General features: G+C 40.9%; 4 protein-coding genes and 1 long non-coding RNA gene across 9 annotated transcripts; 3 read left to right on the top strand and 2 right to left on the bottom strand.

Moving 5' to 3' along the window:
- Nucleotides 1-2157: 2157 nt before the first annotated feature.
- PRKD3 (protein kinase D3) lies at nucleotides 2158-40040 on the top strand. Of its 5 annotated transcripts, none has more exons than XM_061471083.1 (20): nucleotides 2158-2292; nucleotides 5055-5250; nucleotides 5750-6083; nucleotides 15290-15428; nucleotides 17122-17253; nucleotides 17941-18098; nucleotides 19479-19668; nucleotides 22266-22343; nucleotides 23742-23925; nucleotides 25487-25610; nucleotides 28089-28166; nucleotides 29725-30001; nucleotides 33013-33065; nucleotides 33890-33962; nucleotides 34783-34889; nucleotides 35460-35621; nucleotides 36049-36147; nucleotides 36872-37139; nucleotides 37998-38083; nucleotides 38900-40040. In XM_061471083.1, exons 3-20 carry the CDS (start codon nucleotides 5793-5795, stop codon nucleotides 39071-39073), a joined length of 2673 nt encoding a protein of 890 aa, XP_061327067.1. In that variant the 5' UTR covers nucleotides 2158-2292; nucleotides 5055-5250; nucleotides 5750-5792; the 3' UTR covers nucleotides 39074-40040. The 5 variants fall into 5 exon arrangements, with proteins under 5 accessions (XP_061327067.1, XP_061327065.1, XP_061327068.1 ...); XM_061471081.1 differs by having other exon boundaries at nucleotides 5055-5363; XM_061471080.1 differs by lacking the exon at nucleotides 2158-2292 and adding an exon at nucleotides 2847-3064 and having other exon boundaries at nucleotides 5055-6083.
- A 2995-nt stretch (nucleotides 40041-43035) lies between these two features.
- NDUFAF7 (NADH:ubiquinone oxidoreductase complex assembly factor 7) lies at nucleotides 43036-49479 on the bottom strand. Its single transcript, XM_061471748.1, is given in 12 exon segments — nucleotides 43036-43304; nucleotides 43680-43853; nucleotides 44200-44343; nucleotides 45156-45269; nucleotides 45960-46018; nucleotides 46495-46705; nucleotides 47989-48099; nucleotides 48776-48856; nucleotides 48951-49114; nucleotides 49191-49314; nucleotides 49316-49372; nucleotides 49417-49479. Coding segments are annotated over 12 exon segments (1515 nt in total). The 3' UTR covers nucleotides 43036-43091.
- Nucleotides 49480-49520: 41 nt separating this feature from the next.
- CEBPZ (CCAAT enhancer binding protein zeta) lies at nucleotides 49521-69371 on the top strand. Its single transcript, XM_061471079.1, has 16 exons — nucleotides 49521-49703; nucleotides 49853-51378; nucleotides 52430-52661; nucleotides 53229-53400; nucleotides 58325-58413; nucleotides 58908-58961; nucleotides 59635-59737; nucleotides 60181-60249; nucleotides 61618-61684; nucleotides 63036-63136; nucleotides 65229-65289; nucleotides 66316-66524; nucleotides 67588-67671; nucleotides 68153-68214; nucleotides 68301-68382; nucleotides 69183-69371. Exons 1-16 carry the CDS (start codon nucleotides 49557-49559, stop codon nucleotides 69320-69322), a joined length of 3198 nt encoding a protein of 1065 aa, XP_061327063.1. The 5' UTR covers nucleotides 49521-49556; the 3' UTR covers nucleotides 69323-69371.
- On the bottom strand, nucleotides 66552-71480 carry LOC133278391 (uncharacterized). Its single transcript, XR_009746544.1, has 5 exons — nucleotides 71336-71480; nucleotides 69747-69791; nucleotides 69392-69484; nucleotides 67269-69283; nucleotides 66552-66743 (listed from the first exon to the last, which is right to left on the bottom strand). It is a non-coding gene; the product is annotated as an uncharacterized LOC133278391 (long non-coding RNA).
- Nucleotides 71481-72227: 747 nt separating this feature from the next.
- Nucleotides 72228-79631, top strand: SULT6B1 (sulfotransferase family 6B member 1). Its single transcript, XM_061471078.1, is given in 8 exon segments — nucleotides 72228-72800; nucleotides 72803-72988; nucleotides 75563-75679; nucleotides 75924-76012; nucleotides 77020-77146; nucleotides 77781-77875; nucleotides 78135-78291; nucleotides 79152-79631. Coding segments are annotated over 8 exon segments (915 nt in total). The 5' UTR covers nucleotides 72228-72787; the 3' UTR covers nucleotides 79283-79631.
- The last annotated feature ends 34842 nt before the right edge of the window (nucleotides 79632-114473 follow it).

Here is a 114473-nt window from a genome sequence, read left to right as displayed (position 1 = left end):
CAAGCTCTGAGCTGTGAAAACAAGCTAACCATCTGAGGGCATGATGTGAGCCCAGAAAGGAGCTGGAGAACTTTGATGAAATCCACAGGAAATCGCTAATTACAGTGGTCACAAACATACACCAGAATTCTCACTCTGTTGGTTGGTGCAGGAAGGGCTAATGCTGCCATGCTGCTGCGCTATAGAGTCACACAGTGGCAGTTGTGCAGATGCACAGATGTTTGTTCTGCTCTATACATAGATACTGAAGTGCAGAGCTGCTTTCAGATGTGTTTTACTCAAGAGATCTTTACAATCAGAGCAGTGTCCAGATGCTTCAGAAGTATTTCTTTAGTAAGAAGCACTGCTGCACAGATGCTTATATCAACTTGCTTTGTTTTGGCTGATGCTTTCCTGTGTTCTGTAATAAATTGTTTTTTACTAATCCATCTCCTGTTCTAATTTCTGAAAAAGCAGCTATGATGGCTTAGGGCAGCAAATTAAATGGCACCAACCCTATTGGACGGTATAAAGCTGAGCTCTTTGCAAACTATAATCGTTGCCCAGTGACTGTGGTAATACCTAATACCCATCTGGTGTCATCCATAAACAGCTATTTATTAGGGCTGTTGCTCAGAATGTGAGAAGCTTGCTGCACTTTAAATGCTCTGGAGTATGACTTCTTGCTGTGCTAAACATCAAAAAACATGTTTATGGAGGCAAGCTTGATGTTTACAGTGGTGGCGTGTGGGAGTCCCACTTTAGAGGGAAAAGGAAACGAAGATTGCTCAGTTATCTAGTGCAGAGCTTTGGCAAGAACACCCTCTATTCATGGAATAGCCTTCATTAAAAAGTCCCAGGGTGTTTTTAGCATTCAAAACCAGTTAAAGGCAGAATCGACCATTAACTGCTACAGTTTTAGTTTAAAGTAGTTCCAGATTTCAACCAGAAGTTGCAGGCTAATTATTTATCAAATAAACTGGCTCCAGTCAGAACTTGGGTACATTCTGTATCAGCTGTGCTCTGTAAAGGCTTGATGCAAAATAGGGTCAAGTAAGCGGAAAGCCTCCACTCAGCTTCAGTGGGTTTTAAGCCAGGCCTCAGGAGCACAAGATGAAGGAAATGAATAACGTACGTTACAAACAGCGCTGTAAATGACAAAGCACTAATCTGCTCCTCCATCTGCGTCTTGCTGAACTAAGAATTAGAAGCCTTTTAATTTTTGTTGACAGTTTGCCTTTTCCAAGTGTTTTAGGTCTAGTGTATGTTTAAACTTCACTCACTTCTCATGGTAGTGGAGACATGTGTGCAGACACTGAACCCAAATTCAAGGATTATGGGATGTCTTTTAACAGGGAGCTCTCTGGCTGGACGGATGTTACAAAGACAGCTTTGCCTTGTGACTGGTTTTATTTAGCACTTTTGCTAAAAGGTTTTGGAGAGTATCTTGCGTGAGGAGATTGGCTGATGATGGAAGAGTGGCATTGTTAACGCGAAGCAGAAGGGCAGGGTTCGTGTGAAGAGCACTAACGGAGAGCTGAACCATAGCAGCACATGGGGACAGCCCCAAGGGTTGCCGAACTCCTGCGGGCAGCTCCAGGCTCATTGGCGGGGCTGGCGGGCACGCTGCTCCCTCGCAGCCACCGGGTCAGAGCGGCCATGCCCAAGACCAACGTGATGCTGTGACACACTATGTCAAGTATTTCCTGTGCAGAGATGAAGGGCCCCGTCCGAGGCCCTGAGGGGATCCCCGCGGGGCCGCGCTGCGCCACGCACGCCCCGGGGAGGTGAACCGAAAGAGGCGCAGGATGGGCCCGGAGCTCTGCCTGAGGTACAGCGGGCAGGGCGGAGGAGCTGTCGCAACTCGAGGCACAGCGGCGGATGCGAACTGACGCGGACCCAGGTTTTGACACGGCTGGAGCCCGCGGGGGCCGGGAGGCGCGGGCGGCGGTGGGGCGCCGGCGGCAAAATGGAGAGCGCTGAACCGGCGCCGCCCCGCCGTCCCGTTAGAGGCGCAAAGCGGCTCCACCACGGGCAACAAAACTAACGGAAACTCTCTCTGGCAGCCCTACGCATGCGCCGCTGCTCTAGATGAGCCCCTCCCGGCGGGACTCGCCGGGACTCGTAGTTCGCCTGAGCGCGGCTCCACGGGTGAGAGCGCGGCAGCGGGACTACAGCTCCCGTCACCTCCCGCGCGGCAGCCCGTCCCGGGCGGCTCTGGTGTGTGTGGGCAGCTGGAGGGCTTGAGCGGCGGGGGAGATGTGCGCGGGGCAGCTCCGGCCCGGGGGCAGCGGGCGTCTGGCGGGGCCGCAGGTGAGGACGGCGGGGCGCGAGTGCCGCCAGCGCTGGGGCCGGGGATCTGCGCACGGTGCGGGGGGAGTAGGGGCCGGGCCCGCCACGGCGGGGAAGGGCGGAGGCGGGTTCGGAAAGTTCCTGCCGCGGCGGGAGCGGCGGCGCCGCCGCCGAACCCCGGTGAGGGCCCTACCCCTGGGGCTGTGAGGGGAGACCCGCGGCCGCCACTGCCCCCCGCGGGGGGGAAGCGCCGTCGTGGCGGCAGCTCCGCCCTGTCGCAGGGGTGCTCTGGGGTGGGGGTGACGGGCCGAGGCCACATCATCTCCGGAGAGCGGCGCCGCGGGGAGCTGTGCCGGCGGGGCGGGCCGCCCAGCGGGGATTTAAACCTGGGAGGGACGGGACGGGGCTGCGTGACTCTCGACAGGCAGGACGCGTCCCCGCCGTTCCTCCATCGGTCCCGCCCGCGCCGTGGTGGCAGGGAGGCCGCTCGCAGACCCAGTCTGGCACCTGCGGGGGGGGGGGGGGGGGGCGGGATCAGGCGGGAACCGGGGAAGGGGGCAGTTCCCGGGAGGGAGGGTAATAGAGCGAGAGAAGCCGCTGGGAGCGCGGCTCGGAGCCCGTGCCTCGTGTAGCGCGGGGAACGGAGGGCGAGTGAAGTGCCAGATGTTGGAGAAGCTGCCTGAAAGCTGCTTGGTTTGGGAGCAGCCCCAAAAGGAAGGGGAGAGTCAGCACTTATGCGGCGAGAGCAGCCTGGAAAGCATAGCTCCGAGTGGTGCGGCAGGGCGGGGGTCAGGTGGGCTCCCTTCCTAGCCCGTGTGCCTCTGCTTTTTCAGGTGTAGGGATTGTATATGTATCTGAGTACAGTCGTAGGATTGAATATTAACTTTGGTATTTGATGTTCAAAATCAGTTTGTTTAGTGGAGGTGTCCCTGCCCCTGGCGGGGGGGTTGGAAGTAGATGATCTTAAGGTCCTTTCCAACCCTAACTATTCTATGACTACAAAGTGAGCAGTTTCTATGGTCTTCCTCTCTTAGAAAGATCCATTCTTTCCTATCACGTAGTAAAAGTAAACTGCATAAAAGGCTTATATGCAAATACTCTTGGTATAAAAGACTTTATAAATGCAAATGCATCACGCTTTTGGTAAATATAATTAACATTCTCATTAGGCAGCTGTAGGTGAGCTTTCACAGCATGTTTTCACTGGCTAAATTAAACTTACTTAGTATACCCATTAATTTTTTCACATTATGTAGGTTTTCAGTTTTCTTTTATGTTGGTTAGGTGTTATTGTTTTTTAAATTCAGATGCCTGAGGGTTTGTGTTTACTGCCTCTAGTATCTGTGAGAAGTGAGGGAGAGAAGATCAGTATGTGGAAAGCAAAAATAAGTCATCTTCAAGCACAGCTGAAGGCACTGTAAAGCTGTTCTCTTGAGAAAGATGCTTCAGTGTTGCTGTCCTTAATCTTCGTATTTATGACATTCATCTGTATGGTGTTGAGTGTGTTCTTTGAAGCAGAATTTGACTTTGGTAAATGTCCATCAACTCTTGAGTATTTGAAGACAACTGTTTGTGGATACCTGTGCTTAAAATCCAGAAGGTGTCAATTTGTTCTCACTTCTGAAGTTAGGAATTTTTATCACAGAACCAGAGGCTTATTTTCCTTCCAGTACTGCAGTTTGTGTATCTCCCTTTCCTTACCTACTTTTAGAATGCAGTGGTAGTGCAGTTTTGAGTTATTATACTGGTCAATAGCAGGAGTGTGTAATTTATTAAATGGACTGTTTACTAGTTATCAGCTTTATTTCTAGTAAGGACGGTTTATATTGTGTGTGATAAACTGTGGCATTTCTTTGCTAACATTTCACTTAATTTTAGTAATACTCTTTCTGAGATTTTTTATTTATTTTCATGTAAGAGAAGGAAAAACTATGTGAGCTTATTGATTTATTGATGAATTATTATTTATGGATCTATGCTCCTTTAAAACCTGTTAGTGATACATAGTATCTACTGCCTTGAGCTTCTTTTGCTTTTATGGGTAACGTTTTCTGTGAAGAGCTTACATGGGGAATCTAAAAATGATTCTTTTCAAGCATTTCAGTTACTCATGCGAAGCTTAAAATCAGGTAGCACAGCATCTTGTGACAAGTATTTTGAACTTATGGAATGATTTATTTTAAAAGGTTGTAGGCAGATTTACTCTTTTAATCAGACATCTGAGCAGTAAATTATTTCCTCTCTCCCCTTTCTCCCTCCCCAGAACCAGTTCTCTCTCTCACTGCTGTGCATATCTTGCTGCAGTTAGAGCTTGTCCATGTGTTCTTCAGTTGTCTTGAATAAAAGCATTAAAATGGTTCACTGAGGACATGCTACGTAGAGTTTGTTTTGAGGTTTGATGTTACGATTTTTGGACATTTCAATGCATTTAATAAATTTCTCTCCCTTCCCATCAGCTTCTCAGTATATACCTGCAGAGCAGAGCTGTGGTCTACTCCCTCCCCCTTTTTTTTTCACTTAACTGTTAAGTGCTTTGCACTGCTAAATCACTGCTAATTAAAAGATGTGGTAACGTGTTGGGAAGTGTTAGTCTGACTTGGCTTGTGTATCATACAGTGGGAAAACACTTAAATTCAAGTTACAAGTGCAAACTGTTACTAACATAACATACTTGAGTACAAGGAATTGGTGATCCTACTGACTCGAAGTAGAGTGGTTATGACGTTGCTGTACAGTTTTATGCATTTCGTGTGAAATAACAGCTTCAACCTTTTCCCCTACAGGCAGAGTACAACGTTTCAAAATGCTGGAGATTATCTGGGTGAAGCTAGAGATTACATTGAATGTGACTGTGTCTTCAGACATTCTGCGTCTGCGTTTCATGAGCTAAAGTATTTTATAAAAATGAAATCGGATGCCTTTGCGAATCTCCATGTTAACTGTGTCCCGTGAAGTCAGAGAAGACTTTCTGAAGGAGGAGTAGGTTCATCACATACATGGACTTCTATTGTTGCATTTTTTTCTGTATTTTATTTTGAAAGGCTGTCTACGTGAAGATGAGTCTGCATTTAAGATGTGATCTGTGGAATTAGGTGAACAAGAATACTTTTAATGAGCTGCCAACATTTATTTCCATCTGTGTTTCCAGCTTTTTTTTTTTTAATACATAAAAATGAAAGACAAATATAAAGCAGCAGAGCTGATGTATTTCTGCGAGGCCTTTATGTAAGCCTCCATTGTCTGGATGTGGTGCTAAAGGACAGGCAATCTGCTCTTGATCAGCTGATTGTAACTGCAAAGAGATAACCTTTAATTTAACGTAACTTGCAGCTGAAATTATTTTATTCTTTGGCTTGCGCAGAATGAAAGGGAAAATTAAGTTTTGCTGGTCAGTGGTGTTTTACTGAATTAAGAAAGGGAAAATTACATTACCCTTGTTCTCATTTCAAACCAAGAACTGACAACATATTTTTCTTAGAATTTGACTACTAGGGAGATCTCGGCAGAGTAAAGCAAGTCAGATGTCAGCAAACGACTCTTCTCCCCCATCCTTACAGAAGTTTTCCCCACCAACGTGTCATGCTGCTGCACCACAAACCCCAACTTTGTCTTCAAGTCCCCAGTCGGGGCTCTCCAGTCGACTCTCCAATGGCAGTTTCAGTACCCAGAGCCTCACCAACTCCCGAGGCTCTATGCATGGGGTCTCCTTCCTTCTGCAGATTGGTCTCACTCGAGAGACTGTCACCATTGAAGCTCAGGACCTGTCCCTCTCTGCTGTTAAAGACCTTGTGTGCTCTATAGTTTACCAGAAGGTATGGTATAACACTGCCATGTTCTGCTGATGGCAACAGTTGTTTTGTAACAGGCTGCTTAGTAATAACAGTGTGTGACTGGAATATGCCAAGAAGTTTTGTACGGTGACAGATACACATGTTAGATGCTTGCAGTTATGCACAAAGACATTTTCTAACTCCCAAGATATGTAAAAGAAGACCTTCCTGTTACTTTCTTGCTTGTGACAGCTAGTAAAAGATGTAGTAGTGATTTTTTTGCAAGAATTAGTTTTCACAATATGAAGAACATGTTTTTTCCCTTCAGTGATTTTCACTGCTATCTTAGGTTTTTACTTGCTATTATTAAGGAGCATTCTTGGAACCTTATAGCCAGCTATAATGAAAGGACCAGTTGTGGCTACAGAAACATGCTGCAAGATCCTAGCTTTTCTTTCTGTTTCTAGTTAATAATTAAAACCTCCACCAACAGCTAATGCTGTAGTTTTTTTCCATATAATGAATGCATGCATTACTCTTTCACGAGAGAACTGTTATTGGCATAGTTTCTATTAAGAGGGAGTTGACCAAGAAATAAAAAACCTGGTAGCATGCTTTTCAGATGTATCTTTGTTGAGCTGTTGCAGGTTCTGACTCCTTAGGAAGGAAATAACATTGGTCTTGCGGTTTTTGCATCCAAATTTTATCTTTTGTTAGGTTATGTATTTTAGACCTTACTAAGCAATCTGAAAAGCAGTTAACATTATTTCATAACCTAATTAAAAAATAATTACTTTTTTCCCCTCAAGGCCAGGGGTGGATGAGAGGGAGGGAGTGAAAGGTAGTTTTATTTTGTAGGGAATTGTTTTCTCCATGTCTTTTGTTGTTGTGATTGCTGTTTATAGGTGATCAGTTTTATTAGATGATTCTTCTTTACATAATGGCTTGAAAGAGCATGAATGCAAACATTATGTGAGCTCTCATTTGCATATGCTTGTGTATTTTTTTCCCCCACCTCAGAACTTACTGCATCTTTATTTTACAAACTAGCTGGCAAGCAAGCTGATTTCATAATAACTTTGTGGGCTAGCAAAACACAGTTCAGCATGTTAGTTTCAGAAAAGACAAGTTATTTGGGTCAAGTTTTTTGTTTTTTTGTCTCTGTACCATGCATGTTAGGTGCACTGTTTTGCAGCCATTTTAGGGACAGCTTTTTCTTTCTGCATCAACTTTTTCTCTTTGCATCTGCATATTTCCTGTCTTCTTAAAGAAAGATGAAAACATTGATGCTTATTTTTCTTTTTCCTTTCTGTTCTTTTGGCAGGCTCATCTAAAAGTTTAACTTCAGTGCCTGTTATAGCTCAAGAAATACCTTATATACTGAGCCTTAATGTACTGCAGACTTGATGAGGATTTCAGGATCAGTTGTCCTCTTTTGTCTGGCTTTGATTCAGTGTATGCTGTCCTGTGGCTGATGCTACCAGTAAATGATTGCTCAGTGAGAACATGTTTGCAGGCAGCAAACTGATCAGGAAACAACCTTGTGTGTAGTGGATTCCTCTTTCATAAGTAGTTTTGCAGCCAGTGCACAAATGGCAATATCCTCCCTCCGCCCTCTATTTGACAGCAGCAATAAGTCCTGCCTGAACTTCTTTTTCCAGAAAAATAACTTTATATGTAGCCTTTTTTTTTTTCCCCAGAGGAAATTAATCAGCTGGGAGGAAAACAATCTAGCAAAAACCTGTGTTGGGGAGCAGTTTAGTACTGTGTAATAAATGAGTACTGTGTAATAAATGAGTACTGTGTTTACCTAATGTGTTTTCACAGCTCTTTCTCTATTGGTAGTCTTGCTGTACTGTTGATGGTCAGTTGTGCTTCCTGATTCAGACACTGCTGTTGCATGTAGTTTGTTCAGGTTTTGCAGAAGGCTAATTAAAATTAGCATCAGAAGAACTGAAACTAAAGAGGCATGTGTCTGCAAGGAGAGCAAGATGAGTAATGCAAATATTTGATGTGTCTTTTAGCTCTGCTAAAACCTAAATGTGAGCAGAGGAGCAAAAACTTTTTTCGTGTTTACAGTTAAATTTGGGGAGCTATGTTGGGGGCGTTGTGTATTGGTATGCTTAATAGAAGTCCTCAGGAAACACAAGTTTTAGATTGAGACTGTAACTATGAGTCTTCTGAAGCATCTATCTTCTCTGTTCATTCCTTATCCCAGTTGCCGTATATTAAAGTACCACACATACAGTTCTCAGGGGGAGTCTGAAGATGAACTAAAGCATGAACAGAAATGACTGCTGCTGGAATAGAGTGTGTTTAGAAGCAGAAAAATATGTAGCATAAGTTGCAGACAGACAGTGTGTGGCCTTGCACAGTGATCAGATATTTCAGAGGCAAGTTCATAATCCTGTTTCATGTTTAAATGCTGGTTCTTCATTCCTCACATGAGAGGACATGAAGTAGAACATAGGGTTTACTGGCTTAAAACTAGAAACTCTTGTGTGGTGATGCTCCACTGCCTGCAGACTGTGAATTATGTGGTGCAGGTTACTATAAATGCTTTACTCTAGCTTATTTATTTTGTTCTAGCTAAACTAATAGCTGTAAATTAAAAACTTGTGGTTGTTCAGTGCTATTACTTGTATAGTATTGGTACCTGCAAGATTTGTTGTAACTTGGTCTGAAACTTTACTTTCATTATTCTGAAACTGCCCTGATCGGCCTTTTTCATCTACAAACCTGTCCTTCATCTTGTTCGTTTTCAGTCATACTCTGCATCCTTCCTTTTGGCTTTTTCTCAAGTGCTTTTCTGCATTTTGCTTTCCTACCTTAGGATGCTTGCTTGAAATTCTTGCAGTCCTTTCAAACCGTTGGCTTCTCTTTGACTTGGGTACTGACATGCTGTTTACGCGTACACTCTGTTTCTTAATCTCCCAAACTCGTTTTCCTTTTAATACTTCACTGAACTCAACCCAATGATCACCACTTAGCAAAGTCAAAGGGATATTTCTTAAGTCTTACTGATTAATAAGCCTTTCTCAGATTTTTCTTCTGTATTTTCATAACATAGTCGTCTCATATGTTTTAAATTTAAAGGAAAATAAAAGACAAGCCAAAATTATTTTCTCACTCTCTTCCTCTTCTTTCTCTTCCCTTATATATTTCTAATTTTCATTCCTGTTTGATGAACGTGTTTCCTCTCTGTTTATCTTTTTTTTCTCGTCAAACTTGATTCAACATGGTATTTTATAGTCTATTTTGTGTCTTGTTTAGTTTGCTTCCAACAGATACTGGGCCTTCTGTGGCCTACCAGTTTCAGGGTTGCTCTCCAACCTTCTTCACAAACACTTTTTACAATTCTGCTATTGCTGAGCTCTTCCATGTGTCGTATGTTGGTTTTTAAATCCTTTCTTAAAAGTAGTCTCAAAATTGTGTTGCTTATGTGCAGGCATGAAACGCTTATCTAGCAACTCTTGATTTCATTTGGGTTCTGGTAACTTTAGTGTGTTTGGTGTCTTTGCTTTTACTAGCAGTAATATTTTTGTTGTTTTTTCTTCATCCTAATATGATCACTCTCAACTGTGCACGGAATTGGCTATCAACACCAAATTTATGATTGTAAAATTTCTGCTTGATTACTGGCTTGCTTTGTGCTTCTTATTTTTTGGCTGTTTTTTCCATGTTGGTTTTTTTTGGGTCATCTGTCTTTTTGTAGGCAATGAATGTCTTTAAGGTGTCATTTTTTACCTTAAATACTTTCTCCTCTCTCAACAGTACTTATGCTTTCTTAGTAGTCTTGATTCCCTGGTTGTTTCCCCCCACATTATGCTGTTTGATTTGCCTGAATTCAGGCGTTAATCTGTCGATAGTCACTTACATGGATACTGAACATGTACACGCTCACATTTATTTCTTTATGACTGTGTAAGTTGTTCAGAACACAATCACTTAAGTATAGCTGTGTTTAAAAAGGGTTAAATTTTGCATATTGTAGCTGCTTGTGCATCTTTCTGCTATTTCTGTAGTTTCATATGTTCATCATTTTTGCAAGTGTTGTAGTCCTGGTACTGAATAATCTGAAGAATTTGAATAATCTGAATTGAATGTGATCCTGTCAATATGTGTGCACTTTTTTGATAGTCCTGCCGTATTATTTTAATTAGACAAGGTGGGATTTCATTTTCCATAGTTGGAATATGACTGAGATCCTTGGATTGTTTGACAAACCAGCCAGTTTCCCTTAAAAATTGAATACACCGGGGCAGAGGGGGAAGGAAGATTAGATATGATCAAATATTTTGTTTTGATAATCAGGGGAAAAAAGCCTGAAATGAAGAACATGCAAATACATCTGTAGAATTTTCTAACCAAGTGACAATTAAATGTATTATTTGTATACCTAAGAACTCAAGTTTTAATGTGGCTGAATTAAGTAGTTTGGATAGCTAGCTAGAAGGGGGACAAATTTATTTTAAAGTACTTTAAGGTGTCACATTGTGCAAAGACCAAAAACATGTGAAATGAGTATGAGCTGTCTTCCAAAAGTTTGGGCACTGTCATGGTAATGGCTGTCTAACTAAATTGTGGCAAAGGTGTTGACTTGAAGCTTCATATGATTTCTCAAGTGTTAGCAGATGTTTTACTAATAAAATACTGAGAAGAGAGTCATATTACAAAGTTCATGTTACAGTCTGGCAGTATTACAGATCTCTACAACTCTTGCAGTAGCAGCTTAATTTGGTGTAATTAATAGATAACAGTAGTGCAGCTCTCCTTTGGGGTTTTTCTCTAGGTTGAGCTTGTAGTTCACTGTACGTACTTTTGAACGTGTCTAAAACTGTGGTTTGTGTTCATCCGCCGTGTGCTCAAATCTATTTTTCCTTTTGTTGGTCTGCCTTCTTGGTTTTTCATCTGCTTTCTTCTTATGGGCTAAGTAAGCCAGCAGAGTAATGGAGAGTTGAGGCACAAAAAGGAAACGTGTCTGTGAGAAGGTGGGAGCTGGGGAGTAGAAGGGGCATGGATGTGGTATGTGTTGAGCAGGTTAGCATTTCCAGCAGGGTATTAGGTTTGTATGCTGGAAAAGAACTAGCCAAGCAGTAGTCCAAGTATGTCTGTACTGAGGCATTTGGTGAGGGAAAGATCTCATGTAATGTGTTTGAAGCTAATTCTCTGTGTGATAATGTGATTTGGCATATTATTCTAAAGAGTGGGAGTGAATAGCTGGGTAGGGATGCAGGGTAATAGATTGGAGTGATTTCAGTGAACGAAGAGACTTTCCAGGGTAATGGCTGTTTTGTACCATTAGACTTTGGAATTAGCTTTCAGTGGTTTGAAGCATTTGTTTTGAGTTAGGATGGGTCATGAGATATTGGACCTTGAAACAATATCCTCCTACGCCTTTCCCTAGTGTGAGTTTTTGGCGACTGGTCCAGAACTTTGTAAAGTAAGTCCTGGAACTTGAAGGAGAGGGATTTTGCAGTTTCTGCCAAGATAGAAAGAAGCCTCAGTTGTATTTTGCTCCAGCAATACTGGCCGCTGTGTATTGAGTTCTTTTGGGTAAAAAGAACAGTGTAATGCACTATCCATTAAAACTAGACATGCTGTAATACTTACAGTATAAGCAGTCTAGGTAACACCAATTGGTTTTCCTCAGTGTAACTGCAGTAATGCTCTAGTAGTTTCACTTGTGTAAGTGCAAGGGGTTGCCTACATTCTTTACCTAGGTAGTTGATACTGGTGTACCAGAGATTCATTTTGGCACAGTCTGTTACATAAGTAGACTTCCCGCAAGTGATTTCCTGTATTTAGATGCTCTTTTGGAGCTGTTAACACTGGGAACAATCTCTATTTTGCTTTTAGGAAATATAGTAATACTGGGATTAGCCATTTATATGTTCTGAGTCACTGTGCACATACTTTGGGTTTTTATGCAGGCAAGTAATAGCTGTATAATCCCATAAAATGAAACAGTCTAAAAAAAATTCTGCTCTGAGTTTTGTTTTCAAGTTTACGTTATGAGCTCTTAACGCTTCAGAGGAGCTGGACAGCGTTCTTCCTTAACAGCTTCATGTAACTGAGCATAAGGAAGGCTGTAAAAGCTGTACTTTGCCGCTGTACAAGAGAGAAAAATTTGGTAGTGTACAACTTGAACATAGTTTAAGCTTTGCGTAAAAATTCTGTTAAAAGATACCACTTGACAATCGATGAGGTTATTGTTGGCCAGCAGTCTGCACATAGCCTTCTGGCTAAGGTGCTAGCAAGGAATGCTGTATTCCCGTATGTGCTGGGGAGCGGAAGAGTGAGCAGGGCGCTACAGTGTGTGAGGAGCCAAGCTGCCTGCACAGCTCCCCCATGGAAGCCTGGCGAAGTGCCTTAGACACAGGCTGTGACGGGCCACCTGCAGCTCATCAGGGCCGGCCGTGTGGAGGGCAGCCAGCCGGTGCTTCCAGTGCCCGGGGCACTGGACTCCAGTGGGGGCAGAGCAGAGTCTGAGCTGAAGTGTGCGGAAAGGAGTGGTCAGACAGCCATCTTTCTGTTGGGGTCTGTGCTTTAATCACAGGGGAATCTTGGGGTGAAGTGTGTGTGGAAGGGTGGGACTTGTTCATCAGACTTGAAAAGTTTAGTTAGGGATGACTGAATCCAACAGCCTCCTGGCAGAGACAAGGCTGCAACAGCTCCATACCCAGGTCCAATCAGCAGCAAGACTGACCATGTATTCCTAGCAGGCACGGGCACTTGGATACCGATGTACAACTTGGATACAGGTCTGCAATACATACATATGGACACAAAGGTCAACACAGGCAGACACACAGCACTCGCATTAATGCAGCGCCCGTGGTCTCATACTGTACCTTCCTCTGGTGGTTCAGGTTGAAGCTTGGTTAGTGGAAAGACACACAAACAAACCCCCCAACAGAAAAACACCACCACCAAAAAAGTGGATGCCCCCAGCAGCCGGGCTCAGGTACTGTCAGGCCCAGTAGGTGCTGCTTCATCTTGATCTTTCTAGTTGCACCTTAGTTGAATATCCAGTTGGCACCTGGATATTCAAGCTCTTGATTTTACTCACTCCAATTGCTGGCACCGTTGACACCACGTGGGTCCTGTGGTCTGGCTCCAGTTTGCTGGAACTCAGACCTCCCCCCCCGGTACATGCACATGTGCTCAGAATGAGAACCCATTCTCCAGGAAAATACCTAGAAATGGAATTTAATGAAAAGATAGGCGAGATGGTGCTGATCAGGCACAGGGCATGGCCAGCCAATTGTTCTGACGAGAACAGTCTTTCAGGAGGTTAACCATTTTTAGTTGCCAAAATTAATGGTATGTTTAAGACATTTTAATAAGTCCAAGATTTTTACATTAGAATGGATAAATGCACATGTAAAATGCATATGGTTGTGGTATTTAAAGTAAGTACTTCTTGGTATGTGATTATGTGACCTCTGGTTACTGGGATGGGGAATTATGTGTAGGGATGTTCTGGCAGCTCCATGATAGGTTTATGGTCTCTGAGACTGGAAAAAAGAGAAACAAAGACACATCCAACGAGAGAGACTTAGAGACTTAAACCTGTGAAATACCTTAGAGGTTCCTTAAAATCTGTGGTAAGTGGTTCTGTAAACTTGATACAGCGGATGTGTATACTGGAACATAATATGATAAGAGTTCTTACAGGTAATTCCAGGTGACCTAATGAATTTTAAGCAATAGGATTTTATTGTATAAAGGTTTAAAAAGCATCTGGTTTAGGGGACTGTAATGATACTGTCATATCTTTGCTGTCATGGCTACTGTGCAGAGTATATAAGAGTGTCAGATTTAAGTAGGGAACCTAAGAGTGAGCTGGGAGACAGAGGAAGTAGCCTGCTGCTTTGGCATCAGCCCAGTGCATCAGTTTCTTTCTGCTGTGGATAAAATATCTACTGGTGTCAGTACAATTTCATCAGGTCTGTCTTCTCCTTTTGCATGGCTTAAATGGCACAAGTTCTGCCACTCTTCGTGATTGTCCATGCAGGTTTTCTTTTTTCCAGAGCATGGGGATTCTTCAGCATTATGTGTAATGTAAATGTGTAGGGTGTGCACACCAGAGAAAACCAACTTAGTATTTTGGATAAAGTTGCTACCGGAAAGAGGAAATTGTTTTCTCTCTGAATGGGAAGGGAGTGTGAAAACAATGGGTGTGACTGATACCTTCCTTATGTCTTTGATTTGGTAGAAACAAGTCTTTGACTACCTTAGTTAAGGACAATTAATATACCACAAGCTTCATGCAGTTTAGACCCTGCTACTTAATCGACTGTGTAAGATCTAAATTACCGAAGTGTAGTTTGTCACCTAATTAAATGAAAATTTGTGGTGTGCTTTTCCATATTTTTCCCCATATTCTTCCTGTGCGTGTTCCCACTATGAGTTTTGTTTTAAGCAAAAAGGCCAAAGGAGCTGTTTGATTCCTACTCATTCCTCTGAGAGTCTATTTCTTCTCTTTTTTTCCCTCTATGAACTGTTTGCTTTAAACTTTTCATTTTATGAAGTTTTACTCACACTTGACAATATTTTGAAGAGTGGGGAAAATACAGTCTGAGAAAGCTATTCTCAGTGTAGTATACAGGGAAATGGTGTGTTACTTAGCTTATCTATTCCCTGTGTGGATTTGCAGAATTATTTTCTGTCCATGCATGGAATCAAGTTTTCCTTTTCTTGCATCTTACATCATGTGGATGTAAACTGTTGTAGAACAATGACATGGAGCCTCTTTTGGCTTGTCTCTCAAGAATAGTGTGGCAGGTGCTGGTGGAATGTCTCAAGCTGAATACCTGCCTGACCAGAATGTCTGAAATAAACCTTACAGGTGCTGGTGTGTGAGTTAGATCTGCTTTGGTTTTCACATGCCAGACTGATTATGCAGGTCTGAGAGAAAACCCAAAGAAACAGAAACTCTCACATTTTTTCTTTTCAGGTTTGAAAAAAGTGTCACTTTTGGTTGGGGGGGGAAGGGAAGAAGTTGGTATTGATTTGGTTTACAGGTTTTGTTTTGGTGTGGGTTATTTCTCAGTTTTTGTTTGTTTGTTTTCTTTATGCTACATTTCAGTGCAGAAAATGTTTCAGTTCCTCAAAAATAAACAGATCAGTTTTGTTTTCATGGAACACTTAAAGATCTCAAGTTCTGTAGCTGTTACTAGAAACATTTATGGATAGGATTATCGGACAGCATGTGTTAATTTAGAGTTTGCTTTCTATTGCAGTTCCCAGAGTGTGGTTTCTTTGGCATGTATGACAAAATTCTCCTTTTCCGCCATGACCTGAACTCTGATAATATTTTGCAACGAATTACATCAGCAGAAGAGATACACGAGGGAGATCTTGTTGAGGTTGTGCTCTCTGGTAGGTATTGTTGTAATAGTGAACAGTACTTTATTCAACAGGTAATATGAAACAGAACTTTATGGAACACGATTATCATGCCTTGAGGTCTTTGACTTGAATCTCTTACTGGATGACTGTTTTGGGTTAAAGGTTTCCAAGAAAATACAAATGGTACTGATGCCTGAGTACTGAGTTTTGTTAGTTTCATTGTCATGTTTTAATCTTCAGATTTATTATTATAAATAAATCTGAATTATTAGATTTATAATTATATAAGTTTATTATTGTAATTGTTGAAGCTGAAATGCAGGTAGGATTCAGAATTTGCTATTTCAACCCTGTCATTTGCTTTCTTTTGCTTGGATCTATCTTTATTCTGTAGCTTTTGCCATTGACGGCTTATACTTCTAAAAGGCTTCACAGAAATGTAGTTGCTGAATCATACCTGTAAGGACAGACTCTTAAGGGTTACTGTAGTACTTAAAAACAGTTTCTTCTAAACAATAAAGTCCTTAGAGTGGTAGTATTAACCTGCAGTACTCCTCAATAACGAGGACACCCCTCCTCCCCCCAAATCCTAACTGATATGAATCGTATGTGTTTCATCAGTACTATGTCAAATTCAGCCAAAAGCCAGCTGTGAATAAAAGCTGAACTAGCATCAAGCTGTTCTTTCAGACTTTGAGGATGAAGTGCCAAACTGAGGTTATGTTTTAGAAAGAGACATCTCTTGGCTGTTGTGGGATTAGATTTGAAAATTGGATCAATAATGTGTGATTTCCAGAGCTGTGAGGCTGAGATCCTTCTCTTCATTTCAGGACCTACTGTTCTAGCATGTCAAGGATGATCGACCAAGTTGATCATCTTCGTTTGAGCTTTGCATTGCTTCTGGTGAATGGCATATTTGGAAAATTTTTTGTGTGTGTCTCTTTTTGACAGTCTCTGACTGTTTCCTTATAAACAGACCACCAGAAAATAAGCTGCTTTGAAGACGGAAATCCCTTTCAGTAGGGTTTTAAAACTGAGACATGGGAATCTGAAGTGTTAGTGCATATTTGGTCAAAGCATAGCATTTAGTCATAGATGGCGATAGTTACCTTGCTATCAGGGCAAGGTAACATTAATGTAAAATACAGCAATTTTTTTTTTCTTCAATTTACATTCAAAAGGAACAGGAAAAAATTAAGTATATCTGTGCTTAAGAAAAAGAGCGTTACTAACGAAACTTCCAGTGTTACATGGAAACTATCTACAGTTCTGTTTTGATAGACGAAGGTCAATCTAACTAGCTTTTATTGAAAAAGTCCTTTAGAAGATAAAAATCTAATAATCTGTAGAACTGTCCCTTATTTGAAAGTTGTAGGTTACAAAACAGCTTGAAAATTAAGTTGCTTTTTCAAATGTTGTTGGTTTTAGCAATGTCTGTTGTATTCACCTTCTCAAGTTAGTGAAGTTTTCAGCATTGTGACTCATACTGTTGATTAGTTGTGGCCATTAGCCTACCAACCCCAACAGATTTTTTCCTCAATAAAGGTTACTGAAAACTGTGGAATCTTCTAAAAGCATATTTAAATGGTGTACAGTAAAATGCTATTGTCTAAACAGCTCGTTAGTGTTCTTTGAATGTGCTGTTTTTAAAACAACATATTCTTTCCGTAAATCCTTGTTGATCCTGTGGCAAGAACCATAACTTACTGCAATTTTTTAAAAGCTTTGGCTACAGTTGAAGATTTCCAGATTCGTCCTCATGCACTTTATGTGCATTCCTACAAGGCTCCTACTTTTTGTGACTACTGTGGAGAGATGCTTTGGGGTTTGGTACGACAAGGCTTAAAATGTGAAGGTAAGTCTGTGATTCTTAGTGTGTTTTTGTGTATGTGTGTCTGTATAGGATGAGGAAAAAGAAAGTGTATCATGTTTGATATGTTAGCACCTGATAAATGTGTTATTTTAGAGTTTGAAGGGGTCACACATCAGAATACTGAGTTCTCATCCTGGCATTAGTGCAAGCCTTGTGTGACCCTGGGCAAAAGACTTAAGAAGTGTTCTCGTTTCCTACTTGAAAGAAATAGCTAGCTTATGAGTGTGTTCTTTGCACAAGGAGCACATACTTTGAAGAGACTCCTGAAGGGGAATTCCTTTCCTTTTGGCCTTTATCCAGCTGGCTGTGGAGCAGTCTGCAGCCTGCTGACAGGTACTGATGCTGTCTGCTCACTGGCTTCTCCTTGGCCTTGTGCTCTGAAGAGAAAAGCTGGTGAAAGCTGCATGGTGGAGGGAAAAGCTGCTTTGGAGTCTTCGATCTGTTCCTGTAGCTGGGCTTACTGAGGACCAGTGTTGTAGCAAGTGGTGCAGAAAAAACTCTTTCTGTGAAGCACAAGAACGCTAAAGAGAGTTTAACAGAATAATCTATTTCTGCCTTTTCCATTTTTCTGGATCATCTTTTTAACTGCTTTATCAAAATATCAATACTAATTTTGTTACTTTGAATGCTGAGAGGGTTTCTTTTTGTCTAAAATAACTTCTCTTTAAGGTTGTGGGTTAAACTACCATAAGCGATGTGCCTTCAAGATTCCAAATAACTGCAGTGGAGTGAGAAAGAGGCGTCTGTCTAACGTGTCTTTACCAGGAGCAGGGCTTTCAGTTCCAAGACCAGCACAAGCTGAATACACATCCTCTGCCTCTGAAGAAGTATGTAATGTGAAAGGGGAAACAGTTTCTGGTTTTAAACCCTTAAACCTCTGGGGAACTAGATAGTGTTGCAAGTGGCTCATAATGGGTACCAGGGAGTTGAGCTTAACCATTATGATTTGGTTTAGTTTGCTTGTTAAATCTGTTAAGTCTTAACCTGTGGCACTTACTGATAACTATTATTACTGTGAGAAATGAAATGGGAAGTAAGTTATAACTTTTATGTATAATTTTGTTATTAGTCTGTCACTCGTAGTTATATGAACTCTGAGGAATTTAGTTTCAGGAATGATAAAACATCCTGCCTTCTTTGTAATACAGATTCATTCTGTAATTATGGTATCAGTACAAGATAGTTACTTGTCTAAAGCAGTACAAATTGTAAGCTTTTATGCTTGGAGACTAGAGTGAGTTCCTGATATGCTGTTATGCTTTTCAGAGAGTTAGTCTAAAAAACCCAAAGCCCTATCAGGGAGGGTGTAGGGAATGAAGGGCTTACAGCATAAAATCATCCATAATAGTTCTTTGTTATAATGGTTATGATGATTGCTGAGAGGTTATTGATTATACTGCAACTATATTTGGATTGTAAGACAGGACAGGCAGTGATTAGATCCATTTGTTTCATTGCTGTTTTTATGGGGGGGTAAAAGCAGTGCTTTAGGCACTTAGTCTTTCCTACTTACCTAATTCTAATACTTTACAGTATAACAATTCTTACCACAGTTTAAAATATAAATTATATAGATTGTCTAGTTCAAGAACGTATTTTTTAGTTATAGGCTATGAAGTCTAGTCTTGAGTCATGAAAAGTACTGAATTCTGAATTTTGTAACTGCTGGTAAGATTTATTCAGTGATCATAGAATTGTAACCTTTTCTCCTATCCCAGAATTTATGATTTCTGCATGTGTGTTTAGTACCTCTTTGCCACCTCTTTCTTACCTGATTTTGAATACTTGGCTTGGATGGTCAGTGATATATTATCCTATTTGTGGTTCATCTTTCAGCAGTCTTAAAATGCTTTAGGTCAGTAGCTCTTCCCTTGTCCACTCATGTACTGACTCCATCATAGAAGGCTATTAGGTTGGTGAGGCAGGAGTTGCCCTTGGTAAAGCCATGCTGGCTGTCTTAAATCACTCCACTGTCCTCTATATGTGTAACATAGCTCCCTGGAGACTCTTTTCCACGATCTTCCCAGGCACAGAGATGAGACTGACAGGTCAGTAGTTCCAGGGGTCCTCCTTTCCCCTCTTTTTAAAAATGGGTGCTATGTATGCCTTTTTCCAGACACCAGGGACTTCACCTACTGCCATGACTTTTCAAAGTCATGACAATAGAACAGTTTTGGTGCAAATCATGTATATCTTCTTTGTTCCAGCGCTGCTGCCCAGAACCTAGTAAGAGGATTCCCTCCTGGAGTGGCCGTCCCATCTGGATGGAGAAGATGGTGCTGTGCAGAGTGAAGGTTCCGCACACCTTTGCTGTTCATTCTTACACTCGTCCAACCATATGCCAGTATTGCAAACGGCTGCTCAAGGGTCTTTTCCGCCAAGGAATGCAGTGTAAAGGTAAATCTGTTTTTCTGCTGCAGCAACAAGTTTCAGTGTATTTAAAATTGATTCCAGCTTCTGTTTTCATTGCCAGAAGGATGCATACTGTGAAATAGGGCAGTATAGTTTTTGGAAAAACTGTGTATTTTTGAGAGGATGACAGCAGCCCTCATTTCAGTAGCCTGTGCATTGGACGTTTTTCTGAAAAATAAGATTTAATCACAAGTAGTTTGGGAATACCTTAATTGTAAAAGGATAATCCTAAATTAATAAAAATGGGAAATACCTCCCTTTGTTCAATATCTTCCAGACTCGTCACTAAAGAATTTGTAAATTTTCATTATGTTATTCTGGTACAGAATACTGGTTATTATCATTTGGAAAAATTTTCCAAAATTTTTTTTCAGGTGCCTTTCCTGAGCTAGCTTAGGCTTCATCAGCTGCATGGGGTTTATTTGTTAAGATACATGACTTCAGTTCTCAGACTTCCATGCAGTTCCCAGGGCATAAGTATGACATTGTGACATTTTCCAGCTGTTTATTGCTGGGTAGTGCAAATCTGTCAGCTTTGGTTTAGGAAAGAAGACTGTAGTCATGAATCATAAACAGTATGGAAAGGACTTTCCATTTCTCTCATGTGAATTAGTCACATGTGAGTACCAAAAGGCAACATTTTAAAAGAGATAACTGAATGCATTTTCAGTTTCCTTAAGTAAAGGAGAGCAAAAATTGTAAGCTTACAGCTGTGTTAATTTTCTTTTTACTAAAAATACTGCTGTCTCAAGTAAAGAAGTAGTTTTATCTTTCATTTCTGGTTTTATTAATTTGCAGTCTTTGTCGTCTGTTTGAAGGCAGCATCCTGAACTGTTTTGATTTTTTTTTTTTTTTTTTTTTTCCTGTCACTGTGTCTCTTGGATATATGCAATACATAAATAATGAAGCCTGAAAAAGGTGTTTTGCAGTTTTAGAACATAGTTAACACATAGATGCTACTGACCATATGCAGTGACTGTATATGCAGCCAAACAAATGGGGCTACCACATCAATTTCAAGGAAGTGAATGATGTTGGGTAAAATTAACATTTATGTATGGAAAACAAGCTGAGAGAAATGTTATATATACACAGAGGACAGAAATACTAATAGGCCTTGGTCTGTGTGGTATGATCCTATATGTATTTTTACTATATCAGGGATAGATATTAAACAATGAAAATATTTTCATACCACTTTCTCCTGCAGGTTCTTAAGGTTTCACACCGACTTTTTTGTGCACATTCACAAATCTGCAGCGTCATGGGTCTTTCATAAGTACCGTGTTCCTGAGTACCTGTAACAGCCCTGGATTTCTTGAATTCATCCAAGCATCTGCTTGGACTTTCTGGGATGCTAAAGCTGTATTTGTGGTAATAAATTAAAATGGGCTCAGCACCATTCCTGGACCTGGACACTGAGGTCAACTGGGACAAAATGACCCATGCTCATGAGCAAGTTCTCTTTGTATTCCAGCCTGGGTGGTTGTATGCAGACTGCCTGTTGGAACAATTTCATGGAGTGCTCCGATATAAATCAGAACTAGACCTGGGAACTGTTTGGGACTGTGCTAATGCTGTGGACCAAAAGTATGCTAGTTATGGACTAGCATACTAGTTATGGACTATATGCTAGTATGTGGACCAAAAGTCTGGGAATGTTTCTAACTGTTTACTAGACTACTTGCAATCCCAAGAATATTTTTAGGTGTAGTTTAATTTGTTAGGATTGACTTGCTCTTAGTCTGGGGAGATACTGATATTTTTCTTGTCTGGGCTGAAAAGGAAAGCACAGTGAACTTTCCTTGGATAGCAGAAAGGGGCTAAACTGTCAGATTGAAAACAGTTGTGGGGACAGTAGGGAGTTTTGAGATTGATGATGCTGATACTGAGTTGAAAGTTATGGTGATACTGCTAATAGAGGAAATTCTTGTTAAATATGCCTAATGTTATATGCTGGACTTTGTTAAGTAGGCTGCATCTGATGCCTCAGATGCAGAAATGGCACACATCCAGGTTAAATTCCATCTTCTCATCAGGCCAGATCTGGGCACAACATTATTCTGTCTGTCTTTATGTCAGCAGGCAGAAATGGAGCTTCAGTGTTCAGCCTGTCTGAATGATAGGGGATTTACTGCACAGCATATTTGCTCTGTGATGCAGGTGTGTGATCCTAGAGGCTCTGATAGCTGAAAGTCTAAGGTGGCAGGTGAGGAAACATGGTAGAGATGAGACATTTGAATCACAGCAGTGGAAAAAAGGATGTGGAACAAATGAGAGGATGGGAAAAATTACATCATAATGGCAAAAATATCCACAGAGAAAGCTGGAAAAGTAGAAAACTTGTGTACTGGAAGGGGAAGTGCTGACGCAATGAATAGTGGTGGGGCAAATCAACATATGACATCAGGACAAGAATGTTAATTTCCTTCTAGAGGTGACCTCATTGGTGCTGTCTTCAGTTACATACAAACGTATAAAACTGAGCTGAAGTTTGTAATGGAAGTAGTGAATGTTAGAATGTTAGTGGCTGAGTAGGAGTGAGGTTCTGGTATCATAATCTTATTTATCTTCTATTTTAGATTGCAGATTCAACTGTCACAAACGCTGTGCATCTAAAGTGCCTAAAGACTGTCTTGGAGAGGTGATTTTTAACGGAGGTAAGATGAGAAACATGGTTTCAAATACTGACAGATCTTTGGAGGTCTAACAAGATGCATTACCTTTTGGCTTTCTCATCTTTGAATATTTTACATATTTTTGCTTTATCTTCCCAGTTTCTTCACCTGAGATAACTGATCTGGTTTTATTAAAAACAGTTAAAAAACAGTTGTAAAACTTATACTCTGGTGACTTCAGTTTTATTTCATCAGCCTTGGCAAGCGCAGTGTGCTTTGCCTGAGGTTGCTCAAAGAAATAAACAAGAAGCTTTCTCAGCATTGAAAAAATAATCATCTGTTGTGATTAGTCTGCTCATTGTTCACCATGAAATGTATTTGTAAATGTTATTACCTGAAGACTAGTACCGTTTTTTATGACTTTCCCACATCAATGATCTTTAGTGGCCAGAGTTAGCCCAGCAGTTTCTGAGGTAAAGGAGAAAGGAAAAAACCGTGGGTCTGTTGCCATTGCACAGCATGTTCCATCCATTCGTGCCTCCATTTTCCAGCCCCAAGGCTCTTGCCTAGGTTTTTGGTTGTTGGCCAGCATGTTGTTGCTTCAGCCTACTTTCAGCACCCTTGTGATGGTGCTAAGGCACGTAGTTTGGGAACTATGATTTCATATAATTCTTCTGTGGACATAAGGAGTCTTTTTACTTATTTATTTATTTATTGATTGTTCTTTCTCCCACCCTTCAATTGAGCTCTCTTCAGGCCTAAATAATAATAATAATAATAATAATAATAAAGGCTAAAAAGGGCTATAGATTAAGGTATTTCTAAATGGTATGTCTTAATTCGTAATTTTACACAGTGCAAGTCATAAAGCTTTTAGAAACATTAAACTTCTGCCAGCAGAAAGTCAGATGTGAATAAGATCTGTTCTGCTTTTCTCTTTTTTCTGTAATACCACAACCCCTCTTTTCTCTCTTGCTTTTGCTATTATGGGCTACAAAAGCAAGAACAGAGTTGGGTTTCTGTTGATGGAGAATTTCATTCTCACAGGAGTAATCCTCTGGGTCATCGCTAGCCAGTGAAAGGTTACTTTGTACTGATTACTTGTGGAACAGAATTACTTAGTGAGTTTAGACCTTAAGCTTTTTACTCTGTTTCTTTCAATATGTTTCTTGTTTTAGTTGCGTCTCTGTTACCTTGGCATTTAGCAAAACCAAATTGATAATGTTCAGTAGCCTATTTTGCACTTCCCTCATGTAGTGAGAACTAGAGGATTTTTTATATTCTGATTTTACTTTTATGTTTACTTGCATAAATATGAACTGAAGACACTGAGGAAGAAATCGGGGGTGGCGTGTGGTGGAGTTGTATTTGGGTATGGTGGTTTGGGTTTTTTTTAAACTGTATACTTGAAAGAATATCTGAATTCTGTGTTGTTTCCAGAACCTGCTAGCCCAGGGCAGGACTTGGACATGCCAATGGAAGTTGATAGCAGTGAATTGAACAGTGATGGTAGTCGAGGTCTAGATGATGCTGAGGAGCCCTCTCCACCAGAGGACAAGATCTTCTTTATGGATCCATCTGACCTTGATGCAGACAAAGATGAAGAAGCTGTCAAAACCATCAGGTAAGTCATAAGGTGGATTTCTTTGCTCTGGATGTACTTTCCTCAATAATGTGAGTAAAACATTTTTGATCAGCCAACTTGCATTGCTTAAAGTGTTTTTTTCTTTTCTTTCTTTTTTTTTTTTAATACTTAAACATTTCAGAAAGTTATTCTGTCTCAAGAAAATTGAAACATAAAAATTACCATAATATAATCTCTTTTAATTGAAAAGGTGCTGTGAAATGGCTGTTACCAAAGAGGTAAAACAATGTTATCAAAACATGGTAAAACTTACAGTTTAACATGGCTGACATTACTTAGATCTTTGTGACTTCATCCTAATTTAGTTACTGTTATACATCTGCTGATTTAGAAGGAATTACTTGAGATACTTTTAGATATTCACATCATAATCTGTATTAGTTTAGGCAGAAGTTTGCTTTATCTTGAATGTGTTTTTTCTGAAGTCTTCTATCTGAAGGTGTTATGTAGTTCCTTTAATCGCTGTTCCGTAGCTCCTTTAATCAGGTTTGCTCTTTTTACTTTCTGTATTCTGAATAGCGTCATCCTGATTTTTCTTATGTTATTCTTAACATAAGAACAGTTCTATTAGATGCAAACTAAAGGTCACGGTACCTCTGGACTTAACATTCAAATATGTGAGGAAGAACATATAGTGATACCTTCCCAACTTTAAGTGATTTATAGGTCAAGGACTTCCTGCGTTGGAAGTAGCAGCTTTTTTGCGTTCCACCTCTGGGTAGGATTTTTCCATTTATTTCTAATTGGATTTGAAGCAGTTAAATTTTTTAGCAAGTAGAGCATCCTGTGGCATCTACAGTTACATTGTAGAATTACACTATATAGTATATATTCTGTATACTAGAATTACACAGAATGCTGTGTTAAAGCATCCTTACGTTTTTTGTTTTGAATCTGAGATTTCATTTACAAATGTTTCTGTTAGTGCCACATGTAGGAGCTCTGGTGTAAAGCAGGTAACTTAGTGGTTGACTCCATCTTCAGTGCTTTTAAAAAATGTATGTTTAAGTAGTGTCTGTCAGAATATTGAAGATTGTCAATTCTTGTCTGCAGAACAGTTACCATCCCTGAGCAGTGATAGAATTTTCTAGTGCAGCTGTGATTTGAATTAACACACCCCTGTTAATATTTTCATAACTAGAAGGTATGCTTAGGGACATTCATTAGTGTAATAAAAATATTAAGAAGTAGCAGTCAGCTTAGAAAAGAGAAAATAATAGTGATGCTGATGTTCACTATATTTTTATGCTGGTTTTAGACTAGCAGTCTCAACTAATTGTTTTGAGAGATGGTTTCCGTAGGTGTCCTCATTCCAGTGTGTTTCTTCCATGTTCTGTAGATAATTTATGTACTGCAACACTTGTGCTAGGAGAGATAGTGGGAACTCTGATACCTTACCAGTTTCAGCTATGAATAAAATTTGTATGGGAAGAAAAGGTGCCTGTTCCTGAAAATAATGGTCTAAATGTGTAGTACTAGTATAATTGCAGTACTGTTGTAATTCGTTTGTTAAATGTTAACTGTTCTATCTTTTTTTTAGTCCTTCAACAAGCAATAATATTCCACTCATGAGAGTTGTACAGTCGATCAAGCACACAAAGAGGAAGAGCAGTACAATGGTGAAGGAAGGGTGGATGGTCCACTATACTAGTAGAGACAATCTGGTCAGTGGCTTTAATTTCTTCCTAAATTAAGTTAGATTATTTTTTTTAAACCAGTGTATTTTACTTATCTTAATTAGATATTTTGGTTTACAGTATCATTTGAAAGAACTATTAACTATTGACACTAATATTCTAATGATCTAGGTGTCTGTAAATATTTATGTGTAGATATGAGGGCCCTTCATTCTCCCATCAATTTGCTGTATCTAAAAGTAAGCACTATTGAACACACCCTACTCTCCAGAAACTCACTACTCCTCTTGATGTTACTGGTATAAAGAATTGTGGCTTGACTCTGTCCTTAGCTATTCAGGCATCCTCCAAAGAGACTACATTGTTTGTTTCCAGTGCTACGAGTAATCATCTCTTAATTGAACCTTCTTAGGCAAGCTCCTTGGGTTTATGTATTGGGAAGGAAAATAAGGAAGAATAACTGGGTTCCTTAGAGTTGTCTGATAGGAGAGAATGGATCCTCTCATCTTTTAGTAGATGAATGAAAAGGATGAAGTCAAGACACTTCCAGATCTCATGCAGCAGTGTGTTATACTGAGACTTCATGAAAGGCAGCATAAATACTTTTGCATTCTTTGTGTTTACACAGGAGTCCAATTGAAGGGGACTACAAGAATTTATAGAAGAAAAGTTAATTTAAGTTATCCTAAAGTCAAGCTGATGAGTGACACTAGTCAGCTGAGGCTACTGTAGTATTTTTGTTTTTTGTGATTATCAACTAAACAGACCACTGTCGTCTGTCAGAAACTGCCTTAAAAAATATCTTTGAAATACAGTTTTGTAATACCTGGATGTATTTATCACAAACAAAAATAAGTATCTAGTGTATTTCAGATGACATTCCAGCTAAGGCTACTTAACAGACACAGTAATCGGCTAGCTATGGAAAAACTAAGGCCAGGTAGCAGGCGAAGACACATAGTTCTGAAGTATTCATGGCAGGCGTGGTACTCCTCTCTGGTTTAATCTTTCAGTACAGCCAGTACTTTCTTCCATGAATGTTTTTAAACCTCTTCATGGAACAGTGGTCAGATTGTACACCTTAGCTTAGTTTGTTTTTATTCTGCTGTCAGCCTGGCTGCTACCTAGATGACATCTACCGAGAAGGCCATGCAAATAAAGTGAAGTATTCTGCCCCAAAGCAAGGTATTGTCAGCTAAGCAAGATTTCATAGAGCTCCCTAATGGGAAGAGACTTCTGTGTTAGGCATTACGATATCAGCTATTTCCCTTGACCCCTCTGTTCTCAGCAATGTCAGACTGTTTTCTGTACCTGAACAGGTTGGGCTTTCTGTCAGTTCCAGAAAGGTTCATTTTAACAGCAGTATCTGTATTCTTGCTCATCCTGGGTAACAAGATATTCCACCCTTTATAATGAGAAGTTTCTGTATTATCATCCATATTGTTTTCCTCACCCTGAGCCCATCCTTTCTGCCCATAGGCAGATTTTGAATCACCGAGGGAGTTACAACGTGTTCCTTGATTTTTTTCCCTCCTCTAAAGTCTTTCCTGATTCATGATTTTATAAAGAGTATATATGTCCAAGAGACCGGTTCATCCTTACATCTTTACCCATCTTCCATTCAGTGCTGGCTGGGAATTCCATTTAGTTAAATCCATTCATGACGTAGCTTTCTTTGTGTGGCTGCTACAGGTAGACCTAGCTTCCCCATGATTGAAGGTGTTAAAGCTCTGCTGTATTATGTTTTAAACTTTTGCATCCTAAGCCAGAATGAGGGTCTTGGGTTTTTGTCACGGAAACATAAAAATGGGTTTAATAAGTGAGCATGGGGCAAGCAAAGTAAGTTAGACTCATACAGTCATACATACTAAAAGCTTGCTTCTTCTGCTTAAAATTACAAGACAGTTATGTGCAATCTGTATCTCATTTTGATGCAGATGTTTCTTATTGGTGGAGACTTTCAGAAGATGGCTGTTCAGTCTGTCTTGAGTTTTATTTTTCTCCCCCCCCCCCCAATACTTTGTCCACTTGAATCTCACAGTCTGTCTTGCTTGTGGGCTCTTGACATTCTTGAACTCTGTGTTGACAAAAGAATTAAGGACTTGTTAGGCTTGTTCAGTCCTTTGAACCCTTATGATGTTGGTGTGAGGGCTCAGAGGGAGGAAGCATGACTCCCAACAATTGTTACTAAATTAAAATGCTTCAGATTCAGGGAGCATATTACCTAGAGTGAAACCCATGTAGGTGAGTGTTTTTCCTGTGTGAGATAGCTGCTGTTAGATAAGCGATATTTAAGTGATATATAACACTGCTATTACTGTCAGGTAAGTGATACTTTGTTCTGGTTTGCGGAAATAACTTTTGAGCTTCTTTTTTGTGTATCTAGTCATGTAGATTTATGTTAATTGATGATGTTAGTAATTTTAAGCATTTCTTATTTAAATAATCAGGTAATCAAAGCCATACCAATTTATTTCTTACATTATTGTACTGTGTGTTTTGTAGAGAAAAAGACATTACTGGAGACTGGACAGCAAATGCCTCACGCTGTTTCAGAATGAATCAGGCACAAAATATTACAAGGTAATGAATGCTGAGTAATAATTATGTTGCACAGTGTTTTGCTGATCTAAAATCTACTTCTGAGCAGTATAAGTATTTTCTTAATTTCCTCATCTTTTTTAATCAAAACTGACCAGGTTAATTGTTGGCCAAACTTTGTGAGAAGGATCAGAACCAATTCTGAAAAGTTGCTTGCAGCTCTCCTTATGTCTCTCTTTACATTTTACATGTACTGTTCTGAATTACCTAGCAAATTAAACCTTCTTTACGATTACCAGAGAATCTGTTTGGCTGCCAGTCTAATGAAAGCTAGGGTTTTTGCATTCTATATAGAAGTAGTGACTGGAAGTTTGCATGCTTATGTATTTCATTTGATCTCAAAATTAAATTATTCCAACTGTACAACTGAAACTTGAAAGCAAGATTTGGAGGAAAATTTAGTGTGCAGCCTGGCATTATATACATGAAGCTTAGCAATTATTTTAGTGTATTGTTGATATAACAGTGTGTTCAATGGTGGAATATTTAGAAAATGTGTTTGAATGTATAAACAGGATTTTTCCCTTTCTTGTCTTACACCTTTAGGTGGGGGTCCAAATCTTGAGCTTCTTCCTTTATAAGACCAAGCCTTTTCTCTGTACACCCAGCTAAACTTGCCCAGATCCTTTTCATCCCTATCTTGACCAATGCAGTCTCTTCTTCTCAGACCTCTCTGATAACTTGTATTGCCCTGTGCATTCAAAACACAGCTGGTAAAATATGTTCCTTGCTTGTTGCTCTGTTATGTCACTGCTTCTAGTCCTTTGACTTGCCCGTTTGCACCCCTCTTTTTAACTGCTTAAATCTCAGGTTATTTGTCTTTGCTGTTAGAATAATTCAGGTTTTTGCCCTTACATTTATTTGTTCTTCATCTTAATCGCCTGTTGTCTCTTATCACACTAATGCCAGCCCTGTGTTCACCTACTGTTCCCTACTCTTGCAAGTGATATGTACCTGTACACCTTCCTATGTATGTGGAATGTCCTCCTCCAGCTAGTGTGAACTTGCAACCATTTCTTCCTTCAGATCTGTTCTCTAGTACTGCTTATACTATGATCTTAAACTGACAGGGCTGAAGAGTCAGAAATTGTTAATATCTGTATGAAAGAGATTATTTACCCAAAATGATTCAGATAAGTGAAGCAGTGCTTATTGACTAGCTTATATAACTGCATCATCTTCTTAATGTTGTCTTGTTTCACTTTTCCCCTGTCGTCTTCTCTAGCTAAGCTGCATAAACTACAAGGGGGAAAATGGTCATTCTGTACTTGTGCATCATTTGTGTATGGTTGTGGGATGTCTCACGCATGTATCAAGATTGCTGTGCTGGGGCTGGAAGTCTCTCTAGGCTTGTAGAGAGGAATTCAGAAAGCTGTGGGTGGGCAATGGTCATGCGTAGTTTATGACATTAGTTACGATGCTTGGTGTTTGGTATTTTGATGTATTTTATTTCTTTGCAAGCACTTTAAGTTTTGAATACCAGTATATAAAAATAGTATGTGCATTTTCATTTTTTTTAACCTTTAATATTTTTCTTCAGGAGATTCCACTTTCAGAAATTCTCCAGGTGACTCAGCCTCGAGATTTTTCAAACGTGGTGCAGGGCAGCAACCCCTACTGTTTTGAGATCATCACTGACACCATGGTGTACTTTGTTGGCGAAAACAATGGCAGCAGTCATCACAGTCCTGTTCTTGCTGCCACCGGAGTTGGACTTGACGTAGCTCAGGGCTGGGAGAAAGCCATTCGTCAGGCTTTGATGCCAGTCACTCCTCAAGCTAGCGTTTGCACTGCTGCAGGACAAGGAAAAGATCACAGTAAGCAGGCAGACAAGGCACTATCATTCATATTCTGAAGCTGTTAATAGTAAAGATTCCTTTCAGGAAAGGTCTCATTTAGAGTGAAGTATTTCTGTCTGTCCTCTGCTGAATTGTGTCCATAATTTCCCACAGGTTTCTAAAAAGTGACCCTCAGGTTTGTGGAGAGTGGGCAACTCCTTCAATCTGTTGTAGCAGGTAGTAATAGTTAGGAATCGGATTTACCAACATGAGTGCGTATTGCAGAGCTTTATTGTAGGAGCAGTAAGATCTCACATGTAGTTGCTGGACGTAAAAAGGGACCTTAGTTTAGATATTTTTAATATACTTGCATAATATATTCAGATCATATACTCTGAAAACTAAATTTGGATATTTTTTGATGTTATCCTGTATGTATATTAAAGCTGTGAGATGTCAGTAACTGAGAAGAAAAGGAGTAAGTGATAAAATGTAAATACCACCAGTGCTGGAAAGGACTATTGCTGAGCTGTGGGTAGAGATAAAAAGTGCCCTGTTCTTTTTACGCATCTGCCCTCTGTTTCTTTCTCTGACATAGGATCAGATTCATTATCAAGACTCCACTAAACTGTATCTTGTGTTCTTTCTCTTCAAACATCTTGTTCCTTGTGACGACATTAATTCACATTCTGTATTGAGATTTATGTTTTCATTCTTTAGTTTCCTCTTATCTTTCAGCTACTCCTTAATCTTCTTTTAGTGAAGTTCTTTTTTTGCGGGAGATTGTGAGATTAGTTTCTCTGTCTCTGATGTCTGGCTACTCTGCACCAGCAATGGTTAAGAACATGTAACCACTAGTGTTAGGTAAAGGCACTTTCTGAAAATGATGCAACTGTGGTCTGAAATGGTAAGCTATGAAAGCCAGTACTGGTATCTGTATTCAGTTACAGTGAAGAAACATACCTGTAAGATGGTACCTCACGACTGGCCTTATACGTATGTAAAATGCTACTTTCAATATAAAATTCTTAGTTCCAAATATATATACACCAAAGTTCACTTTGTCTTCTAGAACTGGAGGCTTATTGTTGCTGAGACTTGCAAAGTTGCTTTTCCCAAATTGGTATTTTTTCAGATGTAAATAATAACATTTTTATATTAAAACTTGGCAGTTGTAGGAAATAGAGCTGCAAGGGTAGGTATGGTGAATGGAGTATTTTGAAGTATTTAGAAGCGTTTAGGATTCTAGGAGTAGAAGTAACCACCATGAGTTGTGGAGTGGCATTCACATATCCTTATACAACTCAGGTTGGTTTTTAAACTCTAAAAAGCCCACAAAATACCCCTTCATCCCTCTTCTTTGTACACATTACAAGGCATCAAAAGTTTCCAAGAGTCTGAGAAAACTAGACTTCTAGTTAAAAAAATCCAAAGCCGCAGAAGCCTGTAATACGGTCTTCTGAATGACAAGACCGAAAGAGGAGGGAGGTATTGCTACTGCTTGAAATGCTTGCAGCAGCATCAGGGAATTTATAGTGTTGAAATGTCCACAAAACACTAGCTTATCACTTTATACCACAGTCTGTCCAGAAAGTGGCTAGAAAGGAGGATGCTCTTCCAGTCTGACCCAAGGGAAGGAGTCCTTTCTGACCTTGTGCTTGGGGGTTGAGGTGGGATGTTTCTGAGCTGAAATGAGAGAAGATTAGTAAGATGTTACTTGGTATAGATTATGTATTGAATCTGGCGTTACTGAGGTCTTCAGAAGTGTCTGTTTTTCAGCCATTGCTCTTAGCATTGCAGACGATTTATTTGAAAGTAGTAACTCAGACTCTACCTACCAGATATTTTGTATGCTGTAGCCATCTGTGGAGAAGGGTTCAGTGTGTTCTCTTCAAACATTTTCAAAAAACTGTTTGTGTTGACCTTAGTAACTTTTTTGTCTACCACCTTTCTTGGTTTTGCTTGTGTTCTGTACTGTTACTCCCATGCAGACTTGGCTATAGTCAATAATCAGTAGACATATGCAAGTCTGTAATTCCAGTTCATATTTCAGCTATGAAGGGTGTCTTTAAGAACTCATATTTATTCCTATCTTGAGGCTCTAAATTCATTCTCTGAGGTAAAGCACAGGTGGCAAAAGTCAGATACAGACATTTTCTTTGTTCTCTGAAATTGTGGTTATTAAATCTCATGGTTCTTCATAAGGCTAATGAAAACTTTTTCAAAGGGCTAGTAAATATGTAGTATATCTTCTTTCCACCTTGTAGGTGCATTTGGAAGTGAAAGGAAAGAGGTGTTTTCTGCCTGCCTTGACATATCTCTTCTTGTCTGTGCATCTTAATGTCATTCCTGTAATGAAAATTTCTTGTCAAAATTTGCTGAAGGCTGAAAAATTCTTTATCTCATGCTTTTACTTGCAAATTACACTTCTGAGATGTGCTCTTATATTCCAAAGACTCGTATGCTTCTATAGTTTATCCATGAAACAAAGATTGTTTATATTATGGGTTTTACTGCTTTTTTAATTATCAGGCCTTCTTGCCTTGCTTGATTTGTTTCCTTTTCTCATGCATTAATTCTGCATCTTCTGATGCCAAAGGAAATTAATAACCATGTGTTCATTTGACTATAAGGTATCTGCCTGGTCTGCTTTCCTGTATTTTTCTATATTACTATTGGAAATTCTTAGTAGTTTAATGAACTCCGATACAATTGCCACATTACTGTTGCTTTTGGATCATCAGCTCTCTGTTGTGTACACACTCATTCTACTCTTTCTATTATCAGTGGTATGACAAAAAATAGTCAAATAATTCCAGCAGAACTCCTAGGGTTATTTATCTAATCAATCCATGAAATCCATGATCCAGGATATGATGTTTCTGCAGAACATCAATAAAAATTGTTTCATCATGACTGGTTTAGAAGTCAGTAAATGGTTGGGGATTTTTGGTTTGGTTTTAGTTTGGGGTTTTTTCCCCCCCCCTTTTTACTAAAAAAAGCCTCTGCCCTTCCTACTTACTTACTCAGTTGTGTCTTCTTTATTGCAGAAGAGTTATCTTTAAGCATCTCTGTTTCAAATTGCCAGGTCCAAGAGAATGTGGTGAGTATGTGCATTGTATAATAATGGTGTTTATTTCGTAGAATCACAGAATGGTTTGGGTTGGAAGGGGCCTCAAAGATCATCTGGTTGCAACCCCTCTGCCATGGGCAGGGACACCTTCCACTAGAGCAGGTTGCTCAAAGCCCCATCCAGCCTGGCCTTGAACACTGCCAGGGATGGGGCAGACACAACTTCTCTGGACAACGTGTTTCAGTGTATCACCATCCTCATACTAAAGAATTTTCTTATAGTATTGAATCTAAATCTACCCTCTCTCAGCTTAATGCCACTACCTCTTGTCCTGTCCTACATGCTGTTGTAAAAAGTCCCGCTCTAGATTTCTTGTAGGCCCCTTTAGGTACAGAAAGCTGCTGTAAGGTCTCCCCTGAGGTTTCTCTTCTCCAGGCTGAGCAAGGCCAGCTCTCTCAGTCTGTCTTCATAGGAGAAGTGCTCTAGCCTGGATCACCTTTGTTAATACCTGGGTATTACGAAGTACTTAGTAGTAACAGCGTCCAGATGAGAAATCAACACCAGGGTATTCTAGCTAACGAAGTCTGTATTAAATATGGAAGTAATCTACTTACCTGGCACAACTGATATTTGACTGTCCCCACTTAACAGTGCCGCTAAGTGGATCCTCTTCAGGAAAAGTTTGTTGTGTTTTTCCACTCCGTTAAGGGGAATGGTGGCACCCTTTACAGAGCTTGATTAATGTCAAATGTAAATACAGCTTAACCAGTACTTGTATGCTATATATGTACTAATAAGCTTGTGAACATTTTGACTACTCCTGGTATTTGTGATTTCTCTTTTTCATGCATTAGGATATCAGCTCTGTGTATCAAATATTTGCTGATGAAGTGCTGGGATCTGGTCAGTTTGGTATTGTATATGGAGGTAAAGTACATTTGATTCCATTAAGCATTTACTGAGCTAGAATGTCTATTAAAATTTCTCTTTTCTTATTTCTAGCTGTACCTAGATTGTCCAGGTGAAGTTTATCATGTTAGAAGTTTTGTTTGGATCATGTTACCTTGTCTCTGTGCAGTTTTTATGTAGTGTTTCTTACAATTCATTTTTTTGCATTTAGAGTTTTGCATTGGCATAAAAATCATTTCGGCATATGCATTGCATTTTGACCACAGTTAAATACAGAGCAGTCTGTATTCTGCATTTAGCCTTTGTGGTTTTGCTTGTTTGTTTTTAATTGCAAATTCTAACTGTTGTCTGTATTACACAGTATTAGAAGTCATCCATTTAAGGAGGCTGTCAATTATACATGGTTTTTAATGACATCTGAGAAATGAGGCCACAAGCAATTAGAAAAATACATATTTTAATTTGTGGTTTGGCTGTTTATGCAAGTATTATAGACATATTTTATGCAAACAGTTTAGCTTCAAATTTCTGTCAGCAGGAGAAAGTAGAGGGAGAAATTCTTTACCTTAACTTGGGTTTAAAATGTAGTTTTATCACTTTCAGTTATTAAAAAATTCTGTTGCAATGTATAGCTTATTTAGAGTAGTCACAAAAAGAATAAATGCTAGACATGAATCAGCACATTTTTTTTTCTTCCTGTATTTTTTGGTCCCATGTGTCAAATTTCAAGTGTGGAGAAAACCACAGATCATAAATCTGGAAAGAAAGAAAAAAAAAGTGCTAACTGATGGTTTAAAAATGGTAACCTTTTGATGGCTGACATTGGTTTTCTGTTTAGGAAAACATAGGAAGACTGGAAGAGATGTGGCTATCAAAATCATTGACAAGATGAGGTTTCCAACTAAACAGGAAAGTCAGCTTCGTAATGAAGTAGCCATTCTCCAGGTACAAAAGTGGTTTTGGATCACATTGGAGTTCTCTCAGATAAGCCATTTACAATATTTTGTAATGTGTGTATGTGCTCTGAATTGATTTGTTTAATCTGCATATGTGATTTCTGAGTCTTTTTATAAGAGGGAATCTTAGAAGAGCAGGAATTCCTGAGTATTTGGTACAGTTGATAACTTGGGGGTGGTATCTATCCCCTATAGGGGATCCACTGAGGGAGGTGTGTACTCAGGTAACAGGAAATTCTGTGTTACTTTTTTTGCTGTCTTCCACTACTGGCTCCTCAATCTGAGTGTTATTTTTGTATGTTTTGTATTCAAGCTGCTAAGTATATCAACCGTAAATTTATAATTTTGGATCAGATTAATCTTAACTGGCATGTTTCAGGGGTTGATGTTGGTTTCAAGCTACTTTCTTGCCTCAGACATTTTGTTGGTTTGGGTTTTTTGGTTTGTTTGTTGCTAACTCTCCGCTTGGCTGCTTTTTGATTTGTGGTACAGCATGTCTGTGTAATCCGGCATATTTCATACCATTTTGTTTTAGTGATATACCTATACTGTATTTTAGAATTTGCACCACCCTGGGATTGTGAACCTGGAATGTATGTTTGAAACGCCAGAACGGGTCTTTGTTGTGATGGAAAAGCTGCATGGGGATATGCTAGAGATGATTCTTTCCAGTGAGAAAAGTCGACTTCCAGAAAGAATAACTAAGTTCATGGTCACTCAGGTTGGTAGCCAGTCTCTCTACTTCAGTACATGTGTCTTTTCTAATTATGTGAGAATGGAGTTTGGAGAAGGGGGTTTCTGCACTCTTATTTAAAAGAGCATAGAGGGCTGCACATCTACGGAAAGTGGAGTAAACATGGAAAGAATTTGGCTGTTAATTATGTTAAATTTATTTGCTCTTCTTTCCCAACACATAACATTAGGAGCATCCAAAGATGCATGTTAAAACAGTAAGCATTCAGAAAGACGGGGTTGGGAAAGCAAAATAAACCCCATCAGTACCAACTCCTGTTAGGCTTGCGTAGTATATTACATGGGTTAATTCTCGAAGACTATGTTGATAAAAATGACTGTATTGGTTAGTGTTTGTGGCTTTTGACACTTGTGATCTGCTTAAATAGTTCTGAAAATGTTCTTTCTTCTTGCAGATACTTGTTGCTTTGAGGAATTTACACTTCAAGAACATTGTGCACTGTGATTTAAAACCAGAAAATGTACTACTAGCATCAGCAGAGCCATTCCCTCAAGTGAGTGAAGATTAAAAAATACTTTTCATCACTTTTCACTGTTGTGGGATTTTTTTTTTGTTGTTGTTTTGTTTTTTGGTTTTTTTTTGTTTGTTTAGGTTTTTTTAAGAAATACAGAATTTGCAGTTTAAAAAGTTACCTCTCGTGGGATTGATCAACTGATTTAGTGTAGAATTACTTGAATTAGATGTACTATAGTTGTCTTTTTTTTCCTTCCAACTCTTAGCCTAGCTTTATGCTCAGTGGTCTGTTTCAGTTTCTTTCCACCCAGAATCTGGGTCTGAGTTCTAGCTAAACCTCATTGTTTGATTTCTGTGTAGCTGAAGCCACTAGCTTCAGGAATCCGATGAAGAGGAATGTGATCTGGCTGGGATTCATGTGCTCTTAAAGTTTTGGTTCTGTGCCCTGTGAGGGTGCAGATTTGCCTCTGAAAATGTGCTGAGTTGGGAATCAAGTGTTTTGACCTTATTTGCACACTGATGGCCATGTAATAGACAAACTGCCTCAGACCTGAGTCTGTGCAAGGCCAGTTTAGGTCTGCAGTCTGCAAAACCAGCAACCTAAAACCTTAACTGACTGGCTTACATGATGTTTATCTCTGATTTAGTTGATGCCATGTTTAATGAGGATAGCAAGCGTATCAAGTACCACTCTGGTCTTGGGCAGCTGCATGCTTTGGAGATCAAGCAGAGATTTCTCAGTTCAAAATGTATTTCTTTTGCAGGTGAAGCTGTGTGATTTTGGCTTTGCACGCATCATTGGTGAAAAATCTTTCAGACGCTCTGTGGTGGGGACACCTGCTTATCTTGCCCCTGAAGTGCTCAGGAGTAAAGGTTACAACCGCTCTTTAGACATGTGGTCAGTAGGAGTTATTGTCTATGTGAGCCTTAGTGGTACATTCCCATTCAATGAAGATGAGGATATCAATGACCAGATTCAAAATGCAGCCTTTATGTACCCACCAAATCCTTGGAAGGAAATTTCTAGTGAAGGTAAGGAAATTAATGTTTGCTTTTAGAATGCCTTTATATGTAGATTAGTGCATTGAAATGCTTAAAGTTTGAGGTTAATTCAGATAGATAGGAGTGTGAGAATTATCGATAGCTTGAGTTTAGTAGACTATGCCAAAATGGATAAATACGAGCTGGGATATATCTGTGAAAAATACAGTCAAATACAGGAGGGGCTAATAGATTTAGCAAGAAAAATAAATTGCATGCATGAGGAGTAGGGTAAATAACCTGAAATTTCCCCAAATTCCCAATGAAAAGTTAAATCGTGTGTGAGTACTTGCTGAATGCTGATCTCAAAACGTGCTTAATCTAAACTCATATTACAGAAACAGTTCTAAGTTGATTCTGGAATTTTAGTTTTGTATATTAGCAAGTGAAACAAAACCTGGATCTAAATGTCAGGTCTGAACAATCTAGAAGCTTACAGGGTTGGTCTCTGATGCTGTCCAGTGCCAGCTGTGTATATGTAAGTAACACGTGTAGATGTGGAAGGAGAACAGAAGTATACAATAGTGGAAGTGGCTGCATGATTTTGGAACACAGGATTATGCTCAAGTTATTTAGGCATTTCTGAAAACTGCTAAAATCAGGAGGGGAGAAGATTTAACAAGGAACACAGTAAATCTTTTAGTGTTTCCATTAAAGCTAGGGGGCAGCTCACCCCTAGCTTTGGTAGCCTCATTTAACATAAGCAAAGCTAAATACAAAATTGAAGAGCTTGATTGAAAGCATTCTGTACAAACAGTTGTAAAAAAATTGACTTTCACTGCAGCATGTGAATGATGATGGAGATGGTGAATATTTAAACAATGTCATTTTTACCCTGTTCTTTGTCAGCCATTGATTTAATAAACAATTTGCTTCAAGTGAAGATGAGAAAGCGTTTCAGTGTTGACAAATCCCTTAGTCATCCGTGGCTACAGGTAAACCCATCTGCCTTTTTCTATGTTTATAATGGGTGAATAATGATTTAATTTTTTTTTTTAATTAAATCCTTCAGAGGCTTATTAAATCTGCTATCAAAGTCTGTTAAGAAGCACTCACAGCAGGTTACGTATTTCTGGGGTTAGCTTTACATTTTATGTGCTCCGATGTTCTATCCATCTGTTAATGGCTTCTTTCCTCAAGGGAAACTTTATCTTACTGTCACTATGCCCCTTACTTTTTGTTTGACACCAAGATAGAGTTTTACTCTTCTGGCATCTCCTGAATGTGGGCAGTGATGTGTGCACGAAGCCGCGCTGCAATGAGTGTTAGAGACAAACATTGTTAGTTCAGTGCTGAAAGAGGCACACAGGCTGGTGTGTGCCACGAATTTATCCACCACTTTGAGGTGGGTGCCTTTGGCAATGGTTTCACAATACTGTATGATGTATCCATGCACCCAAATAACCTAAAAGGTGTTATGGGGAAAATTCAATTACTTTTGAGTTCAAACAATATTGGAATGAGTATAATTTCTTATATGGGTATGTATACAAGTAATTTTATAATGAAGCTGACATAGCTGTCTTGTTACAAAAAGTTTTGAGGATTTACAGTATTACAACCTTAGATACCAGCCTATTTAATTTTGAACCATTCTTTGTGGACAGTGTTGGGGTATTTTGGGGAGAGGTGTTTGGTTTTGGGTTTTTTAACATTATACTAAAAGTAGAGGCAAACTGCAGAATTTATCTGTGGGAGTGTAGTACTGCTGTTTCTTAACACTGCTTCCTTAAATCTCATTTACTCCTTAGGATTATCAGACCTGGCTTGACCTCAGAGAATTTGAAACACGCATTGGAGAGCGTTACATTACCCACGAGAGTGATGATGCACGCTGGAAAGAACATGCTTATGAACACAACCTTGAGTACCCCCAGCATTTTATTATGGCTCCCAACCCAGATGATATGGAAGAAGACCCTTGATCTATTCATTATGCTAAATTGCAGCAAGGAAAGATACTCCGACAGAAACTGAAGATAAGTTTTGGCACAACTGTTGTGCTTTCTGAATGCTGTATGCTGTTCAGTGTGCAAAGCCCCAGAGGATCCTGCATTGACTTGAGAATAGACTGTCATCTGACAAGCTTCTCTCCATCTCTGCTTAAACTATGAGTAGTTGCTGGACAGTGGCACAGGCCCAACTGGGTAGCATTTTACCAAGTTGTGTGACTACAAAGCCATTACTGAGGTGTAATGTGCCCACATTGAATGGTATGTGTGGTTTCAAGGTTTGGACTGGTTTCGGTTTGTTGGTTTTGTTGTTTTGGGTTTTTTTCATAGCCTACACAGTAAGAATTTTGTAATGGTTTTCTAATCCCTATTTACTAGGCCGTAGAGGACTGTTTTCTGTTACTTGGATACATCTCCCATTTCTTAAACTCTGCATGGTGAAAAGAGACTGTAAAAAGAAATCAGTGCAGAATACCTTGGCTAATAGCAAAACATGGTGGTTTAGGTCAAATACAGCTTCACAGATGAAGGAATAACTTGCTGCTGGTAACAGTTAAATATGTGTGTCTTTGCCCTAACTGAACTTTTTCCAGCTACCCTCAAAGAGAACACCCCCTAACTTCTCACATTCCTCTTGAAATGCTGGCTGACAATCCAAAGAGATGACAATCAAAGCTATGCTAGTCCTTTCTGTTGTCTGTTAAAACAGAGCAGTAAACCACAACAGTATGTTGCTGCACAAGGCTGGTGCACATGCTGTTGTTACACACCAAAGGCATTACCCAAGTAATGCACAGAGAGCACCCAAGACTTGATGTAGCATACCTTTTCACTGTGGAAAACCAGCTTCTAGCAGAAGGATGTGGAAAAACAGGGAAGAGCATATGCAATTTCCTTCTGTTGTTCTGAGTAATTAGATTTTTTAAGTTTTTCTAATACTTTTCTAGTATTTTTAAGATTCTCGGGACTTACATGAGGAGCACTTTGTAGCCTGCGAGCTTGTGTCTTAACTGCTCAAAAATCTGGGAGCAACACTGGGTATCAGGTCGCCTTTTGCATCTGCCAGGGCAGCTGGACTGTAGGAGAATGGGCTTTGCCTTCTGACCTTAACCTGCAGTCCCTCCTTGTCCTCTTTACTGTGTTGTTTGAGCTGAATGTAGAGTCCCAGACCAACTCCTAATGCAGTTTCTATGCAGATGCTTCAGCTGATGGATTTCCAACCATTTATGGACTTGTGGCACAATAGAGAGTAAGCAGCAGTGTTCTTTGAAATGATGCCCTCAGAGGACAGTGTAGCAGTCAAGAGTTCCTGGTATTTCAAAGATGTTTGAGGCCCTGAATGCTAAATGCAAAGAGAAGAAAGTTGGTTTTGTTTTTTGTCTAATTTTGGGAAATGGAAAAAGTGAAGTCTTCCTTTCTGTGTGGGATAACAGCATTGTGATGATGGAAGGTGCTGAACGGCTGATCTGCTCAACTGCAGCTTGATTTTAAATACTTTTTAAAGAACTAATAGAGGCTTGAACTGCAAAGTCAGCGAGAGGCTCTCCCTCCTGTAAAGACTTTTTGTATGTGTGTTTTACTGTTGTTGTTCAGGTAAGGATGCAGGTGAACAGACTTTTTCTATGTTAGATATACATAAAGTTTGGCAAGGTTATTTCAGGGCTGGCAGCTCCTTGCAGTGACAGTGACCTGGTGATAAAAACATCATCAGCAGCTGCAGGAATATATAACCACAGGTAGGTTTGGATGTTTAACCTGCCTTTTCTTTTCCTATTGCCTTTAATCTGGCTGCCACTACATTCTGCAGGTATCCAGGCTGGTAAAGGCAGCACTCTGGCTTCCCTGTTAGGGCATACCAAACCTAGCACAAGATGCTAGTGCATGGCAGTGCCCACCAGCCCTTCTAGCCACCAGTCCTCTCTCTTAGTACATGTTTCTCTCAGGTTTGTGCAGGGGACCTGCCCGATGGCTGTCCTGTCACTGCCACTCCTACACCGGGGGTCACCTTCCTCATTCTGTGCTCTTAGGGCAGTGAGGGCAGAGGAACTCTTGAGTGGAACCGTGCCATCCTGTTAAGGCAGGTGTTCAGGACCAGTACTGCAGCAAGGCACTGTTTTTCACCTATGGAGCCAGAGCAGTCACCCATGAAATCAGCAGTTTGGCATTTACCCTGCCTTGGCAAGGGAAGCAGGGCTTTTTTCCAACTTCCACTGTGGAAGTGCCCAAATTTCAGTAAAACTTGCTGTTTTCCATCCTAACTGTAATAATGCAGCTTCAGTCTGGTGTAAACTTCAGCGTTTATGCTTGAGCTGTCACTTCAGGTTTTCCTGTGGTTTTGGGTTTGATTTGTTTTGGGTTTTTTTGGTGGTGTTTTAAGGGAGGAAGTAAAGCCAGTTCAGTCACTCCAAAAAGCACAACAGGAAAAGAGGAAGGAGGGGACAACAATGAAGTAGAAGGCCTGGCTGATGTCTCTCCCCATGAAGTCTGCTGTGCTCTAGAATATTATATGAGCTATTTATTCTTCAAGTTGTATTAAAATAAGTAATGCTGTTGGCAGTTGGAGGACATTAGCTGAATGTGTACATAGACTTATGGGGCCAGACAGTAGAAGCTGCAAGCAGCTAATAGTCAAGGAACCAAACCAAAATCAGACATACATTGAGTAAACTTTTTTCAGCATAGGTTTTCTATTCCCTTTTTTAATACCTTTACTGCAGCCTTTGACAGCAGTAGGTTACAGTGTTTAATATCCCTACCCCTAGGTGAATTAAGTTGCGTTCATAAGAAATAGTGCTATGATGATGCTAGAAAAAAGCTCATGTAAAATTTATAGCCTCAAAAGGACACTGTCAAGTACTTTTATATTTTTATACATCCGATTGTTTGTAAATATCCTCTGATAAGCTTGAAAATAAAATTTATTTCCCTATCAGACTTGTTTTCTTTATTTACATGAATTATGTAAAATATAACATGTTCTTGGGAGTATATGGTTCTTTATACTTCCTTGTTTCTGGGTTTATCACTAGATATGCCCTGCTGTGGGAATTCTGTTAGCTGGTGCTTTAAACTGTAGTAACTTTTTGCATGGTTCCTGTCTCCATTCAAAAGTATCATTAAAACACAAGCACTACCTTTACTCTGAAGTAGCGCTCCCTGCCAAAACACGGCCCTGAAGCATAGAGTGGGGTGAGAAAAGAGTCTGGGGAAGTAATGTGATGTTTCATATGCTTTCAGCTCAAGGGTAAAATACTTGGCTCTTCCCTTACTGCACATGTAGTTATACACCAATCATGTTATTGCAAAACATTTTGTCTTGGTTTAAACCCAGTCAGGCAGCTCATTCACTCACTCCCCTGCTTCTTTCCCTCCCCCTACTCCCAGAGGGACAGAGAGGAGAGTCAAAAAGAATGCAACTCCCACAGGTTGAGATAAGAACAGTTTAGTAACTAAGGTATAACACAAACCACTACTGCTACCACCAATGATAATAATGATAAAGGAAATAACAAGGGAAGAGAATACAACACCTCACCACCATCCAACCAATAACTCACCCCCCAGCCCGATCAAGCACTGACAGATGCCTCCTCCAACCCCACAGTCCTAGTCCTTCCCGGTAACTCTCAGTTACATCCTGGGCATGATGTGCTGTGGTATGGAATACCTCTTTGGCTAGCTTGGGTCAGGTGTCCTGTCTCTGCTTCCTCCCGGCTTCCCCTCTTCCCTGGCAGAGCATGAGACTCACAAAGTCCTTGGTCAGCCTAAATATTTGAGCAGTAACTAAAAACATCGCTATCAGCTCTGTTCCCAGGCTGAAAGTCAAAACACAGCGCTGCACCAGCTACTAAGAAGGAGAAAAATGACTGCTACTGATGAACCCAGGACACATTTAGTACATGAAACCATAAAATGCAGGACTCTATTCCTTTTTATTTGTGTAATTTATTCAGTAAGTTGCTCTTGCAAGCTACTACTGTAGTAGGTGAAATTACTTCATTAAGAGTTCACTAAATCCAGCCACAGGTGGTAAGGGAGACTTTGATTCTTGTTTATGTTTCTTGTCAGGATGTACAAGTCTCTGATGAGGCAGCAGGGCAAAAAAGTTAAAACAGTCCCCCATCTTTTCGGGGTTCATCAGCATATCATAGCTGTGAAGTAACTGCTTGTGAGTCGCTGTGTCATGTGAATTCTGCAACAGCACCTGAAAAAAGAAAGTCAGTTAAAGCCCTTCCTGCTTTCCTATAAATTCCCTCATACTTGTGGTCCCTCGCTGCATCCCTTTCACTTAAACAAACTTAGCAGTACTGTCCAGTAGAAGTGGTGAGATCCCTGATGGAATTCATACATTGCTGTTATGTAGTGAAGTCTTGCATTAAATACTCCTAAACACAATATGGTAAGTTTACTTTGAGGGACCCAGAGTAACCTACGTCTAGGAGAAGCAACCCTTGATCTCGCCCGTACATGTTGTTTTAAACAACTTCCCTTTGAATTCAGGTTTTATAACAGCTCTCTTGCTGGCTAAGGCTGTTGCATGTGGATTAGGAGTGTTTATGCACCTGTAACACAATCGTACCTGCAGCCGGACATCAATGCCCATGTTTTTCAAAAACTCCCGCTGTTTTATAGGGCCCAAGGTGGCTGCTCTTCCCTGAGCCATCTTTCGAAGATAGCTGAAATCAACATCTGCTGTCAGGTCTGCAGTCCCCGGGGCTGTCAGCACATCGTGAAGCTTGTGATCCCGGAAACCCTGACAAATGTAAGGAAGTTAAAAGATCACACTCGGCTGTAGCCCTTGCTCCCACAGCCAGGGCTAGCCAACACTAAGGTGTGCCTGTGAGGAGTAAGAATAGCAAATTATACCTGGAAGATCTCAGTAAGTGTAGGGAGGGTTCAGATAATCCTTTCTGTCTGACAAACCCTTATGCGTACTGATTAATTAAGGACTTTGTTACTCAGATTTATCATTACAGCATAAGGCAATTTTTGCTATTATGTTCACCCAAGATACTTCTGCTACAAGAGCCTAATGCTCCAAACGACAAGCCAAAATACTCTGTAACATTTTATTTATTATTTCAGGGTAAAGGACTTACCCGGAAAGTGTCAGTTTTGGTTCCATCATGACCATAGTCAGCAACCAGTGCAGCCCCGCCATCCTCCTCTATCCGAGAGGCAAGCCTTTGAATGATGACACCAGCCTCAGGACACACTTCCACATGATCTCTTGTTTCCTCAGGCTAGTGCAGAGTTCAAAGATCAAAACACCTGTGTTAGCAAACAAGCACAGGGCAAGAGTTCTTCACACCTGATGTCATGGAACTGTCAGTGCTTCACTGGGGCACAGAGGCGCAGGGCTGTGTTCTATGCTACCTAGAGCTTGAGCTTTTGCTAACAGTCATTTTCAAGTAGTGGTTTCTGAGTGCTGGATTTCAGTCATCTCTTCTGTAACCTATAGTTGACTGAAATACAAATTTTTCTAACAAGTAAGAATACCTGCATCAGGTGAAATTGCATTACTGTGGTACTGAAAGAAAGAAAACAGCTCTTTGGCTGTGTGCACCCTTCAAAAAGGCCTTTTTCTGTGTGAGACTTTGTAGCTCGTTTTAGTCTCAGCTACTTCATTTCGTAACTTTAAGAATCCAGTGAACTTCAGGAAATAAGTAATCTTAGACCCTTTCCATTAAAGGCCAGTGTAGCACAGAAGTACCCAGCATTGTGCTGAGAGCCTGGCTCAGGCAAGGCTGCTGCCACTGATGTGACACATACAATGCCCCTGCCCCTTGGTGCCTCTGTTTGTTCTCTGGAATGTTTTGTCTGTTTAAGCTCTGATGTTGCAAAGCTTGATGTACGTGTTTGTTTCTGTGCTACATTTTCAAGCACACAAAGTCAGATGCTGGTGGAAGTTTCTCAAAATGGAAATGGTGAGGTGTATTTACTCGTCTGCAGCCTGAGAGCCTTCCTCCTGCTGTCAGAGGAATTGAGCAGCAGTGAATGTACTTGAGAGAGTCAGTGAAGATGTAAGGATGAGCTCTGGTAGGCACAGCCTCACCTGGAGAAAGATTTCCGTTGCAGGGGTACGGGATGGTGACAGGACAAACCGCAGCTGGTCAGGAACTTCTGGATCTATATCAACCAACACCTCACACCAGCCCTTCTCTGTTCTCTGTTTGATGAGCCCAAAGCACTTGTTTTATACTTCAGTGGCTACAACAGCAGCTTGTTTCTTTGATTGCATTAACACGTCAAGCATTTTCATAAACATTTTAAGAACATAATACACTATTAACAACAATTATTTACTCCTATTTAATTCCAGTAACTGCTTTGGAAGAAGCTTGTTCTTCCAAAGAGAAGACTCAGCTGCAGAGTCAACAAATACAGGTTTAATTTTACTCAAAAGAATGAATGGTGCTGTTAAAAAATGATGCTTTTCTATTGACAATACAATATTTAACTTATCAAAATACATTATTCTACCAGTGGTTTTAATGAATTAGACTGAAGTTGAAAGACACTTCTGAATCCTAACTAGCTTCTATTTTGCCACTGTCATTACCATTCAAATGGAAGCCCTTCAGGCTTTCTTAGTAGTCGCAGATAAAATAACATGGGAATTAAAAAGCTGGAGACTTCTCTCAGCAGAAAAGGCTTTCTGCAAGATTTCCATTCAAGAACAGTTATTAATTTTATAATTAGCAACTGAATTAAGCCTTTTTTGTCCAAATTCAGTCAGGAAGAACATTTTAACATCAGAGACAACACAAGTCTAGTTTGGCACCCTAATTCTACTCTTCCTCAAAGAAAGAAGGCATTTAAGTAGATGGTCCCAATTACAACAAACATCTTGCTATACCTGAAACTTATGTATTGGCAGGGCATCAAAAAACTCATGTGCAAGGTAAAAGCTGTAACCTGTGGGAAGGTAAAAAGAGAATGTGTTAAATTACTAATGGTTCCATAGCAGCTTCCAGTTGAAAATGTAAATGCTTTTATAACTTCTAATGAATTAAGCTAGTTAATGTGGTTGTGAAATATCTATCATTACTTCCTGCTTAGGTACATCAAAGACAGCATTTCTACAGCTGGCTTTAGCTTCCAGGCCATGAATGTTAGATCAGTGTCTCACAAAAGGAGGATAAAGCCAGTAAATGGTTTCCCATGAAAAGAAAAAGTCAGAATACATGCAATTGGGTAACTATCCCAAAATGCAGGTAGTCAGAATTGTTATGAAAATGGGTTAATATCCTGCCTCAGATTCATACATGAAGAAATATGTGTATTAACTACTTTTCTATCCATTGTGAAGGTTAGAAAAGATATCCTCATTATCAAAAGCTGCAAATGGAGGAAGGATGTCATCCCTGTAGCGAGACATTCAAGTTCCTTACCTGTCGGCACATCCTGAATGTCTCTGTACCAGGAAATGGGAATTCCAGTCTTGCTAACGCCTTTCATGTAGGCAGAACTGTCCTCAGGGTTTGACTGCACCTTCCCTCCTGTCAGCCGCAGTGCTTGGATCTCACTGAGTTTGGGACTCACTTCTACCAGATGAATAGAGACATCACATTTACTAAGTAAAGAGGCAAGCTGTTTGAAGACCTATAAAGGCAGATGAATTCTATTAGGCACAGTCACATGCTGCATATGTTAAAGATTTAAGAATTAACTTTTAATCTCACTATTTCTATGTAAAATAAAAAAATTATTTGGCTTTCATTTGACAAAGTAGTTTCAGTGAAAGAGACTGCATTTTGCTTTTCCAGAAGAAAGTGGGAATGTCTTCATCAATTTTTATAAAAGCTACTATGCAAATTTGGCAAAATACAGCATGCATTACACAGCTGTAAGGACAACACCACGAAATGCTAATTTAGCAACTTAGTAATAGCCTGCAGTTTAGTAAAACCTGCAGAGGGTTTAGCATTAGGAGAAGAATGGTTCTGTTTTCCCAAGGACAATTAACAAAAAGTGTTCAATATCTTACATTTCATTTTGCTTATTAAAGTTTTTTCATTAACATATGTAATAGAATAAAAGTACTTCCGAGGTTCTAAATCCCACCAGCAATCTGTTTTAAAATCAGTACTATTTTAACTGACAGCCATACAAGCATGACTGAACACAAAGGGTTAACTTTTCATTCTTCACTAGGGACTGTAGTGATAGGACAAAGGGTAATGGGTAAAAACTTAAACAGGGAAGCTTAGATTTGATACAAGGAGGTTCTTTACCATAAGGGTGGTGAGGCACTGGAATGGGTTGCCCAGGGAAGTTGTGAATGCTCCATCCCTGGCGGTGTTCAAGGCCAGGTTGGACAGAGCCTTGGGTGAGATGGTTTAGTGTGAAGTGTCCCTGCCCATGGCAGGGGGGTTGGAACCAGATGACCTTAAGGTCCTTTCCAACCCTAACTATTCTATGATTCTGATTCTAACTCAGAAGGAATGTGCCCCTGAAATCCCCAAAGAAACCGGCACAACTCAACTTCTGTATGATTGCCCTCACGCTTTCTCCTATTACTTGCACTGAGGCCTCCTTCCCAGTTACACACAGCAGCACCCTCCTAAAGGGTTTCCAGTTTGGACAATGCTTTCCTATACAGAAATAATTTGTAATGGCATATTCCTGCCCTCCCCTTCTGAAAGCTTATACGTGTGTCTGTGCAGTGTGTACATGCTGACCTGTGTTCTGCTTTCAACTGAGACAACTGGTCTCAGAAATACGCATGTATTTCAATTAGAGTCTAAACTGCAAATCTCCTGAGTGAAATGATTTGGTTATCAGGAAAAGTTAAACCCCGACAGCAAAACATCATTCCTTCAGATTTCAGAGTAGCTGTGGAATAAAACCAGGAATAAAGAATATTAATAACAGTTTTCACCTACCCGTAACATATCATCAGTAAGAGTGCCCCTCCCCGGGCCCAGCTCCACCAGCTGGAATGCTTTTGGCTTGCCTGTGGCTATCCATTCACTGATAAACCATATTCCTATCAACTGAGAGAGAAAAGGCACAAAGAGTTACAGTAATCACTCCAAGACTTGGTGGCAAGTGCAATAGCTAAGATACTATGGCAGCATTCTCTCAACACATTTTAAAGTTTAGAAAAATCATTATGATTATACTTCCCCCCCCCCCGGTCTCTTTAAATATGAATAAGTGGCTGCTGTCAGACCAGGAGAAGCAACTCTCCATCAGTAAACTCTCTTGGCTATAGCAAGAACTTTTATTCCAGGCTCGAATGCAGGTCACTGCCCAGCTGCCCCTGAACAACTGCTTTTCATGAACATGTATTTCACCAAAGGGAAGAACGGTGTTTAGCCAGTCTTCACTGCTAGAAGTGACACACAAACCACACCAAAGCCTGAAAATAATTCCTGAGTTTTCACATTGGGAAAATACAGTAACTCTCTTTAACATGAAGATAAGTGCTACCAAGCACAGATGGCGTCCCTGACTGTAACACATGAAAGGACTCCCCGATCTTACAGAAACTACCCTTGCTCCTCCAAACCCCGTTTTTCTCCTGGATAATAACTGGAAGCTCCTAACTGCTATTTAAGTATTTTGACATCAGTAACACACCCAAACGCAGGCCTGGAAACCACAGCTGGCCCCGCGCAGCTCAGGAGTGAAAGCAAGTTACTCCATGCGTTAGGCACTGCGCGTTACCTCTCCAAACACCTGAGTTATTTCAGGTGAAGTGATGAAGTCCCCGCTCTCGCCGATGCCGCCGCGGCGTGTGTAATAGCCCTGCGGGGAGCAGACAGAGAGGGGCCGGGGGTGCGGTGAGAGGCACGGCACCCCTGGAGGAGGCGCGGAGCCCCCGTCCCGTCCCCGCCCGCACCTGTCCGGGGTTGGTGAGCGCCTCCCGCATGTACTCGGCCACCGTCACGGGCCCGGTGGCCCGCAGCTTCAGCAGCAGGTGCCGCAGCAGCGCAGTGTCCCGGCCGGGCCCCTCACTCTCCGGCTCGCCCCCCGAGCCCGAGGAGGGCCGCGCTGCCGCCGGAGCTGTGGGGAGAGCAGAGGAGAACTCAGCGGGGCGCTCGCGGCTCCGGGGAGAAGAAGGGGGGAAGGCGGCGGTTACCACAGTGCGCGGGGAGCCAACGGCGGCCGGCGGCGAAAAGAGCACGGCGGGCGGGCAGCAAAACCATGGCACCGCCACCTGCAGCCGCTTGCTGCTCCTTGCTCCTCCCCGGGTCCTGGCCGCTTAGCTAGGGCCGCTACATCCCTCCGCCTGTGTAAGAACGAGCCGCCGGCTAAGCGCAGCTGGGGCGAGTGAAAGACAAAATCCGGCTCAGTTTGTTTGAGACATCCCCCCTCTCCGCCAGCTTGGTCTCGTTCCCCTCCTCTGGAGAGCTGCTCCAGCGCCACATACACCCCTTACAGGACCCGTGCGCCCGTGGTGCCCTACGGCAGGAAGCGTGCGCGCAGGTACTTCCGGCGGGCAGGAATGGCGGCGTTGTGGGACTTCGGCGGGAGGGGTCCGAAGGAGGCGGGCGGCGATAGCGGCGACGAGGAGGCAGATGAAGGAGAAGAAACAGGGGAAGATGGAGAAGGGTTCACGCTGGACGAGGTGCTGCGCCTCGGCGGCACCAAGGTAAGGTGGGGTGGCGGGAAGGAGCCGAAGCACGTGTCTGATGGGCCCCCGGGACAGGCCTGTTCGGTGTGACAGCGGGGCGGGGGTGGGGACGGGGACGACTGTGGGGAGCGTTCTCCCGTGTCACTGCAGTGTGCTACCGCCTGCAGCAAGACTACGTGATGCTGTGCGCCGTGGACGAGGCGGAGGAGATGGTGGACGGCGGCAGGAAGGACGCGATCGACGACCTAAAGGAAGGGGAGCTGGAGGCGTTCGTCAACTCACTAGGGATCAGCAAGTACGCGAAAAGCTGCCTGGTGGTGGAGGAGGATGACAGCGGCGGCAGCAGCAGCCAGCGGAAAGAGAGACCCCCAGAGAAAGAGAAGAGCAAGAAAGAAACTGATCTTCCTTCGTTAGAAGAGAAAAAAGTTAAAAAAGCCAAAGAAAAGGCAAGCAGCGTGAAAGACAGCAAGAAGAAGCAAGCTGCTGCTTCTGGTGAGCAGGGCCAGCACCTTTCAGCAAAGAAAGAGAGGCTGGAAGAAGATTTTGAATTTCATGCTAGGCAAGGGATACTGATCAAACCAGGGGGCAAATGGTATGAGCAGGAATACACCAGTGAATTCTCTCCAGAGGCACAAAATCAGACGCTTCTCTCCAAGTATAAGGCCTTGGCTCAAAAGCTGTACGAACATGAGACGGACCTGTACAAGAATAAAACAGATTATCAGAAGAGGGCCTCCTCAGCCTGGATGAAGACTGTTGTGTCATCAGGTACCTTGGCTGATAGGATGGCAGCGATGACCCTGCTCATTCAGGACAGTGCTGTCCACAGTATCCAGTTTGTTGAGAACTTGGTAAACCTCATAAAGAAGAAGGGCAGCAGGCATCAGAGCCTCATGGCTTTGGATACTTTCAAGGAGCTGCTTCTTTCAGACCTCTTACCAGACAATCGAAAATTATGGTCTTTCTCGCAACGACCTTTTAACAACATAGAGAAGATGTCGAGTGGCAACAGGGATTCCAGGGACAGGCGGTTGATACTGTGGTACTTTGAGCATCATCTGAAACTGCAGGTGGCAGAGTTTGTGCAAGCATTAGAAACACTCAGTCACGATTCTCTGACAGCACCGAAATCTCGAGCTCTGGCAGTTGCCCATGAGCTTCTCTGTAACAAGCCTGAGCAGGAGAAAGCTCTGCTTGTTCAGCTGGTAAATAAACTGGGAGACCCTCAGAACAAAGTCGCTACCAAAGCCTCTTACCTTTTAGAGACATTACTTCACAAGCATCCAAATATGAAGGGAGTAGTGTGCAGTGAGGTGGAGAGGCTTTTGTACCGGTCAAACATTAACGTGAAAACTCAGTATTACGCCATCTGCTTTCTAAATCAGATAGTCCTCAGTCACGAAGAAAGCGCCCTGGCCAACAAGCTCATAACTTTGTATTTCTGCTTTTTTCGGAACTGCATTAAGAAAAAAGATGTTGAATCCAAAATGCTCAGCGCTCTTCTCTGCGGGGTGAACAGAGCTTACCCATATGCTGAGACTGGTGATGAGAAGGTGAAAGAGCAAATGGACACGTTGTTTAGAGTTCTGCACCTTGTGAATTTCAGTACCAGCATCCAGGCCCTGATGTTACTGTTCCAGGTGATGGACTCTCAGCAATCTGTGTCGGATAGATACTATGCAGCACTGTACAAGTAAGTGACAGGTTTGGCCTTTATATAGAAATTTCATTTTATGAAGTAAACATCATTGATGTCAAGTTGTAGAAACACTTGTTTTGCTTTTAGGATCTTGTGAGTTCTATGTCTCACTAGCTAAAAATTTCTGATGGTTTGTGTGAGCTAGAAGAAAGTGCATGTGATTTCTTTGATTTAATGTGGGGTTAAAATAAATGGTAATGATAGGTCCTGAGAGCACAACATACACATTGCATCCTTTGCAACTGTTTCCTGGTGGCATGTTGTAATTCCAGATGTTATTTGAAACTTACTGGTGACTTTTGAAATAATTTTTACTGATACTGTGATTTAGTCATGTGATAGCCTAAAATATTGTTTCTTTTTCCTTTTTTTTTTCATATGGGGAAGGGTGAATATTACTTTAACATATTCTTTAGATCATTTAATTTGTGTAGTTGGAAAGCCTTGTGTTGTAAAAGTTACCTCTTCTTTTGCGCCAGCTGATTATTTGGGCTCTCTGTAAGGTCCTTGCAGGCTGCTCTTTAGTTGACCAGAGGGAAATCGCTGATTTTTTTATAAAGGGGAACTTGAGTTCACCCAGAATATGCAATGCATTTAAAAGCCTTACTGTGCCGGGCAGCCTGGAAAAAACATGGAGTAGAAAATGAACTTGCTAATACATGTCAGGTCTGATTTGAAGCATGGTGCTTGCTACCTATTTTCTTTCTATTTTGTTTAACATCTAAGTAAATCAGATTTATTACTTTGAGTATCTCAGATTTTGAAACTGTTTTTAGTTGAACTCTGTTTCTTTATGTTTTCTTACATTTTTTTTTTTCTTTACTGATACAAGTTTTTTTAACCTTCAGATTGCCATATGTATATCTAGAAGTACACAGCTGTTGACAGTTCAGGGTTGATCGTAATGATTTTGAGTGTTGGGGAACAAGCTGTCACTGGTCCTTTACATGGCACTCCGAAAAACGTAGATGACTGTTGTTACTAGCAATTATTCTCCTATGTGCATTGTGACAATCAGCAATATTTTCTCCTGTGTGTTCTACAGGAAGCTTCTAGATCCTGCTTTAGCAACCTGGTCAAAGCCATCCATGTTTCTTAATCTTATCTATAAATCTCTGAAGGCTGATGTAGTGTTACGGCGGGTGAAGGCCTTTGTGAAGAGGTTACTTCAAGTCAGTTGTGGACAAATGCCACCCTTCATTTGTGGAACCCTGTACCTTCTGTCTGAGCTTCTGAAAGTAAAACCGGAGTTAAGGGTCCAGTTGCAGGATCATGTGGTATAAGATGATTTCATTATCTCATTGTTTTTTCAGTAAGAGCTGTTTTCATAAGCACCTTTCTCTAACCTGCTTAATAGTAATTTGAGAGTTTGCTGATATGTTATGTCATGGGAGAAAGGCCTTGAACATTTATAACTGCGTTAAAAATCTGCATAGATGAAGGTGATTTAAGAATGCCGGTGGGTTTATGGACTTCATTCATGGAGAGAGGAATGATATACTAAATGCTGTGTAAATCAGGAAGTGAGCATTCTTCACCCAAAAGCTTTATCAAGACATGGCCTGTTTGTTTCTTCTGTCTGCTGTCTCTGAAGTAGTGCTAGGCAGGACTGTTTTTTTTTCCCTCTCTTAGGCAGGGAGGGACCATTACACGTGTGTGATGTAAGCTGTAAGGTTTACATCAATTTTAAGTCCCGTATCAAGGCCAAAAATTTGTATTGCTTAAACATCGGCCATCATTTGTTTGTATTTTTGTAAGTAGCTTCTTCAGAATTACAGGTGCTTTTTTCTAATAGAACAGAAGTGGAAAGGAAGAGCTGTTTGCTAGCATTTTCTGTTGCTTAGGAGTCGGATGATGAAGAGTGCTTTAAGGATCAAGAAGAGCCTGAAGAGGATGAGGAAAAATTTGTGGATGCAGATAAAGAAGTAGGTGAAGAGAGAAACACAACGGAAAACTCTGCTAAGACAAATGATTCAAATTCAACAGCCTCATGGGTGCATCATCTGAATTTGGGAGGTAAATTAGCAAGAAAATATAATTAATTTAACTTCTAACATTCTGTAACAGTGGCATGTTGATAAAGACTTGTAATATGAAGAGATTAAAACATTATTCTAATTTTTCAAATTGAAGTAATGTAGCCAAGGTTAAGATGTGTAACTGCTCATTCACTTGTGAAGCTTGCTAGCTTTGAACCTCTGTATCCCCAACTCCAAAAGCTGAGACGTTGAGTCTCCCATGGAGCTTTCTGCCAGAGGCTCCACGTAGGACCATCCTCCCTGGCTTCGGTGTAGAGTACATTTTTTACACGTGGCCCGATCTGAACTGATCCAAGGGCCACTGCATGAACTATCTCGCATTTAATTTGCTCAAAGGCTTGTTGTTGCTCAGGGCCCCATTTAAAATCATTCTTCTTCCAGGTCACATGATAGAGAGGGCTTACAATCAAACAGTAATTCGGGATGTGCATTCTCCAGAACCCCACAACACCCAAGAAAGCTTGCTTTTCTTTCTTATTAGTTGGTGGAGACATTGCTGTTATCTTGTTGATCACATCTGTGGGGATCCGGTGATGTCCGTCTTGCCATTTTGTTTCCCAAAGTTGAATCTCCTGTGCAGGTCCCTTGACCTTACTCCGTTTTATGGCAAAACCGGCTTTCAGCAGGATTTGGATTATTTTCCTCCCTTTCTCAAAGACTTCTTCCGCTGTTTCGCCCCACACGGTAATCTCATCAATGTATTGCAGGTGTTCTGGAGCTTGCCCCTGTTCCAGTGCAGTCTGGATCAGTCCATGGCAGATGGTAGGGCTGTGTTTCCACCCCTGGGGCAGTCGGTTCCAAGTGAACTGGACACCCCTCCAAGTAAAAGCAAACTGTGGCCTGCACTCTGCTGCCAAAGGAATGGAGAAAAATGCATTGGCAGTATCAATCGTGGCATACCACTTGGCTGCTTTTGACTCTAGCTCATACTGAAGTTCTAGCATGTCCGGTACGGCAGCACTCAATGGTGGTGTGACTTCATTCAGGCCACGATAGTCTACTGTTAGTCTCCACACTCCGTTAGACTTTCACACTGGCCATATGGGGCTGTTAAAGGGTGAGCGGGTCCTGCTGATCACTCCTTGACTCTCCAGTCTACGGATCAACTGATGGATGGGAATCAGGGAGTCTCGGTTGGTGCGATATTGCCGCCAGTGCACTGTTGTGGTCGCAATTGGCACTTGTTGTTCTTCGACTTTCAGCAGCCCCACAACAGAAGGATCCTCTGAGAGACCAGGCAAGGTGGACAGCTGCTCAATTTCCTCAGTCTCCAAAGCAGCCATACCAAAACCCTTTTGGGTCTTTGAAGTACCCTCTCCTGAGGTAGTCTATGCTGAGGATGCATGGAGCCTCTGGACCAGTCACAGTAGGGTGCTTTTGCCATTTACTCCCAGTCAGGCTGATTTCAGCATCCAGTACAGTCAACTCTTGGGATCCTCCTGTCACTCAAGAAATATAGATGGGTTCCACCCCTTAACAGCTTGATGGCATCAGGGTACACTGTGCACCAGTATCTACTAGAGCCTTATACTTCTGTGGGACTGATGTGCCAGGCCATCTGATCCACACAGTCCAGTAAATCCGATTGTCCCTTACCTCCACCTGGCTGGAGGCAGTGATCACAGTGTTGGACACTTGCGTCTTGCAGACAGGGATTAGTCTTCTTTATCACAGGAGCTAGAGTAAAATCAGCTCTTCCACTCCATCTGGAAAACTGCTCACCAGAGACAGAAGCCACAGCTTTCATGGGATGATCATCCATGACCTTTCTTCTCCAATTCACACACCTCTTTCTCCAGAGCTGAGGTAGGTTTTCCATCCTACTTTCTCATGTCTTCTCCTTGATCCCACAGGTAAAACCATCGGGTGGCCTGTGGTGTGTACCTCCTATATCTTCTCTCTTGAACAGTAGGACACCTTTTGTTAATACCTGAGACGTGGGTTGGTACGTGTGGGGAACTGGATAGGTCAGATGGATCATCTCTCAATTGTTTGAACTCCTAGGACAGTTTTTCCACAGCTGAAATGATGGAAGGGGTGAGATTGTCTTTGAACTCTTGGAGTTGACGAATCACTTAATCCACTGTTGGTGGTGCTACGTTGTGCCTGGTCATTGATGCCAATGAGTGGGCACATGATGAGGGTGCATTCCATGTAATTTTCCACCACATGGGTTGTGCACATTCAACTTCATCTGGCTCTATGAATGCATTCCCAGCAACTGGGATAGATCATCTCTGCAATGGCTGATTTCCTCAGAGACTGGATGTCTTTCTCTGTCATGGTCCAGTTGGCTGAACAACTTGTAACATCATCCTTGTATGAAAACTTTTCCTTCATAGTTGCCAAGAGATGCTTCTAAAGGCTGAGGGACTTTTTGTCTCTTGAAATTGCTTTGTCAGTTCCCCCTTCCCTAGCAAGTGATCCCACCTGCTTAGCTTCCCTACCTTCTAGTTTGTGACCGTTGGCCTCATTGTCCCAGCATTGGAGCAACCAGGTAATGATGTGCTCCCCTGGTTGATGGGTAAAATCTTTCCGCATGTTCCGTAGCTTGGTTGAGGTCTGGGGTCAAGACATTACCTCTTCTTCCTCTGATCCACATATTAATAATAACTCTTGATCAGATGCTGTTCCGTGTAGTAAGTGCATTGGTTCTTCGTCTTTCTTCATTGTATGGGTTTCTTTTTGTGCCTCTTTTTTGCGTTTTCCTTTGCGTACAGGAGCAAATGATAGTGGCATGAATTGGTCCTTTGGTTTAGCTGCAGTGACTGTGGTTGGAGTGTCTGCAGTGTCTATCACTAGGGTTAGAGTGGCTGCAGTATCTGTTGTCAGGGTTGGTGCAGCCGCTGTGCTTGGGGGTTGAGTAGAACCAGCAGCTGCTTTGTCTGTTGCTGTCAGGGTTTGAGTAGCTGCTGTACTTGTTGCTGGGGTTGGTGTAGCTGCTGTACTTGTTGCTGGGGTTGGTGTAGCTGCTGTGCTTGGAGCTGGAGTAGCTGTGTTGTCTGTTGCTTTGCCATCAGATCCAGAGACATCTTTTTCCCTTTGAAGGTGCTGGATAGTGTTGAACAGGGCTCTGTAAGTGTAGGCCAAGCCCCAGCACGTTGCAATGATTTGTCTGTCTCTGGTATGGCCAGAATGACAACACACCTCATTTAAGTGTTTTACTAATTTTTCTGGGTTTTGCACTTCAGTGGTGAAATTCCAAAGCACTGGAGGGGCCCACTGACCTGGATACTTGCCCATACTATCCCGCACACCCTGCCACAGAAAATACCGGCTGTAAGTAAGGGACCACATGCTGAAACTCCGAGATCAAGAGCAACAACTTTGAGAGCCAATAAATCAGCATTGTGACGAGTGACTATTAATCCAAAACAATAAATGCTTATCACAGATGCAATTAGGCACACTCTGGTCAGATCTGTTGTTATCTCAACCCTTTGTGCCTCACATTGGGTGCTACAAAGAACTGTCATGGTTTAAGTCCAGACGGTAACTCAGAACCACACAGCCGCTTGCTCACTCCCTCCCCTTATTCCTCCCTCTGGGAAGAGAGATCGGAGGAGAATTGAAAGAATGTAACTCCCACAGGTTGAGATAAGAACAGTCCAGTAACTAAGGTATAACACAAACCACTGCTGCTACCAACAATAATAATAACGTTAAGGGAAAAAGCAAGGGAAGAGAATACAATCGCTCACCACCCACTGACCGATACCCAGCCTGACCGAGCAGTGATCTAGCCCTTCCAGGTAACTGCCCCCAGTTTATATACTGGGCATGACGTGCTGTGGTATGGAATACTCCTTTGGTTAGTTTGGTCAGGTGTCCTGTCTCTGCTTCCTCCCGGCTTCTCCTCCTCCCTGACAGAGCATGAGACTCAGAAAGTCCTTGGTCAGAGCAAACATTACTGAGCAGCAACTGAAAACATCGGTGTTATCAGCACTGTTCCCAGGCTGAAAGTCAAAACCACAGCACTGCACCAGCTACTAAGAAGGAGAAAAATGACTGCTACTGATGAACCCAGGACAAATCTGCTCTAGTTTCACTCTTTCTCGAGGACTTTTTGGAACAGAGCAGGGGTTTTCAGGAGCTTCCTTGGAAGCACACAGGAACTCACCTGTACACTTGCTCATGCAGTGGGGAAGGGCAGGTGAATAACCAAAATCAAAAGGAGCATGACCGGCAGGTCGAAAGAGGTGATCCTGCCCCTCTGCTCTGCTCTCGTGAGACCTTACTTCGAGTATTGTGTGCAGTTCTGGTGCCCTCAACATAAAAAGGACATGGAACTGTTGGAACAAGTCCAGAGGAGGGCCATGAGGGTGATCAAGGGACTGGAGCACCTCCTGTATGAAGATAGGCTGAGGACGTTGGGGCTGTTCAGCCTGGAGAAGAGAAGGTTGCGTGGAGACCTCATAGCAGCCTTCCAGTATCTGAAGGGGGCCTATGAGGATGCTGGGGAGGGACTCTTCATTAGGGACTATAGTGATAGACAAGGGGTAATGGGTTAAAACTTAAACTGAGGAAGTTTAGACTGGATATAAGGAAGAAATTCTACTGTTAGGGTGGTGAGGCACTGGAATGGGTTGCCCAGGGAAGTTGTGAATGCCCCATCCCTGGTGGTGTTCAAGGCCAGGTTGGACAGAGCCTTGGGTGAGATTGTTTAGTGTGAGGTGTCCCTGCCCATGGCAGGGGTGTTGGAACTAGATGATCTTAAGGTCCTTTCCAACCCTAACTATTCTATGATTCTATGATTCTGTGAATATCCTTACTTTCTACTGAGTACATCTGTGACCTGTCTGGCTAAGAGTGATGGGCAGCATTACTGTCATGCTAAAATGAAAATAGTGCTGTCATAAAGTTGCCTGAGGAAATTTGTTTTGCTCTCCTCTGCCCCTCAGGCAGGAAGAGTGGAGCTTCCTATGATCCTATGCATCGGAGTCCCTTATACTGTGGTGCTGAAAGTACAAGCTTTTGGGAACTGAAGAAGGTAAGGCATTCATATGTTGCAGATTACTGTTCATTAGTGTGGCTGTTGGATTTGAAAGAAAATGAACTTGCTTATTCTTGGGGTAGCCACCTGGGAAACATAACAGAAAGGTGAAAGCTGATATGTTGTTCAGCTTTAAGCTTGTATATATTACATGTGATGCTGATATTCTGGAGTTGGGGTTAGCAGTTTTGAAGTGGAGATTTGGACAGTAAGAATCTGTTTTGACTTTCAGATCTTAGCTTTGTATCACTAAAGCTTTTTATGTAAGTTGGAATGTATTTAGTTCATGCAAACAAAAGATTAGGAGTTGAAGTTCTTCAGCTGTTCAAGGGCAGAGTACATCAGACTTGCCCTACTGCATGTGTCTACAATATTTGTTGAGTTACAGAGCAGTCTTATGACATAGTGGTGTTGTCAGACGTCATGTCAACCTGAGTAATGATTGCGTTTCTTTTTGGAGAAGAAATAAATAAGCTGTTAATGTTTTTCAGCTTTCTGAACATTTTCATCCATCTGTGGCCCTATTTGCAAGAACAATTCTAGAAGTAAGTGCTTCTTCTAATCGGGAGCTTGGAAGGTTGATTTATGTAAGCTGTCCTTTGACATTCAAAAAGTACGTTATAAAGCCTTCTTGCACGCTACAGCACTGTAATGTACATTGAAATGCGAAGCTTTTCAGGGAATTAAAGTGCACTATATAGAGGAGACTGCTCACAGAAGTCATTAAGTTGTTAGAAATGTGGGTGTTACATGATCCTTAAACCTTTTTTAGAGTTTTGGTCTGTCTCTTTATTTAACATGAGTTTTTATGTGGGGAACCCTACTCTTAGAACAAATTCTTTTTTGATACTGGTATGATATTGTGTCAAAAATACTCAAACTTACATAATTACGTATTTAGAATATTTTCACTTGAATATATGGTATACAAGTGGTGCTGAAGATTAACTGCTGTTAGCACACTACATTGCAAGGCACTTCATCACTGAAACAAAGTGAGGGAGGTGGTTTTTAATTAAGAAAATACTGAAATTCCAAAAAAAGGAACCTGTACAGGAGTGTATTAACTGGTCAGGTGTATGTGGTGAAGTATCCCCAGGTCCTTGTCTTTGATTTAAAGTGTGTTTTAATGTTGTTCTTCGTCTGAGTCCTCTGTGTTTAGTTGCTGTCTTTCTAAAATGAAGACCTCAATGATACTTGCCTTTTTTCTTTTTTCAGGGAAATCACATTCAGTACTCAGGTGACCCTTTGCAGGATTTCACATTAATGAGATTCTTGGATCGCTTTGTGTACAGAAGTCCCAAACTCCACAAAGGCAAAGGTACGAACTTCTCTGTGCGTATTAGCGTATGATCTTGTCCATTGATGGTGACCAAACTCTTTTGCTCTCAGACTGCCAAGCAGCCCTTGGTGTTTGCTCAGTATTTGGGTGCGTGCCATGCAACAGGAGTGGGATCAGTATTCAGGAGATGTCTGCAACTCAGAACTAGCTGACAATCACATACTGCTGCCTCTCACATCCACAGTGCAGAAATTGCTGCTTTCCAGCTATGCAGCCACCAGCATGTACCGGTGCATGGGTTTCTTCATCCCCAGGTGCAGGACTTTGCAGTTCCCTCTGTTGGACTGCATGAGGTTCCTGTCAGCCCATTTCTCCAGCCTCCTGTGGTCCTTATGGTTGGCAGCAAAACTCTCTGGTCTATCAGTCACTCCTCACAGTTTTGTATCAGTAGTAATTTGTTTCTGATTTATGTTTTTCTACAGAAAACACCAGCAGTGTGGTAATGCAGCCAAAGAAGAAGCAGTTTATGAAGGATGTGCAGAATCTCGCAGGTAAGATTCTTTTCAGTTAAGATTAGGATGGTTAAAAGATTTTGTCTAGTTACTGTAGACATGTGTCATCTGCACCATCTGTGCTATTTCTGTTCACAATAAAAGAAAGTCCTGCCTATCAGGAGTGCAGTGGTGGTGTCTGATGTTCAGGATCAGGTCTAATCTTCTCGTTGAGGGTGTATGGAATCTCCACAGCTTCAACTTTATATCCTTTGAATCATTTTAAGAACAAATGACATAAAGTCAGTTACCTCAGCTGTTAGCCTCTTGAGTAGTATAGAACATAGTTTCAAATTTGTTTGTATCTGGCAATATGACCACCTAGGGGAGTGGGGGGAAAGAGCTAAAAAAAGCCTTGCAATTTATTTGAGGTAATATTTCTGGTTAGAAGATGTCCTGGGTTCTTCTATTGTGGTTTAAGAATAGCAAATTGTTAGGGTACTAATCTTAGGGAGACATGAGTTTATAAATACTAAATATTCTGCTCACAAACATGCCATTCCTTGTCTGGCATCCTAGTTTTATGAATAATATTTGTTGGAGTTCATAAAAATATCTAAAATTATTTAAGAAGGATGGAAGGGATAAACACAGCTTTGCTAGAGACAAGCCTGGGGGCAGCATGCTAATGTTTGAGGGATAATGTGCCAGTCAGGTCCTTAGCTCTGCTGTTTCAGTGAAGGCAGCAAAGACATCAAGGGTTATTGATGTGTTAGAAACCATGGAAACACCTGTGAATGGTCACATAGGAATTAGGGTTTCTCCCCCCAGAAAGGTGGCAGGATCAGTAGCCCAAATGAAAAGCATCTGCATTAATGCACACAACATGGGCAGCAAACAAGAAGAGCCAGTAGCCATCGTGCAACAGGAAAGCTATGACATAGCTGCTATCACAGAAACATGGAGTGCTGGAATGGGTGGCTGTGAAGCTTTCAGAAGGGATAGGCAAGGAAGAAGAGGTGGTGGGGTGGCCCTGGAGACAGGGTGAAGCTCAGTCCCTTCCTCAGCATGTTCAGCTGGTGTACGATCCTGCCTTGCAGCTGCTGATGTATATTTCTACTGCCAGGAGGGCTGGGCAGAAGTGGTTCCAGTGGTTTAGTGCATGACAGCAAGTTTATCTGATTTCCTACTACTTTTTTTTCCCCTTCTTTTTTTTTTATATTTTTTTAATGCATTCCTGCTGTAGGTGGTTGCAAACCTCCCTGTTTAACTCACTGTCTGTTTGAAGAGGTTTTGAGATGAGCTCCACTTTTTTTAATGGGTGACACTGAGTATCTACGAATTTCTGTCTGCGCATGGGTTTAACCTTGTAAAAGAATAACAGTCATTTCAGCCTGAGGTAAAATCAGTTCTATTTTTTTTTTGCAGTCAACAGTAAGGAATTCCGTGCCAAAGACGAAAGCAAAATCCCAGTGGATGAAGTGTTTTTTCACAGGTAATGAAATACTTATGAACATTCATTTGAAGTGTTGTCTTTTTACTGCAGTGCCATCAAACCCCATTGCATTTTGTTAAATACTCTGTGGTATTCCAAGTGTTCTCAAAATTTGATTAATTTGAGTGACTTCTGATGATAGTACTTTCCTTAGAATGTAATTTCAACATCTATCAGAAGTGCTTAGGAAAGAGTTGTCACTTATGAAGATAAGCAACCAGTGCTTGTAGTCCAAAATTAAGTAAGTTGACATTGCAATAAGGAAGCCTTAAACAGTGGGTGGTGATGAATGGCTTGTGGGTTGTAATTCTTATGCATTAGAAGTATATTAAAAAAAAGTAGTGGAATATATCTTGTTTATGTTGTTAGCATCAAAGCTTATTAGAATGGAACAATGCAAAAAACAGTCAGAGGAGCTAGTTTTCCCTTCTTTTTATTATAGTCATAGTTCATGATATAAAAATGTAACTGTAACATTAAAATTGAAGTGATACACATATGGCAAAGATTTATTTTTCGTAGCTCAAAATACTGGTTAGTGTCTCCTTAGGAGATCAGTGTTTGAATTAACTTCATTTACTTTGTTGAATTCACTTTATTTGGTTTTGTTTTGTTTTATTAATATAGTCATTGCTTTTGTGAAGTATTGGGTTAATGGAACTTAACTATTTTAAATCAATTGATACAATATTGAGGAATGTAATGTAAAAAAGAAATTAAAAAGTGGTATTAATTTTGAGATTAAAGAAAAGCAGCTTAAAAGAATGCCCTCTATGGGAAGTTAACAGTTGTTAACTGTTCACACATTCAAAGTCTTCCATACAAAGTGCTGTACTCTTTTGCTCTTGTATCTGCCCAGAATTGCCTTCTGTGTTTGCTGGTTCTTTAACATGAAATGAAGGAGAGAAAGTGGTTTAAAATGGCTGACAGAAGGTAGTACTAAGCACGCAGAAGAAGAGGGCTACAGGGGAAAATTTAATAGAACTTAATGGGTGAATCTCTCCCCCCCCCCCCCCCCCGTTAGATTCATGTTGAACTTGATCCTTTCTTTCTTATCAGTGTAAGGCAGATTTTCACATCTTTCTTATACTCTTTTATAAATTCACCATGTTCAGAATAATTTCTGGCACCTTTGGCTGTGAAACTTTGTTTAAAATCTTACAGAAATGATTTATATTCTTTGAAACACAAAAAATATACATCTCTGATTTGAGATGCATTTGAAACCATTACTTAACTGGCAACATACACATGAAACAGCTTGCAGATTGTTTCAGTTTTTTTTTTAAATAAACTGATCATAAAGATCATTACCTGTAATCTTGTGTCTAAGAGCAATGTATTATTTCAGATTTTATTCTAAGTTTGATAAGAGGAGAGAGAAACAAAGGCGTAAGGATGATGAAGAAAGTGTGGAAGATGTAGATGACGATGAATTTGAAAGAGCATTGGGTAAGGTTGTTTTTTTTTCTTGTAGTAACTATGCCAGTATTTCCTGCTTTTGCAGATCATTAATTTATCCTTTCCGTAGTTTATATTGTATATAAGGGCCAGATACAGGAACATGGAAGTGGAAAAAAACTGGCTTTCCAGTTCCTATTCTAGTTCCCTACTACAGCCGACATTTCATCCTATCCATCACACAAGCGTACTGGATGGCCATCTTGTGACAGAGGTCTTACTCTCACTACTCCAGTAGTTGCTTATTCAAATGGGTAGAAATTGTCTGATTTTGAACATAAGGTTGTGGGTGGCAGTTCATGCCTTTTTTTTCTTTTCCATATGTAGTCTGAGAGTTAAATAACTTTTTCTACCAGCGTGTAACATCTGCTTCTGTTCTTTCTTTACTGCTTGGCCTTTTTCAATCTTCCTCATATTCTTCCTTACATCCTTCATGCAGTTATTTGTTCAGTTAAGTCCGTGGCTAACTTCTGCAGTAGTCTTAGTTCTTCCTGTAGCATGTGCTTTGTTTGCTTTGGAATTAGTGTATGATTGGTTCCAGAATACGAATTTGTTAGTGTACCATAAAATGTCCATTATTTTATGATTTCATATTTTATTTATAGAATAGTACATATATTTGGAAAAAAAAACAACACAAAACTCCAACCCAAACTAACCCCATGAAAACCAGCTAGCTCCCCATAACTGATTTGTACAGTATTTTTAGAGAATTCTGAGCTCCCATAGCAGGATTCTTCCTTAGTGACTCAAGTAGCATGGGCAAGAATCTGATAACAATTGTGTTTGTCATTTATTGTTAGTACCTCTAAGTTGACTGTCTCTGAGAATTTGATTCATATATTCAGAAGCTTAAATTAAGTACCCTCTAATGTTGGTGTTTACCCTTTGAAACAAGTTGTAATTTTTCAGGTTTTGTTTCTGTCTGCTATTTTGTATGGCAATTTGTTCTTAAGTGAATCCGATGATAGGAGCTCTCATCCTTTAGCCTGCTTGCTTTTCTGTGAAAAATTATAGTGAAAACTTCTTATCTGAAAATTAACACGTAGATTAGCTGGCATGACACTTGCTTGGGGTTTCTTAATTGAGACTTTGTTCTATCTGGCTTGAAGCAAGTATTAGTATCCCTTGTGATATCCCACCTGCCAATTAAGTTTGAATCACTGTGCAATTGTGTGCCCAGTGTTTCAAACTATTTGTGCCTGCTTCCACAACATCTAGTTCTGGCCAGAAATGACATCCTGGATGTCGTGGTTTAAACCCAGTCAGGTAACTTGTTCACTCACTCCCAGTGAGTGGTGCCGAGCTGACAACAATCAAGGTCCGTGTCTGTCTCCCCCCCCCTGCACCAGGGCTCTCCCCTTCCCCGCTCCCGGAGGAACGGGGAGGAGGATCGAGAGAGTGCAACTCCTACGGGTTGAGACAAGAACAGTCCAGCAACAAATCACCACCGCTACTATCAGCTAAAACAATGATAAGGGAAAATAACAAGGGAAGAGAATACGATACCACCGGCCAAGAAAACGAGTTCCACCCGGAAGCCCCTGTCCTTCCGGGTAACTCCCAGTTACCCCTCACCCCGGGCATGACGTGCTGTGGTATGGAATACCTCCCCGGCTAGCCCGGGTCAGGCGCCCTGTCTCTGCTTCCTCACAGCTTCCCCTCCTCCCTGGCAGAGCATGAGCCTCACAGAGTCCTTGGTCAGGGTAAACATCACTTAGCAACAACCAAAAACATCGGCTTCACCAACACTGTTCTCAAACTAGAAGTCAAAACACAGCACTGCACCAGTTAACACAAAGGAAAAACATGACTGCTATCCAGGACACTGGATAAAGAAAATTTTCATTATTTTTCACAGAAAAAGATTTTTCTCAGAAAAAAAATCCAGTTAGCTTTAGGTAACTGTTTTGTAGAGTATTTTGCTATAGAAGCATGAACCCTTTGGTATCAGGGCCCTTTGTTACTGATGCAGATTATATAAACTGCTCAGAAAAATGATACCTAGAAATAATCTATTTGGCAGTTACTTCATATTTCTTTGTTTGCCTTTGTAGTAATAAACGATTTTTTTTTCCCCCAGATGCATTTGAAGCTGCTGATAATGCCATTGATGTTGGCCAGGATGACCTTGACTTTGCTGGGTAAGACTTGAAATTGGTTTTTTTCACCTCTTCTTTTCATATTGATGTAGAGTTTTACCTTGCAAAATTGCACAGACCTTTTTCAAAGCCACTCAGAATATCACCTTGCAAAAAGGGCAATATCAGCTGAATGCTGGGTAATGCTGCTTTTCTGCATGTCCCATAATGGAGCATTGTGATCCTGTGGTTCTTACAGTCTGCTGGCTTGACACGAGACCTGTAGTATTTTGTTTATACAATGCGGTGATTCAATAAGCAAGGTAAAAATCTTGTTTTTCATGGTCTCAGGTTTCTGAGAATTACCACGTACAAGAGCAGGTAGAATGGGGCATAATGGTACTGCTGCAATAAGGACTGTTTGAACTGGACCTACTGCAGTAAATAAACTCTGTGAAATCCAGAATCACAGAGCTCAGTTCTCAGGAAGTCAGCAGTTTCATGAATCATAGACTTACGTAGGTTGGAAAAGGCCTTTAAAATTTAAAAAGACCTTTAATGATTAAGTAGCCTCTTTTGAATCAACACAGAAACTTTCTTTCTTTGAGGTGAAAGGAGAATGAAAGCTTAAAGTGTTTTTGAAACTGAACATTTTTGTGAACTGGACTGGTGTGAGTGAAAAATAGTAGAAAGGAGACAAAACCCAAGTAACCGTCTAGTATATGAAGAACCATGTTTCCTTACTTAAAGGAAAAAAAAGTATTATTTCTTCATTTAATAGAGTTGCTAGGGATAGCTTCAGTGTGTGTGTCTTGCAGAAAAGATACTGAAACTGACATTTCTGTTAGTTTCATAATAGAATTCTCTTTAGAACTTCTTAAAATGCTTTACTTTTATAATACAGTTCCACATGTTGATGTTGAAAACGTACCTGAGTGCGTAACACGTGTTTCTTTGGTCTCAGCCTACATGTATAGTGGTTTGCAATGATCTTGAACTTTCCCAACATAGTGTTTGCCAGTAGATGTCATCTGGGTGTAAACAGTATTTTGCCAGGTAAAGTGCTAAGCTTGTTTCGTATTTTTTTAGTAATATAAAAAAGAAAACCAAAGGCAGTAAGAAAGGCCAAAGAAGTGAAGGATCCAGTGCTGACGGTGAGGATTCTGATGATGAAGATGAATTCAGTGATCTGGATGATGAGGAAGTCTCCTTAGGAAGTATGGAGGAAGACTTTGAAGAGGATATGGATGAAGAGGGAGGTGTATTTATGGATGTGTCTGATGATGATAACAGCCTAGGTAAAGTACCATTTCTTACCAAAAAAAAAAAAAAAGAAAAAAAAGAGCTTTAAAACTAGGTTATCTAATATGTAATTACATATATAAATTCAGATTCAGTTACCTAAGTGGGAGGTTTGGCTTTTAAGTAGAGAAGTGACAAGACCTTCTCTGGACAATGAAGTCTTGAGAGACACATTGCCTGGAGCAGTCTCCCAAGTGTGAGTGGGAATTTGGCATCTGGGGATAAAAATTTGCAAGGAAGACTTGTTTCTTTCATTCTGAAAACATTGGCAGTAACAAAAGTAGCTTTATACACAAATAACTGGGTACAGTAGGCAGACATATTAAAAGATGTCCAAGAGAAAAATAAAAAGGAAGTGTTGCTACTTGGTGATGTTTTTTTTTTATTTCTTTAGACCTAGTTAATGTTTGGGTTTTGTTTTGTTTTTTTAAATGAGGTAACTTTTATTTTAATTGCTGTCTCATAAGTAACAGCTGCTCTTCTAATACAACTGTGCACCCAGATTTTTATTACCGTTGTAATAATAATTGATTGTTGCACCTTCATGATTTTATTATCTTTTCAACTGAGAAGCACAGCTTACACTGTACACGCTTTACGTGGCTGGAAAAGCACAGATTAATGAGGTATTTCAGCTAAAAACTGAAGGTCACAGGGAGATGATTGAGGGCAGAGGAGGTAAATTACTCATAGAGCTGTTAACACAGTAGTCGTTCATATTATTATTTCACCCAACTTACCAAGCAGACATTTGAGGTGTATGTAACACCTGCTTTTAGCCTTCATATTTTATGTATCTTAGATTCGTATTTCATTCCTTTTTGGTGCTGTGGAAAAAAGCATAAAGAATGGTGCACCACTGACCAATTTTTAATTGTCTGGGTTGAAGAAATCCCAGATTTGGTTGTTTGTGCTGTGTTTTAAACTTTTTTAAAGTAATGACTTGGACCGTTATAAACCAAAAAATGCCTAAAATGAAATTTTAGTATCTGCCGTGCTTTAAATATACGTACATGATGTGAGAATGAAGATTTGATGTATCTTTTTCTTTTCTGTCAGATGCAAACAATAACAAACAATTGAAGTCTGTCAATAAAAAGGGCAAGAGAAAGAAAGATACGAATTTTGCGGGATCACTAGAAGGTAAGGGAACACTGCCATGATTTCCATGTGAGAAAGCTTAATACAAATACAGTCTGAAGAGCTTTGGGTTTTGGTACATCAGATTATCTATGCCTTTGGATGAATAAACCATGAATTAAAAGGAGGTTGTCCTTCAACCACCATTGCCGAATTCAGAGTAACAATCTGATGTTGGGACTCAAAGCAGGAACTGGGACTCAAAGAAGGAACTTTCAAAGGAAAATTGGAGTTGTACTCGCAGTTTGTGCATCTGTTCCTAACGTCTGATTTGTGCTATTAGTTCTTGGTTGGAAAGTGCTCGTTCCATTTTTTGGGGGGGGTGGGGGGGAGGTGAAGAATAAACATTTCTAACAGCTATTTTAGATGGTCTCAAAAACATGTTAAAAACCTCACCAAAACCCAACCACATGGTAACACTTTGGTTTAGTGTCTTTCTGAAGCTGAAATTCTGTCTTATAAGAATAATGCTTTTTGTTTGAAGGATCCAATCGAGGAAAGAAGAGAAAACTCCAAGATGCCAAGATACTGGCATCTGCAGAGGAGGTAAGTTTGATCAGTACTTAGCAAAAAGTGATCAAGCATTTTACCTGGTTCTTTGTAATAAAATACTAAAATTTCTCTCTTTAAAGTTTGGCTCTCTGCTGGATGAAAATGTTGGGTCTAAGTTTGATAATATTGGAATGAACGCCATGGCCAACAGAGATAATGCAAGTAAGTACATGGTACAAACAGCAGAAAGGTGTAATGCTGTTTCACTTCTCTCTCTTCTGGTTCTGTAGTTAATAAGATGTACCTTCTCTAACTGAAATTCACATGTGGTCAGAAGTCACACATAGGGACAGTAGGTCACTGTCAATAAGACATGACAGTCAGTTACTAGCCCAGTGCTAATGTTAACTGTGTCTACTGGAGAGAGCAAGGCTTCAGAAAAGATGAAGAGGCTATCATGTGGCCCTTTCACACTGTAAATAAGGATGGGCAGCATGCTGTCTGTCAAGCATTTGTGTGAATTTTGCTCTGATAAAGTGTCCTGGATTCCTGTAAAAGGAAGGCATATGACATGGCCATTTATATACCTACTGGGTTATTTCCTTGCAGTATCGGTGAAGCAAAAGTAGTTCCCCAGAAATAATTCTAATGAATTAAATGTGCATATACTGAGTGAATAATCAGTCCTCTCTAGAGCTTTTACAAGTCTTGCTGGTGTCACCTGAAAAATGTGAACAGCAGCACTCAAACACTGTGTACTCTTAACATAAGCATATCTAGCATTAGTAAAATACAAAGCAATGGCAAGAGTGGTCTTAAACTATGAGGTGCTGAGAAGGTGGGGTATGTTCTGTGAAATGAAAACCCCAAAACTTTCTCTGGTGTCAAAAACAAAAAGGCAGCTTGCACTTTATTGACATTCATAAATACAGCAGCCAAGTTTTAACTGTTACATGTTTCATCTGTATTTTACATCATTATCAGAGATAGCTGTTCACTCCTCGTCACCTTTCCTCTTACAGATATTAAACAGATCCAATGGGAAATAGAGCGCGACAAATGGCTTCATGACCGGGATGTGAAAAGCATCATAAAAAGGAAGAAACAGTTCAGGCACAAAGGGCTGAAAAACAAGTATAAAGGCAAGAAATCAAAAAGATGAACTGGGCATTTTAATATGGACATTTTTTACAATAATTATTCTAAAATAATTTTTCAGTCAATCACACACCTTTCTTACTTCAGTTCTTGCTGCTTAACCATGCCATTTGGTCATTCTCCCTTATGCCGTGAATTCCAGACCACTCATTGGATTTGTAATACACTGAAAAATAGGAAAATCCGTGTCAGCTCCAAGTAAGGCATGTCCAAAGGTGAGCCACTTTGTGGCTGTTTTTGTTGGATGTACAGTCCTTCAGTTCCAAGGAGTCTGTCCAACAGAGACACTCCAACCACACCTCTGCATAACAATAAACACTTCTGCAGTGTCTCCTGGGATAGGTTTTAAGCAATAATAAAATTGAGTTTGTATGAAAGATACAGCAGAAGCTTCAGCCTCCTTCTGAAGCCAACAGCTGCAAACCTACCTTCCAGAATTGATGGGAACTTCTTCTGCATTGTGTATCTGAAGTCTGGCAAAAAAGATAAGTCACGGTTACTTTATCCACCATGTTTAGGGTAAATAATTAAATGCACTATTTTTCTAACTAGATTAGTTTTACCTAAGTTTGAGTTCCTTAGTTACAGCCATCATTAAATAATGTGATCTGAATTTACTTTTTTTACACTGTATTACAGACTGTATTCAGTTTATTTATATGTGCAGCCCTATCATTGCAGTGTTTTCTAAGCTTTCTCACAATTGTGATAACCAGATACAAGCTACAGATTCACAGGAAGCTGAATGCCTCTAGCAGATTGATGTGCAAATGAAAACTGGGAAAACTACTCTGCTTCCTTATGCAGCTTTAGGTGTTTGCTGAATCCTCATGAGGGCTGCTCTGGCAACCCAATAGAAAATCATGTAATGATAGCTTTGTGCTAGTTTAATGAGTAACAGCAGCTCACAGAAAGATCTTTCCAATGATAGTACAAACACAAAGAAAGCATTAAAGCACACTGAGTTGTTAAAAGAGCTCACTGCACCTTCCAGAAATACATCAACTACAGCTTATCTTCTGCAAAGGCATAGAAGAGCTAGGACCTAGAACTGAAAAGGAGAAATGAGAAACCATGAATGTCCAGCACCAAGCTAGCAAGACAGGCCCATACACATATCCTGCAGATTTTTATTATATATTTTTTTAATAAAAATGCAAAGAAAGATAGCTGAAGTATAACAGCCTGCCGGCATCTGGTAAGAAATGCCAACTGACAGCATAGGTGAAGTTAGGCTTGAGCTACTGCTGAAATGGGTGGGCTTGTGCCCTCCAAGCCACCGCAGCGTCTGCCTTTTGGCTGGCACTGGCCGTGCTGGTAGCAGGACTGCCTTCTCCCACAGCTTTGGCAAACCAGCACTGCGACCTGCTGAGCCCTGAATGCAAAGTAAGACCACTGCTGTGCAGAGCACATCTTGCAGTACTGAGCTGGACCTTGGCTTATTTTTGTGTTGCTGAGGCAGAGTCCTAAGTCTGAGAGACTTGAGGGACTGAAGGTGAATCACTGGAAAGATGATGCTGGGTACCTCATGGGTACCTCATGCCAGCCGGGCCTGATGTCTACCTGGGAAATGTCAAATCACAGAGCCTGTGAGACCTATATCCGAGAAAGGGCACCCCTTCAGGGCTGAGCATCAGGTGCCTGAAGGAGGATTGGTAACTGCCTCATTGCAGACAGCCTCTCATTTTTAAATGCCTGTTTGAACTGATGCTGTTACTGTTCAAACACACAAACCCGGCTTTGTTCCTGGGGGCCATGTGCTGCCTTTCAGGAGTGTCTCCACGGTTTTGGCTTTGCAAAACTAAACCAGCAGCTTGTCTGTAACAGCTGTACTCGAGGTTCCGTGCAGCAAACAACACTGTGTGTGTACCTACACGGACACAAGCCGAGCCAGGTCAGTAGAGCCTAATTTACAAACCCCTCCGCAGGCAGCGTGAGGTGCTCCGAAGGCGCCTCAGGCGGGAAGAAGCTCGCCCTGCCCCGGCCGCCATCCTGTCCCCCGGCCGTCCCGCCGCACCTTGGCTGCGGTCCATGGCGCGGTAGAGCAGGAGAGCGCCGAGCAGCCCCGCCGCCTCCAGCACCAGCAGGCCTTTCACGACACGCCGAGCCATCGCTGCCGCAGGGCCACAGAGTCCTTCCGTCACTGACGGTACCGGCCGCACATGCGCCGTTTCCGCGCAGCGGGCTGCGCATGCGTCACCTCGCGTCTTCCTGCTAATGTGGTGGCTGGTTGAGCGCGGACGTTTGTGTGTGAGGCCCTGCTGAGGTGGTGCCTTGCTGCCCGGGTACGGGCAGCGGCTGCAGGAGGTGGCAGGAGCTGCCCCGGTCCCGTCGCTGCCTCGGCAGGCCTGGCACAGTGGTGCTGGTGGCAGTCCGTGACTCTCGCTCGTCACCTCTGGCTGAGGGCAGGTGTTCCGATGTGGCACTGCCTGTTTCTGCTGCCCAGGGACACCCACTGTCATACCCTGGGAGCCAGCGCTGTTCTGTTTACTGCTAGGGGACTACACAGCTACGTACACGAGGCTCAGAGCTGGTGAAAAGGGATCCTAGTTTTTTCATGGAGATGTTGACAAAACCTGTGCCATGCAAGATCATCAGAGACTGTAGTGACAGGACAAGGAGTAATGGGTTCAAACTTAAACAGAGGAAGTTTAGATTGGATATAAGGAAGAAGTTCTTTACTGTAAGGGTGGTGAGGCACTGGAATGGGTTGCCCAGGGAAGTTCTGAATGCTCCATCCCTGGTGGTGTTCAAGGCCAGGTTGGACAGAGCCTTGGATGACATGGTCTAGTGGGAGGTGTCCCTGCCTGATGGGTTGGAACTAGATGATCTTAAGGTCCTTTCGAACCCTAACTATTCTATGATTCTATAATTCTACCTCAGTATGCATCTTTTTGATATGAAAAAGGGTGTTAGTGCAGACTAGCTTCCATATAGGCATATTTAGAAACTAGAATGGCAGCATCCTTTCCTTGCCAGTAGTGTTCTTCCTGTTCTGTAGTTTTGATTTCAGTGTTTTATATCATTAACTGTCTATTTCTGTTGACTCATAGAGTGGGGCTGGTTTTATGGCCGAAATAAAACCTCTTGGGATTTTTCTTAATAGGGATTTTCTTTTCTTAGTGAGATGCTATTTATTCCCATTAATGTTATGGAAGATTAGATCTAATATTTTGCTGTTCATTCCCACAGGGTGATTAATTATCCAATTCTGTTTCCCTGGTGGCTGAGCTTGCAAGAATTACTTGCTCTCAATGGGATTTCTTACTAAAGTAATTCCTGCTCTGTAGATTGTCAGTGGACAGGATCAACTGAGGTTCCATTTCCAGAAAGGAGGCAAGGGAGGAGAGAAAGAAACATATCAAGTTTAGGGGAGGGTAGAAGGATTTCTGCTCCACCCCTTAATAATGTCTAGTTAAAGGCCCTCACTGCATTAGACTGACAGTTTCACACCCCAAGGGTGGCAAACATGGTTGAGGATAAATGACCTTTGTTGACAAGATAAGTAAAGTGTTGGCAAAGTGTGAAGGACTTACCTTGAAGGATCTGCTGTTTTCCTACCGGGGGACCCCATATCCTGTCACAGTGTGCAGTGCGGATATGTTCCAAGCTCTGGAGGACCTGGAAGCCAGAAGAGATGATATGGTGCTGGTGTCCTACCCCAAATGTGGTGAATAAGTTATAAATTGCTTTTTGTGAGCCACGATACTGTAACAAATGAGCTGAAACAATGAGAAGGCAAAACAACTGAATGTGGGTTTATATTATGTGAGGACATTGGGCATTCCTGCTGCAGCCGGAGGCAGCAGGGTTTTGTCCAGCTTTATGTTACTCAAGCAGGCTTTTTAATATGGTTTATGTTTCTGGAAGGAAGCTTTGAAACTTTTTTGACTGAAGAAGTAAGACTAAAGCATATTTTTTATATATATAGCAGTGACACAAGACAACTTTGCCAGTATGATAAAGTGTTTTCTGGAAAGCTTGTTAGTAATGTAGTGTAGTGTACAAAAGCAATAAAGTTATGCATTAGACTTTTTAATGAGTAGAAGGTGTCAGGACACAGCACCTTCGCTTGCAAAATTATAAGCTCTTTCTTGGCATTATTCAGTATCAGCATTGTTTTTTGTGTTCTGTTTTGTGACTGCAAAATGGTATTGAGTCAGAGGCTTGCAGAAAGGAGGAAAGGTGCAACAGGAGCAGTGAAAAAAAAACAAACAACCCACTGCTTGATTTTGACCAGTTTTAGTAAATGTCAAGTGTGACATGGTTGCTTACAAGAATGCTTACAAGAAACGGATGGGTTTTGCTAATCTAGGAAGTCCTCCCCCAAGAATATGTTTCTTATTTAAAACCTAAGAAGCAGAAGCTTCTTGGGTTGTTGAAGAAGGTGGTTGGAGAAAATGTGGGTCCAGAGAAGGATTTCATTTCATGAACATGGTGGTGGATGCATTCAAGTTGGGCTCTAACCAGGGAGTCCTAGATCAAGATCTCATTTGGCACACAGAATCCATGCTGGCTAGTGAGTTCTGATCTGAAAAGAGACTTTTGTATGTTTAAGGGTGTAGGAAGTATGCCTGTAATGTTTAGGGTGAATTTATAGCAGCTGTGAGACAGAATACCGAACCAACAGGAAGAGAGGGAAAATACAAAAGAAGAGAGCTAGCACAAAATATGAAATGTGCATCTTTATTTTAAGGATCCCATAATTCCTTTGGGTTTGGGTCCAGCATTTTGCTGGACACTAGGAAGGCCTAAAAGGTCATTGTGAAAGCTTAGCTTTGATTTCTCATCGAGTTTGGAAGAGTTCAGACATGGAGCTGTGATGCTGATAGTCTCTGAGGTTTAGTAACTCAGTAAACCTCTCCTGCTTTGGGAAAAGGATCAGTAGATAAAGATCTCACACTGCTAATACTGGGCAGTTTGTGGTAGGTCAGTGTCATGGTTTAAGCCAGTAGGTGTTTTAGAGACTAGGGATTTTAGCTGTATCGACTGAAGGTTTTTGTTAAAATTTGTATTTGTGCACATGCAGTTAATATTGGGCAGATGAGGACATGGATTTGGAACTCTTAATGCTTTTGGCTCTGATCTGTGTATAAATGGGAGAATGATATAAATCATAGAATCATACAGTGTCTTATAAATAAGTATGATTGGGTGGTATATAAATGTAATATTCTAAGACATTATGTGATGTGTACAAATTGTATAAACATTACTGTACTATGCTGACATACCAGCTGCTTCCATTCAAGCATCCTGAGGCACTTTGTGTAGCATGGGGTGGAAGTTATTCTGTTCTGGGAATAACTTTCCACTGAAAGCATGAGGTTAAAGCTGTTTGCATTGCATGTTCCTTGCTAGTGCCTCTGGCAGCTGTGTTCACAGGGGACTTTCAGCGTGCAGGAGGCGGCAGCTCCGCAGCTCCATTTCTGTGGGCCTGGTGGGAAGCCTTCCAAAGCACCTCCCCACAAGGATGCAGGGAGGGTGCTGTGGGCCAAGGTGAACACACTGTTCCCTTGCTTTGTCCTGCCGGCAATCGGCAGAGTATCAGAGGAGCAAATGTGATTCCTGGAAACTTCGGGAAAGCAGGCACCATGGCACAGCTCCAGGAGCTGGCCACAGGTTCACACTGAAGAGGATCCAGTATGGGGGAGGCTTTGCTGCAAGATCCCTTCCAAAGGGTCAGAGGTGGGGAGAATGCAGGTGTCCAGTGGGTAACAGCTCTTCTAGCACTTGTTCTGGTGTGCACTTTATAGAGACAGCGATAGGCACAGAGGACAAGTGCTAGCAGTGATATTGAATAGGTGACTGTATTCTGTCCTTGACCTAGGGCATAGAGAGAGCCAGGTGCTGCCCTTGGCAAAATGAGTGACGCTGCTTACTCACTGCTTCCCTCTCCTATCTAGAACCTTCCTAGATGCTTCTGCAAAAGACAAGAAAGCTCCTGTTATTGTCTGGCACTCTTTAATGAATATGGTAAAATGATGTTAAGTGCATTGTTGATCCAGTTCTGCCCCCATACCACATAACCAGTTATAAGTGAGCCCTTGGTCACAGATAAGAAGCTGCTGAGGATCTCATTAATGGAAGGCATTATTTTATTTATAATCATTTGAGAACTTCAATACTGTTTGTCATTTGATGACTGTCTATTATGCTGAATTAGCCATGTAATGAGAAGGCTCTGGGATCTTATATAAACCTCTGCTATGTTTCATTTTGTTCTCTGGGTTTCTTAGTGCAGGTGTGAACTGGCTTATTGAGATTTTAAGTGATTTGATATTTACAACTATCCAGAGTAAACCTGTGAGCACAGAACTACCATTTATTGAATGTGGAGATCTAGGTAAATACCAGGTTAGTGAAAAGAAGCTATTGAACTACTTAAAATCTGTTGTTTTCTCTCTCCTGCACCCCCGCACACAAGTTATTAAAATGAAGTCATGCAGCAAGTAAAGATATTTCTCCTGAGAGGGAAAAAACGATAATCTGGGATGACTAATGCCTTTTGATTAGGGGCTGTTTCACACAAGCGACTCTCGCAAATCATTGCTGCACCCATTTAATAAACCTGTTCTCACTTATGGTTCTGTTTATTTCTAAAGAGATGAAGCAAATTCCATCTCCGAGGACTTTGGCAACACATCTGAATTACGACTGCCTCCCCAACTCTGTTTTCAAGAACAAAGCCAAGGTGGGCTTTTTCCTTTTTCCAAGAACAAGCCTCATCTCTCTGACAGTGCCAGCGTGCAAAAGTGATTTTGGGACCACGTCCTTTTCTTGCACCCAAGCAGGTCGCACTGGGGGAAAGCAGCTTGGAGACAATGGGAGTCTTATGATGCCTAGGCTAGCTTAGCACCCTCTGTGATTTATAGTAGTTTTAGGGGTGCTGTAGTTGACATAAACAAGAACAGATCTAGAGGTTGTTGCAATGCTCAGAAATGGCTGGAGTGTCACGCTTTCCTTTTTTATATTACTCTTCTATGCACAGCCATAGTGGGAATCAATGTGGCAGCAGTATCTCTGGGACATTGGCTCTCTCCTTGCAAAGAGTCACACTGTTAAAGCTTCAGTATTTCTGATACTTGGTCACTGATCAGTGAAGGATACATAGCACTCACGAGATGTATCACAGATGAAGGAAACAACTGGTTAAGGGATGAGGACTTGTTCTGTGTTTCACTGGTATTTCACTGTCCTGTAAGAGACGGGAAAAAATGTAATGCGTATAGCAAAAAATTTAAATATGTATAAGGTGTTTTCAGAAGTGTTCATGCTTCTCTAAGGATTACAGTCTCTTAGGATTTTAAGAACATTATTGCCATGCTTTGAAAAATGGGAGATGTTTGTAACAGCTGCAGTTTCCTCAAGGAGAGTCAAACAGAGATTTTCCTAGCAGAGGGTTGGGAAATGGTTGCTTACAACTTATCCCAGATCTTATGGGATAGTATTCAATCACAATATTACAGTTTTCCCAGTTGCTTCTTTCTACAGTTGCTTCATGACATAAGCAAATCTTGGAGGTTGTAAGAAGGTCTTTATTGTGTTCATGTTGTAAGTTTGTTCTCCATGCCTTAACTAATAAAATATTTTGTAGCCCCCAGTATGTTATTGATTGCAGAATGTTTGGTTATATTCTCATTTTTGGTTGCCAGGGGAAATAAGTGATCTAAACTTGTTGACTTCTTTTTCCCACTCCAGATACTAGTGTTGTTTTGAAACCCTAAAGATACAGCTGTTTCATTTTTCCATTTCCACAACAATGTGCCAGGCATCCCCAGTTACAGCTCTTGGGATGAGTTCTTCTCAGAGTTCATGAATGGGAAAGGTATTGTTGCAGTTACCGAATGTAGCTGAAGAAGCATCAGAAAAAAAAAGAATAAAATTAAAAACAACTAAATGGGGCCGTTGGGAAAACAGCTGTGTCATAATTAGTTTACTGATGGCCATATGTCATGATAAGGAGGCAGCTGAATGCCAGAATGGGGAGAATGTCCAAAAGATTCTTTGCTTCTGGGTATTTTGCTCTTCCAAGCAAGGGTGAAGGAGTTGCATGGCAGCTGGACAATAGCATTGGGTCAACATTCTGCCACTTAGTGATGAATGAAATGCTACAGATCTGAAGTGTTAATAAAATGACAGTTTGATGACTTTACTGCTTCTGAACATGAGGCCAAACACCTCATTAGTAACCCAAGTTTTAGGTTTAGACCGATGTGTGGCTTTGGCTTTTAGGGGATGTTTAAATGACAGTAAGTAACAGAGGGGAAGCACTTAGTTAAATTCGTATTTCTGTGTGGAAACCGTTTACCTATAAAAAGTCTAGAGGAAACCTCTGTCATTCTGTTTTATGGTAGCACAGAAAGGGCAGGCTGTTCTGTTCCGTTCCTTTGCATGGATGAGAAATAAGTACCCAGTAAGAAAAGAATATCACGCTGATGCTTTTATTTTCTTCTTTACAGTCAGCTGGGGATCCTGTTTTGATCATGCAGTCACCTGGAACAAACACATTCAGGATGAGAATACTATGACTGTAATATATGAAGACCTTAAAGAGGTAAAAACAGTTGCTATGAACTGACAGGCAAAACACATCTGAGCCCATTACTTGAAATTTGCTGAAATTAACAGGAAAATTTCAGAAACCTGTGTTTGAGAGACAGCTTGAGTCTAGCTATACAAAAGCTGAGCTCCAGTGTAATGCAGAAAACATGGTGAAGGAAAATGTATTGTTAATAGATGATAGCAATGCACATCCCAAGTGAGTAACTCCTTTATTAGAGTAAGCATATTGCATCTTTCCTTTTCACTTTTAGAGCCTGACTGCCAGCTTAAAGCAGATAGCTGAGTTCTTTGGATTCTCCCCAGCGGCAGAGCAGATCCAGTCCATTGCAGACAAGGCCACTTTCCAGGCAGTGAATGATAAGGCTCAGGAGATTCATGGTGCTGTTGGCTCATTTCTTTTCCGCAAAGGCAAATTTGTTTGTATTTTTCCAGGGTGAATAGTGGTGAATGGTAGCACTGCATCTTGAGCAGACAGGAGTTTGGGTCGGTAGGTGGTTAATCTTTATATACAATTTTCAAGGTTGGGAGTTCTTTAAGAAACACTTGGTTGTGCTTCAGGACACTGTCACTTGATTTCTTCACAAGGGCCAGTACCATTTGTAAAAGCTTTATATAATATGATAAGCAGAAGTGCCCTACATGTAGGACACCTTCAGTCATGGTATGCAGTAAGCATCTATTAAAACAAGAGTTTTAATTTGGCTTCTGTGAGTGCTGGGGATGGCCTGGCATTGGGTCTGCAGAATGCCTCTGCTGATTTTTCTTCTTGAGTTTTCTAAATAGCCTGTGTCATTGCCTAGGAGCCTCAGTCAGCACGTGGAATCCAGACACTGCACAGACTGAGCTATGTCTTTTGCCCATGGATCAAGCTAGGGCTGTAGACTCAGACAGCCTCAGACTGGGGACTCTCGAAAATCTAGATTCAATGTAAACTGTACCTTAGAGGAGTGCACAAAGCTCTTGCTGTTAAAAGCCATATCTCTGAACTTTCTGTATTGCTTTCACAACTGCTGGTCATCTTATGGTCCTCTGCAGCTGTACAAGGTGCATGCCAAAGCTTTGAAGGCAGACCAGTAGCTTCCTGTATTCACTTTATGTTCACATTCTATTGAGGACACCAAGCAGAAGGAAAACATAGGAGTTTCTTTCTTGGGTCAGAGATTTTTTTTCTTGAAGAAAAAAAATAAAAAAACAACCCTGTATGTTTTAAATCATACTCCTTGGTACTTACAGTCAAGGGTAATTCTTTACTTTCCTTTATATAACAGGTGTTGTTGAAGACTGTAAAAATCTTTTCACTGAAGCTCAGAACCAGGAAATGGATGCCAAATTCAAAGTGCGCTTAGAAGGAACTAAGCTGGGAGCAAAGTTAAAATATGATGTGTACTGCAAGGTCTGAACCTCCTTTATGGAAAAAACCTCATGTTCAGGCTGCTTTTCATTCACTTTTGTGAAATAAACAGAAACCAGGACAATACCTGATTAAAAAAATATTGAAAATGCATGTAGTTTGGAAACCTGTTTCTGCTGGCTTAACTTACTCAAGCAACCCTTGCTTGTGCAGCTAGTATCATTGACTTCACTGGCTTTTCTTAAATGACCTGTAGTTCTTTGGCCTCACTTGTTTTTTAACACTGATTTTTAGCTAATAATTAATTTTATGTTACCTGATAGAATCCTATGTGGGATATATATATGCAGTAGCTAAACCTACTGAAATCACTGGAAGTATATTTGGTACATTGGAAGTGATTTTCCAAGAGATTTTTTTAAAGCAATCATAAAGTGTCATAATTCTTAATTTCTACATTCAAAGTACTAATTTATAATTTAATTTATGAGGTTCATAGTATAAAATGAAATTTCAAAAGGTCATGTTGTAGTTGTGTCTTTTGCTACTTTCTGTGTGCTGATGAATGTGACAAGTAAAGGAACTCAGTGGTGGAAATTTTCTTCCCCTTTTGGCAATAATATTTTTTTTTTCCATTGATGATGTGAGATCTCATCCTGAGCAACTAAAGGAGTTGCCTTGGATAGAACTTGCTCATGGAGATTGGAGTCCCCCTCCTGGTGGTGGCTTGCTTTGTTGCTTCACCTCAACGCAGGGTTACTCGTGGGAAATTGAAAACATATGTTGAGAACACCAGGTTTTGTCCACTTGATTGTTGGGACTTCTGAGCTGTGGGATAGAGGAGCTCACACTGGAGCAGGTTTGCTGCAGGATTTGTGACCCTGCAGGGGACACATGCTGGAGCAGTCTGTTCCTGAAAGGCTGCATGGAAGGGACCCACACTGGAGCGATCTGTTCCTGAAAGACTGCACCCCACACCCCATGTAAGGGACCCATGCTGGAGTAGTTTGTGAAGAACTGCAGCCTGTGGGAAGGATGCACGTTGGAGAAGTTGGTGGAGGGCTGTCTTCTATGGGAGGTACCCTACACTGAAGCAGGGAAAGAGTGTGAGGTACCTTCCCCTGAGGAGGGAGGCATGGCAGAGACAATATATGATGAATTGACCAGAACCCCCATTGCCCATCCCCTTGCACTGCTGCTGGGTAGAGATAGAGAAACTTGGGAGTAAACTTCAGTCTGGAAAGAAGGAAGGGGTGAGGGGAAGGAGTTTTTAAGATTTGGTTTTATTTCTCATTTATTTCTCATTATTCTACTGGAAAACCACAGGTTTACCACAAGTGAACTTCAGTGCATAGTTAGGAACGTCTTGTAATTTTGTAGAAAAGGATCAAGGCAGATGTGAAGTTGCTTTCAAGATTAACAGCTGTAATAATGGCCATTTAAAATTAAAACACCAAAAGTGGGGTACCAGTGAGGATTGAAGAGGAAAACAGAACAAACCAACCCAAACCATATCAGAATGAAGTGGGTTAATACCAAACAAATGGAATTTTCAGGTCACTAAAGCTATCTCAATCAAATCTGAGGTTCCCTGTAAGCTTTACATGTGCACTAGAAAAAAAGCAGCAGCATTCCTTGGCAATTTGCCTCAGCTGTACCTTGCTGCAGCAGTAGGTCAAGATCATAGCTAAGCAATTAATAAAAGGATGTTCAAAAGGCTTTGTTTAAGGATGATGTTGAAACAGGAACGTTACTTCCTGTGAAAGTAGGTTGCCTGAATTACTGATAGATCAGTGATAGCCAGCCTGTCCACTTAAACCACTGTATGTCTCAGTTTAAGATTATGATGAAGTGTTCCAGGGTAGTTCAAGAGGATATCCTATCTCAAGATGCTAAACAGGCTACTCTTAGATTTTTACAGCTTTTGACCACCTGAGGTGGTTTATCTATCTCAGGGAACATTTTATAGGTGACATCCTTAAATTCCTTCAGTTTGATCTGCACATTCTTCTCAGCACATACTCAGTAATTGCCAGCAAATGACAAGTATTAAGTGTGTAAGACAAGTGAGTGTGAGGGGTGACTGATTTTTTTTTGCAGCTGTGTGTTGTAGTTTTGGTTATGTTAAAAATGATATGGGGGGGGGTTAACAGGGAAAGCAGCTAGACATAATGTCACCAGAGATAGGATTTGTAGCTTCCTCAAGCACTTCAGCCATTCCAGATGAAAAAACACTGTGAAGTGCTTTGAGATGGTGACATTTAAGGTCAAATCCAGTAGCCCACGATGACTGCAGACAAACTAAACAGAAGATTCAGACCCAAAAGAAAAATTGAACTCCTCATTGTGGAAAATCACCAGTCATAAAATTTTTCATCCATACATACAGGGAACAATTTTGGATATATATTTTCCATTTCTATATTTTATATACTTTGTAGGTATTTTTGCTTTTATACTCTTCATTATGGTAATCAGCAGTAAAACTTTAAATGGTATTTTTTACACACAACATTTAAGGAGTATGTTGGATCATTCAGCTTCTAAAGAAGAGTTTTTTTCACTCCCTGACCATAGTCTTGTTTTTATTTTTTCTGTATTTGTGATCTGCTTCGCACTTACCATTTTTCAGTAGATGTAGGTATTTTATGATGTCTGCATTTATGGTAACTGGTAATTGCTGCTCTGTTAGTAGTTCTGTCACATCTATTTCCCTTATGGGTGGTTCAGTAATAATCATAAGGCAGGAAAGTATATTAAAATCATATTGAAAAAGAGAAATTGGAGGTCTTCTCGAAAAGAGAAGCATAAATGTATCTTTCGTATGCAAGAAATGGCTCCCTTGTGTGTGTTCAGGGTGTCAATAACCCAACCAAAAAGGAAGAGAATTCTGGTTCTGAATTATAATAAAAGTAAAATGGGATCAAAGCAGACAGAACTGAGCTCAATTTTCTCATTTACAAAATGCGAGCATTTCATATTGCAGTACCTTAATTGGAAAGATGATGTTGAATTACAATAGAATTGCTGTAAAAGTGCAGGACACATATGACATCCACAGGAACATCAAATAATTTTTTTTCTGAAGGTAGCCTGGCTGTTAGAATGGATGCAAAATGGATTTATAATGAAGGGGGACATGAAATACAGTCATTGAAATAATTTTATGGCAGCAGATGCCTGGAGTCGTCTTCTAATGTGTTTTATTTGTTAAAATCCTCACACTTTGTTCTGAATTTTGGCTGAATGATCACCTTTGGTGGGGATTAGCACTCCCTTTTTACTCTGAACACACTGCAGAGCTTGGCAATGTACACTGGAAGTGTTGAAATGAGACTGGTCAGTGTTCATTCTGCACGATAATATTGTCAGGAGAAATAGAGAACAATAGCATTATGAATGAGAGCATACTGTGCTGTGCCTGAGTGCATTGCTAGAGCACTCTGGTAAAATGTTATTGATGTTCATATGTTTATAGTCATGGATACAATTGTCCCGTATTGCTATCACACTTTGTGATACTTGTAGATCGGATAATAGGAAGTGTTAACTGATAAAGGATTCAGTTTGCATCTGAGTTGACAGTTTTTCATAGGATCATTTGGCTTCTGCAAAAAACTTTAGAGGCTTGAAGAAGATAGAAAGTCTTTGCTCAAAATGTGAGGCAGTCAGGAGCAGTCAGGAAGTGAAAGGAGGCTGGGGAACTGCTGTCTTGGGAGGCCTCTGTACTTGTGAATAATGGAAGTTTATTGGCATATGCTTGTGGGGTCTCCAGGGAGTTCCTTGCTGTTTCGCATTTTACAAGCCAGTGAATCTGCTTTTCATTACTAGAACACTCATTAGTGTTCCCCTAGCAGGAAAATGAGTCATAGGTTCATTACTGTGTATTTCTGATCTATCCATAGGCAATGTATTTGTAATTAGAGGAAAAAAGGAAATACAATATAATCTTAGGCATTAGACATATGTCGCCCAAAATAAGAAAAACCAAACAACCCAACAACCAAGCAAACCCAGAAAACTTCTGATCTTCCCTCTTCTTCATTTCTTTTCTGCAGGCATAGAAGAGTGATTGGAATAAGTTCTGCACATGAGTGAGCAGGTCTCTTTCATTCCTTGGGCGAGTATTTATGCTGACTACAGTTTTCATTTCTTTTCCAGTCTCCCAGCACAATCCACCCTGTTTTTCCCAAATTACATGGAATCGTTTTTGCCGCCTGACTGTTAGTTGTTTAGAAAACTGTTTATTTTTCTTCCTTCTCTTCCTTTTTTTTTTTTTTTTTTCTTCTCCTGACAAACCACTATGTTTGTCTTCACTTGCATCTGAATGCCCACCTTTCTTGCTGCTGTGGTACCGGAGGCATGGTCAGGCATTTGTGCATCACCGGAGAAAAGTTACCTTAATGTTGTGATGCTGAGGGAACATGAAGAGGAACTTTATGCATGGAGGTGGTGAGACTTCATGCCAGTGGGTGAGGGGGACCCTGGGATCCAGTCTGCCCGTGCCTGCGTGAGCTGGAGCATGGTTTCTGCCAAGGCGCCATTAAATAGTCTTCCTGTTAAACAGGATGGCCCTGTCCCAGGAGGATGGGATGTTAACTGGAGTAGGACAAGGAGCAGCGGTGGAGGCTGGGGTTCCCTGTGCCTCAGTCCCTTCGAAATCAGGTGACAGTGTCATGTCAGACATGGGCCCAGGGCCCTCGCCACGCTGAGGGGAGGTTGTGGAGGAAAAACCACTCTTGTCTCACCTCAGGAGCAGTAGAAAAGCAGGGTCTTCCATGCTGCCGCAGCCCAGTGGCCTGGGGCTCTGCTGCTAAGAGTCCTCTCTCCTGGATGTGCTGCACTACTTTTAAAGGTGAGAGGAGCTGTCCTCTTGTGTCTGAAAAATACGGTTCACTCTCAGAGGCAAACGGACTGGGGGTCAGTTCCCATCCTGGTGACTGACACACCTCGTGTGCCAGCAGGCCTGGGGCAAGCAGTGTTTGCACAGTGGTAAACGTGGTCCCCTCCATGCTCTAAATCCTGGCCTCCTGAGGATTTTCTACCAGTAAAGCCTGGCTGTGGTCTTACCAGAGAGTGCAGACATGGTGTGGGAGCATGTGGAGGAATGGCAACACGCAAAACAAGCAACCCTGGAAAGGAGAGCGGCTCTGAAGCCGATGAGGTTTGATGAGTGTGTTCCCATACAGCTGGAGATCATAATTTGGAGAAAAAAGCTTTGGGAAAGACACTTGCTCACGGGTGCTGGTGGGAAGTGTGCATGTGCTGGAGACCCTCAGGGGTGTCCAACAACAGATGTGTTCGAGTGCTGGGGTTTGCTCAGGCCTCCTGCTGTTGTACCCTGGAGCACAGTATTCGTGATGGAGGAGTAAACATGGCAATAAACAATCCTCTGCAGTTATCAAAGGTGAATGTCTCTGTGGCACTTTAATTGCCTTTGCAGGCCATTTTATGCCTCTCTGGCCCCTGTGTCTGGCCCTGACTGTTGCCGTTTTAAATAAGCAATCTGAAGCACAAGAGACAGAGTATGTATTTTATACGTGGGTGATTGCAAAGTTTCCATGCAGTAGAGGACAAGCCCTCTAGGGCTCTCCCGTGTTGCATTTTTTACTGCCAGTGTTTGGAATGGTTTACGATATAGGGCCATACAAGTGCTTTGTCCACAAATGAGTTGTGTGCTGAAAGCCTGAGGGCACAGAAAGAGATGAAAAATACATTAATATAAAAGACAACTATGTAATGAAGTAGAATAAGTATCATTATAAACTGCTGTAAATACAAAGTTCTTTGCCAGCATGGCAGACTCTCCAGAATAACAGTAACAGAAAATTCAGGAGGAAAGCTGCTCAAAGTCTAAAGTTAAGTCAAAATCACTGAGGGTATGTCGTGGTTTAAACCCAGTCAGGTAATTCGTTCACTCACCTCCCCCCCTTTTATGCCCTCCCCCTGCTCCCGGAGGGACGGAGAGGAGAATCGAAAAGAATGCAACTCCCACGGGTTGAGATAAGAACAGTTTAGTAACTAAGGTATAACACAGATCACTACTGCTACCACCAATGATAATAATGATAAAGGAAATAACAAGGGAAGAGAATACAACACCTCAGCATCAGCCGACCAATAACTCGCCCCCTTCAGCCCAACCAAGCACCGACCGATACCTCCTCCAACCCTGCAGTCTCCCAGCCCTTCTGGCTAACTCCCAGTTACATCCTGGGCATGACGTGCTGTGGTATGGAATACCTCTTTGGTCAGTTTGGGTCAGGTGTCCTGTCTCTGCTTCCTCCTGGCTTTCCCTCCTCCCTGGCAGAGCATGAGGCTCACAAAGTCCTTGGCCAAACCAAAACATCCTTGTTATCATCTCTGTTCCCAGGCCGAAAGTCAAAACACTGCACCAGCTACCAAGAGGGGGAAAAATGACTGCTACTGCTGAACCCAGGACAGGGTAAAAGGAAGAAACAACACAGCATTAGCTCAGATAACAGCGGTGCTGCAGCCTTTCAGTAGCACAGAAACAGAGGTGGATGCTGGTGCAAGGAAAGTGTATCAAAGGAGTCAATATGGCAAATCACGTTCATTGGCTAAGGAGCCGTTCAGTTGGAAAAAGAGGGAACTGAAACCCAATGCAGCATCTCATTGCAAAAGAATGAACATAAATACAGAAAAATTGAAGCTAAAGAAATGAAAAGTTAGGCTGAGGTACCTTCAGGCAAATTGAGCTCCCCCTGCCTGCCAGCCCACAGATTATGCTTACACTTACACAACGATGTATATGAAACCATTTTAAGATACTTTTAGAGGCTTCCAGGACCAAGTCCTGCTCGCTGCCTCTGTAACTTGCCCATGTAACTGTGGCAGCATATCTCTTCCCTTCAGGTAACCACTGCACCTGACAGCCATGCTGCCATCCCCTGAGGCAGCCCCAGACATGGTGTCCTTGGCATGGGAGCTACTGAGATGCTACAGCAAGTTTTTGGTGAGTTTAAAGAGAAGAAAGAAGCCTGAATAGAAACACATTTAAAGCTTTTTGTGTGGTCATGTGCTTCTGCTATGCTGCTGGCAATGGTGGGCTGCCTCACTCTGCCCAGGTGGTAGGGATATGGCACTGTCTTCCCCACTGCTGCCGAACATGGTGGGACTCAGGTCTGTGCTGGCTGAGAACACAAGTGCAGTCCCTTTGAGCAACACTGGTGCCCAGCAGTGTGACCAAGAGGAAAGCCAAGTCTCGCAGCATGGGTGCAACAGGCTTGAGTAATCCAGTTTGCCAACTCTGAGCCAGATTGCGGCCCAGTGTGCAAATGCAATGTCTGTATATCCCAAAGTGAACGTGGGGGTACACATGCGGTGTCTTGGGGCTGCTCGTGGGCATGCTTCTTGGCACATGCATAAGTGGATGCAATATCAGTGCACTGGAAGAGTAAAGCAGAGAATGAATTGATTTCAGGGATGGTCTGGAAAATGCTGGCTGTTATTTAAATACTTAAATATTGATATAGGCACTAATCTTTTTAATGGTAAAACTGAGTGTAATTTTGGTTGTGTTCTGGGGTGATTATATATAAATTACTTCCTTTTAGAAGTAGTTGTTTAGAATTAAATACTGTATTGTTGGGGTTCACAGACTTTTGCTAACTTATATGAACATAATAGTTAGTTGGCATTTAATTATGTGCGTAGCTAATCCAAAGCATTACAAGGTTTTGTAAGATAACTGGTAAGTTGTCATGTAGGTGGTTTCTCTAAATGGCTTCATACCATTTAGGAGGACAAAAGAAATGGCACATAAATTATAGGTTATTACAAACAAATGGCTAAGCAATTATTCATAGCATTGGAAACAGACAATTCAGCTCACAATGGAGTTCTTCAGAACACTACAGCTACAGTATTTGCATAAAACAACATCTGAAATTTGCAATTGGCTTTGTTTCCTGTTAAGAATGCCTTATGTAATTACTACAGCAGCCCCCTTTTGAAGAAATCCATTATAATTTAAATTACATTAATCTAATGCTGTGAATAATTGGCCATATATTCAGTAAAATTAATTTGATTTTTTGGCCCCTTAAATGTGAGTGAACCATTTTACAGGGGGATATGTGCTTGATGTCTTTGTAGCCATCTTTTTCTGGTTTATCCTATAAAGTTTTTTGCATCAGAATATCATACAATTAATTCCCTAATTAGTAGCAAATTTGGGGATGGAGAGAAAGTTTAGATCTGTATTTACTTTTGGAGGGTGTAGCTGGATAGTGGGGATTATTACAGAAAAAAAAAACCACCACTTTATTTTTTGCTGATTTGAACTATAAATGTTACCTGAAATTAAATAGAAGAGCAGTGCCACATTCTGGTCTTGGGTGAATGCTCTCCTTAGAAACAGCTGCTGTCATGGCATTGGTGTCATGGGGGATGAGTTTGACCTTTTGATTGCTCTCACCTGTCTACTGAAAAATGCTCCAAGTCCCTTTCTATTAGGGGGAAGAGGAGAGAATTCATATTGTGCTCTTGTGTTATGCCATGGGAACACAGTTGGGTTGCTGACGGACTGGTTTAGTCAGTAACTATTAGTTTTGTTATATCTGTTTGATTACCTGGTTCAGTCAAAAGTAATATATGAAAAGACCTATTAAAATGCCCTTCAGCAAAACATGGCATGATCCTGCCCCATAAATGTCACTGTTTGTATTGTGATAACCCATTTCTCTGTGCAGAGTAAAAACAAAAAGCACAAATTATTTTCACACCATTACAGAAGAGAGGTGCAGAAGTACAGGGAAAATCCTGGGGGACAGTGAAGTCTCTTTAATTGTAGTTAATTTTGTCACTTCTGCTCTCAAGGCAATAGTCCTGGGAATGAAGCCATCAGCATCTAGTACTGTCAGTGGCTACAGGATACAAGGAACATACTGGATTTTTCATTTGTTCTTTGTACTGCTTTTCCTAGAATATCAGCTGGGGTTCCTTCAGGTAGATCCCCAGGAGATTTTGATGTCCTAGTGCTCTGAGGTCAGACATCAATCCTCCTCTTCCTTGCCTCCCTCTTCCCATGCATGATGATACCAGTGTGCCTTTCTTGTCTTTCTGGCTCGATCTTATGGTGAGATCATACTTCTAAGTTTAATTCCTTCTGCAGCTGAAGGGGTCAAACCTATGGATCCCCAGATAGAATCAAAGTGCCAAGTTGTAGACTCCTGTGATATAAGGGGACTTCAGCCACTCTCCTGTTGAATTTAGCTTAAAACAATCAAAATAATCAGGCAAGACAGAGGGAACATGACATTGAACCAGTGTATATGCTGTTGGTGGATAGTAGAGGGTCTGAAACTTGAGGAGGGAAGGAAATTACTGGTCTCCTGTATTCTGCAATGGTACATTAATTGCTGAATGTGCCGTATTTCTTGAACGGAAATGGCTGCTGGTGCTGTGCCCAGTATGGAGAGCAATCCTATGGGTGCATGTCAGGCAGGCATGTGAGGTCAGAGGTCCTCAGGGAGGCTGGGGAATGTCCATCTGCTGATTCTGGCAGGTTTAGACATTGGAGAATGAAAATACATAGACATATGGGCATGAAAACAATATGATCCTCAGGTCAAATGGAAATGTCTGCTCTCAGAGTAACATTCATCTGGGCAAACTCCTCTGCTTGTCTGTCCTATACTCACTGGATATGAGAGCAGTACCTTCTCTCCATCACCTCCATATTTCTCAGGACAAGTAACAGGACTGCTGAGAAATAAATGGTGAGGAAGAGAGGTTGGAGCAGTTTGAAAAAGAAAAGTTTCTGGCAGATCTCTGGTGGGAAAAGGTAGCTGAGGGTTACTAAAATTCTGTACAACCACTGTTCTGCTTGTACCTTCTTATCCAACTGTCCTCTATAGTTTTCAACCTCTAGTGCGACTTGCTAATGCCATATCTTAACTCTTGTCTAAAGATACCCATTCTGGCATGTGTAAGACATCACAGGATGTCTTTACTGCTCCCTTGTCAGCTTGGACACACCTAAAGCGACACAGAAAATATAGGAAAAGAGATGGTTTGTTTGCTTTTGATGGCACTTTGCCACTGGTATGTAGAAAGAGATTGAGTGGGTAATCTTTAGTTTGCAGTGTCATAATTAGCCTGTGCTGTCTCTGAAGCTCTTCTGGAGAGAACTGATTAAAGAGCTCTAAGATGTGACAGCAATGCATGGAAATCTTGGCATGTAACAGCCCTGGGAACATTGGTGTCACAGTTCTCCACTTCTAAAGTGTCTTTTTGTTCCCACTGTTGTTTCCAGGGACTGTATTTAACAGCACAAGCCCCACTCACCTCTGATTCTCTAGGGAAGGCCCACTGAAAAAGTGAGCCTAATGCTGCAACCTGCAGGTGTCAAGGATTTGTTAATCATTGTAAGCCAGCTGCTTCAGGAAGAATACTTAAGGGGAGTAGCAAGATAGAGAAAAGGAGACAGCAGGTAAGAGAACAAAATGGGAGTGTCGGTGACCGTGAGTTAAAAGTATAGCAAAAAAAGTGTGTAAACATTTTATATCCAGTTTATTCATACCACAGAAGACTTCCTCTCACCCTAAGCCGCATGTTGTTCCAAGACTCTGCATATGTATTCGTGGCATATCTATGTACTCATGTAGTTACTGTTATTTTTACATGAAAGTACATTAAGAAACAATTTGTGCAGGATTATTAGTCTTGTAAATGTCTCATTATCAGCCCTGCTATTCCCCAAGCAAAGTCTGAAACTGCTGTAGTTGCTGTTTATTGACCAGCTAAATAACAGTCTACCTCCAGCACTGAGTTTACTGATTTTTTTTTTTTTGGTTTTACTGCTAATGAAATTTGACAGCATTTTGGTTGTAGGGAGATTTTAGGTTGGTGTTGAAAGATTGGTGCTAAGAATTAGCTAATTATACTACAGAACCTTCCACTACAAATTCTGGTTCTGTTTGCGCAGCAGGATGTACTTTGAACCTAGTTTGCTCCCAGTGTTTGTTTTGAGTCAAAAGTAACTGATTTTTACTTTTTCCTGATAAATTCTTCTGTTAGTTTCTCTACTACTTAAGCCCCTGCTTTAAGAAAAAGCACTTTTTTAAAACAACCCCTATTCAGAAAAGCATATGAGAACAGGCTTAATTTAATGTCTCTGTAGACCACATGGGAGTTCTCCCTGCATAATAAAGGTGTTTGTATTTTGGGCCTTTTTGGGTTAAGTCCATTAGTTATGGTCTCATTCATCCTTCACCAAACACTCTCCTTGATCTCAAATGCTGATAAAGTACTACCTCCAGACAAATATTTGGTTCCAAGATGGGTGAACCCCAAAGTCCTCCAGGAGATTTTCACACAGACTATGGGCACTCTGTAAAGCTGAGACTACCTTTTCTTCTCTCACCTTTGCTCTGGGCTCCTTTGTCCCAGAGGGCTGCAGCTGTTCTGGCAGGCTCAGGATGGAGGTGGTCCCTGCTGCTCCTGCTCCAGTGATGGTTTTCCACAAGAAGAAGAAGGCCACAGGTTTATTGCCAAGGAATGCCTCTTGTTCCTTGCAATATCCTATTAAAATGGTATACATTCTGCATGCAGGGCATTGCCAAATTATTGAAACAGACTCATACCATTAGTTTTCAAAAGCATATTCTTAATTCATAATTTAATATTACCTGAATTATAATGCCTTGGAACCCTAATTAGGAAAAGAGTCCAAATGTTTAATTTCTTAAAACATGGGTATACTTATCTCTGGGATTGGTCTGTACTGTTTTAAATAACGTGACCAGCTGAGAAATGTGAATTCAGAGTTTTAACCTTGCTCACTCGAAGAAAGTGTGTTTGTAGTTAGGATTTGAGTGTGGGACTGAGTTCATCAAATGCCACTCTACCAGTGCAGGGTATTGGTAGGCTGATAATTCCTCTTACCTGGTAAACATGAAGATGTTTAGTAAAATAATATGTATTTTTATATAAACGTCTTTCACATGGAGCATCACAGGATATTAATGGGAGTGAATAGAATGGAATAAACTCCAATTTCACAGGCTGAGTTGCAGCCGCAACGGCAGAGTGCTTGGTATAGCAGCCATCAGCTCTCAAACCTTGAGGTGAAACTACAATGTAACTAAAAAGGAGCAAAGAGTTTGTTCTTTCCTCCTTCTTCAACTGTATTATTATAGAGCATTTCCCTCCAGTCTGCTATACAAAATGCCAAGATCCACCTTCTGTGAGGTTTTTCTTACTTATGTACGTGCCGCAGTAGGAAACAAAAATTTATGCCCTACGTTGTCATGTCTGCATTAACTACTCATAAAATAAGTTTGACTTATGTTGTTAGGCTTTTTTTTACTGAAGACCTTGTGTAGCAAAGACACAAAATGCAGTATATTTTGGGCTGAAATTTAGGACCAAACTATCTCTTAACTGCAGATCTAATCAAGAAATTGGCTTTTGCTTTTGCTTAAGACCTAATACTATATGAGACTTAATGGTCATGGCAGCAGAAACTAATATTTCTGTTTATCTTCCAAAAGCACCTTTTCTTTTGCTGTCCTTCAGAAAAATAGGAATTGCCCTTACATGGTTCCACCTGGGATCAGGCTACTTTAGGTTTTGGGGAATTTATAAGATCTGCCGGACAGCATTCATCCTGATAAAAGTTTCAGCCTAACGTCTAAAAGTTTCCTGAGCTAAAGATGAGATATACAGTACTGAAACAATTCAGATATTGTTACATTTATTTCTGAAGCTAATATAATTCTGATTGTCCCTCCTTAAGTCTAAGTACACGCGGTTCTTCAGATTGCCTATGCAATTGCTTCGTAAGTTTGTAAAAGTGTTTGCTATTCCTGTGATTTAAAGGGTCAGCTATTGCTTGGGGCTCAGATGTAGTTTTGACATAGCCTCCAGGTGTACTGGCAAAGGTCAAGGATTACACAGACTTTGTTTCATCACATGCATAGAATGATGTATTTTTTTGTTAACAAGATAAAGATCCCAAGATAGTTCATTTTCTGGAGCAGTGTAAAAGCCTTCACGACCTTTTGAAATTAAGTGTAATTGACCTCCAGTATTTATTGAACTGCACAAAAATCTTCTAAATACCCCAAAGTGCTTTGTGAAATACTCCTGCCTTCTGGCACTATGTGAAATATTGAGCACTCGAAAGTAGTTTGGTTATGCATTAAAAAATATCTTTACAGAATGGGGAACGTAAGAATGTGTATTTCTGTGGATTCTGTGAGATATAATGAACTCTCAGAGAGTGCTAATGCCAGGCTGCAAACTTCATTTTGATAGCAGGGTCAGTCCTTTCCTTCCTCCCCTCTGTTTGCCTCTGGTGTGGACTGTAATTTGAAGGCATGGCAGTACAGGGCTGCCTGAAAGAAGGCTGTGAGGTTTAGAATCATTTCCTTGTATGTACTATGCTAAGCAAGATGAAGTGAGTGGTGTCTTCTACATCAGTGCATTACATGGCTGAGCCCTCAGAGATGTCTGACCCTCAAAATGTTGACACCTCTGTTTGTGATGCAGGGAAAAGGTGTAGGAGGTTGAATTTGGGTTATTTTTCTTCTCAAATGCACACAGTTATTCAAGAATTAGCAATTTGTATTAAAGTCCAGTATTCCTAGGCAGTTCGGAGTGGTCTATGAAAGTAAAAGGAGATTTTTTGTTCTTTTAAAGTACCCTGACACGAAGAGCCACAGACCACCAGTGGACCCTTGTTAAGTTGCTGTTGTCACGACTTTGTCAAGCTGTATTCCTGATCCAAGTAGGTTGTAACACTTTTTCTGTATGTTTTCTTGAACATATCTTGAGAACACATTCACTCTCTGCCAGCCTTTTGTGAAAAAGCCACCATATTGCATGCTGCCAGAGGCCATAAAACCAGTGACTGCCCTGCTCAGCTATGCTGCTGGTTTATGGGCACTCCTTGAAGCATTTTTATGTGGCTTCTCTGAACAAGAGTGGGTCACTGCTTAAGAGCCCCCAGCAAGAGGAAAGTAGGCAGCATGTTACATGCTAACACAAAATATTTTTGGGTAGCACGGAAGAGATGCGCACCCGGGCAGCATCAGTGCATTTCTCCATGTGAAGTTCTTCACTGCTGCACTGTGCTTGTGATACTCTTCAAAGGCTTTGTGTGGTATGCAAAAAGAGCACATGTACTACATGAGTAGCTGGAAGTTATGCCTGGTCAATTCTTGAGGGGGTTTTCTTTGTATGTGTCACCGGAGTTGCCTCTCATGGAATGAGATCTCTATCTTAAATGTATGAGATCTCTTATCTTAAATGTATGAGATCTCTATCTTAAATGTTTATGGAAACCTTCAAATGGGTTTGAGCTTCAATAATAACATTTTAAGATGCCCCCCATCAGAAAAGGCACTACAGACCTTCTCTCCTTTTCTGTATTTTTTTCATATGATTTGTTTTCATATGAATAATTTTTTTGTGTGTTTTTTTTTTTTTTTTTTAAACTTTAAGTAACTCTGGTATTCGAAACACTTTCAGTTTAGATCACACCAAGTTCTTGGTGATACTGTCCTGCAATGGAAATGTGTTTCTTTAAATACCTTTCAACAGTACCCTTTATAATTGTCTCCATAATTTTTTCCAGTTTCTAAGATTTGACTAACAAGTTGGGAGTAAGACTGTTAGTGGCCTCACACCCTTCTTGTAGGCTGGAATAATATTGAGGACTTTCCAGTCAGCAGGGACCTCTCCGGACTCCCAAGGCCTTTGGTAGCCGATTGAGACGGGTCCTGCATAACATCCACTCACTCCTTCAGTACTCTGGGATGAAGCCCCTCAGGCCCCATGGACTTAGAACGTTCAGCTGCTACAGCTGATTCCTTACAATTTCAGTGTCCACAAATGCAAAGTTTCTGCTCCCACACTTGTGGTCCTCTGACACAGGGGACAGGACAGCCCAGAATCTGCGTCAACTTTCCAAATGTGTATACCTCGAATTGCAGTGGAATATTCTAACTAGACTCTTGCTAGAAAGCAAAATCTTCATATATATATGTGTGTGTGTGTGTGTATGTGTGTGTATATCTATGTACCCGTGTATGAAATATCTTAACAACTTCTGTGGGGAATCTGATTTTTATGTATAAAAAGATCATGCAAAGACTCACGCGGTGTTATAGAACCCCCTCACCCTTCTATCTATTTGATAGAATTCAATTATAGAATTTTAACTTGTAATCTGAAGATGAAAGACAATCATTTTTTTTCACAGCTAGCCCAGTGCCCTATCTTATGAAAAGTTTAAAAATTTGTTATTTTTAGATAAAGAGATTCCCTTCTGTGAGTAATAAACTAGAAAAGTAGACTAGAGGCTATACTTCATCTACACTAATATTAGTGGCTAATACAGAAGATGATGGATAGTAATGAAAATATCTGCTTTGAGTTGTTTCTAAAATTGAACCAGATAAAAACCTCTTCATCAATTCCCAGTTGTTACTCTTTTCTAAGAAAGAAAATTTAGAATTGCAGCATGGCTACAGCCCTGGACTCTGTGCTGAGCATCATTTAATAAAAACTAGGTATATTGATGTAGTGTATTATCATTAGCTAAAGCCACTGCATAAAGAAGAGCTAAGGGCTACTACAGACTTGGCACGTGGAATCTATCTTTAATGAGATTTGTTTTCCTGTTTGAATTGGTAGCAAAATATGAAATAGACTCTGAAAACTGTCTTTTAACAGTGTTTTTTCCTTGTATATGTCAAAATGTCTCATTTTACTCAATTTGATTCGTTTGGTTATTGTAAGTCATATTTGCTTTGTCCTTACCTGCCATATGATTCTCAAAGTCACCTGTCTTCAGTATTTCTTTGCTTTGATGTTTTGCAATGCTGCTAGCTGTTATGGCTGCTTTGTCTGTGGAGGAGATTTATGACTAAGTTGAGTAGAGACAGGTCCTAGGGAAAATTGTCTACACTCTGAACCAAAGTTAGAAAAGCTCATTCCCTTTTAAAGGTGTATATTGTAATTAATTTCCATTTTAATAGATCCAGTATAAGGCAGAGACAGTATCTCTTTTAAACCTTCTGTATAATAATCTTAATATGGGCCATTGCTTTTTTGAATTCCCTGGCAGATATTCAGGTTGACAAATGCCTTGAAAGACTTATTGTTTATTTTAATTACTGACATGCCAGTTTTTTTCCATGATTGAGAAAATCAGTGGTTGCTTAACTGACCAACATGGACAGGTTTCATCCTCATAAATTAACATGGATAAACCGTAAATGTCATAAACCAGAAATGCCATTTGCTCAATTTCCACAGGTGTTTTTTCTTGGACAGTCAAGCAGTCTGTCTAATAGCACAGAAATACCCTTTGAGATATGAGCCGCCCTGCCCTTTGAGGGCTTTTTGATTTGCACATAGTAACCTTTCTCCACAGATCTCTCTGCTCAGGAGAGCTATCAGGATAACCTTTTCTTCCTTGCAAAGAGTGAGTTTGATGTCTGTTTATCTGGCAAAGATCTGCTTTTCCCTGCACAGGTAGTGTTAGCCGGAGAGGCTGGGTGAAGCATAGAACATTCCAGTGTAGCAGGCAAAGCCTGAGGTTAGGAGGTGGGCCACAAGAACCGGATTCAGATGACATGTATAGTAATTCTGATTCTCCTATGTGACCTTAAGTAAATTGTTTCTTCTTTTGCACTTTAATTTTCTCTGAGCTGTGGGCAGACTTTCTTGTTCAGAAGCACTTAGCATCACAGGCCCAGTCTTATTCATGCTCTCATCCTTTAGGCAAAGCCTCTACATGGGCCTTGGGAAGCTCATTGGGTAAGCTAATCTGCAGCTTCTGAGCTGTTTCTGTCAAGCCAGGGCAGCTCTATCTGGTTAAACACTGTATGCCTGCAGGGTTTCAGGTTTGATCCAAACCCCTGTGGGTCTCTTTTCACTAATTCCGCTGAGCTTTGGATCAGGAATGTAGTACTTCGCAGTATGTTTTCAGTATGGAAAGCATGAACTCATTCCTGGTGTTTCAGTATGGTTTTAAGCTTCTGATTAATTCTTATTTACAGTTTTTGCATTCTAATGATTTATAAATTTGTGAAATGAAAGTGGAATTATGTAGGTTTCCTGGGGAATGTAATCCTAGGCACACCTGGTCTAATTAGAGGTTTAATTTCTCTCCTGAGTTAAAGTCTAAATCCCTTTAACTCTCTGGAGAGACAGAGAATAAAAATGGTTGTGAAGTACTGAGCAGAGCCAATTACAGAAAGAAAAGGGTATTGTTGGATGGCCATAAAATCTGTAAAGCACTACCACAGATACAGAATAAGATGGCTCAGAGGTTCTCTATCAACCTATCTCCATAGCAGGCATGTTAGAGCAAGAGAAGCAATTTTGAAGCATGCAGTTTTACAGATTTGGCTGTAGATTAATATCTTTTGCAGGTGAATGGTTTTGTTTTCTTGTTACTGCAGGGTTGTGCCAGTTTCATCTCCCTCTGAGTGATCCTACAACAATTTTTTTTGACTGTGGTTACTGTGATAATGGTCCCACAGTGTTTAGGAACCTCCCTTTACAGCTCAAGGCCTATTGTATGGAGAGATGGTAGGGACAAGGCCAAGTGCAAGCTGGAATTTATATGCTTGAGATTGGATTTAGGATAAATTCAGACCCTTGAATCCTAAATTATGACCCAAAGAGCTTTGTATAGAAACCCTGGAGGTTTCTAATTTACACAGGGGCATTTTTTCTTGACTGAAGTTCTCCAAGTGTCTGCACTGTCCCTCTGTACATGTTAGGGATTATCCTTGTCTTGACAAGTGAAGCAGCTCAGGTATTAAGTGATGTCTGAAACCTCTGAAGTCACAGAAATGAAAGTGGTCTGCCTCTGGCTCATGGGCTGCTTGATTCTGCAAGTGCTTATGGAGTTGGTCTGTGGTCAGACACCCTTTACAAAATACAGTTTCATGTGACTGATTTCTTTCTAATCACACTTAGGAAAGGGGTAATGTTGCTGTCTAGCATGGTATGCTAGCTTTAAAGTTCTGTCCCGAGAGTGTGTGTTTGTGGCTAGGATATATAGCTGGGAGGAGGCAGACTTAGGTTCTGGTCTTTATTTTCTGGTTTCATTATATTCAGTGCTGAATCCAAAATATCAACGTGGTTTGTCTGAAACATGTCAGCTTAAATGAAAGAGCCCACTCAGCTAGAAGAATTAAAAAGGAAGTTAATAATGATTAAAGTGCAGTTGAAAAAACAGTTTTGTTCTGTGCTCAGGAAGAGTAAGCTGTAAGAAACAGCAAGCTGTAAGAAACAGCATAGTCAATCTTCGTCGTATATTTTGGATAAGGCCCTCAGCAAATAGTCCTTGCTAGTTTTTTGAATCTTTCTCTTACAGCATCAAAATGCATCAACAAGTTGAACTCAAAATACCAGAACAGGATTCAGAGGAGTAGTAAAGAGAATGAAGGGAAGGTAACTCATGAAGTCAGTTCTAAATTAACTTCTTTCCCCAGGTCGGAATTAACTTCTGTCCCCAGACAATACACTTTGATCAGCTTATGATCTGTGTTTGGGTAAAATTTTTCATGAGAAATTTATACTTAGAATGAAGGGAGAGAGAAATGTAAATATCTGCAGGTGCTGCTGTGCTGTCTTCAGTGCTCGGCTTTTGCAGGCAGTGTCCATCTTCTTAGGTGATCATGATAGATCTCTTCAGTACGTCTTTGTTAAAAAGAAAGACAGATGATAATTTTTCTTCTACAGGTTCTTTTGCTTCTGGTTTGTATTTATTTAATTCTGAAGAACACTTATGCTCTCATTGTTAAGTGCTCAAATTATGAGGGGAGGATAGCAAAGCCTGCATAGAAGGAGCTGTATGCACATGCAGCCAACCCTACAAATGAATTTTCTACCGAGTGTTAACAAAAACCTCATTAGTTATTCCTGGCATTTTGGTGTGATGAGTATCCTCAAAAGGATTGAAAATTAGACCTTGTCTTTTGGAAGATGTAGGAAAGTGCTAAATGTTGACAGTACTTGTCAAATAGTGAAGAATAACAAAACATCAGGTAAACAACTTTTTGTTGTTTTATCTCCATCATTGCACTCTTGTGCTCACTTGCTGCTTTTCTTTCTGAGAATTTTCATATTGATGACTTGGGCTTGCCACTAATTTGGTTCTTTTGATGATTTGGCTTTTCTAGTTTGGCCTTTCTAGTGCTGAATTTAGCATATATACCTAATGCTCAAAAATAAAACCTTACTGCCCAACTTTCTCTCGCTCCAGTTTTTGAATGACTTTATTTATTTATTTTTAAGTGAAGGAAAGCACTACGTGCCAGCATCCAAGGGTTTGGCAGTGGGCAAGTACATAAATCAGTGATTACTTTTGTTTTCTCCCTGTGAAGCTATTTAGACCTGCTGTTTGCACAGGCACAGCAGAGGTTTAGATTAGCAGTAAATTTTTAAAGTGACCTGTCTGTACTCTCCCAAACTCCAGTGACCTTCTCTGTTGGCCACCATCTGAATTAGGCATAGGCAGACTGGAGGGTAAAAAATCATCATTATCATCTACCTCCCCAAATATCCTGTGATGCAGGTACACAGCCACTACCACACAAATACTGCCTCTCAGACTACCCAGTGCTGGCATTTCCAGATACTTCAAAGGTCTCCACTTGAGAGATTGTGATGTTTTCATCCTTAAAGACTTTTCCCTGGTTGGTTTTTTTCCCACTTGATGATTGTTTTTATTGTTGTTCACTGTTTCCCCCTCCCCTTGGGTATTATTCCTGTTTCAGAAAACTGCCCTTCAGTCAAGGTTAATCATAGTGAATGATCATCTGCTGAGTTTTAAAATCTGCACATGAAATAAGTGTTTGAAAATTTTCCTCTCTTCTAGTACTCTAGTAGTGTTGACTTACAGGCAATTTCTTCTATTATCTCTTACTTTATAGATCAGCATCAACTTACAGCTGGAAGTAGGGTAAACAAATTCTGCTTTGGTCAATGGAGTAGCAACCAACATTTGGTCTATATCAGTTTGCCCTGAACATATATATATATATATATTGCATAAACTGAAAAGATGCCTCTCCAGCACTTACAAATTGGTTTGACCCACTTCTGTCAACCAGGACGAGTTGCAGATGTGAGGTTTCCAATGATTCAGGGTAAGGGCTGGAGATGTAAATACAGCCGGGTGGGTCCTGTCGTGCGTAACATCCAGAGACGATCGCTAGATGGCAACGTTACATAGCTGAAAGGCTGATCTCGTCTTCCTATTGCAAGCTTTGTATTTATTTGTTATAATCAGCAGGTGAAATGGTCTTTTTCACTCAGGTTATTTAGCCAGGGTGGAAGATTTCCATGAGCCTGCAGGATAAAGAAGATAACACTGTAAATTACACAGCCACCTGAGAAATTAAATAACTATTTAGAGAGCTCTTGTTAATCATTCTCGGGTAGTCTAAAGGTAGGCCATTCTGCCCCAGTGAAGAACTGCTATACTTAATGTTCCTTAGAGTAATGGCTCAAATTTTGGATAAAGATCCCTTACCAAAGAGAAAAAGAAAGAAGTACCATTACCACTTTATTTTTTTTTTTTAATTGATGAAGATATGCTTTTGAAGTTGATATGCTGTTGACAGCCCTAAGCTTAGTTTGAGATAGTGACCTTGTGCACAGATGCAGTTTTGCCTGCTCTGTGGTTGATGCATGATTTTTCACATGACTTTGTTTTTTAGAGAGAAGTGCTGTCTAGGTTCTGTACAAGTAAACAAACATGAACAGCATGCACTTCTGACTGATACTCAAACTCTGATAATGCGATATTATATTGTATGCACTGGGAAGAGTAAATGCTACCTTATAGCACAGGCCTTGTGCTGAAAGCAGGCAATATGGATTCCCTGAAAGGTGTGGGATGGAGGAATGAGAGACCAGGTGTGCACTGAGCTTTCTTTGTCACGGAGTTCTGGGTGCTTTTGGTCAGAGGTTCTGGTGAACATCACAGGTTATACCAAAAGGGAACTTGCTGGGGCCAAAAGTCTGTCCCTGGGGTTTATTCAGCTCTTGCTAAGGCAGTTAATCTAGAAATGAGGACTTAGAATCTCTTTGGAGTGCATAAATATACTCTTAGAGGTGTAGATTTCAGAAACTACTAGTGAAATCAGGGGATATTATTTTTTAATTATAACGGATCAAAATGAGAGCGATCATTTGTGGGTTAAAGAAATATATTCCTTTAAGTCCAGTATGAATGTTGAAAGCTAACCAGAATAGAAAAACTCACCTATGGATGAAGAAAAACAATTTTCTGTTGATCCAGTAGCAGATGAACATTGTAAAATAATGATTCAGAAACTTCCATGAGGACAGAGGCTCCAGAGACATGAAGCTGTTTGTTCAGATTCACCATTTGCATTTCTCTTGCAAATTGGAAATTGCAGGCTTATCAGTTTATATACAGTCATTACATCCTGGTATCAAAAGCCAGTATAGGAAGTTTCTGATAAGATATTCCCACTGAACACAGTGAGGAATTAACACTCTTGAAATTAATTTCTGATCCTGATATATATTTCTCTGATAGTTCTGATCACTCCATGTTCAAGGAAGATAACCTCAGACCAGGACAGGTGTTAGCACAGCCGCAGGTCTCTGGAGATGTAAGGCGCAAGAATACAACTATTCTTGTTTAACCAGCAGAACGAAGGCTGGGAGACTGAGTGCTTAGGGGTGATGATGACAAGGGGAGAAGCGGAGGGAAAAGCTGAAGAACCATGCCAGTGAAAGGGCAAGTACACTAGGCATACATTCTAGCTGGAAAGAATGTTTTGCCATCAGAACAGGAAGGTCTAAAAGAACTTTTGATAGGCACAGTGCAGGCAAAAGAAACCTAACTGGTGCTTTTCTTGAACGTATTATATGGTTTGATTGACTGTGGGAGGACTGATCTCTTCAGCAATTTTCATTCCTTGAACACACACACACACACACACGCCCCTGAAGTGTTTGATGCTCCAGTGAATAATCATGCAACAATAGACTATTCTGTGGCTCTAAACCACTGCTTTGGGAAGGGTTGTGTGCTAGATAGCTCAGAAAGGTGTGCTTGAGATGCCCACTCTTTTCTGGATTACTGTGGGAATATTTACTAGTAGCAGTAGTCTGAGGCTTGATATGGGGATTTCAAAATATGAACTGAACCTCTACTGAGGTGGACACTAAGATGAAAAGGGCGATATTTGAAATCTCCATTCCCTTTCATGCAATGGAATGTAGAACGCCAAGACATTGTATCTTCCTCAGATCTTCAGGTATGTCTCTCCACGTGTTTTCTCTTCCCATCTGTACACTTGAAAAGGTAATGTCTGGTCTTGTCCACTTCGCAGCCTGTATAACACAAGATGATAATACCAAGCAGCATTACCTTTGCAATGCTCTGATCCTGAACCCACAGTAAGGAAAAATTCCACAGTGATCATCTAGCTGATCTATCCTTCCTTGTCCCATTAGGGAGAAGAGTGAAAGAAGAAAGGGAGACATGTTGATATGTCCACATATTCTTAATGTAACTAATGTAGGAAGTGAATATTCCAGGCATGTTGACACATGACTTCAGTTTCTTTTGTCTTTTCATGGGAATACGTGCAAAGGACGCAATTTTGCAACGACAATCCACAAGGAGGAGCTCCGCTCCTGCCAGAGAAGGCTCTAGCGCTGTCCTGTTTTTCACTGCTGCGTCCGCCGAGGGTAGCCTTGTCTTGAAGCATAATTAGTTCTGAAGGAGAATTATATCAGCCTAGTCTTCGGGGAGTGGTAGCATGTAAACACTTATTAAAATGTTATTTTGGGGTCATAATTCTGTCATAAGTCAAACTTGACAGTGCAGATAGAAGAAGGGGTTATCTCTCCACAGGGACCGTTTGCTTTTCCTTCTGAAGATTTACATCAAATGGTGCATTTCCTCTCAGTCTGAACATATCTTTGTATGAGGATAGAGAACATTTTCCTGTTTTGAGTAAGAAAGTGCATAGCCTTTTTTACACTGGGAAGGATGTAGACAGTGAAGATCCTTGTAAGCACGTTTTTCCTTCAGAAAGAAAAGTAATGGGCATTAATTGACACAGATGTTAGGTCTGTTTGGGTTTTTTTTTGTTTTTTTTTTGTTTTTTTCTCTTTTTTACCCTCCTTAAAAACTGCTGCTCAGCTGCTTTTAAGTTAAGGTATTAGAAGGGACAGAAGAAACGTCTTTTCAGGTCTGTGATCTCCCATAGGCTTGGTGTGTGATGGGATGGATTGCTTTATCTCAGCGTCTTGGTTTCCTTTTGGTAGATGAAGGACCACAGCTCCTGCTTTCTGTTGTGAAGATGACCCCTTTCTGTGGGAAGGCCTCTTACAGACTGGCTCACATGGAGGGACATGGTTATCCCAGGATGCATTCACCTTTTTTGGATTTTCTAGTTGAGGAGTGACTCCATTTAAATTATAGCCACGAACCAACAAGTGAAGGCAGATTGGTGATGGCTTTCAGGCTACTTCAATAGTTGCAGACGTGTTCCTAGTGAAGGGGATTCTGTGTCGTGCTGTCCTCTTAAGTGTTGCAGAGCATGTGCTCCTTTGGCAGTATTGAATTTGAAGTTGGCAGATTACAGATCTAACTTCTGTCTTCCCCTCTCCAGTTAATCTGTTCCTGTGACATGATTGGCAAAATTTCCCTAGACATCACCAGGACTAGGATTCAGTATTTGGAGCCTGTTAAAATTTAATTTTTTTTTTTTTTTTTAGAATAAATTGCATTTGAAACATGAGTAGGAATTAAAATGCAACCTTCTAAAATCACCTATGATTGCCTTTGCCAGCTGAATGCACAAATACACTTCAAAAGCAGGAAACCAACAAGTTCTTAAAGTCTTACTTTTATCTTGCTCTTGCACATTGCTCAGTCAAACGCCCCAAGGTAGTTGACTTCACTTAGAAATGTAATTCTCACCTCACAGAACTTTTATTCTGGGGCAGCCCTAGTACTCACATTTGGATCTTGCTATGTAGTTTTTACAACAGTGAACCTGCCCTGGCAACTGTGGTGATTCTCCTGCTTAGGAGGGAGGGCTGAACTGGCTCCAGGAAACCATGATGTTCAGAGGACCTGCTGATACCTGTGTTGTCATTCCTGGACACAGATCTCTACATCTGAGGGAAGGATACACAATTGTTCTTCATTGTTAAGTGCCTAACACTTTCATTTGTACCTACTGAAAACATTGTTCTGTTCCTCAGTGCTCTTTAGCAGTGAAATTGATATCATCTGATTGTCCCAGCATGAACTGGATTTCTGTGATTGATTAAATGCAAAGGCAAATTTGAGGCATTAAATTATTGCTTAAGTGTTTTTTTGCAAGTGGACCATGGAAAGTAGTACTGATTACTGTTGCACAGTAAGCCATAGGGGTCTTTGTCCTTTACCTCTATAGAGGCTTAAATGTGTTGTGGCATTTTGTTTTCTCTGTGGCTCTGTAATAAAAAGGCAATAAGTTGTGGTCATGGGAAAGGAGCAGCATATTGGTAGGTGTCAAGAGATTTGTGTTGTGCTTTGGCTGTTTTAGCCAGACTCCCTGCTTGTGTTGAGGTAAGCATCTTGGCCTCTGCTCTCCATCTAGAAAACTAAGGTAATGTGACTGCAGTTGCCTGGGGACATCACGAAGCTCAATGTTAAAAGCTGATAATGACCAGCAGCAAGTGAGCCTCTGGAGAGGGATTATAGCAAACAGTTTTTTAAACTCAGTAGGAAAAAAAAAAATCCCTTTAATGTTCTTCAAGACAGGTAGGTGTTGTGGAACTGGTGCCTGAGGTTTAGGAGACTTTTGAGTGTCTGAGAAATACAGGGCTGGGTTTGAAGGCTCTCCTTCTTTGCACATCTAAAAGTGAAGAGTGCTTGGAAGCCCAGGAGGTAGAGAGAGCACAGGCACTTCTGTAAGGCCTTGAGAGGAAGAAGACGACTGATTATTGGATCAAGATTTTACAGTACAGTAATGGCTGACCTGGGGTTTCTTTGAGTAAGATTCTAGTCTGCTGTACATTTCTATTGAATGTAGGGGAAGTACTTTACATTCCTGTTTCTTCTTAGCTTAGCCTTGCTCACTTAAAAAGTCTACTTCTCTCTGAAATTCTTGCCCTGCTGGAACAGGTCTCCAAACCTGCACCCCTTGCAACTTTTCCTGCCACAGACTACCAGTGTTAGTATTTGTTAAGTGCCTCTTGGATCCTCATTCTAGCAATGTTGTATCAAACCAGAGACTGTTTCTGTGTAGAGGCTAAGGGAATGGCTTACATCCATAAGTGAAGCATTTAAAATTGAGATTAAACGTTGGATTAGTGATTCAAGGATCCCTATCTAGTAATTAAGCAGAATAGAAAAGGAATGACTTGAAGACTATTCCAGCTCCTTTAAGGACAAATAGAGGACTTCAGTTGTGGTCTTATTTGTTGGTGTCAGTTTTTTATGGGGGACTGTCAACTCGTGAGGGCTTGATTCCCCGCAGCCTCCTCTGCGTGCAACCAGTTGAGCAGTGATGTTAAGCGTGGTATTTGGGCACGCTTTAATACCAAGAAGCTTGTTGTGGCTTCCTTCTTTCCTCCCTCTTCACTGGTCTCTCACTTTCAGCAGTGCTGGTATTTCTTTCAAGGCCTGATTCTGCTTTGCTGTGGTGTCTGTAGTGCCTGTTGGCTATGCTGCACAGAAGCCATGGGACTGGGTCCTCTGGCTACAAAGCTTTTTGCACAAATTGAAGTGATTGTGTACTTTGCAAGTGCCATTAATTTTGTTTCCTCTTGGAAAAACTCAACAGGATAGGACAGCATCTCTTAGTGTTCTCAGCATGTTTCCGTAGTGACATCCTTGCCACCTTGTGCAGATGAATAACAGATCCGGGTCTGCAATTTTGTCTTGAAAGGTAATAGAAATGAACTCTGGCTTCCTTTGTTCTGCTGTATACAAATTTCTAGCTCTCCCATATGCTCCAGAAGCAGAATTTGTTTCTCTTTTTCTGGCTATTGGTGGTGCTGATGTATGGGAGAAATGCTGTAGCCTGTGTTTTGCAAGCAATGTTGATAGTGTGTAGTGGAGACTAACACAAATATGGCTATTCAAGTATATAATAAATTAGGCAATGCTGACATGGATGTGATAAGGTACAAATAGGTAGCATTGAGTTGTGCTTACTAGGGCAGTTTCTCCAGAAGGTAATCAAGTAGCAAATTCTCATGCTCTTTCACTCATTTTTCCTTCCCTCTTGCATATTTTTCTGTCTTTCCAATTTCATTTTTATGTGTGCTTCCTTCTGCACATCAGTCTTGAAATCTAAAGACCAGTCTTTTGATGGGAGACTAAAGAGAGGAAGTAACAGACAGTAAAGACTGGACATAGGTTACTGTTTTCTGAGGCAAATGTCACAGACCCAAAGGAGCAATACTGTCTTAGACATGCCAAGGACATACTGCTGAATTCCTGTCTCCAGCTTTAAAGTGTATCCAGGCTACTTCTGCAGACGTTTCTCCCTTGGGAGGAATTTGACATGAAGCATGTTAGTGGGATAGGAGATTGTGGCAACTAAAGTACACTTGGGAGAGGTTGTTTTGAAGCCTGTATTTATTTTGAAGGACCTTTTGAAGTGTGTGCTTTTTCAAGCTGGGCAGGGAGATGGGATGGAGGGTGAAGCTCAGGCTGTCCTACAGCCAGCTCACCCTTGCTAGCCTGCAGCTTTTCCTGCTCAGGAGGAAGCAGGGGCATACATTGGCCTTTGCTTCTGAGCAGGATTGTACAGAGGAGGCTCTACCATGCATGGTGCCCTTCTTGAGCCTGTCATGCCTTTGTGAGAGAACAAGGAGTCTGTAATACCAGATTTGTGAGGAATCCACTGTAACCCTGGAGGCTATGAGAAAAACAGTGTTGTGCTTCAGTTTCATTACTGTGTCCTGAGTTCATAAGGCTCCTATCATTTATTGCTTGCTGTGAATATTAGGGTTTTAGTACAGTGGAGGTCACCTGTCTGTGACTTTGGCTTTGCTGCCTAATTGTAAGTGACTCCCTCCTTCCCTCTGGCCTGCTTTAAAAATGAAAAAGATTAAGATTTGGATTCTTGACATTTTATTATTTTATTTTTTTTTAATTAAGAGAAGAGTCATGTTTTCCCTCTAAGGAAACACCTGGAAAATTAACGTTTTATGGTGTGCCAAACTAGTTCCTTTGAAACTGCAAGGTGAGAAAGGTTGTTAAGTCAGAGGCTCACAGAGGATTTCTTCTGCTCAATGAAACACCTGCATGGCCAGCAATAACCCATTCCTTCTCCAGGTAACTCTGAAGACAAGATCAGTGTTTTGCTTGTATTGATCACTTCTCCCCACCCACAAGATTTATTCTGGACTGATTTAAAATGCTGAATACCAGCAGTAAAATAAAGCCTTGGAAGTTTTGAAGGAACTACTAGTGGAAGAAAGATTCAGCACTGGATGTGGAGAGTCTGGGACAAATTTAGCCTTGAAATGTCTAAACTATGCTAGGAATTTGTTCCTAAATATATAGGATGATCTTGTGTGTATCTGCATATCTGAGTATGTTCTGTTTGCATGCAGTTTTTTCTAAACAAGAGATACCTACTCACTAACTGTGTTTACACCAGCTCACCTGTAAGGAAGTTTTTGGACTGTGCGATAATTTAAAACCCCCGGATCTTTCATGTTGGTAAAATCCATCCAGGAGCCCCTCTGTTTGATATGTGTGGCTCTTACCCAGGAACTACAAGCAGGAAATAAATAAAAAAGAGGCAACTTTTTCACTTGTCTTGTGTTAAGCTTCCAGAACATCGTCTTGACTAATAGCAGTTGATATTTAAAACACAAGTTACTGTAGTGGTCTTTTTTATTCTAAGGTGGGAGATGGGAGAGAAGCTGGAGTAAGAGGCCAAAATATTTTCTGCAGATCTGCCATCATCTCAGTCACTCTTTGTCTGATTTATTATTTAAACAAATAAACAAAATAGAACATTCTTGATAAGAACTATAGTTTGTATTAAACGGATCATTAGGCAAGGTGGCTGCCTAGTACTGAAGTTCAATTAAAGACTTTGTATGAGGATTTGGTACCGGTCTTCCAGTGCTATTATACATTTATATATTTTAAAAGGCAAGATGCTGTGCTGATTTTCATTCTGTTTAATTTTTTACCTGTTAAGAGTTAACCATGCATGCTGAGCAAGTAAGTGCACTGTTCAATAGCCATGCCATCTTTCAGTGTCCTTCTGATACTTCAGCAAGGAATTGGAGTTGTTAAATGCTTGGCTGTGATGGGGCCCATCAACTTCTACAGTGCCTGATTTGGCAAATTTACATTCAGTCATTTGAAATCCTGCCACAATGAAACTTAATATCCAGGTTTTCAGGCTAAATGTGTGATCTTTTTTAATATAAAATGATTCTGATCTGTTAAGCTGGCTCTGGAGTTATAAAGTGATAGAGGACTGCTAATTTTTTAAGCTTTAAGTTCTTTAAATGCTGAGCCTAAGCCTGGAATCAGCAAATCCTGTGAAGTTAACAAGTACAAGAGGTTATTTTGGTTTCTAAAGATACTGTGTAAAATGGTTTGGCCAAGTAAGGTTCTTAGCCTCATCATAAAGCTGTTGAATAGAGTAACTTGACTTTCCAAGTCTGTGTAGGGAGTATCACAGACGTGAGCAAAAGCTGAGTGGGTATCTAGAGCAGCACAAGCCTGGTGCTGTGGTGGGAGAAAGGGGGACACAGAGCTGTGGGAAGGCTGCAAGTCCAGACCCTGCTGGGGTAGGGTCTGATTTAGATGGGGTTGAACTCGTGTATTTTGAATGTCAGCTAAGGCATGTGTTATGGCATTGCTGGGGAAGATTGTCTCTTTAGGACCTCTCCCTCCAAACTGAACCTGGCTGGTAGTGATGAAACATTTGCCTGTGCTATGTCCAAGTGTGGTGCTTGGTTTTGGAATTAGTCCCTGCTCCCTTGGAGATGCTGGCAAAGGACCATGGGCTTTGCCATTTTAGGGTAGTAACAGGGTTTTGTCAGAGTCCCGGTATTTCCCTGGTGCAGTATCACTGTAGGAATTGATGTTTCTTACGGAGCAAACAGTGCTGAAACTCACAGGGACTTCACTGAATGGCTCTTTGTCACTTTTAGGTGCTCAGACACTTAATAGGATCTTCAGCCCTGAGTTTTGAACCTGGACTTCCCATGCAATACAGGGAGCCTTTGATGGTTAAACTGCAAAGGAATATGTCCATAGCTCACCTGTTATTTTCATTAAAGGCAATTTACTGATTTAAAATTGCCATGGGGAGAAAAAAAGTTCTATATAAATTTTACAGAATTTCATGGAATTCCTATTTTTGTTGTAGACAGAGGGAAAGGCCCTGTAGCATTTTCAGTGTGACATAGATGTCAGCTTTCTTCTAATGAAGAGTCCTACAGAATGATTTCTTTCTGCCTTTGAAACCATGGCAGAAATAAGCCTGAGGAAAAAGAGTAGCATTTTTTGGCACTATTTTATATTGTCTCACAGCCAGCCTCTGAGAAATTGGTAGGAAGTGTCTCTTTAACATGAAAGATGGATGGGCTTATGGCAAGAGTTTAGCTACCAAATTCCTAATTTGGTATTAGTTGCTGCCTCTGGGTTTGAGCTGTTTACAATAGGTTTTAGCTTAAAGTGCGAAATTGTGGTTGTAGGGAAATACGGCTTTTTTCCTGCTGAAAAGAAATATATAAAGAGGTGTTTGAGATAGATGTGCCTAAGCAAGTCTGCAGAAAGATCCAGTTACTGTGTATTGAAACATCAGGATTTATAGCACAGTCTGAATGCTAAAATAATTTCAGGGAAAGTTGTGTTCTGTGGTATTTTAGCTTCAGCAGAAGATTAGAGGCAAGCTCCAAATCTTGCTACCCCACCCTGAGTGTTTTTTGGTCAAACTGAGGAAGCTAGTCTATTTTAATCTCATAACCTCCCTCTCAGCCCTACTAATTCGGCTAGCTTGTATGCATCTTCTAAAGGTGAAAAGGTATACTTGGTGTAACAAAAATTCTTTGTTTCTAAATATTTTCATTTTTGATAGTTACTGGATTGCTAGCTGCTTATCTTGCTTTGTTGCCATAGGAAATACCTACAGCACCCAAAATTTGTTCAAAGTGCTTTAGTATATCACCAATAACCTGAAAATTTTGATTTTGAAGGCTAAATCTTGTTCCTACCTCCAAGTTAATGCATACCTAGTGCTTGACATCATTCTGCTCTCCGGTTTCTGAAAGTTATTGTAGGACTGACACAGCTGTTAGAAATGTGGTCTGTGTTCTTGTTCTTTTAAAATGAAGTTGCATAAGAAAAAGTCACAACAGAAATAACTTTGCTTTGCAGCCTGCAAAGAGGCTGGTACTCTGATCAGGCTGCAAATTTTATGAGATGTGGCCCTATTACATTAAGGATACCTCTGCAGTCTTGATTCTACTCCTGTGAGCCTTCATCTCCATCTCCTTTACTCCTAGCAGAGTAAAGGAGTCCTTCTAAAGATGAACCTAGTGATTCGTCCTGTGAAATCCTCTTTCTGCCACTGATTGGTACCTTATGATCCAGGGAAAGATTTGCGCAACTTAGAGTGACAACTAGTGTGATGGGAAGGACAGTGTTTTTCACTTCCTGTGTGTTTAGTGGTTAATTCATACTCTGGTTTGTGATTGACTTCAGTAGGAAGAGATGTAAGTGGGCATGTTGACGTTTCAAATATTCTTATGAATAGGTTACTTTCTTGATGCAGTGTTTCTGGAAATTAACATTCTACAGGAGCAAAGAAATGGTAGGAAACTGATCATCTGTTTGGAGGTGAATTCCATCAAAAAACCTGTGAAGGAAAAAGTTTAGAGGAAGAAGCTAAGTCAGCTTGTTTGTAATGTGCTTCCTTTGCTGTATTTGCTGTCTGTTAGTTTTAACAGATCGTGTTACAGTTTTGTGCTTTAGTTCCTACTATAAGCACTTTGTAAGTTTCCCTGAGTGCCTGAGTCTTCTGTGAATGACCAAGCAGCACATTATGTCTTCACAGGGCATTTTTTTAGTGTGGGGTTTGGGGAAAGAAGGTGCAATTAGAACTAACCCATTAACTGTAATAGCTCTTTAGGTACCACACTGACTGCAGACCCCTGTGGAGGTCAAGACATTGACAATTAGTCTGCATCTGTCCATCAACAAGGTCCTCTTTGATGTCGTAAGTCCAATCTAATTTTATTTGTAAGTAAAGTTGGACAGCACAGTCTGAAAGAGATAAATGAAAATGTTGTAAAATGGCCTTGAATTTGGCATTGTAATTGTTGGAGGATATGTTTTTGTTTATACTGCATTTTCTGCAGTAAAGTGACTTAAGCCCTGTCAGCCAAGCTGGCATAACTCAAGATCTGTTGGGTACTAGCAATTCTTTCAGGTAATAAAAGAAACATATTCTGAAAGAGTGCATGTGCTATGACCCGGGGACAGGCATTTTATATGGTAATATCACAGCCTTTTATTCATGGCCATTCTAGTAAGGATGTTGATGGAATAAAATGAAGGCTGCTTCAGTCTGAGCTGGAAAAAACACCCTGGATTCTGGTGAAGTTTGTAGGAAAACTCAGCATGCCTTAGTCTTGGTCACTTGGGAATCAGGTATTTTTTGTCTACAAGTTAGCTCCTCTTTCAGAGGAAGTTTTACATTATCAAAACATGGGGCATTCGAATAATATTATTTAAAGATTACCTGCTGAGATAGTTTTCCTTTCTTTTCAGTTTTTCCCTCAACATAAGGCAATCTGAAATTAATGTAGCATGGCTGTTAGGGATGTTATACTTTATGGATACATGGAGAGTGAATTGTTCAGCAGGGCTCAAAAAGCAGTAAAACAAAGCAAATACACCCAAACTTGTCATCATTAGGAACTTACATAAAAGCAAATTCTTTTTTTTCTGCAATTCTTGTGCAGGAGACTATTGAACAACTGTTGTTCAGCAAGTGACACTCTAAGAAATAGTTTTAAAAGATCTATTTTTTAAAAATCTTTATGGAGTAAGGGAATGCATGTACACCTTACTGAATGCATGTTACAACCTTACTGAATTGGTTTCTGTTGATGAAAAGTGTACCTATCTATTCAAACAGAATTTTGAAGCACATCATAAAGAGCTGGTCGACGTAATTTACTTTTAAGACATCAGAAGCATGAGGTGCTCATTATCCCATATTTGCCTGCTGTGAGGCCTCTACAACCTTACCCTGCAGAATTTGGTGCTGATGAGATGAAGCATAGTTGAACTAGAGGTCTCTCTGGTATGGCCATTCCTAAATGCAGACTATCTGCTCGAAGGTAGCCCTTGCTTTCAAAGTACAAAGGGAAGTACTGTTATGCAGCACCTCTCAGCGCACCAGGAAAAAGAAAATTAAAGTTTATTTTATAATTCAGTATAATAACTTGATACTTTTTAGTGGTGTTGCTAAAAGTACCGGTCTGAGAGGTAATCCTACTCCTGCTGACTTGAAGCTCAATTTTGTTCTAGTTGAATGGTGAAGCTGCACTACCACTGGCATGGCAAAACAGGCAGCAGGTGCAGACAGCATAGCACCACACAAAGACATGAGATGCAGATTACACAGTGCATGAAGCAACCTTGCAGTATCTTCTTTACATATCCCTGGCAAGTGTATTTTTTGTGAAATGGTAATAGTCCTAATGGAGTCCACACTAAAGCCCTGGTCCCGCAAAAAAGCCCTGAGTATGTCTTGACAGAGAAGGGGAGCAGCCCCGCTGAGCTATAACTCAAGCTTGCTGGTGTCCCATGGCATCAGAGCTTGGTGTGTGTGGTTGTGAGCTTTTTCCTATCAACAAGCTTCTGTGGTTTTTCTCGATGTTGTTCTTTACAACAAAACAGACTGTAGGGAATGGTTTTTCTCTGACCTTTATTGGGACATATTCATGTGAATTCCTGGATTTTTCTGCCTACTCTTATTATCCTTCCATTGACTGGAACAGAGAGCACACTGAGCCCATATGAACTAGAGTAATAGGACAAATATAGTCCTGGATTAGCTTCACCCAGTTTTACTCTTTTTCCCTACCCTCTTTACTTATTTTATCTACTTTGTCTGGTATTATACACGTCTTCTACTTGAAAGCCTTCATTTTAGTTAACTGCCTCTCCACTGTTAACATAAAGTCCCATTACCTTTGTTTCTGTTTACAGTGTCAATAGATATCCATCATTACATACAAGAGGAATTTCGTGTGGGGTGAAAACTCTAGTGGAGGACATGGCAGTCAGCACAGCGTGTTTGGGAAAACAGAAAGCCTGTGAGGGACAAGAAAAACAAGTGTAATGGGAGAGTTTGGTTTCCCTCATGTTGACAGGGTGAAGGTAACATATAATGTAGAAACCAGGTGTTGAAACCATCTATAGCTGGCTCATGAAGCAATTGATTAGCAAACATGCAAGAGGCGTGGGTATGCTTGGCATTGTGCCAAATTATGTGTGGTACCTGGTGAGGACAGAGAAACTCTCTGATGAGGACTATAATGTACTTTGGTTCAGCATCCTTATTAGAGCAAAGGAAGCCACAATATCCATCACAGCAGTCCTCAATGTGGAGAAGGGTAACTGTGTCAAAATCGGGGAGCGTGTTACCACCAAGCTGACATGAAGACTATTTAGGGACACTCCACCTGTTAGAAGCCATGATGATTTCTTTTACCCTAAATAGAGATTATCAGAAGTAAGAAGAGTCTGTCAAGAAGCTGAAGTTATGCTTGAAGAAAGAAAAGGAAGAACCATCCTACCTGGCAGGTTATATATAAAGCTCAGTAAGGTACTTAAATTTTTGGTTTTGTCAACTACCAGTAGGGATCCAAATTTTTATAATAATGAACATGTGTTTCTTCAAATGCATCCGGAGCATGAAGACTGATAGAATATGTGTAGGAGTAATAGATGATGGAGATAGGAGTACTTGTTATGGCCAATGAAATAAAAATTCATTAATTCTTTGCATTGTTGTTCTCTGTGGGATAACCTGGGGAGATTTCCCGTGCCAGAATTTTTCCTGTGGAGTACTCTTGAGAAAGTCTTTCTGAAACTGAAGTGATTATAGATTGTTATATAAAAAGATGTCAAAATGAACAGCAACAAATCACAAAGACTAGACTGTGCTTGTTCAAAAGCTCCAGAGGAACCCAAGCTGGAGCACAGTGCTGTGTGACCTCTGGTGTAGAGCTGCCTTTGTACTTTAGAAGTGGGAAGTGACAAATGTGATGCCCAGCTTCGAGAGGTATCCAAGGTGGTTTAGGAAGTCCAAGGCCTGTAAGTCTGATATAAGTACTTGGTACAGTGCAGAAACTATAATAAAAAGTAGAATTAGAGGATGTCTGGATAGGTATTGTGTACTTGGGATGAGTTAGGATGCACATCTGCCTTGCAGATATATTACTGTCCTCTGTAGGACTCAATAAGCTTGTAGATAAAGATGATCTGTGTGGTATAGCCTACTTTGTTAGAAGCCTTCGTAAAAAGTAGTTTCCTCATTAGAGGATTTTCAGGAAGCTAAGCAGCTATGACACTAGGACAGTTCTGGTATAGATAGATAATTTGGCTAAAAGTTGTATAAAAAGGTCAATGTTTAGTTCTTACAGTTTCACAAATGGATTGGAGAGAAACCGCTGATGATACTAAGCTATCATAGTAGGGGTGGCAAGGGTGAATGCTGGCTGGAGAACTGCAGAAGGACCTCATAAGACCGACTGACTGGTTAATAAAATGTCAGATGAGCCTCAGTGTACATAGTGATAAAGTGGTTTATGTGGGGAGTAAACAGTCCTGTTCTCATAAAAGATGAGTCGTGATTTGAGCTCATACCAGGAAGTGGAGTGAGAATTATCTATATATTATTAGTAGATAATTCTGTGAAAAGGTCAATTTAATCACTAGTTGTCAAAAAGGCAAATCAAATGTTGGGACTTAAAAGGAGAGGTATACAGAACAAAACATGATGTTAAATATAGATATGTTGTCTGCATCTTGAATAATGTGTGAAGATCTGATCTCTGTATTTAAAAATATATGCAGTAGAGCTAGAAAGGTTTGGAGGACAGCAAGAATGATCAAAGGCGCAAAAATCTTTTGTAGGAGGCTATGACAAAGTGAGCTGGGACTCCAGTTTGGAAAGAGACAGGTGAGGAGACTGTGATGTAA

Source organism: Pezoporus flaviventris, unplaced genomic scaffold, assembly GCF_033815535.1.
Source record: "Pezoporus flaviventris isolate CSIRO_AGI_PZ_B2104156 unplaced genomic scaffold, CSIRO_AGI_Pfla_v1 ptg000066l, whole genome shotgun sequence".
NCBI classification, from domain to species: Eukaryota; Metazoa; Chordata; class Aves; order Psittaciformes; family Psittacidae; genus Pezoporus; species Pezoporus flaviventris.
This window is presented reverse-complemented; position numbering and strand designations above follow the sequence as displayed.

Coding starts and splice junctions, on each gene's coding strand:
- PRKD3 (XM_061471083.1), top strand. CDS start 5,793: ATGTCAGCAAACGACTCTTCTCCCCCATCCTTACAGAAGTTTTCCCCA. Junction 15,429..17,121: donor TGTTGAGGTTGTGCTCTCTG/GTAGGTATTGTT, acceptor ATTTTTTAAAAG/CTTTGGCTACAGTTGAAGAT. Junction 23,926..25,486: donor GAAGCTGTCAAAACCATCAG/GTAAGTCATAAG, acceptor TCTTTTTTTTAG/TCCTTCAACAAGCAATAATA.
- CEBPZ (XM_061471079.1), top strand. CDS start 49,557: ATGGCGGCGTTGTGGGACTTCGGCGGGAGGGGTCCGAAGGAGGCGGGC. Junction 59,738..60,180: donor CAAACTCCACAAAGGCAAAG/GTACGAACTTCT, acceptor GTTTTTCTACAG/AAAACACCAGCAGTGTGGTA. Junction 63,137..65,228: donor TGAATTTGAAAGAGCATTGG/GTAAGGTTGTTT, acceptor TTTTTCCCCCAG/ATGCATTTGAAGCTGCTGAT.